At 45.7% G+C, this 104,499-nt stretch overlaps 2 protein-coding genes and 1 long non-coding RNA gene across 8 annotated transcripts; 1 reads left to right on the top strand and 2 right to left on the bottom strand.

Moving 5' to 3' along the window:
* Window positions 1–28,566: 28,566 nt before the first annotated feature.
* On the bottom strand, window positions 28,567–53,593 carry LOC123640225 (neurotrypsin-like). 4 transcript variants are annotated; one of them, XR_006735922.1, is made up of 6 exons: window positions 52,997–53,593; window positions 49,540–49,681; window positions 48,435–48,640; window positions 45,739–45,817; window positions 42,350–42,422; window positions 28,567–28,708 (listed from the first exon to the last, which is right to left on the bottom strand). XR_006735922.1 is itself a non-coding variant. In XM_045554699.1 (5 exons), the coding sequence occupies exons 1-5, from the start codon at window positions 53,250–53,252 to the stop codon at window positions 42,404–42,406; spliced, it is 702 nt and encodes a 233-aa protein (XP_045410655.1). In that variant the 5' UTR covers window positions 53,253–53,593; the 3' UTR covers window positions 42,197–42,403. The 4 variants fall into 4 exon arrangements, 1 of the variants encoding a protein (XP_045410655.1); XR_006735921.1 differs by lacking the exon at window positions 28,567–28,708 and adding an exon at window positions 36,613–37,953; XR_006735923.1 differs by lacking the exon at window positions 28,567–28,708 and adding an exon at window positions 38,026–38,426.
* Window positions 33,487–43,157, top strand: LOC123640227. 3 transcript variants are annotated; one of them, XR_006735924.1, is made up of 4 exons: window positions 33,487–33,742; window positions 36,899–37,047; window positions 38,571–38,669; window positions 38,759–38,810. It is a non-coding gene; the product is annotated as an uncharacterized LOC123640227 (long non-coding RNA). The 3 variants fall into 3 exon arrangements; XR_006735925.1 differs by lacking the exon at window positions 33,487–33,742 and adding an exon at window positions 35,784–35,826; XR_006735926.1 differs by lacking the exons at window positions 38,571–38,669; window positions 38,759–38,810 and adding an exon at window positions 43,062–43,157.
* On the bottom strand, window positions 53,104–100,137 carry LOC123640226 (protein NDNF-like). Its single transcript, XM_045554702.1, has 6 exons — window positions 99,919–100,137; window positions 68,339–68,527; window positions 64,626–64,750; window positions 58,175–58,353; window positions 56,316–56,457; window positions 53,104–53,193 (listed from the first exon to the last, which is right to left on the bottom strand). Exons 2-5 carry the CDS (start codon window positions 68,524–68,526, stop codon window positions 56,350–56,352), a joined length of 600 nt encoding a protein of 199 aa, XP_045410658.1. The 5' UTR covers window position 68,527; window positions 99,919–100,137; the 3' UTR covers window positions 53,104–53,193; window positions 56,316–56,349.
* Window positions 100,138–104,499: the final 4,362 nt, after the last annotated feature.

The following is a 104,499-nucleotide window of genomic DNA, read 5'->3' as shown; positions in this document are numbered from 1 at the left end:
CTTCGCTTAAAGGAGGAGGAACAGGCCTTTGTCCACTCTCTGTCAGCAACATGCCGGTTCTGTTGGGCCTGGGCCACATGTAACGGCATGATGAGAGCATCCTGGAATGTTGGCAGTTGCAGATGGGGCATCATGGAGCTGTGCAGTCAGGAGTCATTTTATTTCTGAAGCTAACTGAGCATGCCTCGATTGTAACATGCCTCGTTGTTATATTTGTTGCTTTGGTAAAAATAACTTGAAATAACTCTAATGTGGGCAACTGATGAAATACTATGTAGTTGTCCCTTACTAGAGTTTTTATTTAAATATTACCGAACATATTTGGGTATTCACTTTTTAATCATTCAAATATCTGAGTGCCTATTCTTTGCCAAGTGCTAGGATACAAAAATTAATCACAATTCTTGCCCTCAAGAAACCATCTTTCAAGGGAGACAATCAAAAGATAATGATAATCCTGTGAGGCTGATGCAGCGATTGAGAGATGCACAGGTCCCTGGCATAACAGAGAAGCGGGGCCTGCCCCACCCAGTGTCTCGGGGGGCCTCCAGGAGGAGGTGATGGCTGAGCTCAAACTTTCAAAGTATAAGTAAGAGTGAGCCAGCAAGGGAGTGAGGGGGAGGGAGTGGCAGGAGAGAAGGTTGAAGAAAGGCAGGAGCCAGCCAGTGGCCCTAATCGAGGATCTGGAACTTTTTCCTGTAGGTTACGGATTCTCAGTGCTGGCTGGGTGCTAGAGTCGCTGGGATGCATGGGAAACTGTAATCCCAGGCCCCACCTCTAGGGACGCCAACTTCACTGGGCTGAAGTGTGGTTTAAGCATCAGGCTTTTTACATGTTCTCTCCTGTGATTCTAATGCTCGGCCAAGACTGAGAATCACTTCAGTGGCGGGGTGGGGTCAGCTGGTGAGTGACGTGGTCAGGTTGTGACTTGACATCAGTCATGTAGCAGGTGGTTATGTTGAGGACAGATTGAAGGGAGGATAAGGCTAGGGGCCAGGATATCAGTTAAGGCATTTTTGAGTAATGCGAGTAAAAAATGACTGATTAAAGCTCAACAGGGGCCGGGCATGGTGGCTCATGCCTGTAATCCCAGCACTCTGGGAGGCCAAGGCGGGAGGATCATTTGAGCTCAGGAGTTCGAGACCGGCCTGAGGAAGAGCGAGACCCCGTCTCTACTAAAAAAAAAAAAAAAATAGAAATTAGCTGAACAACTAAAAATATAGAGAAAAAAAGATTAGCAGGGCATGATGGCGCATGCCTGTAGTCCCAGGAGTTTGAGGTCGCTGTGAGCTAGGCTGACGCCACGGCACTCTAGCCCGGCAACAGAGCGAGACTCTGCCTCAAAAAAAAAAAAAAAAAAACAGGGAGGAGGCGTCCCTGCCGTCTTCATTGCGGGCCCAGCCTGCTGGCAGGGTCTCCACAGGAAGAAACGTAACTAGACAAAAGAAAGTTCATGTCAAGAAGGCACAGCAACTAGGCACACGATGCCCCAGATATAAACCTACCTTTGCAGACATTTCAGAAAAACTGCTGCACATTCAGCAAACATGTTGCAGGATCCATTGAAGAGCCGCCTGGGGCCGTGGGGTCACCCAGGGTTATGGGTCCCTGTGTGCTGTGGGTCCTGCCTGCACCTGACAGGGTGTCTGGGGGGATCTCTTCCTCCTTAGCTCCTCACTTGTCAGTGCACTTTGCACTGCCCTGTGACCTCTGTCTCTCTCTCTGTCTTTGTCTCTCTCTGTCTGTCACCCCCATGGCCAAGGCAGCCGAGCTGTGCCCAAAGCAGAGGAGGGGGTGTCCTGCCTCCTTTGCGAAGGGAGGCCACACGCCATTGGACCCCCCCTTGTGCTTCCCATCAGGCCCCACGGGGTGCTCAGGGGTCTCACCCCTCCTGCCTTCATCTTTGGTTCTTCCTCTCCCCAGTGGGCCCAGTGAGCTGCAGGAGGATGCAGGGACTGCAGGGCTGTCACAGGCACTGACGGAGCAGGGTTTCCCTCCTGGTGGTGCTGACCTGTCTGGCTGCCGAGAGCCGATCAGAAGCGCCGCCTCCCTGTCTGCCGAGCCTGAGGTCCAGTCTGTTCTGGATGGAGCAGGTGAGTCCTCCCGTGATGAAGCTGGTCAGTCTCACTGGCATCCCAGGTGGCCTCACTGTGCTCAGTCCTCTGCCTGGGCTGAGCAATGTCCCTGCAGGCTGACTCAGGAGACTCTGTTGGTTCCCGTCAGGTGCTTGGGCAGAGTTTCCTGCACAGAGGGGAGGTGGGTCTGAGAGCTTTGCCGTCTTCCCAGCACCTGGCCGTGTCTCTGCCAGCCTGGCCCCCACTGCCCTGTGCAGGCCGCAGATGCACAGGCAGGTCCCAGCCCCTGCAGCATGTGCACAGCAGGGTCTGCCTGAGTCTCCCCTGTGAGTGGCATCTCATGTCCCCTGCATGTCCTGGGCGGGGCCTCCACTCTGCAGGTGGAGCTGCAGCTCCATGAGACCCATTGGCAATCAACCAGGGGCTCCAAGGTCCTTGTCTCTCCCGCCCTGTCCCCGGGGTCTCTGCTCTCACCTTGGCTGTCCTGGGGCCCTTGGAAAGCTCCAGGCTCAGTCGCACAACCACCCCGCCAGGCCTGGGCTCCCGTGAGGAGGACGGGAGATGCTCAGACACAGGTCTCAGAAGGGAGCTGAGTGTGGGAGGGGACGGCCCTGCCAGGCATCACTAATCACGGGCCAGGAGAGGCCAGTTCTCCTCTGCAGTGGGGTCACAATCACAGAAGGCCACCTCCTGCGTGGCCTCCCTGCGATAGTGTGAACCGTGTGTGTGTGCAGTGCCCAGCCGGGCCCGGCAGCGGTGGCACAGGCGGTCTGCCCCGCCCACCCTCCCCCTGCAGGGAGAGCCCCGGCAGACACAGCACGAATGTCACCTAAATGACACGTGCATGTTTTAGCAAGGATTTTCTCCACGTAGCCATGCAACACCAGGCACGGAAGTCGGGAGTGTGATGGACGCTGTCCCTCGCCCTGTGCTGGGACAGCATCTCCGTCTCCGCAGCGTGGGTTGCGCAGGCTCCGCCCGGAGGGAGGAGGCTCTGGGCAGCAGCAGGAACGTGCCACATGCCCAGCCGTGCTGTAACCGTCCGCTGTGGGACCAGGCTGGGGAGACCTGGCTCTGCAGCCATTCAGGGGAGGGCGGGAAGAGGGTCCACGCAGCTCAGGGCCACCAGCAAGACCAGGCTGCGTGGACAGCCCCTCGGTCTGCGTCTGCAGTGGTGCAAATGGAACGTCCCCGTGGGAGGACAAGACTCCCCGGGGCAAGGGTGGGTTAGGGACACCTGTCTAACAGTCTATGGAGGAGGGTCCGGAATCCATGAGGGCCACACGGCTGGACACAGGAGAAACCTGACAATGATCACCCTTGACATTCGACACCATAGTGTGGTGACGCCCAGCTCAAATATTTGAATGACCTAAGGGAGCCGAGGGGAGATGAGCTTTGTGACAATCATGAGGCTAAATAAGTAAAAACGTGAAGGAGCCTTCAGGGCGTCAGGAGTTGGCCACATTCCCAGGAAGGTTCCAGACCACCACGACCGTGCAGGGAGGGAAAGGCAGGTGGGGAGGGAGTGAGTTCACCTCCAGGGACAGTAGAGAAGGGACCAGGTGACGTGCTGGGTCCTGGGGGAGATTCCTGCCTCAGTGCCCTTCAGTCCTGCCGAGTGTGCGACGCTCGTCCCTGGGCTTCACAGTTCCTTCCGCAGACAGGCGTGTCGGGGGGAGATGTTTCCCCAGGAGCCCAGCAGGAACTCTCACCAGCTCTTAGTGAGTGTCCCACTGGAGTGACGGTTCGCGGTGGCAAACTGTGCCTTCAGTCACTATGGGGGCCACCAGGCCGAGGGAGGAGCCTGTGCACAAAGACCTGGATGCTGGAAGGTCCCTGGTGCAGGGCTGGGGGGGACAGCCTGACCCCAGGGGACGATCTGCACAAGGACAATTTGGGGGGAAGTGATGTTGGGTGAGAATGTTGGGCCACAGTGAGCAGGACCACAAGGTGGGGGGGGTGACGTGCGTCGTGTCGTGGGCCGTGGAGAGGAAGGTCTTGGAGGCAGAGCAGGACGTGGTGAGAGGACTGTGGGGGCTGAGCCCGGTGAGGGACTGACAGTGTGGAGGTGGCAGCATCAGGGTCCCAGTCGGGAGGACACTGGGGAATCCAGGCGGTGATGATGAGAGTCTGACACAGTGTGAGCTCTCAGGAAGGTGACACAGAACACTTGGGGGTATCTAAGTTTGAGTGTCTTCCCCTTTTGCCAGCAGAACCAGGGAGCCCCTCGGCTTCTTGCCATTTTCTCATGCAGCCACCAGAGGGCAGTGTGGGACTGCTTATGACAATGCCATTGTTCCACTTCAATACTTTTTTTACAGGTTAGCATTCAGAATGACTTCTACTGTCTTAGAGAATTTTTTAAAAAATGTTTACTTGCTATTATGCTTTAAATCATTTGGAAATAATGAAAACTTCGTAGAAGAAACAAATATAAGTTTATCCCACTGACTGGAAGATCTCTTTACACATGTAGACATGTAAAATTATCAATCAATGAGTCAAGGTGGATCTTAACCAAACAAAATATTAAAAATTAACTCAATATGGATAAAATAATTAAATTTAAGAACTAAAACTAAAGGTCTTAGAAGAAAATGTAGGGGGAAATCTTTATGACCTTGGATTTGACAGTTTTGTAAACATGTCACCAAAAGCTTTAGCAGTAAAAGAAGAAAGAAAAAAACAGATAAATGGGGCACCAACAAAATTAAAAACTTTCCTGTCTCAAAAGACACTCACAAGAGATTGTAAAGACAGCTCATGGGATAGCAGAAAATACTGGCAAATGATAAACCTATTAAGGATTTTATACCCAGAAAATATAATGAACTCTTATAATTCAAGTACAGAAACACAAACATCCAACTAAAATGGGCAAAGGAATTATATAGACATTTCTCCAAACAAGATACATGAATTGCAAAGAAGCACATGGTAGATGGTCAACAGCATTAGATATAAGGGAAACGTGGAAGAACCCAACAATGAGACCCCAGTCCATACCACTAGGACGGCTATAATTAAACAGCATCAATAGTTGTGTGAGTGCTTGATTGAGGTCAAAGCCTGGATGAATCCTCTGTGACGTGGGGCTTTGCCTCTGGGCTCTTGGCTCTGCACATATTTCATCTTCATTGGAATCATTACTTTTCTCTTTCTTCTCACACTCATTGCTTCTTCCTCTTCCTCCTCACGACAGCACCTTCCCTCAATGGCTTGGGACATGCTTCCCACCCAAATTGGTCTCACACTGACCATGGCATGGTTCCCACTGTCTCCCGTGGGGGCTGCCCTCGTGGTCTCAGGCTCCTCGGGGTCCTCTGTGCTGAGCTGACTTCTGCCAGTCCCGACTGCTTTCACCTCACCTGGATGGTTTAAGGGAAAGTCCAGGACTGCAGAGAACCAGAACCAATCTCTGCCCGGGCTATCTCCAAGGGGGAGAAAATCAGAGGGATGTTTCTAAAACAATGACCCACATGAGAGCTGAGGTTCCCCAGCAATTAAATCAGAGGGAGAAACCTAAAGGAGAATGGAGGAGCTAAAAGCCAGGCTGGGGAAGTGGGGTTCCCACTTGTGTCCCCTACCAGGTGGGACACCTTATGTGGAAAAGGGGACAGTTCCCAAAGGAAGGCCACCATGGACATGGACGTGGTCTGCTCTAGCTGAGTTGTTCCTGTGGCTATCAGAGTTCTGGGGACCTTTTCCCAGGATGTGCATTTAATGGTGGCCTTTTTTCTTACGTGAGAATCTCTAGGGATATTTCTCTGAAATAGATTCCTGGGCCTTATCTCCAGAGATGTTTTAACAAGTGTCCCAGTGACTCACATGCATGTTCTTTAGCTCTGTGTCTAGTAAAGTCCGGGATGCCTTTCAGATTCATGTTATTCTATTTAACCATCCCAAACCCTAGTGGTGACTGCTGCCCTATTTTCCACATGAGGATTATAGCCTCAAAGAGGGTAGAGAAATTCTCCTTTGAAGCATCCCTGGCCTGCGAGAAGGTGCATTTGAATCTCAGATCTGCTGAGCCGAGGCTGTGCTGCTGTTGCTTCTGCACTGACCCAGGATGGAATTTGGCTGGGACGGTGGTTGGGATGAGAGGTCTTTGGTAAAAGTGAATGACTCTTAGTGACGGGGAATGATTCACTTGATTAGTACTGTTTACCGTAGCAGGTGCTTGTGGGGACACTGGAGACCTGTCATCACCAGGGCGGACAGAGTCCCTGGTCTGCTGAAGATCATCTTCCTACTGAAGAGATTATAGATAATCACCTAATATACTTCTTTTGTGATTCTGTTACATATAATTTATCCTTTGTGTTTCTTTGTCACCTGAGACCAGTCATTGATTGAAAACTGAGTATAAATAATAGAACTGGATCAGGCATAGTGGATCCAGCCTGTAATTTCAGCACTTTGGGAGGTCTAGGAGACAGATCACTTGAGGCCAAGAGTTCAAGACCAGCCTGGGCAACATAATACCACAGCATTTCTACAAATAATATTAACAATAATAATAATAAATGAGCTCTGGGTACTGGTGGGCACCCGTTGTCATGGCTATTCAGGAAGCTGATGCAGGAGGATCCCTTGAGCCCAGGAGTCTGGGGCTGCTGTGAGCTGTGTTCATGGCCCTGCACGCCAGCCTGGACGACACAGCAAGACCCTCTTCTTAAAGAACAAAATATAGGGCTAAGAACTATAGAACTGTGATAAAAGATATGTCCCAGGATGGAGACATCTGAGATGTTTTAACAGTGGAAATAGCCATGTTGGATCCCAAATCCCAGAAACAGAGATGTGAGTTCCTGGTGGTAGAGCTTGGTGCTTTGGACAGGGAAGCTGAGGCCCAGGCTTGTGAGGTGGCCCTGCTGCCAGCAAGGGGTGAGGGAGCTGGGGAGAATCTCTTAGTCCTTCTGGGCCTCAGTTTCCCCATCAGGAAGTGAAGGTTCCAACTGCACCTCTCCCAGGGACCTTCCTGCCGGGTTTGCTCTGAGTCTCTGTGGGCAGAGCTGTGGTAAAGGTGCCCTGCGACCCGCAGTGGAGACCTGACCTTGGTCCCTACTGTGACTATCTCCTGCAGGGCCCTGAGCTGAGGCCACACCCTGAGAACTCAGAACTGAGGGAGCAGATGGAGGAAGGGGAGCCGGCAGGTTGGGGGATGAGAATGACCGAAACAAGGACACGGGAACGGTGGTGCAGGTGGACACACACAGGGTGAGAATGAGGACAAATTGGGTTTAGAGATCAGGAGTCACTGAGAGACGCCTGTCATCACCCAAACCCTCCAGGGCCAGCCTGGACAGAGCAGTGGGGATGGGAGAGGAGCTCAGGGCACTGGGGTCCTAGGCACCTGGCCAAGGACACCCACAGGCTGGACTCAGAGCTGGTTCACACTGAGGGAAGCACCAACCCCAAGAGGAGGAAGAAGTGACCGTGAGACCCTGCCCAGCTCCAGCAGCCTCGTCCTTGGGGCTGCCCTGGCAGTGGACGCCCTCCAGGTCAGGGTGGGCTGAGCAGGAGAAGGGTGGACATGCTGCTCTAGGCCAGTGACCCGGGGACAGGGGACCCTTGCACATGAAGTAGTGACACTTGGCTATTCTCTGTGCCTTTCAGTTGAGAAAGGTCTGGTGGCAGCCCAGGGAACGGGCGGAGAGGTCACAGACACGTCATCCCCATGACGCAGTGAACAGGAAGGGAATTCCTGAGAGCAGTCCCGGTGTCACCAGACCCCCACAGGGGACTGTCCCTGAGTTCTGATACTGTAGGGCAGGGGTCTCTCTACAGAAGGAGACGTGCAGCTCCCTGGCAGGAAGCAGGGTGTCTCTCACAGAACACTCGGGGAAGGAGTGTAGACGGGGTGCTGGAGTCAGAAACCACTTTTATTCAGTCACTGACGACCACTGCGGGGAGCCCCCTGGTGCCGGGCCTGAGTGGGAACCGTGAACACGGAGTTGGTGAAACTGTGTCCCAGCATCCACGGAGCTCTCAGACCGGTAGGCCGTGCATCGTGGCAAGTGTGGTCACGGTGAGGGAGGGTCCCATGGGGTGTGGGGGTGACCTCAGTGGCTGTCCTGGTCCCCCTTCTGTTTGTTTCCAACAGCTGGTGGGCCCTGGGTGACAACACTCCTGACCTCCCAGGACACCACCAGCATCTGCCTCCAGGTCGTGTCAAGGTCAACAGAGCCAAGGTCTCCAGGGGGAACTGCTGACTCCGTCATGGCCACCTGGAGACACCATGAGGCCAGTTTAGTGGGACCCTTAAGTCCATGTCTGCCAGAAAGGTGACGCTGGTCCCTGTTCTTGTGGATACTTACATGTTTCCATACCTTCCTAATCTCCCATCACATCAAAATTAATTAAACGATGACTCTATTTTTAGAATTTCAGTAGCTCATAATTTACTCTCAGATCTCGCAGTAAAGAACGAGTGTGGAGGGAATAAAGCTGTTTCCGTGTTTGCAGGGGACACGCAGGGACTGGGGCTGGACTGGCTTTCTGCATTCACAGGCTCGGGGAACATCGTGACTCTTGTGCTCAGAGACACAGAAATGTCCCACACCCTTGTTTCACTGTCTGTCCACCCTGTCCCTGTGTGAAAAATCCGACATCTGTGCTCACCTAGGGACGCTGAGCTAAGTCAGTTGAGCTCAGCGAGGGCAGTTCCTGATCCCTGTGGGTAGTGTCCTGTGCTCGTCACACTGGGGGGCAGAGGACAGGAGCTCCGGTCCCCACTGAAAGGAGCTGAGAGTTGTCTGCTCTGAATTCAGCCAGAGGTGTGTGTAGGTGGGGAATCAACAGCTCACCCCCTCGCTCCCCTGCTGATGAGGAAGAGGATGATGAGGAGCAGTGACGGCCCTGGGCTTTATGCACCTCCTCCTGACTCATGCCCACACCATGTGGAGAACGTCCTGCAGGGAGGGTCCAAGCTTCCTTTGTCACAGTTGACTGTCACACATCCTCAGCATGGCTCCTCTCCATGTGTGTACGTCACAGATCATATCTAGATTGTAGCAGCAAGAAGAGAAGCAGCGCAGTGACGGACTGGAAATCCTTGCACGATGTCTGGTCAGGCAACGGGTCTCTACAAAGGTCAAGAACCTGCTCAGAAAGTGACGCTTTGCGGAACACATGGATGAGCCGGGTCCAGTGTCCTGTGGTGGGAGACACCTGACTGCATCTCGCAGCACCTGGTGACTTCAGGAGCAAAAACACTCTCCACTTGCCCCAAATGGTGGCCCTGTACACCAGATCAGAAGGTCTTTAATGCAGCAAATAAGCTGGGAAAATGGCTCTGCTTCTACGGCCAAGGAATGACATGGGTCTCCTGGGGATGACACAGCAGGAAGCAGATGGAACTTAGCACAGTGGCCACAATACAGCACATGAACTGGCTGCCTGCTGTGGAGCTGTGAGTGAGCTGCTTAGAGAAACAGAAATATTATCTTTTCAAAAACTGTGTTTGGTTGAAATGGGGACCCAGTGGCCACTGGGGCTTAACATACATCTCATAACTGACATCATCCACAGTGTAGTGTGGGGGTGTTTTAGGGTGGAGGGAGACACTGTCAAACGTGGCCGAGCAGTCCTCCTTCCTTCACTCTGACATGAACGCTCGGGGCCCACGATGACATGAGTTCCTCCCTCAACTCAGGCAGGTCCAGCAGGTGAACTGCAGAGACCTGGGCCACAGGGCGTCTCCCAGGTGTCAGGCTCACCAGACCTGGGTGGGACTGGAAGCCAAGAATGTGAGGAGGTGGCGCAGGGGTCCCTCTCCCCTGCCTGCCTGTCCCTCTCAGCTCAGCCTCACCTGCTGTGTCCCTAAACCACATTGCATGTGGGCACCATGGAGGCTCATCACCCCAGCCAGAGTCATGACCTTGACCTTCCCATGTTCAGTTAGTGGAACACAACCACAGCTCAACCGTTTCAGGTCAACACACAGAGCTACAGAACAAGGTTTCATAAAGGTGCTCTGGATCCTTGTCCTGTGCAGCATGTGAATGAAATGACCAAAAATGTAAAACCTGCCATGAGGTTGACAAGTCTTTTCAATAGAGATGGTCACGTCATGTATTCAAGCACCTGCACATGAACTAGTTTAATCACTGATGGCTGGGAAAGGGAACACAAGGAAGTAGAAAGAAATCCATTAGCAGCAAATATGAAGTTTAATGTTCAGTGAGAGGAAGTAACAACCCAAAGCACCCCACACACGGGAGGACATAGGTGGTGGGAGGTCACACGTGACGCAGGTACAAGGAGAGACACAGCCCCCTGTGAGACGACTGAAGCCAACGTAACCCTGGAATGCAGCAGGGACACTCAGACAGGACAGAATTTTGTTCTATACTTTCTAATGGATTTGGAGGGATGGGAGAAGATGCAGAGAAGAAAGTCACGAGAGATTTACATTTTTACATCGCAAAAGTTTGACGTTATTTAATTTAGGAAAAGTCGTAAGATCTGTTTTCATGGTAAAGAAATGGTTGGGTGACTACACAACCATGAAGGAAATAAAACTGGGGGGGAAACTGTTCCTACCTAGATATTTCCGTACAGACATGGGAATGGACAAGAGGAAACGTGCTGAGATTTACTGAGAAATGAAGGGGTCTGTGGCATGAGCACGTGTCTACACCACTCTGGAGCATGGCTGCTCAGGGGGTGTCCCCATCAGTGGTGTCCCCTTTAGGCCAGACCACCTGGCTTGTGCATCGGCATGGCCCAGGCACCTGGGGGGCAGGGCTCCTAACATTCCGTGCACCCGCACAGAATTCTGTTATGGCGACTGAAGACCGTTACGTGGCTCGCTGAGCTCCACTGGCTCACTTTTCTTGGGCTCTGAGCTATAGTCAGTGACTTCAGCTCTGAGCTCCGGTGTCCTGAGCCTGATTGACTACAAAGTGAAGGACTGTTGAGTGCTGTGGGGTGTGGATCACGTTTTTCCAATAGTAAGTGAAGAAGTCCAGTGTTGGTCCTCCCTCAGTCCTGATGAAACCTATTGGATTTGATTTGTTGTTCACCCACCGTGTGTTTGGGTTTCTTCTCCCCAGTCCCAGGCTGTGCCTCTCCTGCCACAGCGGCCAGCATGGCAGGGTCCCTCTGCTCTCTGTCCAGGCAGAGGGCACAGATGGACATCTGGGAACAAAACAGGGAACTGCGCTCCCAGCTGGTGGAGGCTAAACAGCAGGTTCTGGACCTCAGGGAGAAACTGAACATTTCCGAATCAACTGCTTTCTCCCTGGCCAACCAGCTGCAGAAATACAGTAAGTTCTGTAGGTTCACCATGTTCAGTGACAGATGGTTGTGTGTATTCTCTCTGAGGAAATAAAGTTTCTAGACTTGGTGCTTCTCTTCCCTTTATCAAAATAAATTTCATCCTGCTATATTCCCAAGAAGGGAAAAGGGGGTATTTTAACCCTGTTTTTCTGAGGATGGAGAAACTGAGGCACACAGAGTTTGGCCATGATTCCAGGTGAGGAGTAGGGTGGGGCATGAGGTAAAATGTCAGTTATTTATTTCTGCAGCTTCCAAGGAAGTGCCTGTGATTTGGGCACAAGCTACACCTGTTTTTCTTAGGAGCCTGTGTACTGCACAAAATCCTGCAGTCACATAACGTCACTGTGGTTGTAATTTCTGGGACTGATGAGCTTCCGTTCAATTGTGGTGAGGCCCAACAGGAAAGCACTGAGCTGCCCCCTGGGGAAGGTTGGGATGGACACAGCCCCTGCTTCAGAGGAGCTTCCAGAGGAGCGTGCTCCTAATGGCAGTTGTGACAATCCTTAGTGACCCTGTCCAGGGGGCTGACCCTGGTGGGAGAGAAGCTCTGCATCCTGGGACACCAGTTCTACTTTGAGTCCAAGAAAGTGATTTGAAACTTAGCTGGAAGGTAGATGGTGCTTCTGGTTATGTCAGGGACACTTTCCCACCTCTGTGTGTCCCCTGAGCTGGGGAACCTTCAGGGACACAGGACAGCCAGCAAGTGCACGTGGACCATGATGGCCTGATCTAGCAGATGTTGGCCCACGTGTGAACAAGGGATGAGGAGGACAGCAGCAGCCCCTGTGACAAGCAAAGCAGTGTGTGGGATGGGCCCCCACCCCCACCCCAGTGCGCCTGGCCACTGCCAGCCCTTGTCCTGCCCAGAAAGAGAAGCCTGAGCGACTGAGGGGTCCTGGGAGCAGGGCACGCGCACAGCAGCAGGATTGGAAGGAACCTCGCAACTCTGAGGCTGAGCTTGCATCCTTTTCCTCCAAATTATTTTCCAATAAATGAGAGGATTATTTTTAATCAAAAGGAATTAAAGAGAAGATTAAAAATTGAAGCCTGTTATGGAGGTGAAGAGATGAGTTCTGGGAAAGGACAAACTGTGTTTTATTAACACCTTTCCATCTAATCATAACATAAGCATGTGAAATACTGTGAAGAGGAAGAACATGGAAGAAGGCTGAAGACCACGTGTACAGCAGGGACCCTGGGAATGTCTCCGGGCACCAATGCAAGTTGTTTGTCTATGGTGTGCCTCAGTTTCCTCCTCTGTTTACATGGTGCTATTGTATCACCTATTAATTGGAGTTGCAATGATACATTCATTAATTCCTGTGTCGCTTTTACAGCAGAGCCTGACAAGAGGAGCCACTGTGAGCTCGCAGGTCTCTCACTTCCAGTGTGACCCGAGCCTCACTAGCGTGTGGGAATTTTCTCTCGGGTCCTCGTGGTCTAACGCCTGATGTCTCCCACAGGCGCATCCGGATGCGATTTCCACCTGTGAGAGGCTGGTGCACTCTTTGCATTCCCAGCACGAGGGACCCACAAATCGTGGGGTCCTCAGGGCCTTCCTAGCTGTGCAGGTGTCACTGCATCGTGCCCAGTTCAGTGATTTCCGTCACAGGCTGCAGCTTGGTCACGAGGCCCGTGATCAGAGTCAGACCTTGGGGGAGAGAACTCTGACTGTCCTAAATCCCAATTCAATTTTTGCCAAGTACCTTTATGTGCCTTTCAGCTTCTCCTTCCTCATCTTGCAATAGGAATTCTCAATGCCATGGAGACGGGAGGGTGAGAATTAAAGGTGTAGAAATCCCCACATAAGACCTGGGACTGCGGACACTTTGGTCCCTTGGAGGGACCCTGCCACCTCCCCTGTGGGCAGTGGCCACAGCTTCCCACTGAGGCCAGCGTGTGTATCTTTCTCAGAGTGTGGCAAGTTCAGGGATGTCCTGGAGTCCGTGCTGGGGGTGAGGCTGGACTTCTGGGAGGAGGAGTGGGCAGAGATGCCGACCCTGGAGGACGAGCTCAGGTAAGGCTGCTGTGTGTGGGGCAGACAGGGGGACGTGTGAGTCTCTGATGTGGGCAGCTCAGCTGGGACATCTAAGAGCCCACCTTGCCAGGGCAATGGCAGGAATGCACGAGGCCGGCATGTTTTTCACAGATATTAATAAAACAAGATGAAAACAAAACTAAGGATGTATTCTGGCCCACAACTGTGACTCAGAGCCAGGTTTTCTCCTTCCAAACAAGAAGTTGTTAGGGTGAAAGTCACGTAACATAAAGGTAACCAAAGGACAGTGACAACTCAGCAGCATTGAGTGTAGTCACACTGCGCATTCAGGTGATGGAAACACTAAAAGCCCTGACTCCACACTGTGCGATATATCCCTGTAACAACACTGCACTTGGACCCGTCACAGACATACAATTAAAACTTTACAGTGTTGTGCAGTCACCGTCCCATTTACTCTGAATCACACTCACCCTGACTGAATGTGGCTTCTGAGACTGTTACCCAAAGAACATTGTCCCCTTGGCCTGGTTATCCTGTGTCTTTCCTGCTTTCAACTGGCCCCAGCTGGAGCTGGCACATTGCTTCCTGTGGCTGCGTGTCCAGTCGCAGCAGAACGTGCTGGGTGTGTCTTCACGTGGAAAAGGCCTTGGCCACAGTGAGGGACTGAGGGACACCGTTGTGAAGCCGATTCAGGAAGACACCTGGCTCCTCTACAGAAGGAAACAGGAAGGGAGCATCAAGGATCTCACAGGGACACTCTGTGATGCATGGGAGGCTTTCCCTGCACATTCTTCTCTCTCTTTGCCACAAGCAGGTCACCAAATACGTGCTAGAATTGCACTTGGAAGGCTTCCTGGGGACACCTTCACAGAACTGTCTGCTACTGTGCATATACTCTATTGTCAACTGTGCCTTTTCATATTTGCTTTTGTTCCCACCATAGGGAAGCCAACAGGCTCATTGACCAGCAGGCCCGAGAGCTGACCCGATTGAGGCAGGTGTTGTGAGAGGGGAGAGATGGCTCATTTCTCCTCAAGCAGCACCTGCAGGCCATCCTCCTCCAGGACAATCCTGACAGCTGCCAGGGCCAGGACCTCCGTGAGCACCTGGCAGAGGGGCACAGGCTGGCAGAGCACCTCGCCCGCACGCTCAGCCCAGGTGAGTGGCCACAGGCCCTCAGGACTCTGAGCTGCTCCCAGGTGCCAGCTCGCAAGACACTCCACTCACAATGTGGCTCTTCACCCAGCTGTCCTGGTTTGCACGTCACATTTATGGCCAAGACAGGATCAGGGCTGGCCAGCGGGAGCAGAGGACAGAATACTCAGGGTGGAGGTCCCAATGTCCCCACTCTGTCCTTCCTCCTGATGCACCGTGGCCTTGAACTTATCAATTCTTTTTTCATGGGTTTTGCTTTTGTGTGTTGTGTTCAAGGACCCAAATCTAGGTGACCAATCCCAAGGATTTGTTCTGTAAAATTGCATTCAGTCAAAAGGCCACACTCAAGGATCTGGAAAGACACATGTGGCCCCAAGGTTCCCCACTCCTCAGTGGACCTTATACATATGTAATTAGCTTCATAATTAAGAATGTCTTTTTTGAGCTACCTTAAATCGCATTGTGTATTAATTTGAAATTCCAGCTCTTCATTGCTGATATTTAACTCATCAATTGATTGCATATATTAGCTCTGTATCCTGCAACCTTGCTACCAATGGCTTATTCATTCCAGAAGCATTTTGTTGGTGCCCTCATTGCTAATTCTTTGGGATTTTTTAATATAGACATTAGCTTTTATTTCCTTTCTTTGTCTTATTGAAACAATTAGACCTTCCAGTGTGATGCTCAGTAGGAGTACACTTCTGAGGGTTTGGGCACTTCTGTGACTGCAACTGCCTATTGTTTTATTTCTCAAATTTCTGCAGACTCATACTCCAGCAATTGGTCAATTATGCCTTAGGTTTTCTTACCATAGAAACGGTCCACATGTAGAGATATCTGCTGGTGTTTGTAGGGGTAGTGTGGAGCTACTCAATGTCTGACTGGACATTTCTGAATTTCTATGCAGAAAACCACAAAGATCAGGAGGAGGAGAAGGAAGAAGAACCACCAGCCCCCAGGTAGCAATGAGCAAGCACGGCCTGGAGGAGGGTGGGTAAAATATGGGAGGGCCCAGTTGCACTGGTCAAGGTGTCAAAGTAGCCACAAATTTCACAGCAAAGGTGCGTGAAAACTGTTTGTTCTTTGATGACATTCTCACAACCAGTGAAAAATTCCTTCCATTAACAAGGTTGTTCACTGTCTTCAAAGCATTTCCCATTAACTAGGAGAAAAAGTCAGTCTTAAGAATTTCTACAATCACAGATTCTACCTGTTCTCCCTCCCATGGCTGAACTCAGTATGAGATGCCCATCTGCTTTCTGTGTGGTTGGCCTTCAAATGTTGGAAGTGACTCCGTAGCAGGGGATATGAGCAGACTGAAATATTTGCACCATGTCACCGTATTGCTAGACAGGGTCCTAGAAGGCACAAGAGCTCCTGACCTACACTGTCAGGAGCCTGTGCCCACTGTGCTGCTGCGGGATCAGTCAACATGGTCCACGCAGGAGGCTGAGCCACTGAGTGGTTCTCTGTGTGTGCTGCCTGCCAACACGGTACCAAGGGGACAGTGTCCCCTTCCTCACCATCTCCTTACGTGGCCAGTGCACAGAGCACTTGCTCCTCTCTCACTCCTGCCCTCGAGGCTCCCACATTCTTCCTTTATCATAACAGGATAGCTTTCTTTCTCTTCAAAATGAAAGCCCCTTGCACTCTGTGGCCAGTCCTTCATGCCTGTCATCAGCACCGCCTTGGATCTGGTGTCCAGTCCCTCTTGGTTTGGTCCTATTCTTTATCCCACGAGGTTGAGCAGTGTGGAGCAGGAGGAGAAGGTGAATGGAGTCCTGCAGAGCCAGTTGGGTGAAGGCCACCTGACTTCTGCCAGTCACCGTGACCTGTGTGACACCGACCAGCCTCCCTGCACCAGTGCCATCCTGTTTGATGAGCAGGGAGTCTCCAGGGCACTGGATGCAGCTAGTGAGTGCTCTGTTATAAGGGAACGACTCCACATTGTCCTGTGGGTAGGCTCCGTGCCTGCTGGGCTCCATGGCAGGTTCAGGGTGGTGAACACAGGGCTCACAGAGTAGGGAGACTGAAGAAATTGTGACAAACCACAGCCACCACTGACGCATGTGCACACAGGTGTCTGCAGGAGTCCATTCTTTGCAGATGGGATGTCTGTTGTCTCCTGCAATGTCCTTTCTAAATGCTGATCCGAACAGCGTACTCTGAGCATTAGTGACTGTCTGACTGGGTGGATATTCTTGCCTATGTCTTTGGAGATAGTGTTGACTCCTCAACTCTAGACCATAGTCTCTCTCTTCTCTATGTTGACCTGTCCTTGATAAATGGCCGTCTATCCACCAGAATACAAACACCTCTTGAATGAGTCTGGAATTATCCCTGAAAACAGGGCAGGGCCCTTGACACCCTCCGTATCCTTGAATGAAAAGTATCCTGTTCTCTAAGTAGCAGCAAAGATCTTTCCTATTTGAGGGTATAGAGATTGCACCCACCATCTGATCTCAGTGGATCAGCCCATCTGTACCCATAGCAACCACAGCAGCTGATGGACTAAAGACGGCATCTTGTAGCCACATGTCTAGAGCCACTAGGCAGGCTCTTCCTGTTCACTGGGAAAATATGTTTCATTGTTTGCCCAGACACAGGACAGAGGACAGTGTGACACTAATGGACCAATTCAGGGACAGTCTGCCCAGGGACTCAGAACAGGAAGCCTAGCCGCTTCTCAGAAGACATAGCCTGAGGCCTTCTGGAATATTCTCCAGGGAAAACTGATCTCCCACCAGCAGTACTTTCCTCCATGCATTACACAGGCCCCTGGGTTTGTGTTGACCATGAGGCAAGTACCTGTGGTGACTGGTCCTGTCTGACTGTATTTGCAGCAACTCGAGGTGACAGCAACACACAGGAAGGACAAGAGCCCATGGAGACCAGGTGAGTGTGACAGTCATGAGCTATGAGCGCCACAGCACCCCCTGGAGATCTCGCTCCAGGGAGCAGCAGAGGGTGCAGCCTAGATCCCCTCACCCGGCCTGCCTGGCAAGATGCGTCTGCCGACCTGGTGGTTCTTACACTGGTTTCCACTTCCCACCAATTTCTCCAGTTTAATAAGCTGGAGTCCTGTGACCCCAGATGAGCTAAGCAGTCTCAGGTGTCCCTGCACTCAGGGTGACCACCTCCCTCTCCCATGGGAGGTGACCAGGAGGACAGGCGCAGCTTCTCTCTGCAAGGGTGGCCTTAGGTTGTTGGCAGGGATTCCACAGCAGGTAGTATACGGAGACAAGAAAGAAAAAGAAAAATGTCACATCATTTCCCAGTACTGAGAGAACAAGGCCTAGAAGGCCCGAGATCTCCTAAAGGCCACGCTGCCTCAGGTGCGTCTATTCCCTGCAGCTGGGCAGGGAGAGCGGGACTCAAACGCACAGCAGCTGCGGCATGTGCTGCGGGTCGCTGCGCTGCGTGTCCTGATTGCCCCGTGCAGGGGAGGGCGGTGTCTGTCCTCATCACTGTGCCCTGTGGCCGGTGCACTGAGCGCCTGCCACTACCTCAGACCCCACGGCAGCCGCCCTGAGCCGCAGTCCGAGGAGGGCTGTCTTCCTGTTTCAGGGGTGGCCTCGCCGCCTCTGGGACCTCTGCCTGTGTCCCCTGATCAGGACCAGCCGGGGATGCCGCGGTGCCCGATCTCTCTCAGCTTAACCTACTCTCCTGTGCACCCCCAGGCTCAGCGGGGAGGAGGAGGAGGCGAATCCCACCCAGCAGACCTCACTGCATGAGCAGCGTGTCACCCTCTCCAGTGGCCAGGACCTCTCTGAGTCCCGCTGCCCTTCCCGCTGTCCTGCTGCCCGATGCAGGAGACGACTGCGCCTGCCCGGGTCCAGCTGGTGAGTGTGTCTGGTATAAAGTAGATGAGTCCCAGTGTCCTCCCAGGGAGCCTCCACGTTCTCTGTGCCCCGCACCTGTCACCAGGTAGAGAGATGCCAGCAGACTCTGGAAACACACTGATGTGGATGAGGGTGGCCGCCTGAGCGTTAGGCACAGACGTCAGGGGTGTCAGGCAGCCAGGTGACTCCCAAATCCCAGGCCAAACACTTACCCAGGGGACACAACGACAAGGTCACAGTGGGCACCACAGAGCTAGGCAGAGTGGGGAGACTGCAGAAACTGTCACCGACTCTCAGCCACCGCTGATGGCCATGCACGGCAGGGGTCTGCACGAGCCCATTCTTTCATGTTGGGACTTGGGACCTGTCCTACAGGGTCTGATAATTGTTACAAAAGCACCAGTGACTGTCCCAGTAGGTTGGTGTCTTGCCTGTGTCTGTGCAAATGGTACCGTAGTTCCTGGATTCCAGGCACAATCTCTCTGTCCACTCTAATTCAACTGCTCCTTGCCCAGGGTGTGTCGGAATACCAGAGGAAATACACCTGTCATGGCCACATGTGGAGTTGTCCTTGATATCAAGAGAGACGGGACACATAGCTGGAGAAATCCAGAAAAAACCCGTGCAAGTGTCCTGTGACCTTGAGACCGAAATATAACTTTTCCCAGTAAGTTCAGAGCTCACCATGACAATGATCCGCCATGTTGGGGGCATTTTACAAGATGGATCAATACGTGGTCCCTCCCTACTTCGTCAACGTCTGCAGACGAGATGGGCACAGCTCTCTAAGGGTGTCCGAGGTCACACGGGTCATCTGTCTCCAGGCACAGATGGGCCCAGCGTGTGTCACGGTGGGAATGGCACTATTTAATGTCTGGACATTTCTCAATTTGTTTGCAGAGAACTATGAAGAGGAGGAAGACGAAGAAGATCTAGAATCACTGGCCTCCAGGTGACAATGAATTATCAGGGGCTAGAAGCAAGAGTACGACATGCCAGGGCAGGGTGGTGTCTAAGGACAGAATGTGAGGCCAAAGTCACCAAGATTTCACACTCGAGGCAAACCCAGCCCACTGGTTGTACTGATGCCTTCACTGCCCCGGAGGTGGCAGAGCCTTGCAGCAAGGGTGTCACCTCCCCCATGGTTCGTCTCCTTCGTGGCCCTAGTAGCGTGAGTCTGACCAAGGGAACTGACCAGTCTCAGGGTGTCTTGCCCTTGGATAGATCACGTGGTCTACTGCGTGAGGCTGAGACCAGCAGGGTGTGCCTGTCTGCTGTCCACACTGTGGCCTTGGGTCATTGACAGGAATGTCCTCGCAAACAGTCTCCCATGGCACAAGTTTGGAACAGCAGACCTAGAACACACAAGATCTCAGAGAGTCTATAGGGCCTCAGGCCCCATGTTCCCTGCACTGCTGCATGTGAAATTCACCGTCATCTGTCCCCAGGGTTGACCCAAGGTTATGGGTCCCTGTGTGCTGTGGGTCCTGCCTGCACCTGACAGGGCATCTGGGGTCTCTTCCTCCTTAGCTCCTCATCTTGTCAGTGCACTTTGCACTGCCATGTGGTCTCTGTCTCTTTCTCTCTTTCTCTCTGTCTCTCTGTCTCTGTTTCTCGCCCCCATGGCCAAGGCAGCCGAACTGTGCCCAAGGCCGAGGAGGGGGTGTCCTGCCTCCTTTGCGAAGGGAGGCCACACGCCATTGAACCCCCCCTTGTGCTTCCCATCAGGCCCCGCGGGGTGCTCAGGGGTCTCACCCCTCCTGCCTTCATCTTTGGTTCTTCCTCTCCCCAGTGTGCCCAGTGAGCTGCAGGAGGACGCAGGGACCACAGGGCTGTCACAGGCACTGACGGAGCAGGGTTTCCCTCCTGGTGGTGCTGACCTGTCTGACTGCCGAGAGCTGATCAGAAGTGCCGCCTCCCTGTCTGCCGAGCCTGAGGCCGAGTCTGTTCTGGATGGAGCGGGTGAGTCCTCCCATGAGAAAGCTGGTCAGTCTCACTGGCGTCCCAGGTGGCCTCGCTCTGCTCAGTCCTCTGCCTGGGCTGAGTGATGTCCCTGCAGGCTGACCCTGGAGACATCGTTGGTTCCTGTCGGGTGCTTGGGCAGAATTTTCTGAACAGAGGGGAGGTGGGTCTGGGAGCTTTGCCATCTGCCCAGTGCCTGGCCGTGTCTCCACCAGCCTGGGCACCTGGGATCTTTGCTTCCCCAGGCTCACACCTGACTGGTGACATCTCCTTTATATACTCAATGTGTTGCCAGAGTCACTGGGTGGTCTCACTGACCCACAGGGACATCAGAAATGGGTGTTCTGGGAGGACGTAGCAGAGAGAGCACTAGGATTGTTCCCACTGAAGCCTCTTCTCCTTTCAACTCCCACGCAGGAGGCCTGTCCCCAAGGGCCTTGGAGTGGAGACTTGAGCCCCTGCGTGTCACAGGTGCAAGCTGCAAACACACAGCTGCAGCCAAGCGCCCTGGTGACTGACTGTCTGCAGCTCCAGCTGGACCAGCAGTGGGGTCGTGGCTGTGGCTTTGCCACATGGAGCCTCCCCTGCGACCCCTGGATCCTCGCAGCCAGCGCTGACTCTGGGCACCAGTGGCTGCTCCTCCCAGGTGGGCAGGACAGGGGAGCAGGAGGCTCTGATGTTGGGGTTGCTGTCACCGTGCAGGGGTGGAGAGGACTTTGGGGCCCAATTGTTCAATGAAAGCTGTGACCATGTCATGTCTAGTCCTTATATCTTTCGGTGATTTATCACTTACATAGTGATTTCACATGTTTTTTTTTAACAGTGTTGATCCTGGGCCCACAGGTCAATTTGCTCACATATCCAGGTTTTATTCTGTTTCTTTAATCTTCTTTTTGAAGCAAAGCACAACCTTTTTTTAGAAACTGTCCAAATCAGTCTCCCCTGTGACTGCCCCTCTAGTTCATCACCTGCAGGCATGGCAGGGCCATGTCCTCAGTTTCCTTCTCAGAAGGACCCACTTTGCTCAGACTGTCTTAACACAGCCCTCCCAGGCCCCACATCCTGTCCTGCCCCTCCTTGCTCTCTGTCCCCTCTATCTCCTCCTGGAGCCTGTGGCCTGGGCCTCCTCTGTCAGGCCATGCCGTCATCTGAGAGGTGACAAGCCCCAGGTACCCAGGATGAGACGAGAGTCACGAGAGGTCAGGAGCCCCAGGCTGGCCCCATGGGGAGGGCTCCTGAGAAGTGCCCAGTGCTCACAGGATGCGAATCCCAGACCCCTGTCCTGGTAACTTGTATCATCTGAGCCTCTGCCCTTCCCTCTGGTCTGTCTTCTAGTTCTTGGATTCCCAGGAGCCCAGCCAAGACTCCCCGCACTGGCCCAGACGGTCTCTCCCCTGCTCGCTGGCCCGAGTGCCCTGAAACCGAGGATGAGCGAGAGAAAGTTGCTGTTCAGCAAGTGGAGAGTCACGTGCAGTTTCTCAGGCCTGCAGCTGCGGGTGCAGAGGTAACCCCACCTGCGGTCTCACACACACACACTCCTGCTGCTCTCTGTGCAAGCGGACAGCTCCTCTCCCGCTGCTCTTTCTCTGCCACGTGTGTTCCCTCCAACAGCCGCTGTAACCTCCGTCTGGTCTCGATGGTCAAGTTGATCATTGACTTTGCAAGGCCAGCCAGGTCCCTGGAATGCGCCTGCCAGGACTCAAGCGTTTTCCTTCTTTTCCATCCTTGGCGACCTGTAGCTCCCTAGGAGCAGCCTCTGCTGTGATTCCCTCCAACTTCTGAATGAGAACAGTTAAAAGTGAGCACATTTATTGCTCATGGCAAAAAGTAACTTAGAACCTGGTCCCAGGCAGGAGACCTGCAGTGGCCTTGTCAGCTTTGTGTTCAGCCCCAGAGGTGCAGGGCTGTGTGACGAGGGTGGCGTTTGCAGGGACTCAGTGTCCAGGCACTGTGGACTCATTTGAGCCGACATTAGCTGAAGGACACTGAAGGGACCCTAAAGTGACGTCAGTGCAGAAGTAGTTGCACAGGGCGGGACATCAATCCTCATAGACCATGGGGTCCTTAGACATCTGCTCTCTGTCCATTTCCTTCCCGTTTCTACCTCCACAAGTCCAGGCAAGAGTCCCTGCTCTCTCTGTGCAATTCCATTTGGAACCTCTCCTTCTTCCTTTCTTTGCCGACCCTCTCTAGGAAAATACTTTTGCTGTTTCTAAATCCTGATCCCTGTCCCAGCCAGGGTGACCCACAGCCTGCAGTGGCTTGTTCATTTCTCCATTGGACCCTTTCTCTCCTCCTTCCAAACAGTGTGGAAAGGGCCTCAGGCCGGGGTTCTAGTTCCGGGGTTGTCAGCAACAGGTCACGTGGCTTTAGTGGAGTCTCAGCCCTTCGGCACCACGCTCTCCTCGTCAGTCCAAGGGGGACGGGACGTGGAGGAGTCCGAGGTCCCTGCTGGCTCTCACAGCCGGGCTCTTCCCACAGCCGCCCCCCCCTCCCTGGAAGTCTGGGACGTGGGGGTATAAGAGGGCCTGTTACTCTGCCAAGGGCCCCTCCCCCTGCAGTGTCTGTCTCTGAGTCTGGTGGTTGACACTGAGCATGTCCCCCACCAGGAGGCATGAAAAGCCATCACTTTTCTGCAAACAAGGGAAGAAAGTGGCTGATAGAACCAGGTCCTGGTTGGGCAGGGACAGGGTCCCTATATCCTGCCCCTCAGGGTGACCTTAAGTTCAGGGAGGTTTCCTTCTCCCCTGTGGCTGTCACTGTCCACTTCAGCCCAGCCTCCTGCAGGAGCCCAGTGTGGCCCTGGGTCCGTCCCCCTCAGCCACCCCTCCCGACTCAGCCACCAGCAGGACCTCACAGACTCTCACTGGATTTTTTTTTCTTTTTGCAGATACCAAGTACTGCTGGAACTATGAAAAAACTAAAAGTGTTTCAGAAAAAGTACCATTTCTACCTGAAAAAAAAAAAACTATAACAGTTGACATAGATAATATTCAGAATAAATATTTTAATTTCCCTATTTATTTCTGTACAGTACCCTTTCCCATATTTTACCCTGTATTTATCATAAAGAGAAAGCATAATATTTTATGTTAAAATATTTTCTTTGACCTCAAATAAAGTTATTTAAAATAAATTAAAATGTGCTCGTGAGCCTATTGTGCTAGTCCCTGTCACCCCCGTCCTAGCTTATTCCAGCTGCTGCGACAAAACCCATGAACCGGGGGCTTATGAGCAAATGAAATTCGTTCTCTCCCAGGTCGGAGGCTGACGGGTCCAAGGGGCACCAGCAGGCTCGCTGTCTGACGAGGACCCCTTTCCTGATTCGTCCATGGCCCTTTCTCTTTGTGTCCCCACGTGCTAGAAGGCAGCTCTCTGGGGTCTTCTATGTGGGCCCTCATCCCATTCAAGAGGGCTCTGCCCTTAGGAACGAATCATTCCCTAAAGGTCCCATCTTCTATTGATATTACCATGACACTGCAGGTTAGGATTTCAACGTAAGAAATGGGGGGACCTGGGCCTTCTGACCATAGCACCCCCGTGTGGCATCCTGAGATGGAGGGGGAGCCAGAGGGGGATGGGCAGGGAGGGTTTGGGCCTAGGAGGGGGGAGGAGGAGGAGGAAGGGGAATGTGAGCTGAACAACAGGTGATTCTCTTCCCTGGCCCCAGCATGGCAGCCCGTCTCTCTAGGTCACCCCTGGATCCCACTCTCTGCTCACAGCTCACCCTGGTCCCTCCCCCTGCAGCCTCTGTCTTCTCACAAGAGCAGCATCTCACCCCGCCTCCTTTCCCTGATTCTGGGGACTCTTCCATGGGGACTCCCCAGGCTTAGGGCACATTCTACATGATGCACAGAACTGTCCCTTTGCACCACCCACCTCCCCAGACCCCCACTGGCCACACCCTTACCTTGTGGTTCTGGAGAGTCCAAAGCACAAGAATGTCCCCCATGAAAGGGACATGCAGCCTGGAGCCCTTGAGGTCACACCATCCCACTGCTGAGCCTGACTCCAGCCGCAGATGTATTGGTTTATATTCTGGAGATGAGAAATCTGACATGGGTCTCACTGCACTAAAATCAAAGTGTCAGCAGTGCTGTGTTGCTTTCTGGAATCTCTGCAGGGGGATTCTGTTTTCTTGCCTTGAATTTGGGTACCAAAAATGCCTGCCTTTGCACAAGATGGAGAAACATTTTCCATATGGCTTTTTTTAAAAAATCATTTCCTGTCAATTAGCTAGAGGTGTAATAGCCATTCGGCATACGCTGGTTGTCACTATGAAAAGTATTCCCCTGAGGATGTGTATTCTTATAGTCCCAACTTAAAGCACAAATAGAACTTGGACATTCTAGTATATCCCTTAGTACACAAACTTTTGGAGATATCACGTGCATCAATCTCTCTGACAGATGCGGGATAATAGTTTGTGCTTCAAGACAAGAACCAAATTTTTATGTAGCTGGTGGAAAAGAGTCACGTGCTTCAGGAGCAAATAGAAAAACTGACATCTTACCATGAAGATCAGAAAGGCTGACTGTCATTTGCTCTCCAATTTGTCATGGACTTAGACCATACAAAACCCGGCTGGCCAGTCCAGGGCTCCATTTTGCATCTGCTCATGTGTCTGGAGAGGTGCTCGGTAGGAGCTTAGAACTCTGTGATGTCTGTGATGTCATCAACCACAGCAATAACAACTGCAATAGTTAGATTGGCTTGACTCATTTATTCATCAAAAGTTATTGGTAAAAAAAAACAAAAACCAAACAGAACCGCCTCCCCCCAAAGTCATCCAGAGTCTCCAAACTTCTTCCTCCCACTCTGATCCTCCTCTCCTGTGTGCTTCCCTCTCTTGGATCCTCTTGGGCTCCCAATGGTCATTCGGAAATGAAATGTCAGGCCAGAGCACAAAGTCAGGAGGCCTGCACACGGGTTATTATTGCACATTAATGATCTAAAACCAGACACACCCACACACAGTCACTGATAAGTGGATTTTCAATGTGCTTAATTTACCTACACAATTTACCTCCTTGTAAAGGAAACCCATATACACTGGTGGAGGGAATGTAAAGTAGTACAGCCACTATGGAAAGCACAACGGAGATTTCTCAAAAAACTAAAAATGGAATTATCATTTGATCCAGCAATGTCACTACTGGGTACCTCCCCACAGGAAAAGGAATCAATGTGTCATAGGGACGCCTGCTCGCGCACGCTTATTGCAGCGCTGTTCACAGCAGCAAGGACATGGAACCAACCTCAGTGTCCATCAGTGAATGAGTGGATGGAGAAAATGTGGTGTGTGTGTACACAACACAATACTACTCAGTCATAAAGAGAAGGAAATCATGTCATTTGCAGCAACATGGATGGAACTGGAAGTCATTATGTTAAGTGAAATAAGCCAGGCACAAAAAGACAAATATTATGTGTTCTCACTTATAGGCGGGAGATAAAAATTTTGAATACCTGGAGGTAGTGAGTAGAAAAATAGATAACAAACTCCAAGCATTGGAGGGGGATGGGGAAGGATGAAGAGAAGTGAGTTAAAGGGTACTAACGTAAAGTAAGATAGAAGGCATAAATTCAGTGTTTGATGGCAGATTAGGATGACTGTACTCAACAAAAGTGTACTGTCCTTGGATGACACACACCCTGAATACCCTGACTGGACTATTACATGTTATGTACATGACACAAAATTTCTCATGTACCCCATAACTTTGAACAAATAAAAAACCTACCTTCTTTGTCACTTTATTTCAGTCTAAGGGGTGGGAATGAGAGCAGGGTCATTATGTGAGTAGTTCTTACTTTTGTGACAACCCTGAATAATTTTTATGGTGGGGCCCGTGTGCCCAAGTGCCTACCCAAAGTTAGACAGTCCACTGCGGCCTGGCCACATGGTTAATTGGCCCAAATCTCCGATTCAGCCCCCCTTTCTTTACCCTTGCCCCTTGTCTAAATCGCCTGACCTTCACCCCCAAAACTGATCAGGTCCTGCTGAAAGCCAAGTGTTTCTATTTCAAAGTGGAAAAAGTTGAAGGTGATCAATCATTAATTAGGCTAATAATTATTTAGGTAAAACAATACAAATGTTCCTTATGAAAATGTTGGTAGAGAAGACTAGGGAAAAGAGCGAGTTGATAGGTGGAGAAAATATTTTGGTAAACACTGTACTATCTGAAATTTATGAACCACCTTTGCTTATGGGGCATGAAAAACATTTCATCTATTGCCCTAACCTGCCTAAATCTTCTTTCAACCAAGCTGTGATATAAATGAATGAATGAATGCATCATCCCTTCTAACCCCACACGACACATGCTGGGCATGTATAGGATCGGTTGCTATTATCCTTATATAGTGGAGAGAGAAACAAAGAGACTAATTTGCTAAGGGACTTTGCCTGAGGAGGTGGCAGAACCATTACTCCTTGAGGATATTTTTTCAGCCTTAATTTCCCCTCTCCCTTTCTGCTCCTGTACGGAGAGGATACAGAAGAGCCCCTTACAACCCCCAGTAGGGGGTTAGTGCTGGTTCAGTTGCCTATTTCTGAATAACAAGCCACCCCAACGTGTAGTGGCTTCGAGCAGCAGCTATTTATTCCTTCTTGTGCTCCTGTGGGTAGACCAGGCTCTGCCAGGCAGTTCTTTTGCCCCATGTGTACGTGTGTGGTTGAGGGATGTGCAGCGGGGAGTCTGACTCTGGGGGACCCTTTGTAGGCTTCCATCTTTAGATCTCCCTGTCTGGGGCTCCGTGCCTGTGCACCCCCATCTTCAGCAGTCTAGGCTGACTTTCCTTGCAGCGTGGAGACTAGCCAGACCTCACCGGGGAGTGTGCCAAGAGAGACAGCTCCGGTGTGCGAGGGCTTCCCAAGCCTCTGTTTGCATCCCACTTGGTAATGTCCGTGGGGCAAAGCAAGCCCAGAGACAATGTTTGCGGGTGGGGGAAGGCGTTGCACAGGTGCATGAGCACGGGGAGGTGGTTTGCTTGGGGCCTGCCGACTAGATTAATGTGAGACCGGGAGGTGGGGGCTGTTAGGGCTGACACAGTCCATTGCTCGTGTCTATTTTGGGTAAAGAGAGGTGGAACACGTACACTATTGTGTAGGTGGAGAACACAACCGGTTTAGCAGCCAGGGATGCTGGTGGTAAAACGTACAGTAGTGGCAGTAACCTATACTATTTTTGCCAGTGTCTGACTATGCACAGGGTGAGGCAAGATGTTGCCTAGACTCTCCGCTGGGTCTTGCTGCGCTGGGGAGGGAGGGCGCTTACACTGAGGGGAATGGTGCCTGCTCATGCACAGAGGCAGCCGGCTGAGCTAGAGGCTGGATGTCCCTTTGATGGCAGACTTATGTTGTTTCCCCCTGTTCGCTTTTCTAGCAAAATTAACAGAATTCAGGCTGCATTTGGACAATGGGAACAATGTAGAGCACAGGGTACAGGAGGCCATTTTTAAAACCTTGTGTTAAATTTATTACGATTATCAGCGTGGCCCTCAGTAACGGTGTTCCAGCAGAACCGCAGCTCCTCTGAGCCACTTCCCAAAGCACCAGAATGGGTTCCCAGAATGTGATTTCATTCCCCACTCTGTCCCTCTCCCTCCCCAAAGGCATTTTCCTGGGTAGTTGTGCCCCAGGATCCCATAAGACACTCTCTGATTTTGACTTCCATTGTTCTTCTGACATGCACTGTCTGTCCATACTTTTGAGACATTTCCTTTTCTCTTGCATACAATTTGTGATATGCCCACATGTGGGATTTCAACGAGGGTGGTTGCTCTAGGGCAGCGTGTGTTGGCAATGCCACCAGGAGGGGCTGCATGGAACAGAGCTGAGAGGACCGCCCGGCATCACCAGGGTCCCAGGAACCCTGAATCCTCACCCTGCCTTTGCCAGGACCCGCTGTGTACATTTAGAGGATGAGTTTAATTTCTCTGGCTTTGAATTTTTTCATCCTCACCAGGAGCTGAAACCAACAAATCTCTACTGTCTCTTCTCTATAATTTTAAGATAATCAAAATTCTCTTCACTGTTGGTTGACCTTTACCGGCTTAGGATTTTTTATTTTAACCAAATTCAATACGAGGTTAAGAAATTCATAGTTCTCACCAAACTCCAAGTAGAGAAAGTTATGTCTTGAGACCACTGGGCTGGGCGTGAGTCTGGAGGCCCGACCTGGGCGAGCCCATGTCCTCCTGGCCAGCGGCCTGTCAGCAGCGTCCGCGCAGAGACGAGGAAAGAAGAGGCAGCTCTGGTGCCTAAGAGCGTGGCAGGCCAAGTCCATCGCAAATAAAGGGTTTCCAGGAGGATACAAAACCTCTCACTTCCTGACACACGGGCAGTTCAGTGAGTGAAATCCTTGCTAATCCAAACCCTGTTAATGTGGAAAAGAAATTAAAAAAGAAAGGAGAGAAGAGAAATGAAGATGATCAAATAGTACAAAACAGAGAAAATAATGAAGCTGATTAAAGTGAGTTTGTGCCACGAGAGTTTGTTGGTTTTTATCTGTATCAAGAAAAGATTTTATTATGCCGCTGTGTGTGCATGTGATGGTCACTGCACAGAATTCTTGCCTCCCAGGGACTCACCCTGCTGCTCCTGGAAAGTCACCTAGAGACAAGAATGTGCTTCTCCTTGCAGCGGGAACTCTGCTGACGCTTCCCAGTTTAATCAGTTTCTCTGCTGGAGCCAGAGTTATCTCTTATTGACTCAGTAACAATTAACTTTTTAACATAAGCATAGCCTTCAACCACAAATATGCCACAGTTTCAACACGTGATGTGTCAGCCCTTGAGTACTTGTTGACTAGGGACTTTTATCTTGCCAGGCCTCCCAAGAGCTTAACAATTCAGTGCATAACAAGTATCAGAAAATTTATTACTGTGCATTTGGCTTTTGTGTATGGCGAGTAAAGAATGGGTCATGGGAATGGCACGTCTCAGAGTAAGTTACCTCTGGAAACCACCATTAACAACCATTTATTTTTATACTTTCTAATCGTAAAATTAATATATTCTCATTAGAAGAATATTGGGAAAACTAGAAAGGAGAAAAATAATCACAGTTCCCTTATCCAATGGCAGAGACTATTATATTTCAGCATTTTCACCCCAGCATTTGCTTTTGTGCAATTATACCTCCTCCTCACTGTCCCCCCCCTCGCCTACTTATTGTTAGGCATTGTTACTTATTCTATGTGTGTTACCCAGATAAAGCTGGGTCGTTCTGTCCTGCTCTTTGTGACTTTGATAAAACCAACTCCAAACTTCTCTTCCTACATCCTATGGGAAGTTCAGGGACCTCCTCAGGATTTCTGGCTTGGACTTCTCACTTCTACTGAAATGTCAGTTTCAACTTTTTGTCTTGTGAATATTTTTTAATCTTTCACACTACTTTGATCCAAGTGAGGGACTAGACGCGTCTCCGCAGTTCTCTTTGTGTGTGAACATCTGTCTCCTCATTGCTCTTTAGAGCAGGAACAATGTGGTTTTGGGAATTGACTCCAGATCCAGCCTAAGCCAGTTGGATAATTCCATTCTTCTGCTAGGAATTATTTTAGGAACCCAGGTTTAAGCCAATCAGTGTGTGGCATTTCCCTGGTGACAGTTCCTAGTTCAGGGACAAGTGCATATACTAAATGATTCCAATCAGAATGAAGAGGGGAGTTTAATTTCACAGTTAGATAAGAGACTTTCTCTCCCACTTGTCGTGACTATTGTCTCAGTTGGCAGCTCCCTGCATCTGTAAGAATAAAGGTCTCCAAAGGAGGAGGACAGAGTGCGAGAATCGCAAAGCCCAAACTTCTGCATCTCCACTTCCGTGAGCCAACAAAGTCCTTTATCGCTTAAGCCCTTTTGAGACAATCTTTCTGTTACTTGCTGCCAAAGCATGTTAACTCTTAGGTAGTCTTTCCTTCTCTGTCCCTACCCCCAGCAATATTCACACAAGTTATCTAGGTACTAGAAATTTTCTCGAGCTGGGGGTTTATATCTCAGAACCATAAAGCACAAAATTTGACATTGAATATTGGATCTAACACTGTTCTGTAGTCATTTCTGTCCACATTTTTGGTTATTTCCTAAGATGGAAGTCAGTTGATGATTTCAAGCGATTTTTGCTTCAAAGCGCCCGCTGATGACGGTGTGGAGAGGAGATGCCGGGGGTGTTGCGGGGCAGGATCCGGACATGGAGAAGCTGCATGTGGAAAAGCCCTGTCGGGCCACAGTCCTGGAGACAAGACGTGGAGGGAGCGGTGAGCCTGTAGGCGCGTGTGGCTCGGAGTCCCCAGGGGCCACAAGCTCCGAGTGGCTGTCTGTCCACAGGGAAAGGAGCTGGGGGAGATGGCTTTATTTCATGTTGCAGCCTTACTATATTCCAGATACCCCGGGAAGCTTGGGGACAAAGATTGCAGATTTCCTATCGCCCCTGCTCTGGAGAGGTTCATGGCTGAGGTGAGCAGCAGGCACCAGGCAGAGCAAGGGCGGAGCTGAGCCGTCAGCTGTGTGATCTCCGGGTCACCCAGGCCCCTGGTCAGTCACAACCAGGGGTCAGCAGCCGCCCCGTGTGTTAAAACCCCTTCGGCCCTGGTGTCACGTGGGGTTTTTCTGAGTCCTGTTTGCTCTGCTTAAGATCCACGTTTATCCCGGGTTAAAATCATTCCGCGATGAGTCAGGGCCACCCCCGACGCCCCGCCCCTGCTTGTCTGCAGTAGGTCCAGGTAGACATCCGCTGTGCTGTCACTTTCCTGCTTAACGCCCTTCGGTGACGCCCTTCCTCCCCCTCACCCCACACAACCATGTGGGTAGGTCGGTGGGTTCAAGTGTTTTGTGGGGCTCCTCCCTGACCCTGGAATTCTGCAGACCCCACCCCTCTCTCCGCTTCCCCCTCCTGTGACCCCTCGGGCCAACCCTGCGCCCCCTGGCTGTCCCCAGGGCACTCGCCACGGCGGCAGGCCCTCGGCTCTCGTGCTGGCGGAAGTGACCTGCGCCTGTCTGGCGACCCTCTGTGTTTCTTCTGCACAAATCACATCCCACCGGCTGTGCTCGCTGTGGCGTGTTTGCGTGCTTGAGCTACTCTTCCAGGCAACGAATATCTTTTTTATCCGCACCCGTGAATGTGCGCTGGGCTGGGTGGGGGACAGAAGCAGAGAGTAAGGGAGGGATAACTAGAACGCCTGTGAGGGAGAAGAAAGCGACACACAGCAGGGGACAGAGCCTGTGCACTTGGAGAAACAATGGAGTGAAGGACAGACCCGGTGCCAGAAGCAGGAGAAAAGCAAAGGGAGAAGAGGGAGCTGAGCAGAGAGGAAGGGCGGGGACGGGGAGGCTGCGGCCGCCAGAAGCAGAAGTCGTCCGCGCGGGGAGATGCTGCAGACTGAGAGTGGGGGTGAAGGAGTGACAGGAGCAGAGGGGGACCCAGAGCAGGCAAGGAGCTCAGCAGGCTGAGGGAGGCCGAGTTCAGGGGACAGCAAAGCAGGGGAAGAGGGACCGGGACAGGGAAAGCGCAGGGGGACAGAGACAGGGAAGAGAGAGGCAGAAACACACGGAGTTAGCGGACAATTCAAACTTGGGAAGAAGGAATGACAGGAAGTGGGACAGACACTGCAACAGAGTGGGGGCCGGACACCCCGTAGGAGAAAGAGAACGATGAGCAGACGCGGGGAGTGGGAAAACGCAGAAATGGAGAAAGAGGGAGCGAAGGAGAGAGAGACATATAAGGAGAGAAAAAGAAAAAGAAACGAACTGGACAACGTACACGTGGACTCCAGCAAGACTCAGACAAGGCCTGAGAGAGCAGATCCCCAGGGGTGAGGAGTCCACATCTTTGCAGGGCACTGAGCAGAGGCTGTGTCACCATGAAGCTCTGGGGACATCACGCGGGTGCTGAGATGTGTGCCATCCAGCCCATGCACACGGGGACAGGAAAGACCCTACACCGAGCTTCTCTTTCACCCCAACTACTGAAGAGGGGCTTGGGCTGTGTATCCCTGGTGGGGGAGTGACCGTCTCCAACACTGGAAATGATAACTGATGACCGTGGAGCTCACTGTGGGAAGGACCGGTTTAGTGCTACCCTCTGTCCTGCTAGGGGCCTCCAGGACTTCTCTCCTGAGCTGCACCCCGACTGACAGGAAAGGTGCCCCTGGGCATGTTTTAGAGACCAGAAAACAGAGGCTGGAGACTAAAAACTTTACCCACGGTGACGCGGATTATCAGTGGGAGAGTGAGATTCTAAAACAAGATCTACTGAACTCTCAAATGTATGCTTTTTCCAGGGGTAAATAAAATGTGAAGCTGGATAAGAAGAGAACCTCAAAAACAATTTGAGAAGTAAGAATAGAATAAGTAAGGAAAGATGAAGCTTGGACCAGATGGGTCTCTGACTAAGGATTTGTATCAGTAGGGAACAGAAGCCACCTTTATGTCTGTTACTCGGAAAGGGATTGAATACAGGGAATTACACGCTCACACAGTCGTTAGGAGGTTTGGAGGGGTGAGTGTCAGCCCAGGGTTTCAGGAATGACTCTCAGCACTTCACAGAACGGACTCATTCTTAGGCAGCCATTGGAGCCAGAACTTTAATCCCCAAATCAGGAGTTTCCTGCCACCTCCCAAACTGCCTCTCAACCTCTCAAAGTGGGAGAATTAACACTGGAACACACAGTCTTAAAGCTGCTTCTGCTTCGACTGCCTCTAAAATCCCAGGAACTTAGAGAGTGCTGGCTGCAGGGGACTCCAGGCAATGCAGTTTTTAGTCTTCCAGACTCTCCTGTATGGGAAGACCCTCCGGAAGGATGTAGCCAGCCAGTCAGCCCCACCCACCACCGGCGGGTCCCAGGTACTCGGGTAAACAGATGAGGGCATTTGTATTTATTCCAGAGGCAAAACCTGCTGACTGTCTGCCATGATTTCTCTCAAATTCTTCCTTTTTGTGCCGTTTTAAAGTTATTCTGCTTATATAGGGGAGAAACCTGCTCTTCTGTTCCTCAAGTGCTTTCTTTGGAAATTAAGATCCTTCTTTTATAGCAAAAAGGCTATGTCCTGGGCTTGAAGTCTGGTGCAAGGTCTTGGGGAGCCGGGAAGAGTCAGGGTTGGTGAGGCCCTAGACAGCCGGACCCCGCTGAGCACTAGCGCAGGTGGGCCGTGGCCACGGGAGACACCATCAGGCCAAGGGGAGGCTCCAGCATCTGCACTTGGGTCTTGGAGGTTGTTCCTGGAAGACCTTTACACAGCTTTCTGGCCTCTCCTCTTCACTCCACATTTTGCCAGGATCCCTGGAGGAGAAATGACTTCCTTTCCATGTTCCATGAAGTGACTTTGTCACAAGCAACTCTTGCCAGCCCTCCTCCCCATCTCCAATGCCCCCAGGGCTCACAGGACCAAGGTCCCCCATGGCCTGTCTATCCCTGGTAAGTGTCAATCATATTGTACAAACAATTGAGAAACATAGGACATTTTATCAGACCCCATTTCCTTATTTCCAGTAGTATAAGAAAATTGAAGTCAAGGCTAGTTTCTGCATAGACAGGATGAACTTTAGGCAGGTGGATTTTGTCAGGCTCCATCTCACGAGGCTAAGCTTTCACTGGACCCTGCTTCACAGAGGCCCTGAGCAGGGGAGAATGCAGTTACTGGGACGGAGGGAGCAATCCCTCCCATACATTTGCAATCCCTAAAGGTTTGTAACCTATTAGGCTGTGGTTGTGCTGAGAATAAAACACAGTTTCAGTTCCATATAGAGCTGGCAAAACATTCAGGAAGCACAGTTTTCCAAGAGCTGAACTAATTATGCAACTGCGGCGCAGCTCAGTTCGAGCTTCCTGTGGTCGTGGAGAAATGGACCGTAAGAAGCAGAATATTTTGTGACGGTTGGGGGCTGGCAGCAGAGTGGGCAGCTCACAGGAGGTGGGTCGTGACCCTTTAGCACAATCTGCTGAACAGGCTACATGAGCAACACAAAGACAGTCTCCACTGGCCTGTTAATCATGAGATGATTCTGGCTGGACTTGCATCTGCAGATACTTTCGAGAGGGATGTGGGAGCTGGGAGATCTGTGGCTCCAAAAGTTTACAAGAGCAGAAGACTCTCTGCCCGTGTGATCCATAGATGGGGCATGAAGGACGCAGCTGACGATGGGCAGAGCTGACAAAGGGGGGAGCAGGTGCAGAGTCACCGAATGATAGGCCACCTACAGCCTGTGACTTTGTCAACAAGATTGAAACTATAAAACAGTTTTGCATTGAAATTGCTCACTTTCAGACTGGTTTGGGTTTAACTGTAAAGGATAAACCTTGTTCCTGCTCTTTTGTGCATCAGAGATTTAGTTCGGGTCTAAATACCTTTGCTAGTACAGTCTCCCTAAAGGGACACAGTGTAAGAGTGGTCAGAGGTCAGACAGAAAAATCTCAAACTCATGGCTCTGCTACTTAATTGCGGTAGAACTAGGACAGGTTACTCAACTCCTCTAGGCTATAGTTTCCTCAATGAAAAAAAACAATCCTTCCTTAAAGGACAACTGTGAGAATAAGACAAAGTAAGGAACCAGGCAGGAGTTCTAGATAAGAAAATCTCTCATGCTAATAGTTGCTATGGTTACCAGACTTCTGAAAACCCGCCAGATACTGGGAATTCAGAGGCCCAGGGCTGGCTAAGGTATGGGATCAGGAGTTCAGCTCAACACAGTTTTAGAGTTCTAGCCGGGCATGGGATACAGTCAACAGGTGAAGTTCTACTGCTTCGGCTGAGACTCTGAGCTCTTCAGTAAGGAGCTCAAGGGGTGAATTCTGGAGCAGGGGTACCTCCTTTTCTCCACATTGCTTCCTTCTCGGGTCTCTCTCTCTCTTTCTCTCTGTCTCCTTCCCTCTCTCTCTCTCTCTCTCTCTCCCCCCACATACATATAGGTCTTTGCTTGTTAACAGTACAGTTGACCCTTGAACAATGCTAGGGGTAGGGGCACCAGCACTCCCCACACACAGTCAGAAATTCATGTGTAACTTTTGATGCCCCCAAAACAACTGATAGCCTACTCTTAACTAGAAGCCTTACTGATAACATAGGTGATTAACTATTTTGCATGTTATATGTATTATATACTGTATTCTTACAATTAAGTAAGCTAGAGAAAAGAAAATGTTATTAATAAAATCATAAGGAGGGGAAAATATGTTTAGTATTCATTCAGTGGGAGTGGATCATCCTAAGGTCTGCATCCTCATGGCTTCACACTGAGCAGGCTGAGGAGGAAGAAGAGGAAGGTGAATCTTGCTGTCTCAGCGGTGGCAGAGGTGGAAGGAAATCTGCATGTGAGTGGTTCCTTGCAGTTCAGACCTGTGTTGTTCATGGGTCAACTATTAATCCGATCCATTCCTACCATCTTTATTCCCTTCCAGGTGTACCAGGCGCCATCACTGTGTGAACTTGTATTTGAGCGTGGTGTGTATGGGGGACTTGTCCTCACTGTGTCAGTTCTCCAGGAAGTACACAGCGAGATGGGGTAAAGAGAGTGGAAGGCTCGTGGTGGGAGTAACGTGTGGGGAAGATAAAGGGGAGACAGTAGTCTGGATAGGGTGACACATACGGGACACTCTATCAATCCAAGGGGAAGCTCCAGAGCCAGCTGCCCTTCAAGGCAGCCCTACGGTGGGCAGGAGTAGCCAGGCCTGAGTACCCTGCCCTGCTCGGTGACTGGCTGGGGCTGCCTGGACGAGCGTGGCCTCGGCTCGCGTGGCTGCCCGGCAGCTGTCCGCTCCCTGAGCTCGTCCCGCCGCCCCGCACGCTCCTCCCCAGAGGGAGACAGGGCGCCCCTGACTGAGTGAGTCTTAGACCTGAGAGCTCCACGTGCTCACAGCTCCGTAGTGAAGACCATGACTCTGTCACAGCCTCTAGCACGTGCTCAGCAGTGTTTAAAATGATTCTCTTTAAGCCTCAAGACAACTTCAGAGATAATTTTTATTTTCTACATTTGAAAGGTGAGAAAACATAAGAGGTTAAGTTACTTTTTCCAAGTTCAACCGAAGGCTAGAAATAGCAGAGCCAGGGGATTTGAAGGTATGCAATGAAACAATAGTCCATGTAGAGTAGAAACTTGTCTTATATTCTTACAAAAATAGAGGGCACGCATTCAGCTTACCTAGAGAATGTAGGGATTTTGCCCTGGTCACAGTGGGGGGAGCAGGTAGGAGGAGAAGGGGGAGACAGGCTTTTGGACTAATCACGTGAATATGTGACAGAGGTCAGGACAACGTCTGGCTGTAGAAGGACAGTTCATAGCCACTGCCTCCAGAATGTTGACCTGGACAGTCCACTCATATTAACATTCAGAAAGTAAGCACAGAGGAAAAGTATATGGTTGAGAGGGAGTGAGAGCGATTGCTCTAAAAGAAAAAAGATGGACTACATTTTGAAATAAAACTGGTAAAATTATTATCTGCAGAGTTAACAGTAATAAATAAGATGACAAGAATTAGAACCCAAAACTTTAAAAACAACTTTGAGTGTCAAAAATATCTTCTCCAGATGCCTTATTTAATATGAATTTGCTGATCAGTTCGATTACCTTTCTGCAGTCAGTTGGGGTGTATTTCTACGGATAATGAAGATGAAAACAATGAGTCTTCGTACGTCAGCCAGGATCTGCCCCACCGGACTCGTGGGACACGTTGCAGCCTCTGCCTCCATTCCCGATCCAGGTGGACAGGCCCAATTCTACCTCCAGGTTAGTTGGGCTTGCACTTGGGTTTCAAAAAGTGATAAAAATTTATAGTTCACTTTGAATTTGATAAGATTCCGGGTAGTGTCTTCAGAATTCCATTTCATTAGCCTGTCCAAGGACTTCCAGATTCTCAACAGTCCTTACCAAACCAGGAACTGAAAGGCCAGCCCTTTTTTCATACATTTACAGAGCAAACAGAACCCGTGTCGGTTTATCAACGAGACGGGAAAGGAAGTTTCTCTCTCAGGAAGCTCAAGGCGGAATTTTGATAGATCCTTAGAGTGCAAAGGGTGGTCATTAAAATTTTAATCTCTTCACACGATTTCATACAGCTTTACATACACACCCAATACTGAGAACCCACAGACACCGTGATCTCTTTCTTCCCAGTGGAGGGTATTTGTTTAAACCTCCTTCCCAGAAGAGCTGGGTTGCTGGACTGGCTGGGGCTGCCTGGGCTCGCGTGGCTGCCCGGCAGCTGTCCACTCCCTGAGCTCGTCCCGCCGCACCGCACGCTCCTCCCCAGAGCGAGATAGGGTCGCCCCTGACAGTGCTCAGGCCCCAGGGAAAGAGGGACAATGTGGCAATGGACGAGCTGAGCAGTGCTTCTCAGCGCCTCAGAACTCAAGGTTGATTTGAAAGATGGCTTCCGATCTGGGGTTGTCGTGCAATATTTGTGACATACTTATACTAAAAAAATATTGGTTGTCTGTCTGAAATTCAAATTTTTTACTTTGCATTTTATCTAAACATCATCTGTATTTACTTACATTTTGAAAGTCTGCATCGTCTCTGGCAACCCTGCTCTAAGCACGGTCTCCAGAGCTGCAGAGCAGAGCTAAGGTGCCCATTTATTAATGTATGAGCTAGACAGTAAGGCAGAGTCCAGTAACCAAGCCATGGGGTCAGCTGGAGAGAACAAACAATGACAGATTAAAGGAAGAGATTTTGAGTTGTCGGAAGCAATAGAAATTATTGACTGATCGGAACATGCACTGTGCAATATGATGGCATTTGATGAAGGTAGGACAGTTGCTAGAAAGGAGTGTCTAAGAGGTAGTACTGTTATTACTCCTATTTTTATTTTATTTTGTACATTTTTTAAGCCAGTCGATACTCTATTGAATGGGTGAAGAAACTGAGGCACTCGGAGAGCGGGTGACCCACCCCTGGAAACACCGGCTGTGGAGTGAGGGTTTGAACCGTAGTCCGCCTCCTGCTGCTGCGCCTTGCAGCCTTGGTTCTCTCTTCAGGACAGCTTTGCGCTTTTATTTACTTATAAAAATTTTAGGTGCTTAAGGACATCAGAAACTCCCTTCTGAAGACAATTCCTCCATGCACAGGTTAGGGACGATCCGAAAAGCCAGACTTATCAGATTCTCCTTTAATATTTGTTGATTAATAAAAGAAAGATATTGTTTTAGAAGAGGACGTTTTAAATAATAGTAATATGTGGCATGTTGGTTGTCTAAAAAAGCCAGAATTCATGAGTACTCTCCTATTAGTTGCAACGTCTTGTATTTCAGGAGCATCTGACTTCTAATCTATTCATGGGTTCATTAAGACCCTGGTTGAGCACGTGTGTGTCAAGCCCTGCACGAGACACTGGACGTGGTCATGGAAAGGTGCCATGTGCATAGTCCCTGCTTTCTGGGAACCTGTCGTTCTCTTCCTGCCTTTTGTGTAGGGCTGGATTTTTCCTTTGTCCCTCCAGAGCCCACCAACCCTGTTATGTGGCCCAGAAGACCAGCCTCTTCCCCTGTCATCTTCTGGGGTCTCTGCTTTTCGCTGGGCTTGGTCCGTAGCAGGGTGGAGAGAGGCTGGGCTTTCCTGCCTGTGCACTCTCTCAGAGACATTCGCTCCCCCTCTGGAGCCTCTGGTTCTGTCGGCAGCCCCTCTCCACAGCCAGAGCCCTGAGTTCTGGTAAGTGTCCCCGTCTCCCGGTCCCCAACAGGCTTAGAGGTGATAAGGGCCTCTGCTTGTCGCTTATCTCCGGGGTTTTGCTACAGGTTGTTGGTCTCCTTAATCCTGTCCTGGCTTTTCTAGATAGTCTGTCAACTTAAGTATTTTCGGCGACCCCTTTGAGTGCATCATCTCTTTCCCTGGGACCCTGACTAATGCGAGCATGGCAATCCCTCCTATGGCTACTGCTTTGCAGATTGTCCATAAATTCTGACCAAAACAATAAATAAATTTGATCCAAAGACAAAAACACTGAAGCAATGAAATATGCTTAGGAGAAAGTAAAACTACAGGCCAGGAGTAGTAGCTCATGCCTGTAATCCTAGCACTCTGGGAGACCCAGATGGGAGGATCACTTGAGGTCAGGAGTTCGAGACCCCATCTTTACCCAAAATAGAAAAAATTATCCAGGCATGGTGGCACATGCCTGTAGTCCCCAGCTACTTGGGAGGCTCAGAGAGGAGGATCGTTGAGCCCAGGATTTTGAGGTTGCAGTGAGCTGTGATGATGCCACTGCAGTTTACCCAGGGTGATAGAGTGAGACTCTGTCTCCAAAAAAAAAAAAAAAAAAAAAAGAAAAGAAAAGAAAGAAAGAAAGAAAGAAAGTAAAACTGCAATTGGCATGCATGCTGACTGCGCACCAAGGAAAAGAGAGGCCGGCAGTGTCAGTACAGTGGACCCATGAACAACATGGGGGTTGGGGGTACTGACCCCATGCAGTTGAAAGTCCACGTATAACTTTTCACTCTCCCAGAATTTAACTACTAATAGCCTACTGTTGCCTGGCAGCCTAACCAATGACATAAACAGTCAATTAGCACATATTTTGTATGCTATATGCATTATGTACTGTGTTCTTACAGTAAAGTAAGCTAGAGAAAAGAAAATATTATTAAGAAAGTCAGAGCCTGGTGCAGTGTTGTGCACCTGTGGTCCCAGCTACTCAGGAGACTGAGGCGGGAGGATTGCTTGAGCGCAGGGGTTCGGAGGTTACAGTGAGCTACGACTGTGCCACTGCACTCCAGCCTGGGCAACAGAGCAATAACTCATTTCTAAAAAAAAAATGTTACTAAGAAAATGATAAGGAAGAGAAAATATATTCACTGTGGAAGAGGTGGAGGTGGAAGAAGAGGCAGGAGAGGCAGGTACAGTCAGGGTAAGTTTTATCGAGAAGAATCTGTGTAGAAGCGGAGCCACGCGGTTCAGGCTTGCACTGTTCAGGCTGCTTGTGTTGCACTGGTCAGCTACGCAGTGTGTTCCCGTTGCACTGACCAGGGCCCGCCCCACAAGGACTCGTGTGCATGATTTATCAACGCATCACGTACTCGCGTAGCCATGCAGAGAGCATCCCCTGCTAAACCACACGGTGCACACATTTTTGTAAATGTATCTTTTATATGCACGTATGCATTATCCACATCTCACATAAAGAAGAGCTGAAAGAACTGATTAGGTTTAGCAAGGAAGAAAGCCGCTACCCCAGACAAATGACTGCTGTGTTTACTCAGACATTTCTCAGAGGACCAAGCATGCTTTGAGCTGCACTAAGAGATCTCATAAGGAATAAAGAAGGATGTTCTGGGGAAGAAGATTCTGCTTCTGTGGAAGGGAAAACTTTGTAACAGTGTGAGGTCCCAGAATAATTTTCCAGTTTAGCTATGTGCTGTTTGTTCATAAGAATCACTTTGGATTTTGGTCGCATAATATATTCGATACTTAAAAGGAAATTCTATGAGCTCAATTACATGGCATAAGTAGCTTTTTAAAAAGGTTTGCTGGGTGGTCCCTGATAGCCTCTCATAACGTAAGGCTTGCTTTTTTTTGTTTTTTATTTTTTTTGGTCATCTGTTAAGAGACTTAATGGGAAACGGCATCTCACTAGAAATGCATAGGAGTTAATAGTCTTCTGCATATTACATGTTTGTGATATTAAACAAAAAATAACGTACAGTGTGTTCACATATATAAAAGTGGCGGAACACTGCCTGGCTTATAGCAACTGCTATGTAAGTGCCTGCTGGTATTATTGTTGTTGTCGTTGTTCTACTTTGATGACATCTTGTCACATCACAGTTCTAGTTCCAGCGGGTCAAGCGTCACTCCTCCAGCAGTGGCTGCGCTGCACCTGCCAACAGCACGGCCACCCCCAGCCTTTCCCTTCCCAGGGGTGGTATGTATTGGCTGTCGCTACCCCCATCCCTGTGGGAAGTCACATCTGGTCTCTACTTCTACAAAGACCCCGAAAAGATGGAAAAGGAAGGGCAGGACACTGCTGAAAAGGCGGTGACCAAGCAGGAGCTTCAGAGCGTGGCCTGCCCGGCTCTCGAGTTTCTGCCCATCCGCCAGGCCCGGCTGCCGGTGCAGTGGGGCCAGCTGCAGCTCCGCCACCTGGGCCGCGACGGGGTGCAAGTAGCCCCAGACGGCCACACGGGATTCTCCCACAGAAGCTGCCTCCTGGGCAGATGACGGAGATGAGACTGAGGGGAAATCACCATCAGTCTCTGAATAAAAACAGAGTGCGACTCTGTGTCGGGCAATCACAGTGTGCCCTCGATCCCACGCAACCGCCGGTTACAAACACTGTCACCAGTAACTTTAAACTAGACCCGACTGTTCAAGCTATAAATTAGTTGTTAAAGCTTAGTTATTTAATAATTAAGTCAGACATTTCTAATTTTGTACTTTTTTATTTCCTCAAAATGTTTTCAAGTTGTTGTAAGATTCTGATTAACTTCTTGGTCATTTTCACAGAGCATGAGGCTTATTTTTATTTTTGGTTCATGTCAAAAGGTAACTAATATTAATTTGTCATTGCACTTATCATTTTTAGATACATAACTCATTGCAGTGGAAAAGACCTGAGAGATTTCTTTCTTTCTTTCTTTTTTTTTTTTTTGAAACAGAGTTTCGCTCTGTTGCATGGGCTAGAGTGAGTGCCGTGGCGTCAGCCTAGCTCACAGCAACCTCAGACTCCTGGGCTCGAGCGATCCTCCTGCCTCAGCCTCCTGAGTAGCTGGGACTACAGACATGCGCCACCATGCCCAGCTAATTTTTTTCTATATATATTTTTTAGTAGGCCAGATAATTTCTTTCTATTTTTTTTAGTAGAGACGGGGTCTCGCTCTTGCTCAGGCTGGTCTTGAACTCCTGACCTTGAGTGATCCACCTGCCTCAGCCTCCCAGAGTGGTAGGATTACAGGAGTGAGCCACCGCGCCCGGCCGAGATTTCTAAATAGAAGAAAACTCTGAGGTCGTCCCTCCCATATTGTAGAAACATTGCTTCTTTTAGATATGAATCCATATTTTTATCAGTTTGAAAGCAAAATATGATGTAATTGCCCACCTTTGACATGACTTTAACCAGGAAGCTTGTCCCTTTTTTAAGTCTTGAAAAAGTTCATCCATAGCAAGAAATCCTTCAAGAATAAAAATAAAACATCACTTTATTTAGGTTCAATTCAACCAGTACTTGTTGATCATTTATTATGTATTAGGCACAATTCTGGGCTCTGTAAATTCAGAGATGACTGAAGTGGCCCTGTCCTTAAGAAGTTCACTATTTCTTCCTGAAATGGGAAGCTAGACAAGGCATTCTAGAACAACGTGGGGAGTTCTTTAGCTGAAGCCTGGTATACAGAGTTCTGACAGAGCCCCAAAGGAGTCTGATGATTCCTTCTGAAGGGAGCTTGGTCTTATTTGGTTACATGCCTGTCCCCTTTAAGAGACTAGACTCTGCTTGAGGACAAGGACCATGTATTCATTGCTCTTTATTCCTACTGAAAGTACAGGGCTCAACTTATCTTTTTCATAGAAAAGAAAGAAAGAGACGGAGAAAGAGAGAGAGAGAGAGAAGTAGAAAGGAAGGAAGGAAGGATGTTATTTGCTAAATTGTGTATTCCCAAAATTCATATGTTGAAGTCCTAACCCCAGGTATCTCCTAACCCCAGGTATCTCAGAATGTGACTCTATTTGGGAATAGAATCCTTAAAGAGGTAATTAATATGAAAGAGGTCACAAAGGTGGGCCCTAATCCAATATGACTGATGTCCTAATAGGAAAAGGCAATCAGAACACAGATGGACACAGACACACACAGAGGGATGACCATGTGAAGACACAGGGAAGATGGACATTTACAGGCCAAGGAGACAGACAGACCTCAGAAGAAACCAAGCCTGCTAACATCTTGATCTCAAACTTCTGGCCTCCAGTACTGTGATACAATAAATTCTTGTTGTTTAATCCATTTGGTCCATGATATTGGTTATGGCAGCTCTAGTAAACTAATACAGAAAGAAGGAAAATAAGAGGTGATTCTTGAGTCAAACACCAAAGAGCAAATATGATTTTTCCAAACTGGAAAAGGAAAAAGGAATGATTAATTCTGTCCAGAATAGGAAAAGAATCAAGATTTCACAGAAGAGATGACATTTGAGCCAAGCATTGAGGGGTTGCCAGAATCTGTCACTTGGAGAAGGAGAAAAGAGGTTAAAGCATAAGAGGAAGAGGGACCTTTTCACAAAGAACCACACGCACTTGGAAAATGGGCCCAGCAGGCTGTCTGGGCTGTGAGTTTGAGGTGCAGGGGTAACGGGAGATGAGTTGGGCAAGTAGATTGAAACCGGACTGTGGAAGACCAATGGTCGACCACGAAGGGAGTTCGCATAGTAGAAAGAATTGATCAGGTCTTTAGATTAGAGACAGACACCAGGAAGGGAGGAAGGGAAGGGTGAAGAGAGAGCAGGAAGTTAAATAGCGTCTGTCATAATGGTGCAGACAGAACGGTAGGAGGTTCTGAAGTGGACAGGGAGCCATAGAATTGAAAAGTTGAAAGTCAGTGTAACATTGTGGGTAGAACCTCTACAAGTGATTGACCACAGCAGAAGCTGTGTCCAAAAATAATACTAAGATTCTGAGTTGGTAAAGAGAAGAGGACTATACCAGGGTCAGAAATACAAAGTCGGGAGCAGGTCTTGGCTATGGTTGATGGGAGGTGATGATTTGATTTGAGATGAGATGTATGACAAAATCAATGTGTGTTGCAGTAATTAGGAGAGATCTAGAAGGGAGAGCTTCACCCTGTGACAGGGGGATTTAATGGTATCTGGCCCCCCATCAAGCCACGGAGGCCACATCACATCAGAGCAGACCTCCCATGTCTGGCTGTGTCCCAGGCTGAGTTGTAAACCACTAATGGACACACTGTGCCTTCTGTGGCCCCAACCCTGCTGACTTCTGCCCTTGAGTTCCCACATATCACATTTGGCTGTCATCTCTTCTTACAACGATCCTTTCCCTGAGAAAGAATAGGCTCTGTAATGTGCAGTAACAAACACCCCCAAATCTCAATGGCTCAAAACAACGATGCTTCATTTCTTGTTCACATGACATGTCCATGTCATCATTGTCCTTCCTCTGGGTCCTGGCCATGGAGCCACTGTTCACAGTCATCATGGCACAGGGAAGAGAAAGCTTGGCAAAGCCTCCAGGGCACTTGAAACTTCCATCCCAGGGAGGCCCAAGGGGAAAGAGGCACCTGCCTGTGTGGACGCAGTCCAGACGGTGCATGTGAGGAGGCGGCCTTGACCTCCCAGCCCTCACAGTTGCTATGCCCTTCCCATGTTCCTTCCCAGGAGCATGGAAGCCCTCCGCAGCAGAGAACCCTGGCACATGCTACACTGACCCAGTGATCAAGGTGAAGGCGTCAGTGATCAGCTATGTTGGGAGTGTGACCCGAGAGGCCGTGACAAGAAGGCATCTGACCTCTGTGGTCTCCCCCACAGACCCGCAGCCTTCGTCTACTCACGGGGACATCAGACTGAGCACATTCTACAACGCGCTTGCCCGGGACGCCTCAAAGCTGCCTAGGTCACCAAAACAAGGAAAGCCTGAGAAACTGTCATGGAACAGAGGAGGCTAAGAAGAGATGACAGCCAAATGTGATATGCAAGGGGCTCTGTGGAATCCTGGAGAGAAAATGGACATAAGGTGAAAACTAGTGAAATCATTCAGATAACGTGTGGAATTTAGTTAATAGTGATGCTAAGTAAGGTCGGTCCCTTAAGTATGACAAAGGTAGCCTGGTAATGTAAGATGTGACCGCAGAGGGACTGGGAAAGGGGTGTGTGGGAACTCTATGTACTGTCCTTGAAACTTCTCCGTAAGTCAAAAGTATTCTTAAGAAAAAAAAAAGAGATGGCCGGGCACGGTGGCTCACGCCTGTAATCCTAGCACTCTGGGAGGCCGAGGTGGGAGGATCGCTCAAGGTCAGGAGTTCGAGAGCAGCCTGAGCAAGAGAGAGACCCCGTCTCTACTAAAAATAGAAAGAAATGATCTGGACAGCTAAAAATATATATTGAAAAAAATTAGCCAGGAATGGTGGCACATGCCTGTAGTCCCAGCTACTCGGGAGACTGAGGCAGTAGGATCGCTTGAGCCCAGGAGTTTGAGGTTGCTGTGAGCGAGGCTGACGCCACGGCACTCTAGCCCGGCTGACAGAGCAAGACTCTGTCTCAAAAAAAAAAAAAAGAAAAAAAAAAGAAGAACAGGGTCTATATAAATTAAACACAGGTCAAAAGACAGTGTGATTATCAGCGCAGTCTGTATTTAGTTTAGAAAATAAAATGAATGAAACAAATCCCTTCTATAATAATAGAACATGCCTAGTTTGTAACGCTGTATGTATATAAATAATTCTTTAATATGGAAAATCTGCTTCAAAGAACCTTTTACCTTAAGGAATTTTTCCCACCAATGATCCACTTCTGCCGACGGTGCAGTAACCTCAGCCCACAGACAGACGCCAGGGGCCCTGAAGGAGGAAGGTCAGGAGTTAGACCCTCGCTGCTGATGGAGGGGTAAAGGCACAATAAGTGTTGTACTCCCCTGATGCTTCCTCCTCTATGTCAAAATCCCTTTCTCTGCAAATTGTAGGATAACTTTTCCTATAATGAAGATAAAAAGTGTCCTCATTCGACCAAATGGTAGCAAGTTGCAAACACATGGGAAATTTTATGAGGTTTTAGCTCCAAGGGGTTTTAGGGCTTCTGAGTCGTGTGACCCCGTCTAGTGCCTTGTCCTGGTCGTGTCCTGCTGCCAACTATAGAAGCTGTCCCGGAGTTCAGGAATGTCAAACAAAATAAGAGAATGGCAAAGGCAGTAAGGGTCTAAATGACTCACTTTCCAAATACACCACTGTTCCAAGCCACAGATGAATATGTAACTCAAAGGAGCAAACATTCCCAGGCTAGAATTCCGATCTGAATTTACGTTTACTCGGGGTATTAACGTATGAAAAGGGTTTGCTAAGCCAATTTAAGTGGTCAACTGTATTGATGGGTAATACAGTCAAACTTCCCCAGGTAACAGACTTCTGTCAGGAACATACAAAAAAGAGTTCAATGAAAATGACATGCAAGGTGGTGTAAAAAAGAAGGGCAAATCTAACAGATATGACCAATTTTTAAAATAATTTTAGAAAGCAAGAGAATGTATATAGAGGTACTTTGCTTCTTTGGTTAAGTACGTGTGGATCAGGCACAGATACGCGCTGTCTTTCCATTTGCGTAAGGACAGAAGGGTGGGCATCTTGCCAAGAACACGAGACCTCATGGGGACTAATGGTCCCCCATGATACTCAGGTAGAGGAGAGCCCAGTGGGGAATTAGCAGTCGTTATTTCTTGATGGAGAAAGAGGTCCGACAATGTGTGCCAAGATGAGTAATTTGCCAAATGATCTCAGAGGCATGCTGTCAAATTGTAACTTCAGCTCTTAGAATATGAGTCCTCTAGATGACACTGCATATTATAGGATATTAGAAAAAAAACATAAGTTTCCAATAGTGCTCCAAGTTGGCTAAATGTATATGATGCCAAGAAAAGGAATGATGTAACAGTGAGCAAGCAAAACCTGAAGTTGACATCACTCTGAGACAAAGCACCAGATTGCAAGAGAATAAAATGTATTTAAACCCACAAACTGTTATAAAAAATAAATAAAAAGCAAAATGAAGTTCATTTATAAAAGGACCCCATCAGATGACCAATGACCAATGACTTGAGTTTGAATCACCTTATAGAAGTCACCAGTCAAGAGTGTGAATATCAAATCAATCGGTTCCTGAGCCAGTTTCTGTAATCTAGCTAGTGTAGCAGGAAATCTTTTTACTTGAGGTCTGGCAACATTGTTATAACCATGGAAAGGAGTCAAAATAAGTATTGCCACAACTCCAGAAAGGCATAAAAACAAACACATAAACAATGAAGAAACAAACCTACGGTAGCTCATCTTTTAGAATAGGTTTACATAGAAGTGTAGTAAAATATTTCACAGTTATTGAATTTTTATATTTTATAACTACTTCAGGGATTTGACATAATCCAAAGAATCAGTTATATTCAATTTGTAAGTGTAGTTTAAATTATTGAAGGGAACTTAATAATCAGAATGTAGAGAAAACTGTCTTACCAATTCCTATGTGTATGTATATGTATATGTAAAAAAATAAAGCACAAGGAGTTGTCAATGTTCTGTCTACACTCAAAAGCTCCTCAGATAGTGAAGAATCATATTAACAACATCCAGAATGCTCTAAAATGCTTAAAAGAAAAAAATGTTTTTAAACGTAAAAAAAAACCCAACATCCAATTCATTTATTGCATTCATTTATTGCACTGTCTTTGGCAGTTATTAAAAGGTTTTAGAAAAGAATAATACTCAAATACTTAGATGTACCTGATCTTAACAAAAGCCAATGGCACAAAAATATGAACTTTCAATGCAGACAAAGAGATGACTGTTCTTTTCAGCAAATGTAGCAAGACCTTATCCTACAAAAAATTATTTTAAAAAAATTAGTAGGGCGTGGTGGTGCACACCTGTAGTCCCAGTGACTTTGAGAGATTCACGTGGAAGGATCGTGTAAGCCCAGAACTTGGAGGTTGCAGTGAGCTGTGATCACAGCACTGCACTCCGGCTTGGGTGACAGAGAGAGAGACCCTGTCTCAAAAAATAAAATAAAAAAAAAATATAACAGAATAAAATAAGAGTGAAGAAGTGCCTTTGTTGGATTCATCTCTCTATTTCCATTGCTTTCCTTTTTAAGACGGAAATATCAATTCTGGATCTTCAAGGACAGCTTTATTTCATCCAAAGAAGGGAATATAGGAACCGTTAAGAATGTACAAAGGGGGTGATCCCAGGGATCACAGTTTCTGGAAATCCGCTCCTAGCCCTGAGCATGCTCTCTCTGCAAGCCCCACCTGGGCAAGTTTGCCAAGAACCACTGCTCTAAATACTACCACCAGGAGCAGGCACTGACTGCATACGTTCTTGCTGCACGGGACTTACGTCACCAAAGCCCTCCTTGGAGTAACGAGGTGGGGGTCAGCATCCCGTGGCTTGCTTAGGGCCCCAGAAGGCGGCTCACCTTTCTTACTGTTACCTGACGCTTTCTTGCCAGAATAATCGCAAATAACGCCCGCATCCTCGCTGTGGCGGCAGTTGTGTCTTCCGATGTCCTGCTTGATGCAGTCAGCCAAGGACCTCTCATGTCCTGTGCACTTCACGTTGTCCACGTGGATGGGTCCTGCTCCTTCCCCAAAGTAAGCCACGCCTCGTGCTCTGGCGGGGCCCCTGCAAACAGAGCCTTCTTAGGCACACGGAGAGTCAGTCCATCACGCGTCTGAGCAAATCACAGCCTGTGCCCCCGTTCCACGTTCTCTAATTTTTGCATATTAAAATTAGCCTCTGCATGTGCTAAAAACCATTTATTTCATGACTGTCAAAAAAAAAAAAAAACCCTAGCCTGTAATCCTAGCACTCTGGGAGGCCGAGGCAGGAGGATTGCTCAAGGTCAGGAGTTCAAGACCAGCCTGAGCAAGAGTGAGACCAAGACCCCGTCTCTACTAAAAAAATAGAAAGAAATGATCTGGACAGTTAAAAATATGCAGAAAAAATTAGCCGGGCATGGTGGCGTATGCCTGTCGTCCCAGCTACTCGGGAGGCTGAGGCAGGAGGATCACTTGAGCCCAGGAATCTGAGGTTGCTGTGAGCTAGGCTGATGCCACGGCACTGTACCCAGGGTGAGAAAGTGAGACTGTCTGAAAAAAAAAATTTTTAACTAAAAATAAGTAAATAATTTAACTTTAAAAAAAGAAAAAAATAGAAATGTTTAGTGATGGAAGATTCCTGTGCCCAAAAAGATGCTTCTAAAGTTTCTCTTAGAATTAAATCTTTTTTGTGTAAAACTCATTTAATGATATTAAATAATAATAAATGGTCATTGGATCAAATTTGCATTTGCATTGTATCAAATATTGTATCTTACGTGACATAAGGTTTCTCATGATAGAAAAATTTGCATAGACTCTACCTGTTACTTTGTTATAATTCTGAATCAAATCAACATGCTGCCAGTATTTTCAGCTGAATAATATAAACGAATTTTAGATAAGAAGTAACTCATTAGAACAAGCACAAAAAAGTCAGAAATGGGCACCAGTAACCACCACAAACAACGAAGCTTTCCTTACTTAAAGCCAAGCTGCCGACAGACCACAGCTGCGTCCTTGTCACTCCATCCATCGTCGCAGATGGTTCCCCACTGGCCATGGATAAAAACCTCCATGCATCCCTCCTTCTTGTTTTCTCCATACACCAGTCGGAGAGGAAAACCTAGGCCGCCATTCGAGAGCATTAGAACAGCTGAAACAAGCATGAAGCATGAGAGACTCAAACTCCTGGGCTCAAGCGATCCTCCTGCCTCAGCCTCCCGAGTAGCTGGGACTACCGGCATGCGCCACCATGCCCGGCTAATTTTTTTCCATATATATTTTTAGCTGTCCAGATCATTTCTTTCTATTTTTAGTAGAGATGGGGTCTCGCTCTTGCTCAGGCTGGTCTCGAACTCCTGAGCTCAAGCGATCCTCCCACCTCGGCCTCCCAGAGTGCTAGGATTACAGGTGTGAGCCACTGCGCCTGGCCTTTACAAAATCTTAATATAAAATATTTGGGAAAGCTAAACAATCTCTGGGTATACAGTATCTTTAATTATATATCTCAAATTGATTTCTAGCAGTTTTCTTTAATTTTTCCTGTAACATTGATATAATACACTATTTTTGGAAAATAATACTATCTCTTAGAAAAAAGACAAAATATAGCATAACTACAAATTAAAAGTCTAATTTTATACTGTAAAACTGAGTAAGAGGCAACCTCACTGGGAAAGAAATCTTTGCTAGGGCTTAACACTCTGAAGTTTAGAATCTGTGTCACGTTAAAGTGAGAAGTCCGGCCGGGCGCAGTGGCTCACACCTGTAATCCTAGCACTCTGGGAGGCCGAGGCGGGTGGATCGCTCAAGGTCAGGAGTTCAAGACCAGCCTGAGCAAGAGCGAGACCCCGTCTCTACTAAAACAATAGAAATAAATTATCTGGACAACTAAAAATATATATAGAAAAAATTAGCCGGGCATGGTGGCACATGCCTGTAGTCCCAGCTACTCGGGAGGCTGAGGCAGGAGGATCGCTTGAGCCCAGGAGTTTGAGGTTGCTGTAAGCTAGGCTGACGCCACAGCACTCACTCTAGCCCAGGCAACAGAGTGAGACTCTGTCTTAAAAATAAATAAATAAATAAAAATAAAAAATAAATAAAGTGAGAAGTCCACGTATTTACTCCCCAGAAATTGCCTCTCACTCACACAGGCGCTAACTGTATTCTTACCAGAACTACTTTTACTGGCTTAGAATTTTACTTTTGAGTATTCCACCTACTGCAGACGGAAAAGAGTGTGCTAAATGGGCTAAAGCTAATTTTGAGAAGAGTTGCATTCACATTTAAAGTTCAAGTGCAGAAGTAAAAGTAAGTAGTAAAAACCTCTACTGTTTCTTTTTTCTTTTTTCTTTTTTTTTTTTTGAGACAGAGTCTCACTCTGTTGCCCGGGCTAGAGTGAGTGCCGTGGCGTCAGCCTCACTCACAGCAACCTCAGACTCCTGGGCTCAAGCGATTCTCCTGCCTCAGCCTCCCGAGTAGCTGGGACTACAGGCATGCACCACCATGCCCGGATAATTTTTCTATATATAGTTTTGACTGTCTGTATAATTTCTTTCTATGTTTTAGTAGAGACGGAGTCTCGCTCTTGCTCAGGCTGGTCTCGAACTCCTGAGCTCAAACGATCCACCCACCTGGGCTGCCCAGAGTGCTAGGATTACAGGCGTGAGCCACCGCGCCCAGCCTCTACTGTTTCTTAAATGCTGTTATTTGTATCAGTAAACCACGATCTCCTTCTCTAGGCTTATCTTTTCAATATAAAGTATTTTTTAGTAAGTGGGAAAGTAACGATCTATTTGACTGAATAAATGGTCATATGATCATTTCCTCAAAGGATATGTCCAAAGACATAATGTTCTTTGGACAAATGACTTGAGTTAATAGACACATTACTGAGATTAGAATAGAACCAAAGAGATTCATAATAGTGATCACATATTTTATTAATCATTATCACCTTCCGCTTTTTAAATTTTTAAAAAATACTTTTAGAGTCCTAGAATTAAAAAGAGTTTCAGGTGAACTGGAAAGGTCAGTTGTCCTAACCCTCCGATGTAGTTAACAACACAGGCCTGCAGAGAACTCAGATTACACGGTATTCTGTCACCAGATGTGGTGACAGAGCACATCTGAGCTGTCACCCCAAGACCCTAATACTTCCTCTCTGGGGTCGAGAGGGTCCATTTCTAGCAAACAGCTTCCTTCTCCCCAGCCACACGCAATCATTTATCACATAATCCTGGGGGGATCAAAAGAAGAATAGAGCAAGGGACAAGGAGAACAAATACAAAGAAAGAAAATTGGAACTCTAACCCGCAAGGGATAGAATAAAAACGTGTATTTCTACTTGATATAATGCTAGATTAGTGCAGTGAGTCACCACAATCTCACCGTTCAGAGTACAACGAGGAATAACCATCCACTTTGACGAACTTAAAGTATGCAATATGCTTAATGCTGTGGGAATCAACAAGTTTTGTTACTTTATAATGTGAAGATTTCAGCTTCACGGTCCCAAAACAAATGGATACAAGAAGGGGCTGGTTCAATTCTGAGGCTAAAAGGCTACCTATGACATTTTAACATCCACTCACACACACTCACACTCACACACACACACACACACACACACACACACACACACACGTGGATGCATGTGTAGGTACATAACAGAGCTACAAGAGCATTTCTGGAAAGTCTTCCAAATGCCTCCTTCTGTATTTTTCAGGGGTATTTATTCTCCCCTACTTGTCAGACATTGAGAATCTGTCAAGAATGTTTAACTGTTCTTTGCCCATAAAAGGTTCTGTATCCAGAATTATTGCAAGACTGTTAGAGGAGTTAGTGGCCTTTGATCCAACTACAAAGCTAAAAAAAAATTATAATTTGGGAGTAGCAAAGGTCCCTGATGGGTTTCTGGAATACAAGAGCATCCTAGAAAGATGGGTGGGCTATTAACTGCAAGGAATCCACTTAGAAGCCCCCTGACAATCTCGAGAGAGCAATGGCTGGCCAGGGACAACAACTGAATCCTTAGATGCAGGGCAGAGCTGGGGTGGCGGTGAGGAGATGGAATTTCTTTTTTTTTAATCCTGTCTCACATAGTTCATTAGAATTCAAAGTAAATAAAAACCAGAGCAGGGGACCAAGGAGTAGGGGGATGGATATTGCAGCTTCTTTAGTCCATACCTCGGATACATGTGATCCTAAACATTTTAGAAACTTCAGCTTCTAAGTAAAGAAACCCAATTTAGGGGTAGACATTTCATAGTTGGTGGAGAGACTCAAAAGATTGTTTTTTCTCTGCATAAAATTGACTGACAATTAGACAGTTGTGGGAAATAGACCCCCCCAAAAGCACCATTGCACATTCTGGAGCAGCAGGTGGAGGTGCAGCAGCCACTGAATTAGGGATACCGAGAGCCAGGCCAGTCCTCACCCAGAGAAAGTCTGTGTCCCTCGCTGCCAGGGTAGCAGGCGACTCCAACGTCCTTGCGATGGCCACAGTCATGCCGCCCCCAGGGCTTCCTGGAACAGTCGAGGAAACTGGTTTCCTTTCCGGAGCAGGTGACATCGTCCAGCCATATGGGACCCATGCTTTCTGGGAAGTGGTTTGCGGAGGTTTGTTTGCCGTATCTGTGACAATAAAACAAACATGGCTGGTAGACTGCTGGCTTCAAGGAACCACCACACATAAAACAACCTCATGAAGTGTCATGACTTCAGAGGGTAAGTATTTGTTCCTTTCCTACCTTGGGGACAAAGTTCTAAGAGCTATGTTTGCTCCATCACACATGTTGGTCATCTTAAAAATTTTCTATTATTTCACTGGGTAACTAATGAATAACTAAACCTCTTTCCCCATTCATTCTTGTGTTTTGTCTGCAATGTAACCCGCCCATCAAAGAGAATGCAGACAAAGAGGAAAACCCTCAAATTCCTGACCATAGAAGTCACAGTGTGGACCAGACGGTGAGAACACGGAGCTCGTGTTGGCCACCTGAGCTCACTGATTCCATCTGCTTCTCCAGGCTTCTCTGCTAACTGACCCCTTCTCCGCTAGGAAAAGTGCGGATTAGTTCAGGGATGACTCAGGCACTGTTCCTAATCCGTGATGAAATTTGGATTTCGGCCCATTAATATCAGAATGACAATGTTCTTGGCTTTTCATAAGATTATAGAAACCCAACTTTTTATAAATTATATTTGCATTCCAGCTGACTTTATTTGTAACATTGCACTACCAAAAAACTAAATATGTTATAACAAATATATACGTTGCAGAATAGGAAAGATCTACAAAATAAAAATGGTAATTTAGTCTACAATCCTTTCATTCTCCCCCAATTTTGTTTTCTTTTGTCCCATAAAATCCAAACCTCCAGAAATCACTGAGTTTAAGGATATTTTAGGTATCTTTCAGTTTGAACAGTCTATGAAATCCAACTCTTACTCATAAGTTTTATGTCCATCATCTCCCTCAATTCATGTTCTTATTATTTCTGTGCTAAGAATACAAAGAGATCTTTCTCCCTGGCATGAGTTTTCTTAATTTCTTTCTATACAAGCATTTATTAAAGAACATTTTACTAAATTAAAACAATGAAACATTTAATAGACCGTTCTAAGGCTTTTTTTCCTATTTGCTAATTAGGCCTTAACTAGAAAAGTAATTCACCTAAACGTCCCATTGCTATCATTTTTCACCATTCTTACATGAAATGCCCCAATCTGATTATCATCTATCCTTATCAACCATATAACATACAACAGGAAGTCATTTTACTTTGGGATTGCATTTGTACAAAGAAACCTAAAAAGTTTATCCTTTTCTCATGCCCCCAAAAATTATTTTTCAAAAATTCCTCCCTAAACTACAAGTAAATGTAGCACATGCTTTTACTACCATCCAAAACAATCACTTAAAACTTCTAACACACATTATTGAGAACATTTTTAGAATCAGTAAGTTTGTATACTACTGTGTATGCAAGAAAAACCGAATGGATTTATGAAACTAAATAAAATATGGAGAAAAAAAATCAATGTCATTCGTTTTCATTAATAAGGAAAAAATGTGGATATAAATAGTAAACAATAGGATTTATGACTCTCTAAATCTATGAAATTGGAGTATAGTTAACAGTCTAATAGAGATTTACTTAAAATGACACGTATTAAGTAATTCTCATTAATTAAATGTCAATACACTGTATTTATTTGGCTGTTACGTCATAGCCCTTTACCCAATAAGCGCTCTGCCCAAGAATATTCAAGACATGGCACAATTACATGCATTTATATCTTCCTGATAGCATTATTGTAACAGGCAAAATTAAACTAAACTAAATATTCAATAAGTTATGGTATGAACCTTCTATGGATATTGTTATTAAAAATTATGACTACATAGCAATATAATGGTAAAAAATATGGATATAAAAATTACACGTCCACTACTAGCACTGATATAAAGTCATACACACAAATTATAATAATGATGGTGTAAGAATAAAACATTATGGATTTTTTAAAATTTTCTTTCTTTTCCAAACTTTCTCTGTTTTATGTTACTTTTATAAATTTTAAAATATACATTTAAACACAGCTTTACCTAGCTTGAATGAAGGCATATTTTTAAGATGGAATGAATATTTGCAAATAGCTCTATCTGAAGCTGCAATGAAACAATGTTGCCAATTTTCTTCAAGCTTCAAACAATTCCTTCAAGCATGACACAGAGACACGAAAAACAAGAAAGAATGGGCGTTCATTCAATATTTAACGGAAAGGCATCATTTGCGGTTACGGGGACATACTTGGGTCTGCTCTGGAATGCACTGTGTGTGGCAGGGGATGAACGTCCCCAGGGTGACACTTGGCTTTTACGTGAGTGAGGGCAAAGGCGAGTTCTAGAGGGCGTCTCATAACAAGAGGGCTGTTTTTCTCAAATAAAAGTGAGAATCACCATCACATTCTGAGAAAGGGAATAATGAAACACGAAAGCATTTGACACCGGACGTCTCTGCAACGTTAGACACGACGATGTCGAAACTAATGACATGCAACAGTATTGGAGCGTGAGAATAAAATCGAGCAAAGTCTTGCTGGAAGAGACACAGAGAGACCTAGAAGTCACCCTGGCTTCAACCAATTGTTCAAGACGAGGGGTGGTGGCGGGAAAGGTGAATGAGACAAACAGCAAGACATGATCACCCATCACCTTACAAACTGTCATGGCTTTTATTGTTGTGCTTCCCTAGATAGGCAGAGAGATGATAGCGAATATGCATTTGTAGTATTATAGAAATTCCAGGCCGGGCGCGGTGGCTCACGCCTGCAATCCTAGCACTCTGGGAGGCCCAAGCGGGAGGATCGCTCGAGGTCAGGAGTTTGATACCAGCCTGAGCAAGAGTGAGACCCCGTCTCTACTAAAAATAGAAAGAAATTATCTGGACAGCTAAAAATATATATAGAAAAAATTAGCCGGGCATGGTGGCGCATGCCTGTAGTCCCAGCTACTCTGGAGGCTGAGGCAGGAGGATCGACTGAGCCCAGGAGTTTGAGGTTGCTGTGAGTGAGTCTGACGCCATGGCACTCACTCTAGCCAGGGTGACAGAGTGAGACTCTGTCTCAAAAAAATATAAATAAATAAATAAATAAAATAAAAAAAAGAAAGAAATTCCAATAGAGATTACACAATAATATTTTTAAAGACAGAATCTGGCATTCAGCTGCCTCATCCCAGTGAGCCTTACTTAAATCCCAGCTGCTGACAAACCACATATGTGTTCAGCACCGTCCAGCCGTCGTCAGAGACAGAGCCCCACTGTCCCTGGTGATACACCTCCAAGCAGCCCTCGTGGCTGCCTTTGCCCCCTGCGAGTCTGATGGCCCCATCTGTGATGAGAAGGAGACACAGAGACTAAGCAAATCAACGCTCAAAAACAGGCAAAACAATGCTGTCATTTCATGAGAACTATCAGCAGCTCCAGGCCTCTTGTTAAACTTGTATCACATCTGTGCTCGGTGACCTGGGGTTACTGTATCGATGCTGAAGTGTGACAGTGTCCCTTTCTATGTGTACTCCTGTCCTCTGAGTAGAAAAATATATCCTGATATAATTCCGAAGTATCTATTTAAATTTTTCTGGACTAAGTAATATTTGTGATGTTTCCTATAACATTAGTCTTTGAAATCTAAGCAGCATGGGCCATTTAAATGTAAAAAGTAAGAACACATATTAACTTGGAGATGGTTCAAAATTTCAACTGCAAATAAAAAATATTAAAATAAGACGACAGAAGAAACTATTCTGGATAAAGGACAGTCTGTCGGGTCAATGCATTTATTATTCCTTAGGCGTCCATGAGTCATAAACACTGGAACGCACATCTTGCCTTTGTTCTTTTATTGATGACACAAATCTGAATTGGAATCTTATTAACTGAATAATTAAAAGAGCTTCGAAGCAGATACACAGGACAATAAATTTAAATTTTAAAAATGTAGATTTAAAAGCCATTTTCCATCCCAAATAATCCAAATAGTCCTCCCATCAAACATATATATAATCTTGGGTAAAAGTCAGACTTCTCATGAATCTCTGGGATCATTTAAAGCAAATAAAGGTCTCTTAGCAACAGAACCATTTACGAACATAACACTGCACTGTCTGCAAGGCACGCGATGAGTATTACCTCATCGGACCATCACAGCAACGCTACAAGGCTATCTTCATTTGAAAGAGGGGGAAATTGTGACTCAAGAAGATCATGTGCTCTGGTTTAAAATCTGGCATAAATTATCTATTTTTATTGACTACCAATGTGTTAATCTGCTAATAAAAACAAAGGCATGTAGAGAATTGTCAATAAAAATATAAATTTAGTATTTTGTAGGCTCCAAGAAGTTATTTTTTTAATTTTTATTAAAGAAAGATTTAAACAAAAAAATTTTATTCAAGTTCTTTTTGCCATAAAAACAATGGATTTGTGATAACTCAATTTCTCTTGACTGTTCATTTCCTTCTTCTCACCCCCAACATGTAATCACACACACACACACACACACACACACACACACACACCAGTCTGCACTCAGACACGCCCTTCTCCTACCCCCTGACATGTTTCCACAGTTGTGCTACAATCTGGAATAGTCTAAAAACTGAGCAAAGCTAATTGGTTTCTTTAATAGTGTGCTTTCGTCAGCAATCGCATCACTACGGTTTTACCAGCTTTAAACACCTTCTGAGAGTCAAGCCAAGGTAACAGCCGAATGGACTAAAGACGTAATCTTTACATCTACTGCCTGAAATTTATCACTGCACACTGATTTCATTACTGAACCCTACATTGCAACAAAGTCTCGTGTCCTGATCAAGTTTTACAGGACTGTAGAGCCTTAAATTGCACAATTCAGAAATATCTGTGAATAAGGAGATAGTATTTTGATATACGATTTGTGTTCATTTTTTTTTTTTTTTAGTTTGATTTGGGGGATTGATGTGTGTGCCCACGTGGTGATACCATCTAAACTGAGGGTGAGGGGCGCCGGGGCAAGCCCCAGCAGTGCCGGGGCAGGGGTCCGCGCACGAATGGGGCCAAGTCCTTGCCTGTGACGGGGGTGCAGGATACTCCCGCGTCCTCTCCGTGGGCACAGTCGTGCTGTCCCCAGGAGCTCCTCGCACACTGCTCGACGGAGAGCTCGTTCCCCGTGCAGCGCACTTCGTCCAGCACCACGGGGCCGGAACCTTCGCCAAAATACACCCCACTCCACGCTTTGGCGATGCCACTGTAGGAACACAGGATTCCGGATTAGACATCGGAAGTTGGTCTGGCGCATTTCTGTGGCCCCTGGTAAAAGCACAGTTATTAATCCTACTTGCCAACTCACTTCAAAGCTCATGCACGACTTTCTGTGTCTCTTTTTTGTTTGTTTGGTGTTCTTCTTCTCATTTTCAGCCCTTACACACGTTTCAGAGATCATTAGGGATGCCCCAATGTGTACCCTCCTTTTCTCCATTAATAATGGAACCTTGGCCGGGCACGGTGGCTCATGCCTGTCATCCTAGCACTCTGGGAGGCCGAGGCGGGAGGATCGCTCGAGGTCGGGAGTTTGAGATCAGCCTGAGCAAGAGCGAGACCCCGTCTCTACTAAAAATAGAAAGAAATTATATGGACAGCTAAAAATATATATAGAAAAAATTAGCTGGGCATGGTGGCACATGCCTGTAGTCCCAGCTACTCAGGAGGCTGAGGCAGGAGGATTGCTTGAGCCCAGGAGTTTGAGGTTGCTGTGAGCTAGGCTGATGCCACGGCACTCACTCTAGCCCGGGCAACAAAGCGAGACTCTGTCTCAAAAAAAAAAAAAAGGAACCTCAGATTTTCAGGAGGACAATGGCTATCTGGAATAAAGACCATTTCTCCCAGCCTCCCTCCCCTCCTTCTTTTTTTTTCTTCAATGTATTTTTTGTTGTAAATTGTCAAGATAGTTGTAATGTTATGGGAAAAGGGCAACTAAAATAAGGGGAAGAGATATAGGATCAGTGAAAAAACAAACTAAAAATATAGATGCTGTAGTCTAAAAATGACAAGGGTGACAAGGGCTGAAAATGCAATTTCTGCAGTCATTCATCATTTTGACAGGCGGTTACCATCACTGGAATCTGAGGTTCTAGTGGTGTCACTTCCAACTGTGGAAGAAGTAAATTTACTACGGATAAACTTGAGTGAAGAGACGTTTTTGTTAGAAATAGAGGTGGCTGCAACAGAACTGAAAATCACAGCGACTTAAACAAGTTTAGACCAGAGGTAGCTGCCGGCTCGAGGGCAGTAATTAGGGCCCCAAGCTCGTTCTCGCTTGCTCTACTGTCATCCTTAGGGTGGCACCTTCTGGCCCAATGTAGCTCCTCAAGCTCCAGCCACCCCCTCTGCCCTGCAGTCAGCGAGGAGCCGGCAGTGGGACAAGGACAGGACACTTCCTACAGTGATACGTGACACTCCTACCTAAACATCACTGGCCCAAACTCAGTCATCTAACATGGGTGCAAAGTTTGATTTGGGGATGATGAAAAATTCTGGAGAGGGACAGTGGTAATAGTTGTACAGCAATGTGAATATACCTAATGTACTATAAACTTAAAAATTGTCACAACGGTAAATTTTGTGTTACATATATTTTACCTCAAACTCCTGGGCTCAAGCGATCCTCCTGCCTCGGCACCACCCCAGTAGCTGGGACTACAGGCCAGCACCACCACACCCAGCTAATTATTTTCTATTTTTAGCAGAGATAGTGTCTGTTGCTCAGGCTGGTCTCGAACTCCTGACCTCAAGCGATCCTCCTGCCTCAGCCTCCCGAGTAGCTGGGACTACAGGCATGTGACACCATGCCCGGCTGATTTTTTTCTATATATTTTTAGTTGTCCAGACCATTTCTTTCTATTTTTGGTAGAGACGGGGTCTTGCTCTTGCTCAGGCTGGTCTCGAACTCCTGACCTCAAGTGATCCTCCTGCCTCGGCCTCCCAGAGTGCTGGGATTACAGCGTGAGCCACGGCGCCTGGCCAGACTCTGAGGTTTAAATCTGGGCTACTCTGGGGAACTGACTGAAACCTCCCAGGCGTGGACGCCACAGCTGGACACAGGGATGATCAGGGCTGACCCGCAGGGCGGTAGGAACTAAGCTGACATGATGCACGAGCTCAGTGAACACCGGTTCCTGTTCCTCTCCCGGCACCGCCAAGCAGCTCCCCCTCTGCCCTGGCCCCCAACAGCTGATGAACAACACATCCTTCACAGGATGCAATTTACCTAAATACTGCCTGGTATTTAGTTTAAACAGACACCAGAGTTTTTACCTTCCCTGCTCCCCAAAAGGCAGAGCTGGGGAGTGGGGAGGGAGGAAGAATCAGTCAGCATCTTAACCTTTTCTGGTTTTAGTGCTGTAAATCTGTTTTATTTATTTATTCATTTTAACGTAATTTTAGGAAGAATATTTATGGAGGTAATTTGTAGCCTATAAAACACTGGACGAACATACACGTTATTTTTATTACAGATTATAAGGTGATGGCCCAAAAGTTAAGCTGAGACTTGCATTACTCAACTTCAGATTCTCAGTGAACACATACATAATCAGAGGCAAACCTTTGCAAGTATTTTAATGCCTGCAAAGTATTTTACCAAAAAAAAAAAAAAACCACAAGGTTGTAGTGTCCAAAACAAAACTTTTTGTGCAAAGAAATTATTCATTTTCCTATTAACAGTGTCACTCTGCCTCCCACTAACTGTGACTTCGGGGCCACTGGGTGACCTCAGGGGGCCGAACTTCCTTACCTATCAAACAAGGTCTCTTTCCTGCTCAAGAATTCCATATACCAGGCTATCTTTATTGTAAAGTTTATAAAATACTTTTTTAATTTTCATGAACAGTAAAATACATGAGCAAAAAAAATTTTTTTAAAGAGCAATTTATACCAGAAAAAAATTTATTCTAACTACTCAATAATATGGTTGTACATGATCATTTTATGGCCAAAAAAAAAAAAAACCTCAGGGGAAAGAAATGTCCAAAATTTTAAAATTCCTGTGTAAATTATGGCACGTCCACACAATAAAATATGATGTCACAGGACTCAGCCATGCTTTTAAGTGTTTTGAAAGACACGGGGAAATGCTTTTAATGTTAAGCAAACAGAAAGGAATTCTAATTAAAATGTGTGCACCTGAAACTTCACTGGGTATATATGTAGTCTCAAGTTATCTAATTTTCTAACATCTGGCTGCCTCCTTTCCTGCACCTTACCTTTCTCCAAGTTCTGAGTTAATCCAATTTAAGTATCTTAAGTATAATAATTCGTTTTGTATCTAGGAAGCTTGCCAGCTAGCAAAATACACAGACAACATTAAAAGATGAGGGTCAACACAGACAGCATCGCACAGGGAAATTGCAAGCACTATTCCAGGGAGGCATGACGTAGCTGCCCCCTGGGAATTCAACAGAGCAAATAAGACAGAGATGAAATTTGCTTAAGAACAAAGCATACATTGAGACAAGCCACAATTACACTCTGATGTCAACCATGTGTCATTAAAAAACTATCTCATCTGAAAGTACTTAGCCTTTAAATCAATGAGCAAGACAGATTAGAGAGGAGGAAGAGTTGCAGATTACTCTTTAATGCAAACTTACGAGAGAGCTATAAAATCCAGTGCAAGAAAGGCAAACCAACAGTGTCAGCTCAGGGCATCAGAGAACTTGTGCTAAAAACAAATCTCTACAAAGCTGGGTTGCTAGTTGTTATGAGGGCTTTGTGGAGGATCTTTGCTGCCTTGTATATGCAGAGATATTTTTCCTTTTAGCTACTTTTCCAAACATGAATCCCCTCATACAAAAAGAGCAGTGAGCTAGTGCTTGAAAAAGATGTTAGCACTTTGCTTAACTCATGCGTGTGCTCAACACGAACATATGGCCTCCTTGTGACTCCATCTCTATGTTCTGTGTAACTGACTGTTGTTGTCAACATGGCTTTGGTTCGAGAACTACTTAGATAAGTGAAAAAAAGTCTCTGTCACTAAAGAAAGAACTCTGCATTACAACATGCATTTTTAGGATGACTTCAATAACTATAAATGCAACTAATATTCAGTGTCATTTAAAGTTTCTATGCATCTTTCTAAGCAACAAAAGCTTGGCTTTTCTGTTTTTTTTTTTTAGACAGAGTCTCACTCTGTTGCCCAGGCTAGAGTGAGTGCCGTGGCGTCAGCCTGGCTCACAGCAACCTCAAACTCCTGGGCTCAAGTGATCCTCCTGCCTCAGCCTCCCGAGTAGCTGGGACTACAGGCAAGCACCACCATGCCCGGCTAATTTTTTCCATATATTTTAAGTTGTCCAGGTAATGTCTTTCTATTTTTAGTAGAGACAGAGTCTCGCTCTTGCTCAGGCTGGTCTCGAACTCCTGAGCTCAAACAATCCACCCACCTGGGCTGCCCAGAGTGCTAGGATTACAGGCATGAGCCACCGTGCCCGGCCAAAAGTTTGGCTTTTCGCCACAGAAACATATTAATAATAAAAATGCCTTACAGCTTAAACTTAGAATAATCCATATTGCCACTGGTAATATTAAATGTTATTACTATACTCTTAAAGGTCTTAATACTTTTAGCAAAGACATAGGTTTCCTAGTAACTCATATGAAAATCAATTAGCACACTCCATGCATAATTAATAACTCAGTAACTACACATATATACACTTGGAGTGTTTTTTAGAAGATAAAATTCATAGATACAGCTAACTAAGTAAAAGTTCTAGATAGATAGTGTTTGATGATCTCACCATCAAATGCTCAGTTTACTTTGAACATATAATAACATTTGTAAATATAACAGTACCTAATTGGACTGCCCTTGATAACCAATGTATATGGTAGACTGACTATGTGAGCTAACTGCCCTGTAGACACAAAACTCCATAAATTAGGAAGTATGTTATAGATGAGAAAACTGGGACTAAGAGGTTCTGTTGCTTAACTCCAAAAGTAGGACGCAATCTCAGGCTGTTCTCACAATCTTATGCTATGCTAACTCCAACACCAACACCTGGGAAGTTTAAGAAAATTGGTCTTGAAATTGATACCCAGTCAGAACACTTAAAAAAAATCTAGTCTCGGGAATTTAATGATTAATTAGTTTCCTGAAAAGGAACCGAGTGGCCCTACTCCCGACTAGTCCAAAGAAAATGATCACACCAGTAAACAATGCCAGTAATTATGGTCACACCTGTTGGCAGAGGATTTATCATGCTTCTTCCTGCCCCATGTATGAACTACAAATTAGTAGTTAGACCCTAGACTCAGTTACAGAGGGAAAAATGTAACTTTACAGTGAAGAATCAGAACCTGGTGCTCAATATTGGCCTCAGGTGTAGGGAAAACCAGCTATTCCATGACCACTGAGGAGATGCAAGATGAGAACATGTCACCTGTGATGATTTCTAGCCAAGTGTTTGCTTTGATCTTCAAGCCTTTGGACCTAAACTCTATTTCAAGAATTGCAAGAACCAGAGGAATAAACTGAATGCACTAGGAAGAAGAAATGATGAGAATTCCAAAGAGAGAACATTCTCTGAACAACCGGCCTGGTCTCTCCAACAAGTCAGGGCCATGGAGAAAAGAGAAAGAGGGCGCTCTGGAGCCAAAGAGACTCAGGACACAGCACCCAGACACACTGCATGTCCTGGACCAAACTCTGCTTCAGACAAACCATCTTCCAAGGACATTGCGGGGGCAGCTGTTAAAATTTGAATATGACAGAATATCAGACAATGTTAAGAATGATTACCAGTCATATTAATTATGATAATGATTTGGTTATGTAGGGCGGTGTTCTTATTTTTAAGAGATGCATACTGAAGTACTCAGAGATAAAATGTTAAAATGTCTATATTTTAAAGTATAAAGTTCAATATAAACAGAGTTTTGAAAAACAGGAGAGCCAATTATAAAAACAACTGGAAAAAATTTGAGTATCAATGGTTCAAGGTTAAAAAATCACGGCCCAGTGTCAAGGGTGATGGCTAACCGGACAAAATGATACACAAACAAGATTTAATCCCAGGCCGGGCGTGGTGGCTCACGCCTGTAATACTAGCACTCTGGGAGGCCGAAGCAGGAGGATCGCTTGAGGTCAGGAGTTTGAGACCAGCAAGAGTGAGACCCCGTCTCTACTAAAAATAGAAAGAAATTATCTGGCCAACTAAAATATATATAGAAAAAAAATTATCCGGGCATGGTGGCACATGCCTGTAGTCCCAGCTACTCGGGAGGCTGAGGCAGGAGGATCGCTTGAGCCCAGGAGTCTGAGGTTGCTGTGAGCGAGGCTGACGCCACGGCACTCACTCTAGCCCAGGCAACAAAGTGAGACTCTGTCTCAAAAAAAAAAAAAAAAAATCTCCGGCTTCACCTGGGCACCTGTGCTGGTTTTTCTTATTACCAGAAGGTGTATGTTTCACAAGCCTTTTAACCATCCCTTCAGGGTCTGGGCCGATCTGCGCTGCCGTGTACCTGAGCCCTCTCCGCTCGTCTCCTCGGGCAGCTCCTGCAGGCTCAGCTTCCACTCCAAGGGCACGTCGCAGGGTGTCACCGTGACCGACAGCGGGGTGTTGTCTTCTTCAACCACAAAGAAATACCTGTGGGAAAGCGAACTCCATTCAGACCACGGTAATTCTTTCTAACATTTACAATCCAGAGTTAGTGGAAAAATCATTTGGTTTTCATTTTCATAAAATTTCATTTTATTTCCATTTCATAGACACTGAAACTTCCTGCTTGGCACAAAACGTGATACGTACGGCACTAACTGTGCAAGTCCAGCAGCTCAGGGCTCCGCAGCCAGACTTCTCACCAGCAAACACAGTGTGAAATAAGCAAAAAACACTGAACCAAAAGCATTTTGACTTAAAAATCAACCCTCACCAGTGTCTGGCTGTTACTTAACATAGGCCCTGCCATTGCAAAGTAAGCCACTATCAAGGAAATTTCCAGGTTTATTGCTGTGTTTTCCATAATTTTGGTGATAAATTTGCACGTTACACTGAGGCTGCTCTGACATAGTCCCAACTATTTCGAAACACCATCTTCACAGCAACCTAGTTCTGAAATGTATGTTGATCTCTGGCAAAACAACATTGTATTCACATTTTTACATTAGTGACTTTTATTCACAGCTTTGCTATTCCGTATCTTTTTCAATAGCAATATCTAATCACCATCTGAGAAATATTTTTAAAAAGTAAAGACCACTGTGTCAGTCAGTGGAAAGATACATTTGTCTGTCACTTCTCTATCACCAGGATTTTCTGTTGAATTAATAAGTTGATGATTTTTTAAAATTTAAAAAATTCAAAATATTCTGCTCTATGCTTTCTCCTCGGACTTTGTGATCTCTCAAAAGACTTTTTAAAATGCATGAAATATTGCTTATCTATAAAAATATTAAGACTGTATATTCTTACTCCAAGTGACTTAGATAATTTCACTTAATTGTATTTCAAAGCCTATAATCTTGCAAATGAGGAAATGGTGATTTCAGTTCTAGCAAGCCCGGAGTTGCTCACTGATTCCATGGTAAAGAAAAGGAGGTTTTGCCTCCTATAGATTGAACCTCCTGGGCACCTCTTCTCTCTCTGCTCTCTCCGTATCTGAGACCACCACGCTCTCCAAACTGACCACCACAGCCATCCACGCCTGCAGTCTCCCCTGCTGGCAGCCTCTCGCCTTCCCAAACTCCAACTCCTGGCATGCACCATGGGCCTGTGCTCGGAGCATCCCTCATTCACCTGTGCTCTCTTCCTGGGTGAACTCACCAGGCTCGTGGCTTTAACCTCTGGTACGTTAATCACCCCCAAATTTAAAACCTCAGCCTGAACTCTTGCCTAAAAATTCCAGTTACAACTATCTTCTTGCCATCTTCACTTAGATGTTAAGGCAATTTCACACTGAAGATATCTAACCCAAATTTCAGATTATTTCCCCCAAATTGGCTTCTCTTGCAGTCTGTCCCTTCTCAGCAAATGACCATGCCACCCTTGCAGTCATGTAGGACAAACAGGGTCACTGTCAACTTTCTCTTCTGCTAACACACTATGAACGAGCAGACACCTTTGGCTGCACTTTGAAAATATACCCAGAATCTGGCTCTTTGTCCTGCTCCACCTGGTACCACCTGATATGAGCCACCACCTCTTGCCTGGGCACTGCAGCAGCCTCCTGACTGAGCTTCCTGCTTCCACCTGGACCCCTCAGTTTATTCCCCCCTCCAGGCAGGCGGAGGGGTCCCAGTGAACCTAAGGCAAACACACCACACCCCCTTGCTCAAAACTCTCCAAGAGCTTCCTGTTTCCTGCGGGATAAGAACTTGCAATGTCTTACAAGCAAATATCTAAACCCTTCTCCTCCCCCCTCCACTCAGCGCCTTGCTCGCTTTGGAACACGCAGACTCCTGCCCCCACCTCTCACCTGAGATCCTCCTCCTCCAGGTAGGGACCCTGCCCGCTCATCCCCTCCCCAGCTCTCTCCTCCAGCTCCACCCTGTACAGAACCACCCTGACCCCTGGTGTAAAGTATGGTACACTTCCAGCCCACAAAGCTCCCTTTCACTCCATTTTTCGTCAAACCACTTACCACTACCTGACATGCTATATATTACTTTTTTTTTTTTCCATCTTCCCCAACTAGAATGACAGCTATAAGAGAGCAGGGCAATCCCAATACACATCTGTTGAATGAATTAATGAACAGCTGTTTCCTACACATCTACTTTCACTATCTCTAAATGATTCTTCACACTGCAGCTAGAGTAATCTCCTAAAAAAAAAAGTGTAATTTTTAAGACAACTTTTAGAACCGAAACTTACTTAACTTTTCAGGGAGTGGAAAACTAAAGGAGATAAACGATTTGATTGAGTGATATGATTATATAATATGGAATGCTGTGTTTAAAGAACACTGCAAAACAAGCAGTACACATGTACATTTGGGAAATGAAAGTAACTTCCAAAGAAAAATTTTGATTTGATCTGACATACTCAAAAATTTCAAGGGACAAAATAATATGAAAAGCAAAATGTACTCAGTGAGAACTCAGTTAACAGTAAAGGTTAACTTGAAGTGCTAGGACTGCTTTGTGTTCCCTTTCCTGTTTGCGCAGACTTGAGTCTTAGCAAGGACTAGGACAGCAAGTTCCTTCTACGTGATCATCCTTTCATTTTGTGCCTCCCTCTCATGAATGTCCTTTAAAGACTCATGACAAGTCAGCTCCTGATCCATTGCATTCATTCACATAAATGATTTCACCCGGGCAGTGCTGAAGTGATACCTAAACAGTAGTTCACTTCAGTCAAAATAGGAAAACTCACCTCCGAGCATCGTCCAGACTGACCAGACGGTGATATCCTTGGGCCAGAAGTGGAAGGGATTCCAAGCGTCACCTTCCCTTACTCTTGATCAAAATAGAAAGATGACCCGATGGTGGGGGATACCTCAATCTTTGGAGAATGGCTTATTGACTGTGTGAGACAGTTTAGTCCTTTGGAATGCCAATGTGCCCCAGGTTAAAAGGAGAAATTGGGTTTGAAATATAATTATCCAAAGAGCAACCATGTGTTCTGCAAGTGTAGAGAGGGGTTTGAGCACTGCAAAATAAGTAACTTTATTTAATTAGTTTGTAAGACATATTTTATTTATATGAGGTAAATAATTTATATGAGGTATATAATTTTTAGAGTTCAAAATATTCAGAAACATATGCGAGCCCAATTTGTTGATGTTGGCATAAAGGTAAATGAACAATGCCAGCTTTTTATCACTGGTTTGATTCCCTCGGGATCTGATCAGATTTGTCAAAGAAATATCATCCATATAAAACTTAATGCAAACCCTTGAAGAATCATCTATTCAATTAATTTCATCTTAGTCCTACAGGGGCCTTCTTAGAAATTTCCTACTATCCTGAAAATAAGAAAATAATCATTCTAAAATGCAAGAAATGCAAGGATTGCCCCCTCTTCCCAAAAGGAGATCACAATCAGCAAGAACCAAACAGCTCCATTTAATGAATAGAAGTTGCATTGCCATTTTTTTTTTTACTTAGAGAAAATAAGTAATGCCATTCATAGGTTGATTTGCAAATTCCCTAAACTAAGTCTAAAAGGTTACTTTCTTTTTTGGAGGCATCCTTTGTGAGATTTTTGATAAAGAAAGCACTGCAGGGAGAATACCTTTTAAGCGTATCTCTAAAGAGATAACTGCTGATTTCAGCCCCGTCTGGAATGACTGACGAATCATGGAAAAACGCCTTGTCCCGGATCTGCATCTGGAACAGCTCCTCGTCTCGCGTGGGCAACTTCTGGGTCCCGCAGCCGACGGGCAGGAGGAGCCACAGCAGACAGCAGCGGAGCAGCGCCATCCTGGGCAGCAGAAGCGATCGCTTGGGTTAGTTCTGCAAGCAAAACTCACTAAAGCGTTCACATTATGTGAGCTTTGATGGAAACTTAGGGACGTATCACGTATTTTGAATACATGCACATGATCTTGAAGGCAACTCTCCTATTCTTTTTCTTCAAACTGTTTTACGAAGTTGAGAATGAATTCGCCAGAATTTCAGACATTACAGAGATGCTGAAATGAAAGGATTCTTGGTGCCTTAACTTCCCTGGGTATTCAGAGAAAACCCTCACTTCACTGAGGCGGAAGCCTATACGGACAGTAATGGATAATGTTACATCGATGTGTCAAAGCTTACGCTGAAATGGTCACTTAGGGCGAGTTCTCTCGGCTGTTATAAAAGCCCTGGCGGTGGCTGGCCGGCACCACTGCTCAGCAGTCACCTGACACCTGAGCCACTGCCTTCAGCGTGAGTCACAGAGACCCCCTGAGAGCCACAAAATTATCCCTGTACAGTCGTTTTTATTCTCCCTTAAAACTGGACTAAGGATTATACATGTATAGATTATGCTTATTCCAAGATCAAATTTCATGTATCAGAGATTTTTAGAGATTATAAAGTTCAGCTCCCTCACAGGTTAAGCAATTCATCCAAAATCACAAGGTGAGTTGCTTGCTGATGTCCGGATGTCACAGAGTCCCAGACTCTTCAACACAACACTGACATACACACACCTACAACACGAGAACGCGAGCTTGGCTCCCACTTGCAGATCAAGTCAGATCTTTGGAAAGTCATATATTTAGACCCTTTGTCTTAACCTCTAGCAGAGCATTTTCACTGAGCTGCATTTTGGCATTTGCCACTGACTTTCATCACAACCTTGTAAGTGATTACGGATGACCCTACTGCACATGGCCGTAGGGACGTCGTCAGAAGCTGGCTTCCACGTGTCTCAGTGCTAACAACACTGAGGTGCACAGGCGCTTGGCACGGCAGGTGCCAGGGAAAGGCTGTGCCTTCCGGATCATTCGGTACAAGTTCTCCTCACAGGAAGAGCCATGTAAGGAATTGTGTTCCCTTACCTTTTTCACTCTACCTACATCAGGGATTTCAAGCATTACAGAAATATAGTGTTTTCACATTTAAGTACCTTAAATAGTGGGAAAGCCAAATGCAAACATCTGTGATTATTCAAGATGAGGTGAATGCTTGCTTTATTTTTAAACAGACAGCATTACAGATACGAATCATTAAAAATCTCTACTTAAAACATCATTGGACTTTAATTTCATCTTTCTTTGAGTGTTATCAAAAATAGATCGGGACAACTAAAAATATGTTTGAAAGAAAAAAACTGTTTCTTTTTTATAATGAGGATGTGAGAAGTAGTTCTTGCACCATGAGCTTGCTCAAAAGTACTTAACTTCTTTTTTCCGAGTGTTTTGTCTGCCCCGTGTCCTGCAGCTTTCTACACAAAATACCTGCAGTGATTTAGCTGCCGGGCGCGAAGCACAACGCTCCTCTCCCTGCCTTCCTCCCGTCAGTCCTCACAGCGACCCTGTGAAGTGGGCACCGCCACTGTGTAAGAACAAACCTTCGCCATGCAGGCAGAGAGAGGACACAAATCCAGGTGGATCTGACCAAAGAGCCAAAACGTGCCTCCTTTTTAACATCTCTCAAGACAGCCCAACGATTTTTTACAGAGGTTTTTATTTGCCACTGTTATTTCTTAATTCTATTACAACGGAAAGAAAATTCAACTGAGAGCTAAGAAACTTGACGCGTAGTTTCAGTTCCTCACTAGATGTAGGATCTGTTCACTTACCCACCCCAGGCCCCAGTCTGTACGGGTGTGGATAGGTGATCTCTAACGAGAAACGATTCTGTGACTGAGTATCAGACTCTTCCCCACCAGCCGCAGTTCAGGAACCAGACCAGGCTGCCGAGGTTTCCTGAGATAATCTGTCCCTCAAACCCCAGATGACTGTCAAGGAGAAACCCACGGGGCGCTGGGGCTGTGAGTGGGAGCTCAGGCGAGTCACTAAGAGACAAAGGTCATGTCTACGAAAGACGACTGGAGGGACCAAAATCAAGGCCAAACAGGGACATGGTCTGCTGAACCCACAGGACCTCCAATCACTACCCCCGGCCCCGACTCCTGCTCCCCCTTTGCCTGGAGCTAAGAGAAATGGAAAATCTGAGTGGCATTCGATAGGCTGCCTGTGTTCAGAAATACTTACGATTCTAGCAAAATAAAACACATTCAGGTCACTTCTCTTTGTAGGACCATTCCTGATACTGGCCTCCTGAGAGCAGAAGAGGCCAGACAATGAAAAAAAGTCTCTTTAGACACAGGTAGGATGTGGCTTTGCATCCTTGTTGGGAACGCAGAGCAAACGTGCCGGGGGAGTATGCGAGTGTGTGGTGCCAGGCACCTCCGCCCGGAGCCACCACTCGAGGGCAGGTCACCTCCCCAGGCCCGTGCTTGCCCACAGAGCTGCCAGCTGTGCCTGGGCCTGTGCCGCTCAGCAGGACGGGCGGCCAGTGTCTCGGGCTGCCTGGGACACGCAGGCCAGCCCAGAGTCAGAGACATCGCTAGGCACGGTCCATCGGAATTTTTCCAGCATTCTCAGCTAATTATAAAAGATGAATTTTGATATAACAACAATATTAATAAAACTTTGCTGTGTACATGCTGCAAGCCAGGCACTCTTCTAAGTGTGTTACATATAGGTATGTATAATCTGACCTAACGCTGGCAACAACCCTGTGATGTGGGGGCTACATTTTTCTCATATTAAATATAATCAAACCAAGGCTTAAATACCGTATGATGTAAAAAATATAAACTATGTACTATGGGTGACTTAAAATATGGTAAATCTGATTATTCTATATTTCTCTACATCAGCTACTTAGCAATTTAATATTAGTAAACATCTCAAATTATAGGACTCTGCAGAGTAAGTGTTAGGAGATAATTCTCCAGGGGTCTCTGTGTTTGATTTTGCCTGTCTTGGGAGCAGAAGTGCTGGCTGCCTCTGTTCCACGTTATCTTTCCCAGGATGTTTGTAGAGTGAACAGCCTCGGAAGGCAGAGCCTCCAGGGCAGAGGGCAGGCCTGACTCCTACCCATGAAAACCAGATCTGGGTTCCCTGAATTCAGAACTTCTCTCCTGCAGCAAACCCCCCTGCGTGGGCTGGTGCCCTCTGGCCTGTCTGCATCATCCTACGGGCGCTGGACAGGGGGTGGGGGCTCAGGGAGCCAGTGCAGCGAATGATGGCGCTGCGCCTACCGCTACAGCTCCCAGTAGTAAGGCTCAGAGTCGCGTTCGTTCTTCCAGCATCCATGAAACTATGGCAGGCATTTACTAGCTTGCAAGTGGAATAAAATCTCAAACTCTTCACAGTTCTTGACACTAAGCTTTTCCTTTCATATTTTACTGGTTGGCCTACTTTATTGGCTCAGGTAGACATTTTCATTTAAACTACCACCAATAGAGAACAGACTCAATTTGATCTTTTGTTTCATCAAAAGATCGTATTTCCCCAACTAAAATTCTGTCAGGTCCCACTTTTTGTTTCTGAAACAGTTTTAACCATCTTAATTGCCACACCAATTATGGACAAAACAGGTATTTTTCAGAAAAGTGTTTAAAATTAGCATGGCCCCCAAATGCAAGAATTTATATTGTCACTTTATGGTTTTCAAGATGTTCTCTATTAATAATAACATTCAACTACTATTGGGGAAAAACTTGGATATTAGGAAGCATTAATCATCTGTTCAATTTGATGAGGTTACAGGCAGAATTTTTTTAACACGATGTATTTAAAATACGCAATGAATATAGTTGATCAAAAAACTACTGTGCAGATACATTGTGCATATTTTTACAACTTATATTCACTGATCAAAAATTGAACCTTTACATAAACATTGTTTATACCGTAGTTTTAAGATTTTATAGATTTTTTTCCCTTACCATGAAATATTCTCTCTCAGACATTTAGTTTAAGAATTACTCACTTTAAATAAACATCTGAAAATTCATTGTTAAACATAAGTCTTAGTTAAGTCAGTTTATAAGAACAGACTTCTCTCTAAGATTACAAAAGTGCCCTCTAATGGCATAACTTTTCCTCTCATTTCTTTTTGCTATTCCCAGGTATCCAGAGCATATTTAGATTTAATGTTCAGATTAAATAACACTAATCCAAATTTCACCTTCAGCACTACTTCTTTTTTCCTGGCCATCTGGTGGGTAGTGCAGGAAATGTGTCTGTACAGCAAGAAATCTTACATCTTTGCAGTATTGAGGCTCTAGTTCAAACACTAGTAGCAAGTTGCTAGGGTAATTCCAAATATATTTACTATGCAGATCAATCAATTTGGTTGCACAATTATTCACAACCCAGAAAAACTAGGTGGTGTTATCCTATTACTGAGGAGATTAACTTTGTTTCGATTGAAATGTTCTGATGAATCAAGCACATGGACACTAAACTGAAACTCGGACATTGTTCATGTTGCCAAAAGCCTTCTTCATATTTATGCCCTCAGATCCTGCCAAAACTGAAATGAGAAAAGAAAAATGACCTAATGATTTGATACACCTCAATCTTTGCAAAATAGATTATGGTGACATGAGATAGTTTTATTCTTTGGAATGTCCATGTGTCCTAGATTAAATGGAAAAATTATTTCTGAAATATAATTAGAGATTATTAGTGTGTTCTCTACTTACAAAGGTAGAGATGGGTTTGGGTACTGCAAAGTAAATAAATATAATTAGTTTAGACAGTATATGTATATAGACATACATATTTTTTCGGTCAAAATATTTAGAAACACTATGAATCCAATTAGTTAATGCTGGAGTAAAGGTAAATGAGTAGTAGTCCCCAAAGAAGAGTCATTTCAGTATAAAAACAGAATGTGTGCTGCCCCTTCTCTGGTAAGCAGATAAACACTACAGCTTAAGACACATATGTGGAGAACGGTTTTCTTTTCAATATTTGAGGACTTTGATGATGGGAGCTGCTTCTCCCCCTCAAATCCTTCGGTTTTAAAAGAAACGCCAGTGAATAGATATAAAGCATCTGCGTTGTTCTGCAAGGAGTAGGGAGTCGAGCAAATGATGGATAACTAAAAATGTACAAATAATTCTAAGACATAATGTTCAGCATCAGTTTCAACTTCTTATTCTATGGAGAAGCCTTTAGTGTAGCTAAATGGTCAAACTGACCTGGTGTGGCCTTTTCCCACAAACCTGTGGGAATGCTTGTGAATCATAAAATCGCCAATGGTAAGCAAAACAAAAAATTAAAAGGAGCTTGAATAATTTGCCATTGTATCAATTAAATACCCAGGATGGCCACAAGAAGCACAGTGTATGTAAAAGACAATTAAACTTGCCCCAGGATACCTGCAGTGGTTGCCCCACTGTCATTTTGCAAAATTTATCTGCAATTACATACGATCAACTAGTCAATTTACCAATCTTGGTTAAACCACAGATTCACTTAGAGAACATAAACATTTATTATTTGAAATCGTATAAATAATGATAATAAGTAAATAAGCCTGGTTAATTTTTTACTACTTAAAAATATATTAAATGGATTTAACCATGAATAACAACTGTCTTAAGAGTAAGGAAACATTTCAAACCACTAAAAAGCTTGTCTTTAATATTTATAGACTGCTGTTTAGTTATGCTAGCTCACCAGCGCAAGGGATTTGCAAATCTAGTAAATAAAAGGTTCCTTTGGGTTTTCATATAGCTGTGCAAGGCTCTCTGAATAGAAGGTATGACATACATGAAGCCATTATGACCCTTTCTTGGCACTGGAGGCTCCTCAGGACAGCAGCCAACAGTCCTGCCTACCTGTGACAACACGTCAAAGCACATTCCCTCATCCCTCCACCACCAGCCACCAAGGTCCCGTAAGTCACTTGCAGAAACATGAGCATATTTGTCAAAGCTCTTACAGACAGTACATATTACAAAACTTAAAATCAGATTCATCTGTATAAATACAACACAAAGTATACAATTTAAAAAAAGAACCCATAGTATCATTCAGATTCACTTAAAAACTATCCAATGTGCCTGATCATGTGTAGGCCACAAAACTGAAATAAATTCACGATGACCAAAAAGAAGGATGGGAATTCTGATTTACTTGAAGCAAATGCATCTGGAATAAATGAAATCCACTGTTTTATTACAGAGAGTGGAAAGTGCATGAGTATAATTTAGTGAGAATAATTTCAAGGAATGGTCTGCCACAGAGATTTCTGTTACTTTCTTTTCCTTTTTAAGTGCAAATATTTAGTCTTTAGAACTTCTATTTTAAACTCGAGGGCGTTTTGTTTTTGTTTGGATCTTCCATGCCACATCTGATAATAACTCTGAAGCATTTGATCTAACTGCAAAGAAAAAGAATGTAGTTTTGGTAGCAGGCGGGGTCCCCGTGTTTGCCGAAATTGAGAGTCCCTGAGCAGTGAGCAAGCAAGGGCTCTGTGCACTTTCGCCTTGGAATGCCCACCATTTGCCAGCTTGGACAAACAGAATCCCTCTAGGCAAAAATGCAGCAATAAAAAAAGCTGGATTCTCAAAAGTGGTTTTATTCTGTCGTCTTTTGCAAACAATGAAAATGTTGACTGAAGTTAGTTGGATGTTTTTAAAAATCCAAAAATTCTCTGATACAGTTAAAAAATTTGAGAGAAATATAGCATATCTGTAGTCTGATCTTTCCATATTTGAAAAGGGAGAAATAAAGTAGGGAGAAGTAAAGGCTCCTGGCCTGCCCTAAGGAGCGGTTTCCGGCTCGCGCTAGGTGAGCCCTCATTCTGCAGGTAACTGTGGAGAGCAGTGGAAAGATACCGACTTCCGCCCAGCCCAGCGAAGGAGAGCTCACTTGACGCACAGAACCCATGTGCTAACGCTCCCTAAACGCAGGCTGTCGGCACGTGATGGCATGACTGGGAAGGGTTTTCAAGTTCATTATGTCAATAACCTGCGGATTGGGGATTTCCACATGCATTTCAACTGCAATGACTCCAGCCTTCTCCAGCACTTCCCTAAATGGCTGCCAACTTTCATTCTGGAAGGAAATTAAATTAATATAAAAAATGTGAAATTAAAACATGCCAAGGAGTTAAACTTTCCATTCTGTCATCCACTCCCCCTGACCCTCCCGGTGCATAGTTCACGACAGGGCTGAGGTCAGGGGTCATCCTGTTTCAAAGGCTGGCCAAGCCTACAGAAGGAGATGGCTTGAAAGAGGATCAGACTTTCAAGTAAGTACCTTGGACTCCCACCACCACTCCTGCCAAAAGAACAATGAATAATAGCAATGGCCAAACAAATGCACCACAGATAGGAACAGTCTTTAATCCAGAAAGCTAGACCCACTATATTAAAGCAAGGAGTACATCTCCCAAAATGGACCTGATAGGTGATTAGAAGATATCAAAAACAATGTAGAAAATAACGCAAAGAAAAATGGGCACAAAATACTGCATACCTTCTTCCTACCAAAATGTCATGTGACAAGTGACATAGCTGGGATAACTTCCACTGTCTTGGGAGAAACTGATGACTGCTGGAATAATGAAAGCTCCTCAGGGAACAGTAATATGCCTGGTTGCTTTCTTAGTTTGGCAACTAAGCCTTATTTCCTGTTGACCTGCCACAAAATGAAAATGACTTCCTGTGTAATGTTCCCCAAAGCGGTTTACAAACTGCACACCTCATTCTCTACCGAAATCTAGCTACGATGGAGCATAGCAGATGCCACAGCATTTAGCAACAGCACACGCCACCCAGGAAGGCGAGACATGAATTGCCATGGCCAACAAACAAATACTGAGTCCTCGCTGTATGTAACACCTATAAATTAGATTTTTATAGTCATGGTAGCCAAGAATTGAATGACTTCACAGATTCCTTAGGATACCAAGAGCTAAATATGGCCCAAAGAGCTAAAATCAAGAGAATAACAGTTTGCCGAGAAATGACTCCATACTTTAAACTGAAGTGGGTGATATGAGGGCTCAGAATAAATATCTTAGCAATTTATAATCTGCTTATAAAGACAAAACATATATCCAGGTAGCAGAATCCAATAATGTCAGTATATTCACTCATTCATTATTTTTTCCTTCAAAGTCTGTGTAATGAGTCCCTGCTACACGCCAGGCACTCTTCTGGGGAGAGCGATGACCTCATGAGGGGGACATTCTAGTGGGAGTGAGAGACAACACATAAACAGATACGCAAATACGAAAACACTGGTAGACTGGTAGCTATGCAAAAATTAAAATAGGCTTGTGTGAAAGACCGTGTGTGATTTCTTGGAGGAAATGACATTTATGCTGAGATCTGAGTGACAACAGGAAGCCAGTGAAGCAAACGTACGGCAAAGAGCATTCTGGGGAGAGAAATGGCGGGTGCAAAGGCCCTGGGGTGGCACTAAGCTTGGGGTATTAACAAAAGGAAAGGGCATCAGAGAACAGAGTGGGAGAGAGGGAAAGGTAAAGTGCAGACCACACAGAGCCTTGCAACCATATTAAGGCGGCTGGATTATATTCTGAGTGTGATGGAAAGCCCTCGAATCCCAGCAGGGCCATGATACGATTCATGTTGTCCATGGTGTAGAAAATGGATTTCAGGGAAACTGCAGAAATAAAAAACAACCTCATCTCTGTAAAAGCAAAAATATCAGATGATGGCTACTGCAGTTGTGCAAGGTAGAGATGGTGGTGGCTTGGAGTTTGCAGAGAAGATGGAAGACAACGGAGAGCCCTGGGATGTGTTTTACAGATGGCGGCCCAGAGTATGCAGGTGCGCTGTCGGCAGAAAGCGAGGAAAAGAGAGGAATCAAAAATAACACACTGACTACAGGAACACACATACAATAAAGTGATAAAACATAATGGAAGAAATCAGAGAGAAATAAAATTTGTCAAGCAGAATTTCCAGGTGGCATCAAATAAATTACGAATAGTGGGACATTTTAGATGCCTTTTTAAATACTAGTTATTATACTTAACAAGGTGTTGGAGCAGAGGAGCAAAGAGGAAGGTGGTCTCTCCAGGTGATGAGAAACACAGAGGAGGAAGGCCAAGGTGGAAAGTAGTAAGATGTGTCGGTTAGAAAAATAAAAGTACTGATTCCCATTGTCACGGTGGGACATGGGGTTTGCCAGACTCAGGGAGGGCTGGTGGGACACACTGGAAAAAGGCAGTAAGTGCATCCCTGCCCCCCAAACCTGCTTCCTCAAACTTACATTTCAAATGCAAGAATGCACAGTATTAGAGGCCAACTAATTTGTCAAGAGTACCTGGAGGAGGAATAAGTTCAAAGCCCTATTTTAGTTCTGGAAAGTGGTAGTTTATAGCAAGTAAGAAGGAAACAGCATAAGAGAGACATACAGAAGTTATGAAGAAAATTTGACAAGAAAGTATTACTATTTGGCATACGTGACTGGACATATTCATAAGCTGTGTCCAAATAAGATGATTAAAACCCATGAGCCTTCCGACAAACACACACCTGCCAAAGTCATATAACTTAGGCTTCCAGGCACGTTTTTGGGAAGCAACAGCATCAGCGGAGCAATCCTAAAGTCAACGGAATAATCGGGACTGCAGGGGGCTGCCCAGGCCTGGGCCACGAAGATGCAGACGGTGAGTTCACAGAGTGGACCAGACCGGCGAGAAACGCGGGCTGGAGGAGAAAAGAAGTGACGGGCAGCATCCTTAGGATGGAAGCCACGCTGGGAAGTATCACACCCTAGAGGAGAAAAATCAACAATCTCTTCATACATTTTATAGTACACACGTTAAGCGCTCGTTAAATACGGATGAACTAATGGACCAAACTGAATAATCACTCTATCTTCTGACCTGAGATCATTACTAATTTTGTGTGTTAGTGACAGCAAGGATGAAACTGAAAACCAAAAACAGAATACTATAGCAGGAAAAAAATTTTCTAAAACACTACCCAACTTTTCACTCGTCCATCAGCAACAACCTTGAATTTTTACACACTTTCCATCTATCTATCTATCTCGAATCATACGTACTGCCTTCTCAAAGGATCTTAAAAATTCAAAAGGTCTTTCTAGGTCTAGTTACCACATTAACAAAACAAGGTACTTAAATGATTCAAGCTCAAAGATATTCCTGTTCTCAAGACAAATCTGGTTTTAAAAACGGCTTTGGTGGTTCTGCCAGCTCTGTCTGCTAAACATCTGGGCTGCACCCTCCCTAAAGTCTGGATCAAAGAAATGTTTTATAACCTAGTTTCTAGTGACGTAATAAGCAGCGATACCACCAAGGAGGCAGTGACAACAGAAACTTTTCAAAGAGTCAGCATGGCGGGATGGGAGAGCTCCCAGCTGACGCGGCAACTGCTGCCAGCACTGCCCGAGCCACTGCGGACAGGCCAGCAAACAACACATGTGCCGATCGTGAGCTTGCAGAGCCTGTGCTCGTGGGTTAGAGACATGATGCACAAGCAAACAAGGAAATGCAATTAATATGCTGATTCCAGAGAGCAGTGAGCACTGTAAGGAAAACAACACTGGCTGAGAGGCCGGAAGGGAATTACGGAGACAGGGTGGGTGGGGGGAGAAGGAGCCCTTCTGGGCCGAGTGGTCAAAGACGGCCTCTCCGAGGAAGCAACATTTCAGCAGAGACTCAGATGAAAAGTGAGCCACCCAGAGCCAGTGGGGATGTTTCACAGTTGAGGACACTGAGGAAAGAGAGAGGGGAAGGGCAAGGTCCTCCCAGGCTTCACACCCGGGAAGCTGCCTCACCTGTGGGTTAACTGCCACCATCAGCCGTCAAGAGGGACACACTGCCAAGCCGCAGGGATGAGGACACAGGCACTGGCTCACTGTGGCCTGCCAGTGGCATTCCGTGAGGGACAACCGGCCAGTGCTAAGCTCAGGGAGGACGGCAGGGGCTTGGAGGCCCATTGTCAGATGAGAGACGTATCAGAGATCTGGCTCAGCATGGCTTTCGAGGGAAGGAGACTGAGCTCAGCAAGGCACAGACCCCGAAGGAAGGAGTTTGAAAAGCAGGAGGTGTCCCGGCAGAGGAAGGATGCTTCCTGACTGTCCAGAGTGACAAACAAAAAAAAAGAGTGCTATAAAATCTCCGGGGAGAGTCTTAACAGGATTGTGGCAGGGGGGTGTTTACTTAGACGATATGTTATCTGAGCTCTCCCTGTACACTGTCAGGAAGTCAACTGGTGTTTATCAAGTGCCTATTGCCAGTCCCCTGGAAGCCCCGGAGGCCGATAACGTGGAATCAGAGTCCTCTGGTGAAACTTGAGACTTTGTTTCTTATGGTACTTTATCTTATTTGAATTATATTTTTTTTAAATATATTTTTTCTCGTCCCTACAGAAAAGATCTCCATGAGGCTTACATGACATAAGTTTAGGAGCAGAAATTACCCTTCACCTATCTTTAGATCACCTGCGCAGCTGTTTTTAGTCTCCTAGCATAAAGTGGGCGCCAGATAAATAGTTGCTGAATTATACTGCTTTCAAGAAGCTACTAGCAGAGAGCAAAGCAGTCTGACATACGGTATAAGGAAGCCTCTTTTCCATCCTTAAGAATACAAAAATGTCCTGGTAAGGATAAATACAGTGCATTACTCAGGAGGGCCTCTTTCCTCTGAAAACGTGTAAATTTTGACCTGGCTGGGATACATTCTGATCTGAGAGCAGGCATGGTATAGAATAGCGCTTCTCAACCCTTAATGTGCACACGAATTACCCAGTTTTCCCATCAAAATGCAGGTTCTTGTTCAATGGGTCTGGGGGGCGGGGTCTTGAAAACGGTCCCTTTCTGACAAGCGCCTGGGAGATGCGGACCCGACAGTTCATGGACTGCACTTTGAGTAGCCGGGTTATACGGCTTTGTCGCTTCCAACCCTAGTATTCTCATGTATTTTTATTTTCAAACTCCCCAAATACTAAGACCTATCACCTGATAGTGGCAGCACTATGATATTCACCTCCAGCACTTTGGTTGTTCAAACATTCTGATCTCTAATTTTCATTCATTACCAAGGTTTAATATTTAATATTTTAGACATCTATTTAGGGAGAGGAGTGGATGAAACAGAGACTGTCCATATCCTTTCTTCCTTTTTTTAAGAGAACTATTATTATGGCCACCTTATTTCACAGTGATCTCTTTTCTCTACCTTATTTACATAAAAGAGAAGTCCATTCTCTCTGAGTAGTTCGTGTTTCTCTTAAAGCCCAGTAACGGACCAGTGGACCACTCGTGTACTTAGCGGAGTTTGGGAAAACACTAATAAATAAAATGTTATCAAGAAGAAACCACTCATTACTACCATAGAATAACAAATACCACAGATTAAAAAAGTGATGCTTCATTCCATGGGCCTAATCCCATATTTTCCCAAAAGCTGATGGTTCTCAAGCTTCACCTTCTCCAAGCAGTTTTTTTGATGTGTCAGCACTAAAGCCTGTCTATCACCACAGAGAATTTGTGGTGGCCTCCAGTGCCAAAGCACATGACGTAACCAAAGTAGTAATTTAAAAAGAACTATAATGAAGGTAATATGATCCACAGATAGATGAGTGAGTAGATATACCAGGGATCTTAAATAGTTAAAATAGTTAAACCCTTTCCATGCCCTAGAAATATTCTTATTTCTAGAAAAAAAAAGAAGAAAAAAGAAGGTACACAAGTATGTAGTTGTTATGTTTTAGCAAAAAGAAATAATTTAAAATTCAAATATGTATTTATTCTACCAGCCCTCTTATCTAAGCACCACCACCCCCCCAAAAAAAAAACAAGCCAAGACACATCTTTGGAAAGATTAGATAATATTCTCCAAGGACACTGGTTCCTAACAATCTAGTAATTTGGAGAACCCAGCAGAAAGCATAGTTAACACATCACTTCCCTTTTTATTCCCTCTCATTCTCTCCTAGCTCATGTGTCTCAGGGTCTCAGGTGAGCTCTTCCCACATCTTAGTTTCCTGTCAATTCACGATCGAACGTTCTTGCCAACACCTGAATTTAATTTTTGGTCTGCTCTTCACTCTTCCATCCTCCACTATCATGCAATTTTTATTTTTTCATTCATTCATTCATTCAATCATTCATTCAAATTTTGGTACAGTTAAAAGGCTGCCAAAGCAAAACAAAAAAAGATCACTTAGAGTAAAAAGATCTGAGTTGAAGAAGTCCTAACCAAACCATTATCACATTATCTGCTTTTGTACTTTGAGTGAGTCTTTTAATCTCTTTCAATCTCAATTACCTCATCTACAAAATGGAGACAATTATTCCCAGGATTGTTATAAGATTAAATGAAATAATGATGTGAGTACTCTTTTAAAACTAAAAAGGTTCTATTTATCTTTAAATGGTGTAGGCCAGTTTCTCAAACTGGTTGCAAAATTTTATTCAACAGCAAAAGACATGTTTCGACTTGCTCTTCAAATGGAGATAGAAGGAGTTCCAGCATCAGATTATTCTATCTTTATTCACCTAACCTCTAAGGTAAGAGGTTAGGACCCTATTCAAGTAGAGACTGACTAGAAAGAAGAACAAAGGAAAGGCCACAGTGTTGGATTTTTAAAAACAATCACATCAACAACAGTAAACTCTTAATATTTTTTAGCTTTGCTACACTGTATCTGAGGACATCAATGTTGTTTAATAAACAAAACTAGATTAGAACTGGTTCAAAGGTGAGCCTGCTCAGGCTCCTCAGGCGCTAGATCTAGCCAAGGATTTCAGAGGCACGTGTTGAGATTAACGCACGGAGGATCAACATCAGTTCCTGGGTTGTTCTGCATTATTATCTCTGGATTAAGAGATGATTAAAGAAAAGGACACTTTCAAAAGGCAGACGCTGAAGACAGACCCCACAGTCATTTCTAATAATGCGTTTATAGCAAATTATGATGAAATGATACAAGCATATAAACCTACAGCAATTACAGAGATGACAAACCACAAATACTGACCTGGTGTGGGAATTCAGACCCACAATTATGTCATCCTTCTCCCCGCAAGGAAGTAAGATATACAGTTAGGTGTGGTTTGTTTTGTTTTTTTTTTAAAGGAAGCGCTAAGGAAAAAGCTGCAGCTTGGGGTCCACAATGTTCCGTGGTCATTACACAAAATAGAGGCTGCTGCCAAGAGAAAAAGAGGTTTCAAAACTGCCTGGTTGTTGTCACTGCTTTGTAAATGTGTGAATGAACTTTAAATGTACAGATTTTCTTTTTAAATTACAGATTGAATTTGGTGGCTGGAGTATTAATATGGGTGTATAAATACTTTTACGGTCTGAACTTATTTTTTCTTATATTTCAAAGGGCTTTAAGCTTTTAGAATAGAATATATCCTCATATATATGTCTATGATAGTTATCATTATTTCACTGAAACATACAGTTTCATTCAATATTTTGAAATAATCCATTTTAAAAATCTTAGGCTGATCTAATTTCACCTCTTACCTCTCAAGAATGCCACATAATTAATGGAATAATGTAATAACTGTATAGGTGAATTACCACTAATTATTACTAATTTTCAAAAGGGATTCTGTAACTTATTGATTTTTCAGTGATACAGCTGCCATACGTAATTGGAGTATGTTTAAATATCATGGGTTATGGGTCTCTAATAAACTTATAACTTACTTTTTTAATCACCAATTTTCTTATTAGGCTCTACTTACTGAAGAAAATGTTTTTCTTTTTTCTTTTTTCTTTTTTTTTTTTTTTTTTTAGTGGTAACTATCAGCTGTATTTATTTTTATTTTTATTTTTTTTTAATATATATATTTTTTTATTTCAGCTCATCATGGGGGTACATAAGTTTAGGTTATATACATTTTCCATGTCCCACCCATCCCCCCGAGTCAGAGTCCCAAGCGCGTCCGTTCTCATTCTCCAGACAGTGCACCTGGCACTCATCATGTAGTCATACCTCCATCCCCTCCCCCCCCCCACCTCCCCGGGTCTGCACCTTCAAGCATGACCATTCCCCAGAGGGTGTGCAACGCACTCATCATGTAGGCATACACCCATCCCCTCCCCCCACCCCCCATCCCAGTCTGATATCCAATTGGTATCCTTCCCTGATGTACATTTAGGTGATGATCAGGGAAACCAGTTTTCTGGTGAGTACATGTGATGCTTGTTTTTCCATTCTTTGGATACTTCACTTAGTATAATGGGTTCCAGCTCTCTCCAGGAGAACCAAAGAGATGTCGTATCATTGTTATTTCTTATAGCTGAGTAGTACTCCATGGTATACATATACCACAGTTTACTAATCCATTCGTGGATTGATGGGCACTTGGGTTGTTTCCACATCCTTGCGATTGTAAATTGTGCTGCTATAAACATTCGGGTACAGGTGTCTTTGTTAAAGAATGACTTTTGTTCTTCTGGGTATATGCCCAATAATGGGATTGCTGGATCAAATGGTAGGTCTACTTGAATCTGTTTAAGGTATCTCCATATTGCTTTCCATAGGGGTTGCACTAGTTTGCATTCCCACCAGCAGTGTATGAGTGTTCCTGTCTCTCTGCATCCACGCCAACATGTGTTGTTTTGGGATTTTTTGATAAAGGCCATTCTCACCGGAGTTAAGTGGTATCTCATTGTGGTTTTGATTTGCATTTCCCTGATGATTAGGGATGTTGAGCATTTTTTTATATGTTTTTTGGCCATTCTTATGTCTTCTTTTGAAAAATTTCTATTCATGTCCTTTGCCCATTTTTTGATAGGATTGTTTGATTTTTTCCTGCTGATTTTCCTGAGTTCTAAATAGATTCTTGTTATCAGTCTTTTATCTGATGTGTAGTATGCGAAAATTTTTTCCCATTCTGTAGGCTGTCTGTTTATTTTCATGACTATTTCTTTGGCTGTGCAGAAGCTTTTTAATTTAATCAGGTCCCAGTCGTTTATTTTTGTTGTTGCTGCGATTGCCTTAGGGGTTTTCTTCATAAATTCTTTGCCTAGACCAATGTCTGTAAGAGTCTTTCCTACATTTTCTTCTAGAATTCTAATTGTTTCCCATTTAAGGTTTAAATCTGTTATCCACCGTGATTTGATTTTTGTGAGAGGTGAAATCTGTGGGTCCTGTTTCAGTCTTCTACATGTGGCTATCCAGTTTTCCCAGCACCATTTATTGAATAGGGACTCTTGTCCCCAGAGTATGTTTTTGTCTATTTTGTCAAAGATTAGATAGTTATATGAGGATGATTTTATATTTGGGTTTTCTGTTCTGTTCCACTGGTCTGTGTCCCTGCCCTTGTGCCAATACCAAGCAGTTTTAAGAACCACAGCTTTGTAGTATAGTTTGAAGTCTGGCAAATCAATACCTCCCATTTTGTTTTTATTGCTTAAGATTGCTTTTGCTATACGGGGTCTTCTCTGATTCCATACAAAGTGTATAATTATTTTTTCTAAATCTGTGAAAAATGATGTTGGTATTTTAATAGGAATTGCATTGAATCTATAGATTACTTTGGGTAGGATAGACATTTTAACGATGTTAATTCTTCCAATCCATGAGCATGGTATGGATTTCCACTTATTTACGTGTTCTGCAATTTCCTTCCTTAGCGTTTCATAGTTCTCTTTATAGAGGTCCTTTACCTCTTTAGTTAAATATATTCCTAGATATTTTATTTTCTTTGTTGCTATTTTGAAAGGTATTGAGTCCTTAATTTGGTTCTCCGATTGAATGGTATTGGCATATATGAATGCCTCTGATTTGTGTGTATTGACTTTGTAACCTGAGACATTACTGAATTCGTTAATTAATTCCAGGAGTCTCTTGGTTGAGTCCTTGGGGTTTTCCAGATACAACATCATGTCATCAGCAAAGAGTGAGAGTTTGATCTCTTCTGTCCCTATTTGGACACCTTTGATTCTGCTCTCTTGTCTGATAGCTCTCGCAAGGACTTCCAATACTATGTTGAAAAGTAATGGGGACAGTGGGCAGCCTTGTCTGGTTCCAGTTCTGAGTGGGAATGCTTTCAGTTTTTCCCCATTCAGTATGATGTTGGCTGTGGGTTTGTCATATATGGCTTGTATTATTTTTAGGTAGGTCCCATTTATGCCTATGTTGTTAAGTGTTTTTATCATAAAAGGGTGTTGAATTTTGTCAAATGCTTTTTCTGCATCTATTGAGAGGATCATATGGTCTTTATTTTTGCTTCTATTTACGTGGTTAATTACATTTATAGATTTTCGTATGTTAAACCACCCCTGCATCTCTGGGATGAAGCCTACTTGGTCATGATGAATTATTTTTTTAATCAGCACTTGGATACGATTTGCTAGGATTTTATTGAGAATTTTTGCGTCTACGTTCATGAGAGAAATTGGTCTGTAGTTTTCTTTTTTTGTTGCATCCTTTCCTGGTTTTGGTATTAATGTTATATTGGCTTGGTAGAATGTGTTGGGGAGAATTCCATCCTTCTCAATATTGAAGAATAGTTTATGTAGGATGGGCACCAGTTCATCTTTGTATGTATGGTAAAATTCAGGTGTGAACCCATCTGGACCAGGGCTTTTCTTTTTGGGAAGGTTTTTTATTGCTGTTTCAATTTCAGTTGTTGATATTGGTCTATTCAGGAATTCTATTTCTTCCTGATTGAGCTTGGGAAGGCTGTGTGATTCTAAAAATTTGTCCATTTCCTCCTCATTCTCCAATTTGTGTGCATAAAGATTTTTGTAATATTCATAGATAATGTCACGTATCTCTGTGGCTTCGGTTGTGATTTCTCCTTTCATGTTCCTGATGGAAGTTATTAAAGATTTTTCTTTTCTGCTCTTGGTTAGTCTAGCCAGTGGTGTGTCTATTTTATTTATCTTTTCAAAGAACCAACTTTTTGTTTTATTAATTTCCCTTATAGTATTTTTGTTGTCTTTTTCATTTAATTCTGATTTGATCTTAATAATTTCTCGCCTTCTGCTGGGTTTGGGGTCAGTCTGTTCTTCTTTCTCCAGCTCTTTGAGTCTATTCATTAAGTTGTCTAGTTGTAAATTGTCTGTCTTTTTGAAATAGGCATTTATGGAAATGAATTTTCCTCTCAGGACTGCTTTAGCTGCATCCCATAGATTTTGATAAGTTGTGTCACCTTTGTCATTTAATTCAAAGAATGTTTTGATTTCTGACTTAATTTCTTCCTTTACAAAATTGTTATTCAGGAGAAGGTTGTTTAGCTTCCATGACTTTGAGTAGGAATGAGAGTTCCTGTTAAGGTTCATTATTATTTTTATTCCATTGTGATCTGAGAAGATGCAGGGTATGATTTCTATTTTTTTAATTTTTTTAAGACTTGCTTTATGTCCTAGGATATGGTCAATCTTAGAGAATGTCCCGTGAGCTGATGAGAAGAATGTATATTCAGTGGTTTTCGGGTAGAATGTCCTGTAGATGTCAGTCAGGCCCATTTGTTCTAGCATTCTGTTTAAGTCTACTATGTCTTTGCTTATTTTCTGCTTGGAGGATCTGTCCTGTGCTGTCAGTGGGGTATTAAAATCTCCAACTATTAAAGTGTTGTTGCCTATGATTTGGTTTAGATCGAGTAGGATTTGCTTTATGAATCTGGGTGCACCTAGATTGGGTGCATATATATTAAGTATGGTTATGTCTTCTTGTTGAATTGTGCCTTTCACCAGTATGTAGTAACCGTCTTTGTCTTTTATTACTTTTGTTGGTTTGAAGACTAAGTTATTGGAAATTAAAACTGCCACACCAGCTTTCTTTTGGCTACCATTTGCTTGAAATATCAGGTTCCATCCTTTTATTTTCAGTCTAAATGCATCTTTGCCGGTTAAGTGAGTTTCCTGAAGGCAGCAGACACTTGGTTTGTGTTTTTTTATCCATTGGCCCAGTCTATGTCTCTTGAGTGGGGAATTCAGGCCATTGACATTTAGTGAGAGAACTGATAATTGGGATAGATTTCTGTTTATCTTATTGGGTAGAACTTCATTGCTATGTTTTCTCTCTTGAGCCATTGTGGTGGCTAGAATTTGATCTTTAGCTCTTGGGTGGTTTTACATTCGTGGGTCTTTGTTGTGATGATCCATGTGTAACTCTCTTTTGAGTACTTCTTGGAGGGGTGGCCTTGTCTTGGTGAATTCCCTCAGTCCTTGTTTATCCGAGAATGTCTTAATTTCTCCTTCATATAGAAAGCTTAGCTTAGCTGGGTACAAGATTCTAGGCTGGGCATTATTCTGTTTCAGAAGAGTGAGAATGGGGCCCCAACTTCTTCTTGCTTGTAAAGTTTCAGTTGAGAAATCTGGCGTAATTCTAATGGGCCTCCCTTTGTATGTTACTTGTTTCTTTCTCCTTACAGCTCGAAGAAGGGTCTCTTTAGTGGATATTTTGGTCAGTCTGACGACTACGTGGCGTGGTGTTTTCCTATTTGCTATGAATCTACCAGGGGTTCTTTGAGCTTCTTGAACCTGTATATCTAAAGTTTTAGCAAGGCCTGGGAAATTTTCTTCTATTATGTCTTCAAATAGTTTATCCAGCCCTTGCTTATTATCTTCTTCACCTTCAGGGATGCCTATAACTCTCACGTTAGGTTTCTTCACATAATCCCACATTTCTTGAAGACTCTGGTCTTTTTTCTTATTTCTTTGCTCTATCTCTGTGACTGTCTTATTTAATTGGAAAGAGTTATCTTCGATTTCTGAGATTCTGTCTTCTATTTGATCTACCCTGTTCTTGAGACTTTCCACTGTGTTTTGTAGCTCCCTGAATAAATCCCTCATTTCTAGGAGTTCAGTTTGGTTTTTTTTCAATACGTCTATTTCTTTAGTGAATTTTTCTTCCAAATCCTGGAATTTTTTTGCGGTTTCTTTGCGGTGGATATCAATTTTTTCTTGTATATCATTCAGCTTATTTATAACCCAAGACTGAAATTCTTCTGGTAACATGTTGGTATTCTGAAACTGGCTTGTGCCAATTGGAGGAGAGTTGGTATTTCTCTTTGGGGGCGAGGTTTCCGTTTGGTTTTTTGTGCTCCCCATATTTTTCCGCTGAGCCCTTCCCATCTGGCTCTATCGTTAGATCTTTTCTCACAGCTTTAGTCTAGTTAACAGCACGTCTTGTACTCTGTTCTTAGGCTATGGAACAGTCTAGGAATGTTGCTTCCTTTATCTATAGGGGGAGACTGTTGTGTGCTGTTTAGAGTTTCTTTTTTCTATCTCAGTTGGGGGGCTGCTTCTGATGGGTCCACCCCCAGAGGGTTGGCTTGACCTAAGACCAGTTTGGCAAGTTAAATCATTGTGTTGCGGACTTTCAGTTAGTAGGCAGGATTCACACGATTTGCAAGCAGAAAGCCTCTTCTCCCTCTCTTTTTTTTTTTTTTCCCCCCCCCTGGCTTTTTGGTTCTTCCTCTGGATGTGTGGTTTCTGTCTCCTTCAGCAGGAAAGACACTGGCTAGGCCGAGGAGGCAGTGCCCTCACTCTCTCAGTGCCCCAGCTGCTGCAGCTCCCACGGGCAAAGGTCTACACTGTCCCAGTGTTCCCAAGGTCCGGGCTCCACACTCTTGCGTCTGGGGAAGCACTCAGTGCTCACACCTGGGAAGGGGACCTGGAGAGGGTCTATGGATCAGGGGATGGAGCCTCCTGAGGAGTCGCCTGGCACCCTATGGCTCTGCAGCAATTAGACCTTGGCCCGCACAATTGTTCCTGCCCACCCGCAGATCACTGGCACTGGGGGGTAATTTTCAGGGTCCGATAGGAATCACAGCTGGGGGTCTGGAGCACTCAGGAGTTTACAGTAGCTCCTGGGCTGGAGGGACACCGGAAAGGAGAAAAGAAAAAGAAAGGAAAAAAGAAAAGAAAAAAAAAAAAAAAAAAGGAGAGAAACAATATGAATAACAAGAAGAAGAAAGAGAAAACAAGAAAGAAAAGAGAAAGAAAGAAAGAAAGAAAGAGAGAGATAAAAAGAAAAAAAAAGAAAAAAAAAAAATCCCACTTTAATATTTCAGGCTCGGGGCCCCTCGCCTCGGTGCAGGTCCGCTTCTGTCCCTTTAAGAGATAGGGCTCCGGCACCGCAGAGGCCTGCCAGAGTCCAAGGTCCTTTCCGCTTAGCTGTGGGAACCGAGGTGGCTACTGCGCGTCCGTCGGTCGCAGGCGCCAGGGGAGAGCGTTCAGAGCTCGGCAGGCGCCAGGGCCCACCGCGGCTCCCCAGCCAGAGAGCTGCCGTACGGGAAGAGAAAAGCAAAAAAGTCCCGCTTTAATATTTCACGCTCGCGGCCCCTCGCCTCGGTGCAGGTCCGCGTCTGTCCCTTTAAGAGATAGGGCACTGGCACCGCGGAGACCTGCCAGAGTTCAAGGTCCTTTCCGCTTAGCTGTGGGAACCGAGATGGCGACCACACGAGAGCGTTCAGAGCTCGGCAGGCGCCAGGGCCCGCAGCGGCTCCCCAGCCGGAGAGCTGCCGTACGGGAAGAGAAAAGCAAAAAAGTCCCGCTTTAATATTTCACGCTCGCGGCCCCTCGCCTCGGTGCAGGTCCGCGTCTGTCCCTTTAAGAGATAGGGCACCACGGAGACCCGCCCGAGTCCAAGCTCTCTCCCGCCTATGTCACCTGTCCTCGGAGCTCCACGTCTCCCGCGGTGATTCTGCACCAATTTCAGCCAGATCCCTGACCGAGTGGATGTGGGGGTCAGTGGGGAGATCAAGCCGCTCTGCTGTGGGGCTGTACCCGCCCCACTCGCCGGTGAGGCGGGCACGGCCGTCCCGCACTCCGCTGTCTGTTTTCCGTCCCGCACTCTCCAAATTATCTTGGTCTGATTTCTCACTCGCCTCTGTTTTTTCCTGTTCCCCGTGTCCCACGGTGATTCTCCGTGGGTTCACACCGCCGTTCCTGTGGAGAAGCAATCCTCTAGCGTTGTGGCAGGTGGAGATCCACGCCTTCCTCTCTGGGAGCACAAATCCAGGAGGTCACCTCCACTCCGCCATCTCTTATTTTTTCTTTTATCAGATAACTTGTCTCCAAGGTATGGCAAAGGCTCTATTACATGTGTATGTAGAAAGAGAGAGAGCTCAAACTCAACACATAGCATATCCTAGAACATTTTAACACCCAGATTTGAATGGCTGGTCAGTCGGACTAATCAAGAAGGCTAAAGAAAGGAAAAGGGATTTGATTTCAAGAGATAGTCTCACAGCTATAAGTAGGCTTAAGAAAGCAAACTGATAATCGAGCTTGCCTTTTACGATTGGAGCAGAATTTGTGCGAATGGTGGCTGGGGGTGTGGGAAGGCCAGGGGAGGTTTACGTCAGAACCTACACACATTCTGAGATGGAAACTCTATTATACTTTCCATGATTTCCCTATTAAAAAAGACTAACCTTCTGGAAGGATAGATGTTAGGCGTTATTTATCTGTTTATCACTGGTAGCCCTTAGCGCCATTTAGAACTAGAGTGTTTTTACTCTCAAAGAGAAGTTGTTTCTGCTGCACCTTAAATAATGATTTGAAAGTGGAAAAGTTTAATGGTTTCCCCTAAAAAATTCTCTATTAGCTAACTATTACCAAAAACAAACAGTGCACAGGAAGCCTAGAATTATGGTCTTGTGGATGCAGGCTTAATAAATGATACTCCGAATCATTAAATTGCAAAAACATTCTAAGCAAATTGGGTCCATGCGAATGAATTTGGCAATTAATCTCAACTTAAAATTTTTAGAAATTTTCATCAGTTTTGCTTCTGAAACCAAAAACTTATGACTTTATTTAAAAAGTTTCTGCAAGTTTAGATAAGTCTCTTCACTAAAATGGAGTGTCAGGTTTCTCAGGCGTAAGAGGATACAGTATCTTCCTCACTGGGTTGCTCTGAGGATTAAGGAAAATGATGGATGTGGAAGGCCTATAACAACCAAGGGTTATATAAAGTTATACTATTATTAATAAATAGTCATTTCCATTTCTGTTGTAAAATTCAAAGCACAGAAACAACTGTAACATCGGTTAATAACTAACTTAACTGAAAAGCAATAAAATTTTAAAGAAAAACTTTAAAATGTAACACAACTGATATGGTTTGGATGTTTGGCTCCTCCAAATCTCACGATGAAATGTGATCCCTGCGTTGGATGTGGGGCCCGATGGGGGGTGCCTGGGTCCTGTGCCGATCCCCTCAGGAGTGGCCCGGTGCCCTCCTGCAATAATGAGTAAGGTCTCCCTTTATTAATTCCCGAGAGAGCAGGTTGTGTGGAGCCTGGCACCTCCTCCTCCCTCTCTTGCTCATCTCTTGCCATGTGACACACCTGCTCCCCCTCACCTTCCACCTTGACGGGAAGCTCCCTGAAGCCCCCACCAGAAGCAGCTGCTGATGCAATGCTTCTTGTACAGCCCACAGAAGCATGAGCCCAATAAATCTCTTCTCTTTATAAATTACCCAGCCTCAGGTATTCCTTTATGTCAACGCAAAATGGACTAATACGATGATATTCATGAAAAGTGTTGGGAAGTATTTTTTAAACTATCAGAATACTGAAATTTTCAGAACATAACGGCATATAATATCTATTGATAACAGAGGAATTATGAAATGCTTATACAAATAACTAAGAATACTCCCGACAACAGTGACTAGTTTATGTGGGAAATTTTTCAGCTTCCTGCTCAACTCCTTTCAAGACCTCTCATTCTATAATGTATTGTCTACACCGTGGTCTTCAAACCTCTTAGAACTGTGATTTAAAAATATATATATATATTAATGTGTAATGTATAAAATACTTAAAGGCAATCTATACTGGGATGAGTATCATAACTATAGTGGATGACATTGTACATTTCAAATTTTTTTCAAGTTAATATCAGTGGTGTTTTGTGAACAGGGCTAATAAGAATGTCACTATTATTATTATTATTACTACTTTATTTTTTCGAGATGGGACCTTGCCATGTTCCCCAGGCTGCAGTACAGTGGCTATTCACAGTTGCGATCATAAAGCAACACAGCCTCGAACTGCTGGGCTCAAGCAATTCTCCTGCTCCAGCCTCCCAAGTGATGGGGTCTATAGGCACGTGCCATCACACCCAGCAGAATGTCATCATTTTTACTTCAGAGAAGCTGTCACCATTTCCATTTTTTGTTGTTCCACGACCATCTGATATGCTGAGTAAGACTGTGCCTTTGTTAATTTGTTTATTATTAATAGTCATAAAACTTAATTTCATTATTTATACATAAAAGTGAATATAAATATTAATAGATCTGCTATTTCCTTCTTACACTATAATGGGGCATCTTGTCCACCGCAATGAAACAAAGAGGACACTCCCTTTCAGAGGCCTTTGCTTTACCAGGCCGGTGCTCTCAGAAGCTGGATACCTACTCCGTGTGACTTCAGAGGCAACGGGAAACTTCCACCACAAAATTAAAAGAGTATCTCGTATCTTTCATTGTATCGTCCTTAAAAGACAAGTTTTTAAATGCAAATATTCACTGGGCCTAACCTTGCAAAGTTAATCTCAAATGCACTTTCTATTTCCCGGACATCAGAATTTTAAATCTTTGATTCACACCACGGCATAATGAGCATGGGTTACATAATTTGTGGGGCCCAGGGCAAGACCTCTTGTTCAAAAATTAGGAATTTCAAGATGGTGACACTGGAGCATTCAGCCAAGCCCCAGGTCCCTCTAAGAGTGGCCCATGAAGCTGACCCAGGACGTAACTTAATACTTTTATAACAAACTGAGAATTATCAGGGGAAGAGAATAAAGAGCAGGTATATACTAAAGGTAGACTGTCCAAAACAGTAGAGCCTAGAGGATATAAATATATGTATACACAGACATACATACACACATATATAGATATATCACCCCTCTCTAAAACTTTGTCTAAGCTGGCCTCATTCCTATCTGGCTTTATCTAGCTATTAACATATCTTGGTAATACATTAGCTGATATCAGTTTATCCATTTCCCATGGCAGGGCTATTTTCATATTTATAGGGGACAATAAAAAAATTACTTTAAAAGTAAAGGAAAAATTATTTTTCAGGTAGTCTTTTAGTACCCTGAGAGGCCCAGGTAACATCTGGGGGCAGGGTGGCTTCCCTGGTATCTCCCAGGCCATCTCTCCTGTGACCCACCTGTTACTTCATCTGCTAGTATGGTGAATCTTGCTACTGTGATCATTAATTAGAGGGGCACAGTTTTGTCTCCATTTGGAGGTAGTTTTATTTTTCCATAAAAAAGTAATGTATTTTCATAGCACATTTTCACAAACTTCGACAGATCACCCAATAGAACTAACAATATCAGAGACTCAGGGAAGCAAAGAGATAAACAATTGCTGTCCTTTTCCAGTTTGCCAGGTGTTCTAGCTAGCAAACTCTGTTACCCTGTTGGCAACAAATGCCTCTTCAATTACAGGATCTAATTACTTGTGAATCAGTCCAAATTTGAAGCTTTTGACCGTATCAATGAATTTTAGTGAATGCTGTAATTTAATATGAAATTATAACCTTGAGGACTATCAACATACACATGATATTTAGATCTACATCATGATATATATATGCTAGTGTTATGCATAAAAAGGTACTTATATGTTTTCTAATGTATTTTTAACAAAATTACTCAAATGGATCAAGTATGTTTATGTTTGTGTGGGTTTTTTTTATATGACAGATAATTTAACAAGAAATGTATTTCATCACTGGATAAAATGCATAATGTTCCACTTGGCAATGCCTACAAGCTTAGCATATATATGAATTAAACTCAGTCATCAAAGCCGTCTCCAAGTTGTATATGGATTACTATGGTTTACTTTTCACTACAATGTGCTGTAAATTGTAACCATCTACATTCCAGTAGGCACCTAACACCATAGCATCTAAATTGAAGAAAGCAATCCAAAACAACTCAGGCCCTTTTACACTAGCTTTTCTCTCTTAAACACAATATCAATATTTTCAAGAAAGTACCACAATGCCACCCCCTCATTTTGTTTACCAACTGTCTGGATACAGTATTGTCTGTGTTGCATATACTAACTTGTTCATAGTTCCTATATTATAATTTGTAAAAATAGTCATGGTGATTTCAAAAACAAGATATCACACCTTACAGGTATTTCTAATTATGAGTTCAGATTTTACTGCTTATTTTCAAAAACATTAAATTTCAATCTCATATTTTATGTACATCTGTATATATAAGGACATTGCTTCAGAAAAGAAGATATAGTTATGGTGATTTTTAGTTGTTGATAAAACACACATTTGAGTATAGTCCAATTTGGAATATATGTTCTCTGAGCACACAGCTGGAAGAAGAGGGTGTTTACCTTGATATTCTCTTAGAGGGAAGAAACATCGACAGAAACTTGTACAGTCTCCATTTATTTCAGCTGGTCACCACTATTTGTGGTATCGGCTGAAATCATTCCCATTAGAAATGCATGGATGTTGTTAACTCCATTTTTGTAATTTGGTTGTTACATTTAAACGTCTCCATCCTGCCAAGAGAGTGTCTAAGAGTTCCGCTCAAATGAGCTGACTTCTAATCATCCATAATCATGTTTTTATCAAGTTCCTTCCAAACTTTATATAACCCCATTATTTCTAAAAATGTTATTTTCTCACAACTATGAAAAGGGAACAAGTTATTTCAAAAGAAGAATTAAAAGAGACATTTGGTAAATTAACTATATATTTATACTACTACCTCCATCCATATTTTTTTAGATTCATTTCAGTTTTCATAAGTGAAACTAAAAATACTTCAGAGAACTATAGGAAACATTAAGTATGTGCCATGTTCAAATTTGCTGCAGGAAAAAATTAACAAATGAAAACCAAGACTCATTCACTAATTTACTAAAATAAATCAGCTTCCAAAGCATCCGGAAATTATTGAAGGAATAATGACATGTAATCTTGGAAGTTTCTATACTTTTCTTATAAACATGAGGTCTCTGGACTTCAAAGTGAAATTTAAATCAAATTTAACTCAATAAGTTCCTTGAAAAAAATTGACATTGTAATAGGACCCAATACCCAGCTGTTCTGTGGTCAAATCTGTCTCTTCATTCCAAGAGGAAAAATCTACAGAAACATATTGCTAGCTGGCTTTTTACTCCACATTGATCAAATTCTCTATCCTTAATTTTTAAAATGTAAAACAAGCAACTCATTTTTTATTTGGGAGAGGATTAATAAGATATACTTCATGTTTTCCAAATATTTTAAAGGACTAAAATTCATGTATTTGTTGGTGTGCAGTTTTTAGTAAAATACCAAAAGGAAAAAAAGGTGTGGATATTAAATCTTTGGGTTATGTGTTTAGGAAGTAGGCAGCCAAGAATCCTGCTTTTAGCACTGGCTGGGGCACTCATAGGCTATGGAACAGCAAATGCCGGGTGTCATCTCAGAAGTTTCAAGAAATACAGGAAATACATGCATCCAAGCAAACGCAGACTCAAACTGAAATGCTGTGGTTTTTCCCAAATATATAACTGAATTTATAGTCAACATACCACTATATGATACAATAAAATATTAGCATTTTTATTTTTCCATGTCATACTCTGTTATTGTTTTTAATGACAATGAAGTATGTACTGTTCTTCCTAGGTGGAAATAAACATGGAAGCGTGACGGCATGCATCCTAGATGTCGTTTAATTTTGCTCTTGTAATATAACGGAAAAATAAAGCAGAATTTATCCTAACTTCAAGGCACGAAATGCAAAGTATTTTTAAAAGGAGTATTTAGTAGATACCGAAGGACTTTGATTTTAAAACCAGTTTTCAAGGCAAAACTATTAGAAAGGAACATAGATCAGTAGTTACCAGGAATTAGGTTAAGGGAAGAGGATGACATCAAAGAGGCATAGTGTGAGAGAATTTTTGGAGTGACAGAATTATTCCATAGCATAACTATGATGGTGGACACGTCATTCTTCCCATTTGTCAAAATTCACAGAACCTACACCATGAAGAATGAATTTTACTGTACACAAATTAAAAATAAAACACAAACTAATTTTAAAAAAATAAAAATTTAAAATAAAATCAGCTTTCAAAGCAAACATTTGGTGTGGTTTACTATTTATTATTCAGTTATGCTGTGGCTTCTACTAAATGGCTGTGAACCAACAGGGGAAGAATAAATTATGTTCTTCAGAATAATCCTTCCAAATAAACATTTATAAGGTCTAGCTATTATTTCAAGGTCAAATGAATTAGCTGGATTATTTTTGTTGGTTATGCTTGCCTTTGACCCACAGATGACTACGGGATATACTTTCTTCCTAATCAGTAGCTCGTGGCGACTGACTCTGGCAGGGTTCAATCTGTGAGCTGGTGCTGTGGGCCCCTGGCTCCCCCAGGCTAAGGCTGACAAGAAGACCGAGCAGAAAAAGTGGGAGCGAGCACTGGTTGGTCACAGGTATCAACCTCCTCATTACAAAGAAACTCAGGAAGGGAAATTAAAATCGTTTTAATCAGCACGTATTATGTGCAATTCACACACTGCTCCCAGGCTTTCTGATAATTCAGGTGCAATCATTCCATTTCCAGTATCTGCTCATCCATCATATCAAAGTAATATGTTCTAACAACAGCAAGAAAAACACTCAGTTTTAAAATAAAAATTCTGACCTCTGGACAGTCTGAATAGAACTGCTATAGAAATAAATACACAAAGATAACAACAGATACACTTTATTTCTACACCCCCGTTCATTTCAAATAGTTTATTAGAGTTTTAGAACATATTTTTCCCCCTACCAGAGAGTCTCTTTGGTGAGTCCAAGTGAGAAAACTGAAATCTGAATCGCCAAGGTTCATAAAGCCAATTGAAAAAGCCTCTTGCCGGGATCGTATAGTGGTTAGCACTCTGAGCTGTTAAAAAGTCTTTGCATTAAGTTATCTGAGGACCAACCCATTGTGGCTGCTTCCAACGCACCATAGCCTCTGCACGACAGTGCAAAGGCTGTGACATCAGTTTTGAGTCTTTAACATTCATACTTTATCACATGAACGTCAAACAGACCCAGGACAAATAAACTGAGGGTAGGGGCTTCCCTTACTCTTAGAAGAGTACTTTCCAATTATATATTTTGTTAACATCTTAAGAGATAAAAACTGTATCTGCAAGTGATTAAAAGATGTTTTATATTCGTGGCTTGATTTCTGCTAAAATGAATGCGTAATTTAAACCACACATAATTCATAGCAATTTAGTCCTATTACAGAGTTCTAGCTTCTTTTTTATGATACTTACTAATTAAAACAGAGTGTTACTGCCATGCTGAGCCTGAGTCTTTGACATACAGGTTTAATGAATAAAATGTCCTGACACACAAATGAAAACAATGATGCAGGCAAGGCTGCAAGCTGTTATGTTTCAAGCGTGTGGTAAAGATTAAGGACATTCACCGAAGTTAAGAACTGTGCAGAGAAGGGACTCGAAATTTCTTTCCTTAAAGGAAGAAGTAAAGGATTTTTAAGAGAAATCTGAAATAGTCCTAATTTCTCTAACTTCTTGGCCCCTTGTTCCCAGTTGTCCCCTTACCCCCTCCAGGAATTTAAACTCGTAAGAGTCACTTTTGAAGAATAAGGGGTATTTTAATATAATCCTGAATACAGGTTTAGATTGAAAATGGGAATCGGGACCATAATTAATTATGTTGCCAAGATTTTTAAACTTTAAGCAGACAGACTGAGGCAAATGACATTTCATAAAGAGTACAACCTTCTAAAAGTTCACGGATTAAAAGTCTGATAAAATGACAGTATCTTTCTGACATTTGATTAATCCCATATGCAGAAGGACTGTGAGGAATTAATGCCGTTTTGGCGTTTTCACTTTCTGAAACCACTGTAATAAGAGACTGACATGCAATCAAGTATAAACACGAGTCCTCAGCGAGGGTTAGGGCTTTATTATCACTCTCAATAAACAGTAATGAATGATAATAAATGCCGATCGCCCTCGCTACCCTCTGCTCCATACACATAGCGTCCATCCATCACTTCTTCCGGGATAACAGAGCAGTTGGATCCCACCAAACCCTCAGCAACCGCCCCCTTGGGAAGGAGGTTTTCTCTCCCCTTCTGGGACCCCAGGGAGGGCTCTGCTTGTCTGCAGGGGTGGAGAGCGGAGCAGGCCCCATTTATTTGCACTGACGACTCCCCCGTCCCGGGCGCTCAGGGGACGGGACGGGACGGGGCGGGGGGGGGGAGGGAAAGGGGGAGGAGGGGGGAGAGGGAGGAGGTGGAGGAGGGGGGAGAGGGAGGAGGGGGAGGGGAGGGGGGGAGGGGGGAGGGAGGAGGGGGAGGAGAGGAGGAGGAGGGTGCGGGGGAGAGGGAGGAGAGAGCCGCGTGTCTGCCGAGATCAACTAAATGCAAACGCAGATTGTCCCTGCCATCCAGCGGGACCGTCAGACAAGCAGCGAACAAATCCATCAACCCCACGAAGTTGCTAAAAACTCTGCAAAAGACACACACAGACAGACGTTTGCTCGGGTTCATTTCCCGCTCCAGGTCTCGGCTTCCGGGAGGCACTCGTGCCCGCAGCCAGGGTGGGCAGCACCCCGCAGGGGCAGCTCGGCGCCAGCGGGCGGGGCCGGTGCAGGACGCTGCGGGACGCTCGCCCCTGCTGGGGCCGGGTGCGGGCAGGAAGGGCGCACGAGCAGACGACATCGCCCCCCACCTCGGGCAGCTCGCGACGGGCCCCAAGGAAACAGCTGGGACCCGGAGTCGCGGGCGCGGCCCCGCGTGTCGCAGCCGGGAGGGAAGGTGGCGCGGCCGGCGCGCCCCGACCCGCGCACGGACGGCCGAGGCCGCGACGCCGAGGCGCCCGGCTGCGGCGGGAGGGTCCCACCGGGGGCGGCTTTGCCCTCGGAGCGAAGTACGAGCCGGCCCCAGGCCCCCCGCTCCGCCCGGGGAAGTTTCTCTGACGACGCCGCCCCGACCTCGCACCCTTCGCCCCCCGCAGCCGCCCCGCACACCCCGGCCCCGCAGACCTTCCCGCCGGCCGGAGGGCGCGGGCCTGGAGAGGGGGCATGGCGCTCCCGGCGGGCGGGCCTGCGCGGGGTGAAGGCTCCGCGGCTTCCCGGACCCCGCCGCACCGCGGGTCCCGGTCCCCGCGCCTTCCCCGCCAGCGCGACGTCCGTCCGCCGCCTAGCGTTTCTCGGGGCCGCCCAGCCACGGGGGCAGCCTGGAACCCGAGGGAAACCCGCCCCGCACCCCGCTGCCCGCAGCTCCCGGGAGCCCCGCCGGCGCTTCCGAATCGGGCCCGCAGGAGCCCGCGAGCGAGCGCCCCTGCGCCGGCGCTGCCGCTCGGGCGTCGGGCTCTGCCTGCTCTCGCCGCTCACCTCAGAGATCCGTCCGGCCTCCCGGGGGAGGCGGAGAGCGGCCGCCCCGAGGTGCGGCGCGAGCAGCCCGGCGCCGGCGTCCGGAAACCGGGCGACCAGAGGGAGGGGGCGGAGCGGGGAGAAGCGAAAAATTCCGTCGGCGGAAGCGTCCCAACTTTGCGGCCGGCACAGCAAACTTCAAAGGCGGGCGAGGGCGCGCGGCGGGCGGCCGCCGAAGTGGCCGCGAAGCGAAGCCGGGAGCCGCGCCGGTCGGGGAGTCCCGGGTGGAGCTGGGAGCGGCGGGAGGGCCTTTGAAAAGGCGGGGGGCGTGCGGACGCCGGGCGGCGGGACGATGCCGGGCGCGCGGCTCCGTTCGCTCCGCTGTCTGGCGGCTCCGAGCGGGGAGTGTGTGTTCGCTCCGAGTGTCACCGCTGAGCCCGGAGCTGTCCCCTCCCAGCCCCGGCCGCTCCCGCCCCGCCGCCACCGCCCGCCCCTCCCTCCGCTGCCCGCCGCCTCCCCCCATCCCTCCTTCCCTCTCCCGCTGCACGCCAGCGCGCTCGCACACTCCTCTCTGTCTCACACTCCACACACACACGCACATATGCACACACTCCTCTCTCTCACACTCCTCTCTCACACACACACGCGCACATACTCCTCTCACACACACACTCCTCTCACACACACCTCTCTCTCACACATGCAACTTCTCTGTGACACACACCTCTCAGGCACACAACTCACACACACCTCACACACACCGCACACACACTTCTCACACACAACCTCACACACAGTCTCTCTCACACATTCTCACACACACACACCTCTCACACATTTCTCTCACACATACCTCTGTCACATACACACCTCTCACACATACACTTCTGTGACACACACCTCACACACACACCTCTCTCTCTCTCACACACAGTCGCACACCCCGCCCAGCGACCAGCGCTCCCCACACGCGACCCCCGCGGGCAGCTTGGCGGGGACACACGCCGTCCCTGCTCCCTGCCGCCACGCGGGGAGGATGAGGGAGGCGCCGCGGCAGCGAAGCTGCAAAGCCCGGGAGACAGCGCGCAGGGCCATGGCAGTGTCAGGGCGACCGGGGTGGTCTGGGGGCGGAGTGGCGAGCCGCGTCCCGTCCAGGCGGCCGGAGGTCGGGGTGGGAGCGCTTTCCGCGCCGCCCGCCGGCCCAGCCTCCCCGCCGCAAACTCGGCAGCCCTTTGAGCAATGGAGACCCAGCGGAGTGCGCGCGGCCATTGGGGCTGAGTAGGCAATTACGATAAGAAGATAAGAAGTTACCTGATTAGCAACCTGGCCTGGGCAGGAGGACGGGCGCGGGGTGCCCAGCGGGTCAGTGATCTCATTCTCCAACCGCGAACCTAGTTTCCCGCAAACCTGGTTTCCAGACTCTAGTGTGTAGAGCTGGAAGTTCTAAGCATACGTGACATTTGAAATAGGGCGTCGGCATTGAAAGCGCTGGCCCCTTCTCACGCCACGGTGCAATGAGGACAAAGAAGATGAAAACCGGCCTTGCCGAGAGGACGCTAGGAATGACCCGGTAACGGGCCGCCCGGTGCGGCTCCCGGGTGAGATTTATAAACCGCTTACATGGCAGGAAATCGTTTCGTGGACGCCACAGGATGCTTAACCTTTACAAGGAACATTCCAGGTCACTGGGCAAGCTTGACTTCTGCAGACGAGACGACAGTGAGGTGGGAAAAGGGACCCCTGCATCTCAGCTCGGGAGACAAGTCTCCTCTCTGGAGAAGGCGCTGCTTGCCCTGGCGACGTAGGCCCGGGCTTCGGGCCTTCGGGAACACACACTAAGTTCCCAGTGGGCCGGGGGTGTCCGAGCTGCGGAGGTTTAGGGGTAAGACACGGTGCCACCTTTGAGGAACTCACAGCCTGGTGAGGGGACAGAGGCACAGATGAAAATGTGATCAGCACTATATAAATGGTCGTGCCTGGTCCTTCCCAGCTGTTCTCGGCAGGGATCCTCGGGCAGCTTCTGACGATGGGGCAGCAAACGGGGATGGCGGAGGGGACGGGCATTCCAGAACCAGAGAGAAGCAAGAGAAGGGATTAGGAAAGTGTCGGAGTGCTCAGTGTGTCCCAGGAAGGAAGAAGTCAGGTGTGGCTGGGTGGCGGGTGACGTGAGCAGGGCCAGGGTCCGCCGGGTTCTGCTGGCCTGAAGAGCCAGAACTTTCCTGAAGGTGGTGAGTGGCTGGACAACTACTGAAGGTCTTAAGCAAGGACAGATCTTAAGGTTCTTACGTGTCATCACATAATGTGTTTTAGAACGTTTCCTCCGGCATCATGGTGCCAGACGAACAGGAGAGAGAGCACAGGGAGAAGGTTATTTCCAGAGGAAAATATTAGGTCTGAACCAGGACAGCAGAAACGCCATGTGGGAGGTCGGGACGGCTCGAGAGAGATCTAGCAAACAGAATAGACAGGCCTCAGTGATGGACTGGATAGAGAGGCTAATGGCGAGGAGGCGCAGTCGAGACTCACTCCCAGTGTTCTGGCTGGGGCGACAGGGCAGCTGGTGGTGCCCGTTAGCCAAGACAGACAGCACACGGAGGGAGCGGTTTCAGGAGGAACGAACGAGTTCTACTTCAGACTTGTGGAAGGGGTGCCTATGTGACATCGGAGTGCAGCTCCGTGCGGACAGCCAGAAGCGGAGTTCCCAGGAGAGGAGGTCCAAGCCGCAGGGATACACAGCAGTCATCAGCAGGCAGGGGTTTTGCAGAGCCAGGGAGAGGAGGAGGGCAGGCGGGAAGAGAAGACTTAGGATGGAATGTGGCAGAACACTGATGTTTTAGGCATGGGTAGAGGAAGAGGACCCTGCAAAAGAAAAAGGTGAAGACCACAGAGGAAGGAGCAGGGTTGATGGAGCCAAGGGAAGACAACACTGATGACCGGGGCAAACTGTGGAAGACACATGAAGACAACCAGACTGAAAAGCGATTGCGCCTCTTCACAAAACGTCTCTGTGATCTTGACCCAAGCAATTGTAGTCTATGTTGTAGGTGTAAAATTGCCATTAGGAAGAAACTGAGTCCTAATGACATTAAAGTGACTTGTCATTAATACATCCAGCCAAATAATGACAGACATGAATCTGTCAAAAAGTTCTGCAGACCCTGTGAAGGATATTCTTATGAAAGTTCCAGAAAATACCTGTGTTTTGAACATCACAATTTGCAAATATCAATATACCCTGTCTTCTCAAAAAAGATATGCCCATAGTAAAACCAATGGCATTGTGCATATTTATATTTTTAGTTATGTAAGTATTTTCAGTGAGTCCTGAGAGATTTGGGCAACATGCCATATTAGACAGAGCATGCATTATTTAGCCAGACAGACTTGTATTTAATTCTAGACTCTGACAATTATTTGCTGTGGGACAAAACCTCTCTGAACATCAGGGTTTTTTTTTTCAAATATAAAAATGGAACAAATTATAGCTGACTTACAGATGTTTTGTGAGTATTGGGTAGCATAACACATTAAAGTGTTTGGAAGATATTTATTTACTTATATCTGAATTTACTTTTAAATTATGAAATTCATAAATATTCAGTAAACTGGGAAAAAAAGTCCAAAACAATTATAAAATTGAGAGTATAATTTAAGTCTACTTAGGAGAACTCCTGATGCAAGCCTATGTCTTAAGGCAGTAGTCCTCTAAGTGGGATCTGTAGACCCCTAAAGGCTCCTGAGATCCTTTCAAGGGAGATCTGCAAGGCCAAAGCCATTTTCATATTGATCTAAGACATTAATTTGCCTTCCTTTACTGTGTTGAATTTGCACTAATGATACAAAAGCAATGATAGGTGAAACTGCTAGCACCTTAGCACGATCAAGGCAGTGGCATCAAACAGTCCTAGAAATAACTGTATATTTTATTGTCACAAATGTCGGTTCCACTTAAGAATGTCTTTAATGAAGCAGTAAAAAATTATTCATTTTATGAAATTTCAACCCTTGACTATGTGTGGTGCTGCACATTGTGGCTTATAATCCCAGGATTTTGGGAGGAGGAGATGGGAGGATTATTGGAGGCCAGGAGTTCAAGAGCAACCTGGGCAACATAGCAAGACTCCATCTCTAAAAAAAATTAATTAGCCAGACATGGTGGCATGCACCTGTAGTCCTAGCCACTCCGGGAGGTTGAAACAGGAGGATCCCGTCAGTCCAGGAGCTCAAGGTTACAGTGAGTCATGATTGTCCCACTGCACTCCAGCCTGGGTGACAGAGCGAGACCCTGTCTCTAAAAAAATAAAAATAAAAATAATTTAAAAAGTCCCTGTGGCAAAATGGGAAGCACAAATGAAGCTCTTCTGCTATATACCAAAGTATAGTGTTTGTTCTGAACCAAAATACTTGTGTGTTTTATGAGCTATGAGCTAAACTAGTTTTTTTATGAAATATATTTTTACTTGCAAGAACAACTGACAGACAAACTATGGTTATTCAGACTTGGATATTTGGCAGACAGATTTTTACAAATGAATAAAATGAGCCTTTCACTTCAAGGTAAACAACCCACAATATTTATTTTCAATTAGAAGTTTGAGCTTT

This window comes from Lemur catta, chromosome 6 (genome assembly GCF_020740605.2).
Source record: "Lemur catta isolate mLemCat1 chromosome 6, mLemCat1.pri, whole genome shotgun sequence".
Taxonomy (NCBI): domain Eukaryota; kingdom Metazoa; phylum Chordata; class Mammalia; order Primates; family Lemuridae; genus Lemur; species Lemur catta.
The sequence above is the reverse complement of the archived record's forward strand: the minus strand, read 5'-3'. Positions and strand labels throughout refer to the sequence as shown.

Excerpts from the sequence above, each read along its gene's own strand:
- LOC123640225 (XM_045554699.1), bottom strand. The coding sequence starts at position 53,252 with ATGTGTGGTGGTTCCTTGAAGCCAGCAGTCTACCAGCCATGTTTGTTT. Across the intron at positions 48,641-49,539 it reads TGTCGGCAGCTTGGCTTTAA|GGGCCCCGCCAGAGCACGAG; the intron begins GTAAGGAAAGCT and ends CTCTGTTTGCAG. Across the intron at positions 45,818-48,434 it reads GTCAGGTAACAGTAAGAAAG|GGCCCCTGGCGTCTGTCTGT; the intron begins GTGAGCCGCCTT and ends TTCCTCCTTCAG.
- LOC123640226 (XM_045554702.1), bottom strand. The coding sequence starts at position 68,526 with ATGGCGCTGCTCCGCTGCTGTCTGCTGTGGCTCCTCCTGCCCGTCGGC. Across the intron at positions 64,751-68,338 it reads TTTAGAGATACGCTTAAAAG|GTATTTCTTTGTGGTTGAAG; the intron begins GTATTCTCCCTG and ends GCTTTCCCACAG. Across the intron at positions 58,354-64,625 it reads GACGAGCGGAGAGGGCTCAG|TGGCATCGCCAAAGCGTGGA; the intron begins GTACACGGCAGC and ends GTGTTCCTACAG.